This window comes from Geotrypetes seraphini, chromosome 6, assembly GCF_902459505.1.
Source record: "Geotrypetes seraphini chromosome 6, aGeoSer1.1, whole genome shotgun sequence".
In the NCBI taxonomy this organism is placed as follows: domain Eukaryota; kingdom Metazoa; phylum Chordata; class Amphibia; order Gymnophiona; family Dermophiidae; genus Geotrypetes; species Geotrypetes seraphini.
This window is the reverse complement of record NC_047089.1, coordinates 83,789,252-83,933,430: the sequence shown is the minus strand read 5'-3', so window position 1 is coordinate 83,933,430 and position 144,179 is coordinate 83,789,252.

Sequence of the window (144,179 nt, the reverse complement as noted above, 5' to 3'; positions counted from 1 at the left end):
CAATGTCACTGCACTGGGAAATTGTTTGGGTTATTGACCTCTGTGTATATTATAAGCTTATTTTACTGTTACTATTGTAAGGATCCCTTTGGGACCTTCATGGGTTCAGTATGCTCACATTTTCAGGATCATATTGCTTTAGTTTAGTGCGTGAGGAAGTATGTAACAGTACTGAAAAGGAGCAGAGATGAGACTGAGATATTCAAGCTGGCAACAATTTTATTTAGTGTGTAATAAATGAGAATGAACCCACACACTGAATAAAATCATTGCCAATCTCCGCTCCTTGTTTTGTTTTCTTCAGTGTGGAGTATTGTTGTTTTTTTGTTGTCTTGTTAACCATCCCTTTTCTAATAATTCCTAGCATTCCATTTGCCTTCTCGGCTGCGGCCACACATTGGGCGAAAGGCTTCAACATATTGCCTATGATGACAACCAAGGTGGTCTCTAGCATCCAATAACTGATTCAGGTTATTCTTCCCAATGTGCATTTGTCCATATTGAATTTCATCTGCCATTTGGATACCCAGTCTTCCAATTTCCTAAGGTCTTAGGAAATTGGAAAACTGGGTCTTCCTGCAGTTTTTCACAGTCCACATGCATTTTATCAACTATGAACATTTTACCCCCTCTTCTACGAAATTGCGCTAGCAGTTTCTAGTGCAGAGAGCCGCGCTGAATATTCCGCACGGCTCCCGACGCTCACAGGAACTCAATGAGCGTTGGGAGCAGCACGGGCCATTCAAGGTGGCTCTCTGCACTAGACACTGCTAGCGTAGTTTCGTAGAAGAGGGGGTTAGTGTCATCTAGTCTCACAATGCCTCTTATGCACTTTTTCCAATCACTGTTAGCTATTTTTTCTTTAATTTGCATCGTAGCATTCCTGACTACTTGGCAGCCTCTCTTAACTTTTCCAGATATTTTTGCCTCTTACTCTTTCTGCAATCTTTTGTAGCTTATGAAAGTTAACCTCTTATTTCTTACCTTCTCAGCTACTACTTTTGAGAACCAAAGTGGCCTTCTTTTCCTCTTACTTGCCTCACAAAAGGTTTGTTGCTCTTAAAATTACTCCTTTCAGTTTTGCCCACTGCATTTCCACTCTTTCTAGACATTCCCATCCAGACAATTCCTTGATGCAATCCCCCAACCAAATAAAGTTAATTTAAGTCTAGAACCTTTGCTTTTGAATGAGCCCTCTCTATATCCATCTTAATATTAAACCGTACCATGAAATGATCACTGGATGCCAGATGATCACCCACTGTAACTTCAGAAACACTTTCCCCATTGTAATCACTAAGTCCAGTATGACCCCATCCCACGTGGGTTCCATTACCAACTGCTGGAACAGTTCTCCTTGTAGAGAATCCAGGATCTCCCTACTTCTAGAAGACCCTACAATAGGGATAACCCAATCAACATCCAACATGTTAAAACCACTTATATATAAAACTTCCACTTTCTTAGATATATTCTGAATGCCTACTATTAAATCTCTGCCTACTTCTTCCATCTGTGAAGGAGGACTATATATCGCACCAATGTAAATATATTCACCATTCCCTCATTCCAAATTGATCCATAGTGCTTCTTCTTTGCCCTGCAGATCCTGCAATTGTGTAGCTTTAACATAATCTTTAATATATAACGCTATTCTCCTTCTTTTTCTTCCTACCCTGTCTTTCCTGAACAGATTATAGTGCAGTGTAATTATATCCCAGGTATGGTTCTCCATGAACCACGTCTCTGTGATCGCCACTATATCCAACTCATCTTCTTCCATCACAGCTTCTAGATCCAGAATCTTATTTCCCATAATTCGAGCATTAGTATATACTGCTTTCCAGACATTGCCTACTTTTCCCATCTGTGTAGAGGTATTATGTGATTTACTTAACTGAAGGCTTATATTCACCCAGGGGCTATGATCACCCTGCACTATCACTTCTAGTTTAAAACCATCTTCAGTAGATTAGCCAGCCTGCTGCCGAAGATACTTCTTTCCTTTGAAAGATGCAAACCATCCCTGCTCAGCAGCCTTTAGAAAATCATCCCATGGTCCAGGTAGCCAAAACGTACTTGACGTCACCATCCACATAGCCATGCATTCATCTCCAGGATGCGAACTTCTCTGCCCTGGCATTTACCCTTGACAGGGAGGATAGAGGAGAATACCACCTGCACACCTGACTGTTTCACTACAGAACAACAAAAGATGATCGTTACAAGATGCCTGAAAATGAAACAAAAAGCTCAAAACTAATATTCTAACTATATAGTAAGAGCCATCATAAATAAACCATTAATGCTTTCATTTCACTCAAGACCTAGTACAATGATCAATCCACCCAAATAAATTGGCACCTTTTATTTGTCTCTGATAAGCCTCAGCTTAAAATATTGTTTTACTTCTTGAAGTCAATAGTAATTCTGATAAATATATTGGTGCAGTCACATAGTTCCCACTTTGTCTTTTGGCTGTTCTTTTAACAACTATAAATCTTCACAAGCAGAAAGCAATAGAACTACTTTACAATACATTCTTGCTGTATGTATGCAAAACAAATGCATTTAAACATTTTGTTTCCTCCTAGAACATGTTTTAAAAGTCCAACATCTTTCTTTAATGTCTGTACTACTGCCTTTCTCTTTGACCTTTTTGTCCTGTTGGAATAATCAATTTTGTTCTCCATTATATTGAACCTACACCTTAAGTAAGTGATAACTTTCTACTAATGCATGGTTTATAAACCTGCAAAAATGCAGCAGAAGCTATGCAAAATTATCTTTTTATTGTCTCTATACATCCTTAGATCTTTGGATCAGTGGTGTAGTAAGAGAGGGCAGGGGGTGATCCACCTCAGGCACCGTCTTGGAGGGGTTCACATCCTCCTTTCTATCCCCCACTCCCCACTAACTCACATGCGTGCCCCCTTCCCTTTCCTCATACCTGCTTGCACCAACATTGGCTCTTCCTCTGATGTCACTTCCTGGACCTGAACCTAGGAAGTGATATCATAGGAATATACGACACTGGCACGGGCAGCTGATAGGTCGGGGTTGCTGCTTGTGTCGCTAACATTAAAGAGGTATGGGGAAAGGGAAGGGGCGGATTGGGGTAGGAGTGGAGAAGGAGCAGATTGGGATGGGGGTAGAAGAAGGCGGGAAGGAGCACCACCGGCCAGAGTGCCTCTAATCCTTGCTACACCACTGCTTTGGACTAGGAATATCTTATCCTTCCAAATACTTACTATAAAATTTGAAATGATGACTTAAGGCACCTTCTTAAAAAGAAGTTTGGGGCAGATGTTTACACACTATGATATCAACAGGAGTTGATGCTCTATTAAAAACACTTCAGCATCAAATGATGAACAAATCTTCACTATGTATACTAATAGGTCACATTTGTTGCATCGAATGTTGCTACTATTTGTTTTTTTGCCAAGTACTTGTGACCTGGATTGGCCACAGTGAAGATGAGATACTGAGCTAGATCTGACCCAGTAAGGCTATTCTTATGTTCTTAAGACTCAGAAATACTTTCAAGCAAAATAATCTCGGGAGAACACACAGGAATCTAAGAACTTAAAAAAAAATTACAAGAAGATAAATGAAGAAAAGGAGCAGTTTTTACTGATGAGACCTTGCAATCTTTCTGGTCACATTACTGTATCTTCTTGTTGAACATCCAGTTCATATTTTACAGTCATAAGGTTCTTCATTCTCCATATCACAGAACTTATATAAGTTTATTATGAAAAGACCAGATGCTATTGTGCATAAAGTTTCAGTTAAATTATAACATATCTTTCTCCCTTCCATTTTATGGTAATTTAGATTTTCTTTCAGGTCTAGAAAATATGGCTTTTGAAAGATGAGAAATTAAAGGTTTGACAACTGTATTTCATTTAATATGTGTCTATGGTGGGATGGTAGATGTATTTCAGGGTCTGGTAAGGAAGTTCAATTTTCCTGTTAAGGCATTTGTATGCCTATTTGCAAATGAGACATTTTTCTGCATACTACAGTTTTAGATCAAAAGTTTTTCTTGATATATCAAATCAAAATATAAATGGAAACTTCAAGATTATATTTATGTAAATGTTTATTTGATAAATGGAAACAAGACAGTGTACTCTGTCTAACTTCAGTATGGAAACTGATCGTTTCAAGTGTACTGTTGAAAATATTCTTTTAAGAAAAATACATTTCAAAATCCTAAGACATATTTACATACTTCAAAGTAGAACCTATAAGACAAAAATCACACATAAATTTGCAGGCAGGAATATCAATTTTCTGTAGGTTTATCTTTATTAGGGGAAGGGGCAGTGAGAGAGGGTATAAGCACATAGTTTTACTCTAACTTCTACAATATCAACTAGCTAATAGACTAGAAACTTAGGGGATAGGAATGTATATGTTGTGCACTGTCCTCAAAATTCTGTACTGTATATGGCACCTACTGTATAGCTGAGCTCATATATTGGTAATCATAGCCAATGTGTGCACACAATTTAATTTATTAATTGGCCTAATCAATGCAATAATTGGCAATACCTCATAAATGACACTGATTGGCTCTAATTAAAAGTTATACACACAAATTGCAAAATGCAATTCTATAAAAAATATGCACCTGTTGCAGTACAGGAATCTGACAAAGGGCCAGGCATGGATCATGGGCATTCCTAAAAAGTATATGCATTGTTATAGAATATGCCTGATGCCCACACAACTTAGATATAAGTATTTAGGCCTGGTTTTAGCTGGCTTCGAAAGAGTATTCCTAACCTATGCAACTTACACCAGTACTAAGCATGGTTCTATAAAAGGTATGCACGCCATGTAGAATCTAAGTGCTGTTCTAGTTGGCACCAATTTTTTAGCTGCCAGACCATGTCCTCCAAATTCTGTATGCAGTATGGTGCCTAAGGTTGTGCTTGCACATCGTTGCACGTAGCTAATATGCTCATTGTTAGCAGAATGTACCCAATGCATGCACAACTTAGGCACAGGCATTTAGGACTGGTTTTAGCTGGTCTAAATGGGTGCACCTAACTTATGTGACATGTACAGGCATTAAGTGTGATTCTACAAAAAGGTAATCACACCTTGTAGAATTGTGATAAGCGCTATTCTAGTTGGTACCAATTTTATAGGCACCATATATGGAATCAAGCCATGTGTATGGATGGCACCCCAGAAGTTCCTATCTATTGTATACTGTACATTCAAGATTACCTATGTATTATGGTAAGTTATTACTATGTTTACTTGACAGCACTAGTATGACTTCTACCTGGTCTGTATGGTTCCCTTATGAAGGCACACCAACTGGTAGAACCTTATGGTACACTACCACTTTAGTTACTCCTTTTTTCACCCAAGACTTTATACTTCATGGTATTGGTAGCCCCATCATCCCAAAGGAAAGTGAATGGGGATTTGTATATTGCCCTATTGTGGCTTTGGCATTTCAAAGCTTACATTCAAAGCAGTGAGCACTGGAGGATTAACCCCCTCCTTTACTAACGCATAGAGTGAGTTTTAGCTCCTAGTATTGGAACAGTTATGCCACTGCCGGTGCTAAAACCCGCGCTACACGTTAGTAAAAGAGAACATAAGTATTGCCGCTGCTGGGACAGAACAGCGGTCCATCATGCCCAGCAGTCCGCTCATGCGGCGGCCCTCTTGTCAAAGAGCAGCGCTCTAACTGAGACCATCCCTACCAGCGCACATTCTTGTTCAGCAGGAACTTGTCTAACTTTGTCTTGAATCTCTGGAGAGTGTTTTCCCCTATGACAGACTCCAGAAGAGCGTTCCAGTTTTCTACCACTCTCTGTGTGAAGAAGAACTTCCTTATGTTTGTACAGAATCTATCCCCTTTCAACTTTAGAGAGTGCCCTCTCATTCTCCCTACCTTGGAGAGGGTGAACAACCTGTCCTAATCTACTAAGTCTATCCCATTCAGTACCTTGAATGTTTCAATCATGTCCCTTCTCAATCTCCTCTGTTCAAGGGAGAAGAGGCCCAGTTTCTCTAATCTTTCGCTGTATGGCAGCTCCTCCAACCCCTTAACCATCTTAGAGGGGGGTAAGTGACTTTTCCAGAGTCACAAGGAGCAGCACTGGGATTTGATCTCACAACCTCTAGGTGTAAAGGCAACAGCTCAACCAGTGAGCCACAGCTCTTCTTCCAGGTGTGGGGCAGGGCCAAGTGTAGGGCAGATGTACTGAGCATTTTAGAGTCAAGGGGCTAAATCCTGAATGCCTCAGATACTCAAAATAATGTTTGAGTCCCTAACAGAGATGGAAGCATATTTGGTCACCACCAAACAATAAAAAGTTCAGGATGGGTGAATATTTATTTATAAACATGGTATGCAGAAAAAAAAGCAAGGCCCTAAACATTTTCCCAAATAACCCAAAGCATCATTCTGTAGCGGAAACATCTGCCTGAAATTTGCCACATTTCTGAGTATTTTATTTTTCAACAAGATGGAGCTCTAGTGCATCGAGCTTGAAAAACAGTTGAACTCTTAACAGTTGCTCACAAGGAAAAAGTAACCAGGAAAGTAGCCCTAGTAGCAATAACATCTTGAAATATCTTCAAAATAAAAAGCAGTTAAATCCCAAAGACTCTGATATATTGGCTACAATATCTTGTACTACCTCTACTGACCCAGATTAATTTGCAGGTACTTGTAACAATTACAGACACATACAGTACTTCCAACATTCTTAAATATTTACCAACAAAATCTCAGAAGAAAGACAGCATTTAGAAACATTCAAAAAAGTGAAGTCTTAGCACAAACTATATTCTCATGATATTCTGCCTATGTATTACCATACTGTCATTAATAAAATACACTATAGTAGCTCACAAATTACAGACCACTACAGCCATTGGAGACAGTCTAGAAACAGCCTGGATATCCTATATAATAAAACCTTACCCGTGCATGCGCTTTTAAAATGGCGTGATCCTTGCCGCTGTGAGTTGTGATCCGTGGCCGTATTCTATTTTAGAACGCGGCGGCAGGGATCACTCTGGCCACTCCCCTCCTCCCTCCCTCACTCACCAACCACCGCTGATCCTCCTATTCAAAGCAGCCTGTGATTGTGGCCAGCTTTAGCGAACCGCGCAGGCCGCTCTCCAACCTCAGTAGTACGTTCCTTCTGACTCATGGGATCGCGTCAGAGGGAACGTGCTACCAAGTTGGAAAGCGGTCTGCGAGGTTCGCTAAAGCCGGCCACGATCGCAGGCTGCTTTGAAGAGGAGCAGGACAAAAGACGCCAGGATGGAGGGAGGGTAAGAACGGGAACAATATAGGGGGAGAGGGAAAGGGGGCTGCTTTGGGGGAGAGGTGTGCTGGGGACAGACAGCTTTGCTCTGGGGGAAGACAGAAGGGGCCATGGAGAGACATTTAGGGAGAGGGAAAAGGGGCTACTTTGGGTGGAGGGGGGGTGGGAAGACAGAAGGACACAGACAGTGGCCAAGGAGAGAGAGAGAAAGAAACACAGACAGACAGACACATCTATTCTAGCACCCGTTAATGTAAGGGGCTTTAAGATTAGTGAGCATATAATCTCCTGTATGTATGCAAATGGTATCTACAATTTAAAAAGCCAAGTTTACATGTATAAGAAACAGTTTTTGAACTGATGCTACTTAAATGATTGATGTACACAGATTTAATAAGGTTTATTCTGGGTATAGTTTGGGCAGATCTTGAAAGTATCCAATTGCAAAAGTAGAGTCGCTCAACAATACACATTTATATATTTGTTCTTCACAACCGGGAACACACCCCTATATGTGCCTCTCTTGGTCAATCACAGCGCACATATGAAATATTTAGAACCCACAAATCTTCTAGAACTTCTTCAGTTAAGTGTACAAATGATTGAAAAAATAAAATATTAGAGATTTGAAAATATAAGCATATAGAAAAATGCATAAGAAAAATACCATGGAGTGCATTTAGAGGTGTGTCCTTGGTTGTGTTTTCCATAATGGATCTGAGTGCTTAAGGTCATATTGTGAAGAACAAATATAAAAGTGTATTGTTGGGCGACTAATTTTGCAATTGGAAAGTTTGATGTTTTTATTCACCCTTGTATGTGAAATTAGTCCCAGTTTGTACATTTGGGGATCCCAGATCTTGAAAGTTTACATGTAGAATGGGTTTTCCAACAGCAATGCTTTTATTCTTCAAAAAATTCCCATGTTGCCATTTAGGCCTGCTTCTTCATGCATAACCCTAGATTGACTGCTCATTTGTGCCTGGTATTCAGGTCCATATTGTGACCTGGCAGATGCTGTGCCTGCCGATGTCCTGGTGAGAGTAGGCAAGAAGGGGGGTAGAAATCCCAGGGAAGGTACATTGAAAGCCCGCCCTGGACACTATATTGATGACCCAGAGCCTACTAGTTTGCCAGAATTAGAGACTGAGAAGTCCTGTGATCCACTAGTGGGAGCTGGTAGGCCCAAGAACTTGCCAAGTGGCAAATATTCTGGTCGCTACCGGGGGACCTCAAGAGTTGTGTATGTGCCTGCTGACTCAGCTAGATCAGAGCATGTCCCTGGTCTAGAAAAGGCAGCAGTTTGGGAGAAGCAATTAGGCAAGCTAGGGAGAAGGTTCAGGTTATTTTCCCAGGATGATCCCCCTGGTCCAGGCAGAGGTGAGAGCAGTACACCCATGGAGGTAACTGAGGCTGGTGACTCACTGAATTTGCAAGCATTGGATAAGAAACCCCCATGGAATTGCAAGGGAGCTTGCCTGAACAGTTTGCTGAAAATCCTGAACCAATGGAGGTTGGGTTAACTACCAGGTGCCAGGAATGACATGTTTGCACTGTGAGTTTTTGTTTGGACTTTCTTTTGAACTCTGCATTTTTTTATGGTGAAACTTTGAAGCTGAGAGTGTTTATTAATTGGGTGATGTTTGCAAACACCCAGGGAGGGAATTTTGATAGCTGTGTGAAAAGCTGTTTTGTAAAGCAAATCGAAGACACTCTTGATTTTCCCAGCAGTGCTACTAAGGCTGTTGGAGGCTTCCGTTTAGGAACTGTGAACATTGCACCTACCTTATGCAGAGAACTTTCTTGTGTGTATCATATCCTACTTGAGAGCAAGCCAAGAGCTCATTGAGTAAATAAGCTCTGAGGAGAGCAGGAGCTCAGGAACATTATTTTTCTTTATTGGAAAGAAAGAAACTTGAACTGTGATTTTGCTCTTGATATTTTGTTTTCACTTGATGATTCTTCTGGCAAGGATCATTATCCATTGTGCTTGTGCCAGCATTGACTTTATTTTTTGAGAGTAAAAGTTATGCTATTATACAACTAAGATTGTGGGGTTTTTTTGTTTTTGTTAAAGTTCCTCCTGTCAATCCAATCCTGCAGGGTGACTCCAGGCCAGGTCACATGTCAGTGTACTTCCTATGTGTAGCCACTAGCAGTGCTATTGAGTCCCAGTCCCGGGCTGCCGGGTGGTCACAATATTCTATTTCAGTCTTCAGTAATTATTAGTTAAAGGTGATAACTGTCCGATTGTTTTACGCACCATGCTGCAATTTCCCCAGCCAGAATGTGTCTTGCAATCTGTTGACAGGAAGTTGTTGTCAATACCATCCTTGAATATCGTGAAGTTATCAGTCAGTCGCAAAACAATATTTTCAGTGCAGGGACAGTGTGCTGGAATACCTCTTTAACATGCACCAATTTGATCAACATTAGCATTGCAAAATAATGGGTTCCCATATTTATATTTTTGAACAGCCACTCTGAATTTAACTCATTTTTATTTAGCATCCTGTCTCATAACTAGCCCCCCTTTTACTAAGCCATGATAGAAGTTTCTACTGCAGCCCAGAGCGCTAAATGTTCCAACGTTCATAGAATTTCTATGAGCATTTGAGCAACATTGGAGCATTTAGCGCCCCAACAAGAGTAGAGTTCCTGGGAGCAGAGTCTTGATAAATTAGTATGTTGGACTCCTTTGATATTTTTCTTTTTCTTTTTACTACTGTCTTTTTTCAGTGCTTTGTTAGAGATCAAATCAAGTCAAACAATCTGCGGAGCAATACCATTCCCTTCATTCAATTAACTAATTTACGAAGTAAATTATTATTATACAACCTTAAGCTAGAACAGAGACTATTATGTCTGATATCTTTGATGTCTGTCTACTGGAAATAAATGCTGCACTAATTTAAGAAAAGCAAGCTGCAATATCATAAGCATAAAAACAAAGAGGTACTCAAAGCTATGTATTACTTTGAATTTGGTAATAACTTGTCCAAGTTTTTCAACATTTTAATTTTTATTATGTGCATAGTAACATAGTAGATGGTGGTAGTTAAAGAACTGCATGGTCCTTCCAATTTGCACAAGATACACTCATAGCATATGATGTAATATAAAATATGTGTATTGATCTAACATAAAAAACATAACATAAAAATCAATTTCTATACCACAATACTGTTGAGATTGATGTAGTTTACAAGAAAGAATAAACATACAATTAGATGAATTATGTTAATTACCTAAAAATCTAGTAAACAAATAAGTTTTTAATTATTTCCTAAAATGTTGATAAGAGCTGGAGGTCTATATCATACATCTAAGATCCTTATAATGCTGCTTGATATGAATAATGACACTGATGTTATTTCTTATATTGGCAACCCTTAATAGATGGAAAAACAAATAGAGCATGTGTGCTTCGAAAATACATAGAATTTGCAAAAGTGAATGAGTCTACAAGATAATTGGGTATTTGACCTGATAAAATCTTAAAACAGATGCATCCGAACTTAAATTTCACTCAAACCTCAATAGGCAATCAATGTAGTTCACAAAAAAAAGGAGTAACATGGTCGAACATTTTCACATTATAAATCTGTCTAATGGCTGCATTCTGGATGATATGTCTTTGCCATTTTGGGGGCACAGACTGTAGAAGTCTGCCCAATACTGACTTTAATTCCCAACTACTGGAGTTGCTGTTGAAGCCCTCTAGCCCATCTAGATTCAGAAGAGCTAATTGTTTTTTTAAAAAAATAAAAAACCCTCCTCCCAATCTTGAACATATCAAGTGTACTTCCATGAGTCCTGCTCTAATATCTGGTGTAATCCATGTGGAGTCTCATAGGGTTCCCCACTTTCTCCTGTCCTTTTTAATATTTATCTTGCTTCTTTAGGTCAGATACTATCTTCATTTAAGCTGAAAGTATTCAATTATGCCAACGATATTACTATCGTTGTTCCTATTAGTTCTGATCTTTCAGCATCTTTAAATTCAATTAACAACATTTTTCTTACTGCAAATAACTGGATGAAGGAGCACAAATTAAAACTTAACCGAGACAAAACTAAATTTTTCTATGCTTCTCCATCTAACAAAACTACGAAAAAAGTTTTGACATTAAATGGGATTAAACTAAACTAAACCTTAAGTTTATATACCGCATCCTCTACACGGAAGTGGAGCTCGGCACGGTTTACAAGAACTTAAAATATAAGAGAGAAAGGAAAAGGCTTACATGAGCTTATATATAGAATGGAAGAGTAAGGGGAAAATAGAATTACATGTTAGAGAAGAGCCAAGTTTACAGTTGCTTGCGGAATAGTTGGAGAGAGCCCAGGTTCCGCAACGGGATAGTAAGGTCGTTCCAGAGACCTGTGAAGAGATTTTCCCAGTTTACCTGCATAGAGAATACCACGTAGAGAGGGGAAGGATAGTTTATATCTTTGGGCGGGTCTGGTGGAGTCAGGACTCGAGAAGTTAAAGGATAGTGGGATTAGGGGAGGAAGGATGCCATGAATGATCTTAAAAGCCAAGCAGGAGCATTTGAAATGGATTCTGGAAATCACTGGGAGCCAGTGAAGATTGGACAGGAGTGGGGAGACATGGTCAGATTGCGTTTTGCAAAGATCAACTTGGCTGCAGTATTCTGGATAAGCTGGAGTCTTTGAAGACTTTTTTTGTTAGGCATAAGTAAATGGCATTGCAGTAGTCAAGTTTGGAGAGGATGATGGATTGGACGAGGACGGAGAAATGTTTTTGGCGAAAGTAGGATCTTACTTTCCTCAGCATGTAGAGGCTGAAAAAGCATGATTTTGCCAAGGAGTTGAGGTGGTCGTTGAGGGAGAGAGAAGAATCAATAGTGATGCCAAGGACCTTGCTTGAGAACTCAAGGTGCAGAGCAGCACCTGTGGGTAGTGCGAAGATGGTGGGCAGGTGTTCTAACTTTGGGCCGAGCCAGAGTAATTTTGTTTTTGATTCATTTAATTTCATCTGTACCGAGAGGGACCAGGAGTGAAGTCTCATTATGCAAGATGTAATGTTCTCGTGGAGGTTGGTGAGGTTCTGGTCTGTTTCAAGGAGGACAAGGATGTCATCAGCTTATGTGTAGATTGTTTCAAGGGGGGGAAGTTGGAGAAGCTTCGGGGAAAACATGTAGATATTAAAGAGAATAGGGGATAGGGGTGATCCCTGAAGGACACCGCAAGATGGTGTCCAAGGTACGGACATGGTGCCATTTGTGTTGACAGTGTAGGAGTGAGAGCGAAGGAAGTTTGAGAACCACTTTAGGATGGTGGAGTCAATTCCTATCTCGGAAAGTAGTTGATAAAGTAGTATGTCGTGGTGGACGACATTGAAAGCTGCAGAGAGATCGAATTGTAAAAGAACAGCAAATTTGTTACGAGAATGTAGTTGTTGAACCTTTGAAATTAGGGAAACTAGGAGGGACTCAGTGCTGAAGCTTGGTCTGAAGCCGTGTTGGTAGGGGTGTAGAATGGAGAATCTTTCTAGGTAAGAAGAGAGCTGGGTAGCGACTATGGCCTCTAGCAGTTTAGTTAGGAGAGGGATATTTGCTATGGGGCGGTAGTTCAATTGTAAGGAAGGGATTACTTATTGGATCGACTCAGAAATTAAAATTCTGGATGTATATCTGGATAAGAATTTATCTATGAAAACATATACTACTGCCTTGGTTAAGAAATGCTTCTTTATTTTATGGAAGCTGTGTATGATGATGTCTTACTTCAGTCCCTCTGCATTTAGAATGTTGGTTCAATCTTTGGTTCTCAGTACATTGGATTATTGTAACTCTGTTCATCTTGCAGGTCTATGTTCAAATCTAGATAGATTACACAAGATTCAAAATGTAGCTGTACATCTGATCTTTAATTTCAGAAAGTCGGATCATGTTACTCCCTATTATAGAGAGCTGCATTGGTTGACTTTTGAGGCCAGAGTATTATTTAAATTTGGGACTTTATATAATAAAGCATTATATGGTCAAGCTCCCAGTTATTTGCTTGATCAATTTGCACTCTTTAAAGTAGAATGTTGGCTGTGGATTAGTTCGATGTTTGTATTTCCTTCAATGCGTGGCTACCTACACAAGAAATTTTTACATCGAACAATTGCATTCAGGGGGTAGGCTTGGTGATCTACATGATGGGTGGGTTCCGGCAAGTGAGATTGGGCATCTCTCCTGCCGGTAGTCTTCATGGGGGTAGAGATGGGTTGCCACTAATCATATTGTGGCAGGGAGATCCCTTGCTGCGATAAGCTCAGTGGCAACCCGATTCTCTAACCGGCGTCTGTAACATGGATGTCGGTTAGAGAATCGGGTTCTTTTAAGGTGGGCTAAGGTGTGATTTTGTATAAGATGCCCATTGGCTTCTGAGACTGGGCATCCTATACAGAATCCGGGCCATAGAGCCAATCCATAGCCTATATCTCTAAAGGGCCGTAGTGGTAATCCATAGCCATAGATCTCTGAATCTTTACAAAATACCAACACAAATCCTGCACAAGTAATGTCTAGATTAAAACCACAGATATTTGCATCTGCTTTGGAACAGGTGTAAACTCTATATATGAATGCACAATTTATTAAATATGCACATAAATTGCAATCCCACATAAGCTCTACTAAACCACTTTCCCTGAACACACCTATTCTAAAATTGCATACAAGATATATGGCTACTACTGTATTACACCGGTATTAATCCGGTGCGTGCGCTAAAAGCTCTAACGCACCTTCGTAAAACGAGCCCTAAATACTATAAGGGGATGAGGGGTGGAGGGGGAAGGTATTTTTAAATTTTCTTTCTCCAGGCATAAATCCATTTTTATTGTAGAACTACCTGCATGGCCCTTTTTTCAAGAGTTAGAAAATTCTGTAGCAATTCAATAGCACATTTGCATACATTTTTTACATATTTTATGAGGGGTGGGAGGGAGTCCAGTAAGGTGCCTCTCCCATCTGAGGGATAGTAATAAGTTTTTCCAATGGGGGAGCGCCTATTTAGTACATTTTCTTGTTTGGAAAGTAGGGAGCACATGGGATCAGATGGTTTGCGGGGACGGGACAGGGACCGAGCTCACGGGTAATGGGGTGGGGACGGGGACTGAGCTCGCAGGGACGGGGATAAGCTCACGGGAACGAGGCGAAGATGGGGACAATTTTTTCCCCCATGTCATTCTCTAGTAGCAGTGTCATTTAGAGCTATTTCGGTGGTATGATTTGTGCATGAATAATATCTTAATGCTGTTATGTTTTCATGATTCCATAATTCTCAGTTCTTATTTATGGGTCAGAAGGTATGCATTTATCTGGATATGACTATGGGGGGGAGTTATTAAGGTGTGGTAAGTTGCAAGCTTTTGCCATACCTTGATTTACCACAGGGATTACCAACTTGCCCTTACACAGAATGATGACCCCTAGCAGTAGAAAGTACAGACATGCAGTAGAAAGTAGACAGTAGAAAGTACAGACAGCAGTGTAAAAACATGATGGCCGATAAAGACCAAAGGGCCAATCCTGTCTGCTCATCCACAGCACTTATGGATTATGGCACTGGTGAAGGTAGGAGAGTCTGGGCATCACTCCTGTCCTTACCACTGACCATCAGTTTACAAATAGTAGACTTGGAGGCCCTTTGAGAGGGTGGGAGATGGGGTTGAAGCGATTCAAAATGGAGACTGTTAATAGGTGGATAGTTTGGAGGTAGTTTTCGGACTCACTTTAGGGAAGGAGGGCTTGATGAAGGGAAGTACTGTAGAGCAGTGGTTCCCAACCCTGTCCTGGAGGAACACCAGGCCAATTGGGTTTTCAGGCTAGACCTAATGAATATGCATGAAGCAAATTTGCATGCCTATCACTTCCATCATATGCAAATCTCTCTCATGCATATTCATTAGGGCTAGCCTGAAAACCCGATTGGCCTGGTGTTCCTCCAGGACAGGGTTGGGAATCACTGCTGTAGAGGGTGATTCAACTTTAGAGGATGGGGCTCTTTCACATACTGTGTATTTACACAGCTTGGCAGACCAATGCTTCTGGGTATTTAAATAAAGCTTTTAGCTTGGGTTATTTTACAGGTATATCATGGCTTGTGGTATGTTCCTGGTGCTGACTGCAAACCTCATTATAGAATGTACATAGTAATTATCTACTTTAAATGCATTCACATGTTTTACTTTTCATTGCCTTGTTGCCCATGATGACTTAGATAATACTGTGTTAGGGCAAGACAGCCTACGTTAATATTTTTTGAGGGGGTGCTGAAAAGTTATCGGCCCAACTAAGAGGAGAATGACATGGATAAGATTCAATCAATGATCGGAAACAATATCAAAACATAGAATTTGTTTCTGCTGATTGGCACTTAATGAAATAAGAGAACATTTTTTCAGCTACAGTAGCAAAATAACACTCAGAATTTAGGAAGTTGGTTGGTTGGGCTGAGAACTTTTCAGCACCTCCTCATATACATGAAAGTGAGGATTTTACAACTTCCACATGTACGTAGTGACATTTTTATGTGTTCTTGCCCTATTTATTTAGTTTCATGTCTAAAATGCATTCTTCCTTTCTTCTATAGATTTAGATGGGCATTATCAAACTGTATTAGGGCAATAACCCTCATTATTTGCCATTTAACATAACTTACGAGGGGGTGCTGTAAAGTTCTCAGCTCAACCATCCAACTTCCTAAATTCTGAGCATTATTTTGTCACTGTAGCTGAAAAGACTGTTATCTTATTTTGTTAAGTGACAATTTGTAGAAATAAATATGATGTGTTGACATAGTTTCAGATCATTGAATGAACCTTATTCTTGCCAGTCTCTTCTTGACAGATCTGAGAACTTTCAGCACTCCCTCATAAATGCTGACACCTCCATGCAGATGCTACTGGGTTCATATTTTTTAGTACACATGTACTCCTGCATGTATTTTAGAGAAACCTTGTTTATATCAAAGGGAAATCTTTAACCCTGTACTATAAACCACTGGAACTGAGCATATTCTGAACTGAATGTATCAATTCCAGTGAGGTAGTTTAGAAAGAATATTAACTATAAAGAATAAAAATTGATCTTTGAATAACAAACAGTAACCCCGTAAGGTTTAAATGAAGAATTTGATTGATTAACAGTTTTTTATAATTCTTAAAAAGCTGATTTAGTAGCAGTGATCACAGGATCCTTACCTAGGTCCCCCTTAATTGCTGTAAATGGTATCATCCATAACGGTTTCTTAAGCATTGTTTCCTCAGGTTCACGGAAGTTTCGCCCCCCACATTTCGCCCCCAGCAATTCGCCCCTCACATTTCGCCCCCCGGATGTTTCGCCCCCACACATTTCGCCCCCGCACATTTCGCCCCCCGGATGTTTCGCCCCCACACATTTCGCCCCCGCACATTTCGCCCCTGAGTGTCAGACTATTCCTCTCGCAGGCGATTTCTTTGCCGACACGACGGCAGGCTACAAATTCAAAGTGCACAGCTGGCTGTTCTCACTGCCTCTAATGTCGGCCCTGCAGCTCCGGACTTCCCCACACCTGCTCTCTCCCCCCCCCCCCCCCGATCACTATTATTTTAAATGTTATGGCAGCCACGGCGCTGTATCCATCGGAGGAGACTTCTAACCTCGGCCATGAAGTTGCTGTTGCAGGAAGAGTTCCGGGGCAGGCCGAGGTTAGAAGTCTCCTCCGATGGATACAGCGCCGTGGCTGCCATAACATTTAAAATAATAGTGATCGGGGGGGGGGGGGAGAGAGCAGGTGTGGGGAAGTCCGGAGCTGCAGGGCCGGCGTTAGAGGGAGTAAGAGCTGATGGTGCCACAGGGTCCCGCGTTGGGGGGGGGAGGGAGGAAGAAAGAAGATGGGGGTCATAATCCAACGCTACCTCGGCCTGAGGTGTGGGGAAGTCCGGAGCTGCAGGGCCGGCGTTAGAGGGAGTAAGAGCTGATGGTGCCACAGGGTCCCGCGTTGGGGGGGGGAGGGAGGAAGAAAGAAGATGGGGGTCATAATCCAACGCTACCTCGGCCTGAGGTGTGGGGAAGTCCGGAGCTGCAGGGCCGGCGTTAGAGGGAGTAAGAGCTGATGGTGCCACAGGGTCCCGCGTTGGGGGGGGGAGGGAGGAAGAAAGAAGATGGGGGTCATAATCCAACGCTACCTCGGCCTGAGGTGTGGGGAAGTCCGGAGCTGCAGGGCCGGCGTTAGAGGGAGTAAGAGCTGATGGTGCCACAGGGTCCCGCGTTGGGGGGGGAGGGAGGAAGAAAGAAGATGGGGGTCATAATCCAACGCTACCTCGGCCTGAGGTGTGGGGAAGTCCGGAGCTGCAGGGCCGGCGTTAGAGGGAGTAAGAGCTGATGGTGCCACAGGGTCCCGCGTTGGGGGGGGGAGGGAGGAAGAAAGAAGATGGGGGTCATAATCCAACGCTACCTCGGCCTGAGGTGTGGGGAAGTCCGGAGCTGCAGGGCCGGCGTTAGAGGGAGTAAGAGCTGATGGTGCCACAGGGTCCCGCGTTGGGGGGGGGGGGGAGGAAGAAAGAAGATGGGGGTCATAATCCAACGCTACCTCGGCCTGAGGGGTGGGGAAGTCCGGAGCTGCAGGGCCGGCGTTAGAGGGAGTAAGAGCTGATGGTGCCACAGGGTCCCGCGTTGGGGGGGGAGGGAGGAAGAAAGAAGATGGGGGTCATAATCCAACGCTACCTCGGCCTGAGGTGTGGGGAAGTCCGGAGCTGCAGGGCCGGCGTTAGAGGGAGTAAGAGCTGATGGTGCCACAGGGTCCCGCGTTGGGGGGGGGGAGGGAGGAAGAAAGAAGATGGGGGTCATAATCCAACGCTACCTCGGCCTGAGGTGTGGGGAAGTCCGGAGCTGCAGGGCCGGCGTTAGAGGGAGTAAGAGCTGATGGTGCCACAGGGTCCCGCATTGGGGGGGGGAGGGAGGAAGAAAGAAGATGGGGGTCATAATCCAACGCTACCTCGGCCTGAGGTGTGGGGAAGTCCGGAGCTGCAGGGCGTTGGGGGGGGGGAGGGAGGAAGAAAGAAGATGGGGGTCATAATCCAACGCTACCTCGGCCTGCCCCGGAACTCTTCCTGCAGCCACCACCCGCCTAGGCAGGAACATGAAGTTGCTGTTGCAGGAAGAGTTCCGGGGCAGGCCGAGGTTAGAAGTCTCCTCCGATGGATACAGCGCCGCGGCTGCCATAACATTTAAAATAATAGTGATCGGGGGGGGAAGAGTCGGGGGGGGGGGGGAAGAGCAGGTGTGGGGAAGTCCGGAGCTGCAGGGCCAGCGTTAGAGGGAGTAAGAGCTGATGGTGCCACAGGGTCCCGCGTTGGGGGGGGGGGAGGGAGGAAGAAAGAAGATGGGGGTCATAATCCAACGCTCAGGGGCGAAATGTGCGGGGGCGAAATGTGTGGGGGCAAAACATCCGGGGGGCGAAATGTGTGGGGGCGAAATGTGTGGGGGCGAAATGTGTCTGGGGGCGAAATGTGGGGGGCGAAATGTGAGGGGCGAATTGCTGGGGGCGAAATGTGGGGGGCGAACCTTCCGGATCCCGTTTCCTCATACTTAATCCAAGCAGGCAATAATGTTTGTGATTCTGCAAACTTCCACTTTGAACTTTGCCGAAGTATAAAGGTCAAATGATACTCGTAAAAACTTGGGATGTTGACACCCCCCAATCCTTATCACACTTTAGGTTTTTTTTTACTTATCAAATCAAAATACAAGATGAGCAACCGGACTGTATCATTTTGTTTTTCTCTATCAAACTATAAAGGTGCAACTGCTCAATGATACATTTGAACTTAAATGTATATAAGACACCTAAGAGAATACAGGGAACTTGGGAGTTTGATCTGAATAAAAGATTGGATGAATCACAATGGAAACTAGTTTGGAAATCAATTATGACTTCATTACACTTAGCAAGTTTAATACAATATTCCTTCTTCTTAATGTATAAGCTGATATGAACCCCAGTTAAATTATAAAAAATAGATGCCTATAAAGGAAAACTCTGTTGGTCATGTAAGGATACAATTGGAACAATGGAGCATATGTTTTTTAAATGTCCTTATGTGGCTTCTTATTGGAGTAAAGTTTGGTCAACAGTATCAACTATGCTTTCTATATCAGAACCTTTAACTTACTTGATAATTATATTGGGGCATTTGGGTTAAAATCTACATTAATGGGGTCTTTTACTAAGGTGTGCTAACCCTCTTCTACAAAGCTGTGCAGTATCAGCCATGAAGCCCATAGAGATTTAAAGGGCTTCGGGGCCGTTGCTGCACAGCAGCCGCTAGTGTGATTTGTAGAAGAGGGTGTAAATATTAGCATGCTCTAGATCAGGGGTGTCCAACCTTTTGGCTTCTCTGGGCCACATTGGCTGAAAAAAATGTTTCTGGGGCCGCGCAAATGCTGTAGCAAGACAGAGGAGGGAGCCGGCAAGATGGTAAACACCCGGGGGCAGCAGAGGAGCACACTGCATCGCCGTCAATCGGGGCCGCACAAAATACTTCATGGGGCCACGTGCGGCCCTCGGGCCGCAGGTTGGACACCCCTGCTCTAGATGCTAACATGTCCATAGAATATATCACAATTATTGAAGAACTTAATAATAACAATCTTAACTAAATAGAAGGATTTTTCTAAATTGGAATATAATATGTGATGGAATATGTTATGTTTGTACAGTAAATATGAAAAAAAATTATGCAGTCAAATGTAGTAATCAGAGAATTTAAGAAACTATGGAATTGCTTACTTAAAATCAAGGATTAAATTTTATTAGTATAATTTTTTTAGTCTCTGTGATATTTTCTTTAAAATTTCAATAAAATATTTATGGAAATAAAATTTGATTTATGTCTCTGGTGTGAAGTGATTGGCTGTTTGCTGCCATGTGTTATCTTATATGTAAGATAGACACCACAGCCATTTTGTAATAATGTGAGAGGGCCTGAATGAAAGCTCCTGTGCCAGAAGATATGCCCCCCCCCCTTTACAAAGCCATGGTAGCAGCTGCTGTGTGGCAAATGCTCTGATGCCTTTGGACTTCAGAGCAATTACTGCAGCAGCAGCCACTGCTGTGGCTTTGTAGGAAGAGCCCATTGTGAGAGTGTTTTTGGACTATTTTGATGGTTTGATGTTGGAGATGAAGTATGTTTATGAATTTATTTCATCCACCAAATTATAAAAACCTGACACAGCTATTCAGTGACATAGCTGGATCATGTGCTGTAATAGTGGAATGGTTTAACATCAACTTATTACAGAAAATAATGAATTATGAAGAATACTAAAGATATCTAAAGCAAGTGGTCTGATTAAAACTTTTGGATTACATAAATGGAAACATTTTGGATTATATATAGGAAAAAATGGACTTGTAAGGAGCTGCGTGAGTGCATTTGAAAAAGCATTTTCTGAGTTACTCACATTGTGATGGTCCATAAAAATATTTAAATAAACATGAGAGGAGTACTTTTTGTAGTCAGTTCCAATCTTGACATTTTATGGAGCTCCATGTGTCATGAAATAAATATTTTGCATAACAGCTGTCAAATGCAATTTAAAATCCCTAAATAATTTTATTTACCATAGATTTACTTGCTTTCTACCTCAGGTCATATTTTACCCAACCAATATAATGTTCTACTTTTCTTTTATGTGGTGATTCAAATAAACTGCCCTCTTTATCAATAGGAACTTAGAACAATTCAGTATATGTTACCATAATCACTAATAATAAACCCTAAGCGCGCATGCACACTTCTACCTGCGTGATCTGTGCTCTGTAGCTCCGTGGCTTCACATGCGCAGTAGAAGGAGTCAGCGGTGGTTTCTCCTGCGCATGCGGAGGCACCTGATGCAGGGATGCATGGAGGTGACTCCCCCCTCCCGCCCTCACTCTGTCTAACACAGCGTGGCTCGTAGTCTGGCCAGCTCCCTTACAGTTCCTTGACGAAGTTATTTTTAAGTTCAAAGCTGCTGCCGCGGCTCCTCTCACGAGCCGCACCTGCGTCAGAAGCCTCTCTGATGTCACATCAGAGAGAAAGCTTCTGACGCAAGCGTAGATCGTGAGAAGAGCCCCCACGGCAGCTTTAAACTCAAAAATAACTTCGGCAAGGGACTGTAAAGGAGCCGGCCAGAAACAAACAGAAATGTTGCTGCACAGGGAAGTGGATGGGGAGGGAATGCTGCTGCATTGGGAAGTGGAGTGGGGGGAGGTAAATGCTGCTGCTGCACAGAGAAGGGGGGGAGGGAAATGCTGCTGGTGAGGAAAGGGGGGTTGGGGCTGGAAGCTGAAAGGGAGAAGGGGGCTGGGGGGGTAAAAATGGGTTTGGAGCTGGGGCTGAAAATAGGGGACATGTAAGGGAAGGAGGCTTTACTAGCACCCGTTAATATAACGGGCTTAAACACTAGTGTTATACATAATTTGCTTAAATGGTAGAACATATAATTTAACTTAGTTTCTTTAACATCAGCTTAGACTTCTGCACACACGTTAAAGAAAAGATTTGAAACTGAATGCTTTCCAAATGATTGGTTCAGATCTTCTGGTAGTGCAATTCAATTTCATGGCAATTTCCTAAGGTGGTTGCATTTTCATCCTCTGTGCTATTGAGCCAAAAGCAATCCTTCCTCCCTGTTTATTTGGAATAATACAATTTGAACATTTAATGCCACGTTGGTTGACTTTATAAAAGAGAGTGTTGCACTGTATTTTCTAACTGTATTGTAAGATGTCAGTAAAAAGCATCCCCCATTCTCCATTTACACACAATAGCTGGTATTATATAGAATATTCTGATTTTATTTCTGAAATTATAATCTTTACTTCAGTTTAAATATACATTAATTTAGCCAAAAACAAATCTTTTCAGATAGTCTAAGTAGAAATAATGGAGCATGATTGCTGAACTATAGAGTGACACAGGGACAAATATTTATTTCCACTCCTCCCCACAACCAAAGATTTTTCCTGTTTCCACCCTGTCCCGGCAATGACGTACATTTTTCATCCCTGTCCCTTCACCATCTCCACAGTCTTAGGGCTCCTTTTACGAAGCCGCGTTAGTGGCTTTATCGCAAGCAACTTTTTAGCGCACGCTAACCCCCACACTAGTAGATAAACTACCGCCTGCTCAAGAGGAGGCGGTAGCAGCTAGCGTGGCCGGCAAATTAGCACACACTATTATGCGCGTTAAACCGCTAACGCGGCTTCGTAAAAGGAGCCCTTAATTTTCTTCCCTGCATATCCCCACTCATAGTATAAAGAAGATTTCATGCAATTGTATGGGCCCAAAGCATTGCAAATAAACATTTTAAGCCTATAGTGTGTGTGTGTGTGTGTGTGTGTGTGTGTGTGTGTGTGGAGGGCAGTGGGATCTAACTTTTATTTTGATTGGGAAGAACGTCAATAAAATTACAACTTGTGATGCATGCTGGGTTCTGCATTATATACAGAAATCCAAACATCAGCTCAATACTAGTGATATTTTAATCTAGACAATGATTTTAGTTATAAATATCCTAAACTTACTTGCTCCACTTCATCACTGACGCTGAAACCGTGGATTGAAGACAAAGTTTTATTTTATTTTTCTTTCCAGCTTATGATTTATCTTTAATCTTATCTATTGTTTTGCCTTTTGTCTTTGTTTTGTTCTATTTCTTTCATTTAAATTTCTCCAGAATTCTACTGTTCAACGGCTCCCCTTCTGCTTCTATTCCTTTCTCTCCTCTCTTCTACCTTCCAAAGTATTTAGATCAATGCTGTCTTGTTAAAATGTTTATTTTATTTTTATTTTTCCTCTAACTCTACTTTTCACTTCTCTATTACCCTCCAGGTACTTTAGTTAGATTGTGAGCCTTCGGGACAGTAAGGGAATTTTTCAAGTACCTTTCTTATTTCTAATCTTAATGTATATTTTCTGTAAACCGCTTAGAACCTAACGGATGTAGCGGTATATAAGAAATAAATTACATTACAAATAAATTACATTACATTACATTACATTTATGTATAGAACATATCAAGAACAACCCTGAAAATATGCACACACATAAAATAATGCACAGCAAAATGATACAACATTTCAAACAGACGTATTTACAGTACTGTGGAAATATATGCAGGCACTTTAACATTTTGATCTCAGTCAGCCCTAGCTCCCCAGTCAGCAGCAGGCTGAGAATCAGGGAAGTCTGGGTTCACTTAACCCTCCATTGCTTCAGATGCAAAACTTAAATTGTAAGCCCTCCAGGGACAGAAAAATATCTATTGTTTCTGAATATAACTTGTCTTGAGCTATTACTGAAAAAGGTTTGGTGTAAATCCAATCTAACATGAGGCATAATATGAAGTAATACAAAACATATGTCGCTCAGGACCTACAGAGCAATTGCAACATGCCTTTATAGCAGTAACTTTCACAAGTCACACAAGGACCTACTTAGGAAAAGACAGCACTACGGTGGGCACTAGAACATCAGTACATTAATTGGAAAACTAAACAAGCCAGGTTAGTACAGATTAATCATGAATTCAGTGCTAACAGAAATCCATGTCTCTTTCACACATACAGTACATAACAGATCCTCATTCAGTTTATGAGTACAATAAATAACCAAAAACTAAAAAGAGAAATAAAAATTAAACTGAACCCCCAAGAAGGCAATCTCTGCATACAGTGCAACACTAGAGAAAGAGAAACTGTGATGCATATAACAAAAACTGACATATTTCATTCAAATTAAAACATTTTTTTTAATCTATTCCATAAGAATTTTCCTACGGAGTTAGATCAGAGGTCCATGTAGCCCAGTTTCCTGTTTCCAACAATGGCCAGTCCAATGATTAATCTGTACTAACCTGGCTTGTTTAGTTTTCCAATTAATGTACTGATGTTCTAGTGCCCACCGTAGTGCTGTCTTTTCCTAAGTAGGTCCTTTTCCTAAGTAGGTCCTCAGATTATATGAGTAAGTAGCTTCTAGGGTCCCCAAAATTGGCAAGATTTCATGCAGTGAGTCTCCCTGAGTCTTTTTAACTGTCTATGGACTTCCTCCATGAATTTGTCCAAACCTTTCTTAAACCCAGCAATATTAACTATATTTATTACTTCTTCAGACAAAGAGGTCTGGAATCTAACTATACACTGAGTAAAAACAAATGCACAAAAAAATACCCAACAAATATGGATTTTCCCCCTCAATACTTTGGAGTCTTCTAGCTTCTACACTAATATGGAAGGGAAGGAATTTTTCACTTTGTTTTAAGTGCTATATCTTTTGGGTTTTGCCTCTTTAAATTTTTTCTGCTCTTTCTTTGCTCATTTCACTTTCAGTGTCTCTGATGTAATCTACTGTCATTTTTAATTTTCCTAGAGAATGCTTGTCTGATGAAGTTTTCTGAATATTGTTGGAATGCATGTTCCTCTGATGAAGCCAGTTGGCAAAAGGGGTACCTGCATAGAAACATGATGGCAGATAAAGATCAAATGGCCCAACCAGTCTGCCCATCCATAGCATCCACTATCTCCATCTCTCCTTAAGAGATTCTATGTGCCTGTACCACGCCTTCTTGAACCTAGACACAGTCTTTATCTCTACCATCTCTACAAGGAGACTATTCTATGCATCTACCGCCCTTTCAGTAAAAAAGTATTTACTTAAATTACTTCTGATACTAGTACTTTTTAACTTCATTCTATCCTCTCTCATTCTGGAGCTTTCTTTCAAATGAAAAATATTCAAATGAAAAAAATGAAAATCATGCACATTTATGATATGTAGGTGTTTAAATATCATATCTTCCCTCTCCTACATTTCTTCCAAAGATATTGGGATTTTCCATATACCTAATGACGAAGGCCTCCAACCATTTAGTAGCCTTCCTCTGTACCAACTTAATTCTGTTGATATCTTTTTGAAGGTGTGGTCTCCAGAATTATACACAATATTCTAAATGAGGCCTCATCAGAGTCTTATACAAGGGCATCAATACCTCCTTTTTCCTATTAGCCATACCTCTCCCTATGCACCCTTCTAGCTTTTGCTGTCACCTTTTCAACCTGTTTGGTCACCTTAAGATCATCACTTTCTATTACACCCAATTCCCAAGTACCATTCCTGTTTCATGCAGAAAAGTTCTTCAGCCCCTAAAATGTATTGTTCCCTAGGATTAAATCTTAGCTGTCAAATTTCAGACCATTCTTCAAGCTTTAATAGGTCCTTCCTCATGTTATTCACACCATCAGGGGTGTCTATTCTATTGAAGATTTTGGAATCATCTGCAGAGAGGCAAATTTTACCTGACAGCCCTTCAGCAATATCACTTATAAAAATGTTAAAAAGAACAAGCCCAAGAACAGAACCTTGAGACATACCACTGGTAACATACATTTTCTCAGAGAGATCTCCATTAATCACTACCCCCTTTTGCTTTCCTGACCATCACTTTAGGACCCATCCCAATGCCTGTATGGAACACTGTCAAAAACTTTGCTAAAATCTAAATATACCATATCTAGTACATTTCCTCTATCTAATTCTCTGGTCACCCAGTCAAATAAATTGATCAGATTTGTCTAACAAGACCTGCCTCTAGTGAATCCATGTTGCCTCGGGGCCTATAATCTACAGGATTTCAAAAATGTCACTCTGTTTTAAAAGCATTTCTATGAATTTACATACAACAGATTAACCAGCCTGTAGTTCCCTACTTCTTCCCTACTTCCAATTTTGTGGAGAAGGACCACTTCTGTCCTTCTTTATCTTCCAGTACCACTCCTGATTCCAGAGAAGCATTGAAAAGGTCAGCCAGCGGAGCTGCCAGAACTTCCATAAGTTCCTTCAGCACCCTCGTATGTACACCATCCGGCCCCATTTCTTTGCCTACCTTTAATTTAGCTAGCTCCTCATGAACACAACCCTCTGTACATCAATCAGGATCTACCACTCCTCCATCCCTATTCACATTTGTCTTCTACTGTCCCGTTCCTGACACTTCAGCTGTGAACACAGAACAGAAATATTTTTTAAGCAATTCAGCCTTTTCATTATCAACTTCTACATATTTCTCCCTTCATCTTCGAGTCTCACAATGCCACTTTCATACTTCTTCCTATCACTGATGTACCTAGAAAATGTCTTGTCCTCTCATTTTACTGTGTTAGCTATTTTTTTCTTCCATTTGCATCTTTGCTTTCCTGACTACTTAATCAGCCTATTTTAACTTTTCTAGATATTTTAGCCTGTCTTCCTCTTTCTGTGATCTTTTGTAGTATATGAAAGCTAACCTCTTTTTCCTTACATTTTCAGCTACTACTTTTGAGAACCAAAGTGGCCTTCTTTTCCTCTTCCTTTTACTTACTTTTCTTACAAAATGGTTTGTTGCTCCTTTCAGTTTTGCCGACTGCTTTCCTACTTCTTCCAGATGTTCCAATCCAGACAACAGTTCCTTGAAGTAATCTCCCATCTGAACAAAGTTTGGTTGTTTTTTTGTGTGTGTGTCTAGAACCTTTATTTTTTGAATGAACTCTCTCTGCACCTGTCTTAATATTAAACCACACCATCCAGTGTAACATCAGAAATACTTTCCCCATTTGTAAGCACTAAGTCCAGTATGGCCACATCTTGTGTGGGTTCTATTAACAACTGCTGGAATAGATCACCTTGCAAAAAATCCAGGTTCTCCCTTATTCTAGAAGACCTCACAATAGGGATACCCCAATCAATATTTGGCTTGTTAAATTCACCTATTAGTAATACTTCCCCTTTTACATCTATATTCTGAATTTCTAAAATTAAATATCTGTCCACTTCTTCTGTCTGTGAAAAAGGCCTATATATCACACTAATGTAAATTCATTTTCTATTCCCTCTTTCCAGATTGACCCACAGTGCAATTCTGTGGCATTAATATGATCTTTAACATATAACACCATTCCTCATCCTTTTCTTCCTACCCTGTCTTTCCTGAATATATTATAGCCTGTATAACTATATCCCAGTCATGGTTCTCTATGAACCATGTCTCTGTGATTGCTACTAAATCCATCACAGCTTAAAGATCCAGTAGTTTGTTTCCCATACTTCAAGCATTAGTAAATATTGCTTTCCAGACATTGCTCCCTTTTCCCATTTGTGTAAAGGTAGTTAGTGATCCACTTACCTGAGGGCTTATACACATCTGGAGGCTTTGATCACTCTGCCTCAATGATTCTAGTTTAAAGCTCTCTTCAGTAGGTTAGCCAGTCTGTTGCTGAAAAAACTTTTTCACTTCTTCAATAGATATACACCATCCCTGCTCAGCAGCCTTTGGAAAATCATCCCATGGTCCATGAAGCTGAAACGCTCTAAGTGTCACCATCCATGCAGCCAATCATTTATCTCCAGGATATGAGCTTCTCTGTCCTGATCTTTACCTTCAACAGAAAGGATCAACGAGAATACCACCTGTGTACCTGACTGCTTCACTTTCTCTCCCAAAGCCACAAAGTCACTTTTGATACTTTCAGAGAGGTACCTAGCAGTATCATTAGTGCCAACATGGATGAGCAGCATTGGATAATAATTATTAGGTTTGATGAGTCTCGGCAAGCTGACCATAACATCTTGGATTTAGGCAGCAGGCAAACAGCATACCTCCAAGGACATCATGTTTGGTCTACAGATGGACACCTCTGTACCCCTCAGAAGGGAATCAATAACCACCATTACCTTATGCCTCCTATTTGTCATGGATCTAGCAACTTTGGGGATTTTGAGCTTTGGTCCTTCTTTTCCCTGGGATGCTCATATCTCCTTCACTTCTAGAGATGCATATTGGTTCTTCAGTTCAAGAACAGGCAGAGTTCTAGTATCAGTCCTGCAGGGTTCCATAATCTGAATCCAGCTGTCCTCCATCAACACGTTCTGTTATTCCGCTCTGCTGGAAATCTTTGATGCCTCATTTGATATTTAACAGAGTTGGAGGGGGCCAACCATCACTGTTGCAAAAAAATGTGATTTTTTTTAATTTTTTTTTTAAATCTGCCTATGGATGTCATATCTTCCTTAAGGTAAATATTGTAAAAGGTTATAGACCAACATACTGAAAGATTATGCAATTCTTTTTTAATATTAATTTTTTTTGAAATATTGTACTGTACATGTGGCATAATTTGTGAACTCCTGGAGAGCTTTTGTCTCTTATCAGAGAGGAGGGAATCCTTCTCCACAGTTAAAAATGTTAGTATTAAAAGATTTTTACATTTTTGCATCTTTACTGAATATTTGCTTATGCTATTGATCCTATGATGGTATGAGCTCCCCTAGCACCATTATGCATAAGCATTATGAGTTATGGGATTTTGAGGATCTTGCTGTCTATATGAAGTAGATGCTTAGCTGTAAGCCATATTGATGATAACATCCATACTTATCAAGTTCTTTTCACAACAGAAATATTTTGCTATTTTTATGATATATTGTTTCCCACATTGTGAATAGGTTATTGAAATGACCGTTATTATTATGGCGGCAGCAAAAAGGGTGAACAGAATGCTAGGAATGATAAAGAAGAGGATCACAAACAGATCGGAGAAGGTTATCATGCTGCTGTACTGGGCCATGGTGTGTCCTCACCTGGAGTACTGCGTACAGCACTGGTCGCCGTAGATGAAGAAGGACATGGTACTACTTGAAAGGATCCAGAGAAGAGCGACTAAGATGGTTAAGGGGTTGGAGAAACTGGGCCTCTTCTCCCTCGAACAGAGGAGATTGAGAGGGGACATGATTGAAACATTCAAGGTACTGAAGGGGATAGACTTAGTAGATAGGACAGGTTGTTCACCCTCTCTAAGGTAGGGAGAACGAGAGGGCACTCTAAAGTTGAAAGGGGATAGATTCCATACAAACGTAAGGAAGTTCTTCTTCATCCAGAGAGTGGTAGAAAACTGGAACACTCTTCCAGACTCTGTCATAGGGTAAAACACCCTCCAGGGATTCAAGACAAAGTTAGACAAGTTCCTGCTGAACAAGGACATACGCTGGTAGGGCTAGTCTCAGTTAGGGCGCTGGTCTTTGACTAGAAGGCCTCCGCGTGAGCAGACTGCTGGGCATGATGGATGACTGGTCTGACCCAGCAGCGGCAATTCTTATGTTCTACTAACATTTAAATATCTGCCTGATCATTCTGGCCAGGTAGATGGTGGGTAGTATATCCATATCACTATTCTATTTCCCTTTCCATATGGAATTTATATCTATAAGGATTCTAAGAACTTCCTGATTTGTTATGTAAACCATTTTCTTATATTCAAAGGAAAGGAGATTATACAAAGTTGAAAATACCATAAACCTTTTATGTAAAGCCTTTAATATTAAGAGATATATATTTTAATTTGTGCTTTCATCTTGTCTTTGTTGAATTTTTAAAGTCCTATTTAATTATGATTGGATTTGATATTTATTAATTTCCATGCCATGGCGGTAACACTAGCGCAGCTTTGTAAAGTAGGGGTTTGTATTTTATGTTAGTGTATGCTATTTATTTTTAAATAGGACCCCTGATGAAGGTACATGCTAAAACATGATCTTGCCAGGTCTATTAATGAATAATAAACCATTATCAAATTATTCCTGTAGCAGTCTTCTTGGCCACTTCCATTCCAGTTCTTTTTCTTAGTATTTCAGAATAGAGGTAGATAAGTGTTGAAAAATGTCTACAGATTAGGTACAGGTCCACAATCATTCTATACAATAAATGTGGGAAGGGGAAAATGGGGAATTAAGGTGGTGATTTCTCCTAATCCCTCCTAAAGAGGGTTGCCTAAATATATACTATAGATGTGGTCAGGGCATACATGTGGATTTTTTGGGCCCATTCTTAATTCTGCTCAAATCACAATCCTTTGCTATATGTACTGTACTTATTACAGAATTGCATATGTATATCCCAGCTTTCTAAAATCTGAATTTCTATATGTATCTGCAATTAAGGCTCTCATCTCATGCAGCAGTTTAAATAGACTGCCAACTCTTCTTCTAGGTGGAAATTTAATACTAGCTAGCTAGCAGAACAATTTTAGGAAATGATCAGAAGGTTTAGTCATCAATATTTTAATGGGAACAATGCGAGGATTACAGTTTTTGAAATATAGTGGTATGCTTACAAAGCCACTCTGACTAGAGCTGCTATTAGCAACGTAGCAGGGAAACATAAGCAGACAAAAGCAGCGTTGAGGGCACTCTAACAGGAGATTAAGGAAATGGGTTTGATACTTACAAAGAGGAGAGATAGTACACTCTTATTAAAATTGTATAAGTTGAAATGCAAGTATTGTTCAATTTTGAGTCAATATGCTGGTGCTCAAATATTTGAACATATATACTGTAACTGTGAATAGAACACCCCCGAGTGGAATTCAAAAAATATATTGGAGATAAAAGACTCAGTAACTGTCACTAATTTAATTGAGTTAGTTTACCTCATTTTTTTCCTTGTAGGTTTTTTTTATGACCATGCATATATACAAGTGGCGGGAAATATTTACATTTTACATCTTCATTCTGGACACAACACATTAAATTTCATAAGAATCAGCCAAGTTCTGTGAAAGATACGACAAAAAAATCCAAAACATTTCGGTGTGTGTTTTTTGGTTCACAGTGTAGAAATAGCCAATTGACTGGAGAGCATGGCAGCGTAAAGGCATATATCCTTGGAAAATCAACTGCTGATTCATGTCTCTAAGGGAGAAGTTATCAATATGGGCTATTGTTAGCACAGCTTGTGATTAAAATAGCCTGTCTTATTTTAGCACAGGGTCCCATTTTATGCAGTGATAATCTATGCTAAAATATCACAACTTAAAAAATAACCTGATTAATGGTAGCCCACATTAATACCCTTCCCCTCCCCCAAGTCTTTTCATTATTAAAAGAGTACAACTTGCTACTGTTGTTTTCAGTGCTGTCTGCTGTCTCTCTGTATCAAAGGGAACAATGTAGATACTGGCTTGCGCTAGTATTTTTCATTTAGCGTGTGCTAAAAACGCTAGCACACCTTAGTAAAAGGAGCCCCTAATGCTTTCTCTTCCTTGGTGTGATTCCAAAGAAGGAGCCCTGGAAGTTCTGTTTAATTCATAATTTGTCTTTTCCTGTGGGTCACCGTCTCAATTATTTTATTGACCCTCATTTTTGTTCTGTGCAGTATGCCTCCTTCGATCGGGTACTGGAGATGTAACAGAGTTTGGGTCAAGGAGCTTTAATGGCGAAAGTGGATATTTAATCTACTTTTTGTTTACTGCCAGTTCATCCTTCGTCATTTTATTTATTAGGTTTTCAGTTTGACCATAATTATTATTTTGATAAATGTATGCCCATGGGTTGTTTGATGTCCTGTACCTATTTTGAGTTTTTTTCTCATTTCTGCATTGGGTGACGGAGCAGTGTTCTGGGTCTTCCTGTATTGTCCACTACCTGGATGATATCTTCTTTGGAGGAGTAGTGGGGTCTTATCAGTGTGGTGTATTGCTGGATAATTTTCGCCATGTCATGCGAGTTTTGAGAGTTCCATTGGCTAAAGGGAAGTCTGAGGGGCCTTGCTCTAGCTTGGTCTTTCTAGGGATTGAGTTGGATTCCTTGTGCATGGAATCTCGATTGCTGGTAGATAAGGTGAAAGCTTTGCACAAGGAAATTGACAGGGTTCTGCAGGAGGTGTAAGTTGACCCTTGCAGAGGTGCAGTCACTAGTGGGTCATTTGAATTTTGCCTCCCGTGTAATTCCTATGGAGCATTGTTATTTGAATATTCAAATTAAAAAAACTGCAGCCAAGTTTATGCCAACATATATTTTTGTAAGTTACTTATTTAAAAGAGTTGGAAGTGTATGAGTTGGTTGGTATGCAGTGGTGCAAGTGTCAAAAGTTATGTCACTGTCTCTGTCCCATTCCTGCAAGCTCTGCCTTAACCAAACACGCCTCAAACACTTATGATTTAAAAGTGTTTGAGGCTTGTGTAGAAGAGGACAGAGCTTGCAGGAATGGGGCAAGGACAGGGATAGAGCTTATGGGGATGGGACGGGGATAGAGAGATGCTGTGGGGATGGGCTAAATTTGTTCCTGTGTCATTCTCTAGCAAATTGCATATTAATCCACAGTATATAATAGTGTTACAAACATCCACTTAAACACATTCAGTTAATCTGCATGCATAACTTTTTTATTTGATGGGTTTAACTTTGGACAAAGATTTGAAAATGAAACCATCTGTTTTTCAAGTGAATTATATAGCTTTTTACATGTCAGAAAAGTAGAGAAGTTCCAAATGACAACAATGACAACCTAATTTAACATTATCATGAGACTTTGATTAAGTTTTGCTTTAAAAACTCCAATCCCAATTCATTCTACTGGATAGCAAACACTAGAGAGAAAAAAAACCCCCACAAAAAAACCTGTGATTTGTATTACATGCAATTTACCACCTTGCTCTGAATTATAAAGGACATATAAGGAAGATCTGATTTTATATCGGTGCTCTTAAAGCACTAAATACATTTTTCAGTATGTGTGTCTATGCAATAAGAATTGGAAATCTAAGTCTGGCTCATCTGTTCTTTGTGATCAGAAGCCAAGTATTTAATGTTGAACTATTACTGTCCAAGACAAAAAAGACAGAGAAATTGAGAGAGTTAATCATGTGTAATATTCATTTTCAGTATGGAGTAAATCAATCCAGAAAATATTCCAGTTGATGTCACATCTGATGAGGAGAAATGAGCACCTCAGTCAGATGCTAAATCTAATGAAATGCCACATTCTTTAATGGAAGGGCAGCTACCTTGATTTCAGAAACAGCAGGTAACTATAATGGATAATTGATTTGCATTCAGTAATAGTAATTTGGAAGCTCTGTGTGGCTCTTACTAATATGTGCAAAATATTAACAATGAGCCTAATATTCAGTCAGCCTGATCAGCATATAAAGCTAAGTGACATGTACACATGTATTCAGCCTTGCAATTTTACAAGCGCCGTTTGCTCTCAAAACATGCCTTTGAAAACGTTTTATAAAATTGCTATATCTTCTTTCTGTAAAAGTGCACAAAAGCCTGCCTGGCATATTCTAATATTTGGTGAAGTTGACAGGAGTAGGAGAGTTACTGTAACCTCTTACAAGAGGTTAACTAGGAGTTATATTAAAGAAAGAAAAAAGAGAAACACTGATCTTTCTGATCAGTCCTACTTGTATGTTTGAACTGACACGTACATCCCCCTAAAAAGAATAGTATTTATAGTCATTGATTCTAACCCATTGAAATCAGTGCTACCTGATCCTTAATATATTAAGGCCGGAATGTCAGTACTCCAGGACTAGATTCAACTCAGAGAAAATGACAACAGATGAAAACCATATGGCTTATCTAATCTAACCATACATACCATCCACTATTCCATTCCTCTCCCTTACAGGTCTTATGTGCTTTTTCCATGCTGTCTTTAATTTAAATATAGCCTTTGTCTCATCACTTTTACAAGGATGCCGTTCCATGCATTCACCATTCTTTCTGTAAAAAACTACTTCCTTAGATTAGTCCCGGGTCTATCCCCCTGTTTTACGAAGCCACGCTAGCTGCTGCCGCGCAGCAATGGCCCTGAAGCCCTTTAAATCTCTATGAGCTTCAGGGCCATTATCACAGCGCAGCCGCTAGCGCGGCTTCGTAAAACAGGCCCTGTTTTTTTCACCTTCCATTCATCCGACAGAAACTTGCTTCCTGTGCACTATCAATCATCTTCATCTGCCTTCTTTATTCCACACACATTAAGATCTTTATCTTTGCCCCCACTTTTTATGATAAAGACTACTTACTATTTTAGTAGCCAACCTCTGGACCGACCCCACCCTCTTTATTTGTTTTTTAAAAGGTGTGATCTCCAGAATTGTACATAGCACTCTAGAAGGGGTCTCACCAAGACTTTGTGGAAGTAAACTTGATCCAAATAAGAAAAACACTTCATTAATAGTTAGATTAAAAATGTGCCTAACACAGCTATGTTTCACATTGCATAGGCTGCTTCAGGGGCAAAACAGTACTGTAAGAACAAATAAAATAACATACATAAATATATAATAGAAATAAAAATATATGAAATGATATTGAAATATAACATATATAAACTATAAGAATATTAATAATCTGACCTTGAAATGAATAGGTAAAGGTGGAATAGAAAACCTGATTAATAAAATATAACATAACATATAAATAAATAACTTTAAAAAATACAAATTGTGTAAAATAGGGAAGAGAGAGAAATAATGTGCCTGGGGGTAAAGGGTAAAAACGGAGAATTGGACCTGGGAATAGGAGAAAAGGGCGATCAGAATGCTAGGAATGATAAAGAAGGGGATCACGAAAAGATCGGAGAAGGTTATCATGCCACTGTACCGGGCCATGATGCGCCCTCACCTGGAGTACTGTGTCCAGCACTGGTACATGAAGGACACAGTACTACTCAAAAGGGTCCAGAGAAGAGTGACTAAGATGGTTAAGGGGCTGGAGGAGTTGCCGTACAGTGAAAGATTAGAGAAACTGGGCCTTTTCTCCCTTGAACAGAGGAAATTGAGAGGGGACATGATCGAGACATTCAAAGTATTGAAGGGAATAGACTTAGTAGAAAAGGACAGGTTGTTCATTCTCTCCAAGGTAGGGAGAACAAGAGGGCACTCTCTAAAGTTGAAAGGGGATAGATTCCGTATAAACGTAAGGAAGTTCTTCTTCATCCAGAGAGTGGTAGAAAACTGAAACGCTCTTCCGGAGTATGTCATAGGGGAAAACACCCTCCAGAGATTCAAGACAAAGTTAGACAAGTTCCTGCTGAACTGGAATGTGCTCAGGTAGGGCTAGTCTCAGGGCACTGATCTTTGATCAGAGGACCGCCGCGTAAGCAGACTGCTGGGCATGAAGGACTACTGGTCTGACCCAGTGGCGGCAATTTTTATGTTCTTAAATGAAGATATTTGACCTTCAATCAATGATATAGCCATTGAGAGGCCTTGGAGACCTCGCGCCCCCCCCCCCCCCCCCTATTTGGGCTTAGGCCTCCTCCAAAGCTACACTACCAAAGATGCCTAAGTCATCCATTTTCTCCTTGTACTGCCTCTGGAATGAAGTCAGTGGCTCAGCTTGGAGAGTGCAGGCAAAGATGAATGGAGGCATGCCACTGATTTCATCACTCCCGAAGAAGTACGAGGAGGAAAGGGGCGACTTTAGCAGTGGATTTCTTCAACTGGCAGGGCTTTAGCATTCCCACCAGCAAACGTATGATATCTAATGTTGGGGAATGGAAGGGAAATGTGTGGCCTCCCAGTCCATCCCTGTACCAGTATCATGCCGCTGTACCAGGCCATGGTGCACCCTCACCTGGAGTACTACACCAGCAGCGTCAATTCTTATGTTCTTATGTACCCCCCAATGAACTGCTGGTTACATCCTTGCATTTAATCAAATGATTAATCACAGGATTAAAACTTTTAATTGTGATTACATTTTTTAATAGAAATGCAACTCTAGTCTGAAAGAAGTTTGAAACATGTAAACATAGTACATCAACAAGTTCCAAGTTTTATTAAAATTTGATTTGATCACTTGTCAAATTCCTAAGCGATGCACAAAAAATTAAAATAGGTACAATTAAAAACATACAATCATATAGATTATTTACAAAGGACAAAATAAACAAACAAAAGAGAAGGAGGGGAGAACTACAACCATAATAGGATAGAGGAACATTACAGTCAAAAACAATAGGGGCCCCCTCTTTTGCCTTGCTGGCCCGTTTGACTCCCTGACTCTTTGGCGTTTTGCCTTTCTTGTTTTAGTTCTTGATGAAGGGGCTCTTTGCCTTGAAACCAGCTAAGTTGGGCCGTGGTTGGACACAGGAATTGGAGGCGTCAGTCATTTACGAACTTTGCAATGGACTTGGCATACATTCATTAACTGCATAGTCAGCTAAGTGATTTAATTGAATTTCAGCTGGTTCGCCGTTGGGTCTGCGGGTCTGGCTAAAGTGGGGCCTTGTATTCCTTGTGGGAGTGATTATTAAGTGTTTCACTACAATTATTGAGAGATAATTTTTTTTTCACTGAATTAATTTATGGCACTAAATTACACATGTTGAGCTGCCTTATGATGGTGTGTGGTTGGCCCCTATTGTGGTGCTGGCTCTGTGGTATCTAGAGTATTAGAACGGCTCCTCGGAGCTTGTCTTCAGAGCTCACACCCTCACACTGAGGGTGCTCTTCCACTATTTAAAATTGATATATTATATTTAGGGGTCCTTTTACTAAGGCGTGCTTGCCATTTTAGCGCGTGATAATATTTAGCAGGTGCTAAAATGGCTAGCACGCCTTAGTAAAATGGCCTCCTTAGTGTGAGTTTGTTATCTCACAATGTGTACAATCCCCCAGGCAAGCCTTACCCTTTTCGTATTGTATCTTTTAAGGACTTGTTTCCTTTGGGGGCTTTATTTACTGATCTCATGAATATTGCCAATTTGCGAGACAATACACTTTCACGTATGGTAAGTTCAAAGCTGATTCCAATATTTAAAATGCATTACTATATTATTGTCGTGCAGTAAATGGTCCCCCAGGAGTAAAAAACTGCAAAAAGCAAGGAAAAATTGTGTTTAGAAATGAGACATTCATTATACTAACACATCATTGGTTAAAGTGAATTCACCGATTATCTATACATTACTATGCATAGCTCCAAATTTTATATTCCTATAGTGTTCCAAGTGAAATGAAGCTGAATAGAACAAATCCTAATTTTTCACATTTGCTATTACTAAGGAAAGGAACAAAGTAGCGCCAAGGGGAATAAAAGAATATAGCTATGGCTATTCAGTTGTGAAGAAAGTAAATTAATAAAACTAACCTCATTTCTTTTCCACATGCTCTCAATAAATGCCTCAGGTGGACATTTCCATTTGTACAAAACAGTAAGGGTAAGATACAACCTAAGCTCAGGACAATGTTATATTGGGTCAGTTCATAAACCATTATGGACATATTTTTTCTGTAAAGTACATGAAAATTCACCAACATATTTTCACACTGAGGACCTTTGCGTGTAAGGATGTCATACACACACACACACACACACACACACACACACACACACACACGCACACACGCACACACACACACACACACTCACACACACGTTGATTCATAAGTCATAGTAGCTATTTTTTTTTTCTCAAAAATGTGCCAGTACTGGAAATCTAATATATATGTTTGAAAGTGTGCGACATGTACTTCTTAATGTTGCCACAAGAAATGAGCGCAGCGGTCTCTGGAAGGGAAGAAGCAAAAAACATGACACTTGAAAATATTTTTCTATTATTACATACAGAGAGAAATGTGACATGAAGTACCTAACTCATCTCCCCTTTTACTAAGCCATGGTAGAGGTTTCTACCTTGGCCCGGAGCACTAAATGCTCTGACACTGCTTCGAGACTCAAAGAATTCCTGTGAGCATCGGAACATTTAGCATTCGAGGCTGCAGTAAAAACCTTTATCTAGCTTGGAATGACTCTGAAAATGTCCAGATTGCCCCTGAAGTAATCCGCTCTACTTTGTAACTCTCCTGGATAACTGCTTGTATAATCCACCTTGAACCGCAAGGTAATAGCGGAGTAAAAGTCACTAATGTAATGTAATGTAATGTAATAATTAGTAAATTGGCTTCAATAATGGGCTTTAACAAGCTCATAATTGAAAAACAAATAAAATTTAATTGGGAGATAGGTGCCTGGCTTCTTAGGCATGATCCATAAACCTAGATACCCATCTCATGGTGCCTAGCAGAACCTAACACCAAAGTAGGCGTGCTTAGGGTGGTCCTCACAAATGGAGAGAGTATCTCTAATGTTCGAGTGGGTGCTCACCTGGGAAGTAGTGATCATCAAACAGTTTGGTTTGATATAACGGCTAAAGTGGAGAGCGGCCGCACGATACTTAAAGTCCTAGATTTCAAACGTATGGACTTTAATGCAATGGGAGAGTACCTGAAGAAAGAGCTGTTAGGGTGGGAGAACATAAGAGAAGTGAAAAGACAGTGGTCTAAGCTGAAAGGAGCGATAAAAATGGTTACGGACCTTTATGTGAAGAAAATCAATAAAAACAAGAGAAAAAAGAAGCCGATATGGTTCTCCAACCTAGTGGCTGAGAAAATAAAGGCGAAAGAGTTGGCATTCGTGAAATATAAAAAAACCCAAGAAGAGGAGAGCAGAAAGGAATACAAAGTGAAACTGAAAGAAGCCAAGAGAGAGATACGTCTGGCGAAAGCACAGGCGGAAGAACATATGGCTAAAAATGTAAAAAGGGGAGACATAAATTTTTTCAGATATATTAGTGAAAGGAGGAAGATGAAAAATGGAATTGCTAGGCTAAAAGATGCTGGGAACCAATATGTGGAGAGTGATGAGGAGAAAGCAGATGTGCTAAACAAATACTTCTGTTCTGTGTTCACAGAAGAAAATCCTGGAGAAGGACTGAGATTGTCTGGCAAAGTTACACGAGAAAATTGAGTAGATTCTGCGCCATTCACGGAGGAGGGTGTTTATGATCAACTTGATAAACTGAAGGTGGACAAAGCGATGGGACCAGATGGGATCCTTCCCAGGATACTAAGGGAGCTCAGAGAGGTTCTGGCGAGTCCTATTAAAGACTTGTTCAACAAATCTCTGGAGACGGGAGTGATTCCTGGGGATTGGAGGAGAGTGCATGTGGTCCCTATTCATAAAAGTGGTCACAGAGATGAAGCGGGAAACTACAGGCTGGTGAGCCTCACTTCAGTTGTTGGAAAAATAATGGAAGTGTTGCTGAAAGAAAGGATAGTATACTTCCTTGAATCTAATGGGTTACATGATCCAAGGCAACATGGCTTTACAAAAGGTAAATCATGCCAAACGAACCTGATTGAATTTTTTAATTGGCTGACCAGAGAGCTGGATCGAGGACATATGCTAGATGTAATTTACTTGGATTTCAGCAAAGCCTTTGATACAGCTCCTCATAGGAGGCTGTTGAACAAACTTGAAGGGCTGAAGTTAGGACCAAAGTGATGAACTGGGTCAGAAACTGGCTGTCGGACAGACGCCAGAGGGTGGTGGTTAATGGAAGTCACTTGAAGGAAGGAAAGGTGAGTAGTGGAGTCCCTCAGGGTTCGGTGCAGGGGCCAATCCTGTTCAATATGTTTGTGAGTGACATTGCTGAAGGGTTAGAAGGAAAAGTGTGCCGTTTTGCAGATGATACCAAGATTTGTAACAGAGTAGACACCGAAGTGGGAGTGGAAAATATGAAAAATGGTCTGCAAAAGTTAGAGGAATGGTCTAATGCCTGGCAACTAAAATTCAATGCAAAGAAATGCAGAGTAATGCATTTGGGAATTAATAATAGGAAGGAACCGTATATGCTGGGAGGAGAGAAGCTGATATGCAAGGACGGGGAGAGGGACCTTTGGGTGATAGTGTTCGAAGATCTAAAGGCGAAAAAACAGTGTGACAAGGCAGTGGCTGCTGCCAGAAGGATGCTGGGCTGTATAAAGAGAGGCGTAGTCAGTAGAAGGAAGAAGGTGTTGATGCCCCTGTACAGGTCATTGGTAAGGCCCCACTTGGAGTATTGTGTTCAGTTTTGGAGACCGTATCTGGCAAAGGACTTAAGAAGACTTGAGGCGGTCCAGAGGAGGGCGACAAAAATGATAGGAGGCTTGCGCCAGAAGACGTATGACTGGAAGCCCTGAATATGTATACCCTAGAGGAAAGGAGAGACAGGGGAGATATGATTCAGACGTTCAAATACTCGAAGGGTATTAACGTAGAACAAAATCTTTTCCAGAGAAAGGAAAATGGTAAAACCAGAGGACATAATTTGAGGTTGAGGGGTGGTAGATTCAGGGGCAATGTTAGGAAATTCTACTTTACAGAGAAGGTGGTGGATGCCTGGAATGCGCTCCCGAGAGAGGTGGTGAAGAGTAAAACTGTGACTGAGTTCAAAGAAGCGTGGGATGAACACAGAGGATTTAGAATCAGAAAATAATATTAAATATTGAACTAAGGCCAGTACTGGGCAGACTTGCACAGTCTGTGTCTGTATATGGCCATTTGGTGGAGGATGGGCTGGGGAGGGCTTCATTGGCTGGGAGGGTGTAGATGGGCTGGAGTAGGTTTTAACAGAGATTTTGGCAGTTGGAATCCAAGCACAGTACAGGGTAAAGCTTTGGATTCTTGCCCAGAAATAGCTAAGAAGAAAAAATTAAAAAATTTAAATTGAATCAGGTTGGGCAGACTGGATGGACCATTCGGGTCTTTATCTGCCGTCATCTACTATGTTACTATGTTACTATGTTTTATCAAGCCGCACCAGCAGTTTAACGCGTGTAATACCGTGCGCTAAACCGCTGGCCACACTAGCTGATAATGCCTCCCTTGAGCAGGCGGTAGTTTTTAGGCCAGCGCGGGGGTTAACGCGTGATGAAAAGTCACATGCATTAACCCCCGCTAGCGCGGCTTGATAAAAGGAGCCGTTAGGTGCCACTAGGCAGAGTACATTTCTTTAAGAGACTTAAGTGCCTATAATATAGGCCTTTAAAAATATACGAAAAAATCGAAGTGGTCTACATTTCGCATTAACAGAAATAAAAGAATGAAATTATATTACAAATGGAAAAAAAAAGCATATAGAAATAAACAAGAAATAACAAGATGCAGAGGATGACTTACTAACTAAGATTCCCCTTCATGAAGACAAAGTTTTATTTTATTTTTCTTTCCAGCTTATGATTTATCTTTAATCTTATCTATTGTTTTGCCTTTTGTCTTTGTTTTGTTCTATTTCTATCATTTAAATTTCTCCAGAATTCTACTGTTCAACGGCTCCCCCTTCTGCTTCTATTCCTTTCTCTCCTCTCTTCTACCTTCCAAAGTATTTAGATCAATGCTGTCTTGTTAAAATGTTTATTTTATTTTTATTTTTCCTCTAACTCTACTTTTCACTTCTCTATTACCCTCCAGGTACTTTAGTTAGATTGTGAGCCTTCGGGACAGTAAGGGAATTTTTCAAGTACCTTTCTTATTTCTAATCTTAATGTATATTTTCTGTAAACCGCTTAGAACCTAACGGATGTAGCGGTATATAAGAAATAAATTACATTACATTACATTACATTACATAATACCCATCTAAACCATTTATCCTCCTAAACGTGACCAAGCTTTAACTCTTCTACAAAACATGAACAGATCTAAAAATGTATGTAGTTCACAAGATAACAGATACCATAGTTATTCATTTTACTAACCTGACTTCTGAGATAAAGAATCAACTGTCTTTTATTTTAAAACAAATTGAATTGTGGTGACTGCATTTAAACTGAAACTCAATTCTGACAAAACCAAATTCTTTCTGGCAAGCCCGAATGACAAAATCTTTCCAATTGACTATTCCATAAAAAATTTGGGAGTGACATTGGATGGATCCCAGGGGTCTCAAAGTCCCTCCTTGAGGGCTGCAATCCAGTCGGGTTTTCAGGATTTCCCCAATGAATATGCATGAGATCTATGTGCATGCATTGCTTTCAATGCATATTCATTGGGGAAATCCTGAAAACCCAACTGAATTGCGGCCTTCAAGGAGGGACTTTGAGATCCCTGCTTTAGAGAAACATACGGATGCATTGGTTAGAAAATGCTTCTCGGTATTATGGAAACTTAGGGCCTGTTTTACAAAGCCACATGGCAACAGCCCCGAAGCCTTTTAAATCTCTTTGGGCTTTGGGGCCATTACAGCGCAGCAGCCACTAGCGCGGCTTTGTAAAACAGGCCCTTAGATCCATCAGAAAATATTTTGATACCATTTCATTCCGTTTATTGGTTCAATCTTCTATTCTAAGCATGCTTGATTACTGTAGCATCATTTACTTGGGAACTTTCAAGAAACCCTTCAAGTTATTCAAAACTCGGCTGTTAGATTGATCTTTGGTTTGAAAAAATGGGAACATATAAGTCCCTATTATCAAAAATTATACTGGTTGTCCCTGGAAGCAAGAGTTCTGTTCAAATTCTCTTGTCTTTGTTTTAAATCAATATTTGGGTTGGCCCCTACATATCTGATCTCTCATTTTAAACTGAACTGTTCTAACAGGCCTACTCGTAGAATTCATATGTTCACTAATCCTACAATAAAGGCCTGTCGATATAAAAGATTGTTGAATAGAACTCCTGCTTTCCAGGCAGGTAAATTTAAATGAATGGTTGGGTAATATCATTATGCATTCTTCATCTTACTTTAGTTTTAGAAAATTAGTAAAAACAAAATTATTTCGATTTGTAAGTTAAGGATTTACTGTTTTACTTTTACACTGTATGTATATATTAATGATTTTATGTTGTGTTTTATTCCCTGATTGTCCAGCACTTCTGGTAAACCGCCTCAAACTATTATGGCTTTGGCAGTATATAAAAATAAATTATTATTATTAATTATTATCTATGAATCCTATATAGAATGGAAGGGAACCTCAAACAGGCCTGATCCCTAACAAACACAGTGTCCTAGACTCCATAGCAATTAAGGTCATACCATGAAATTAATGTACAGAGATTAGTGTATAGCCAGGGTCTCTTACATATGCTCTTAAATTTCTGCCACAGTCCTCTGGGATGCTATGACACTGGCACAACTGCAAATGCCTTTAAGGTTGACAGGCCGCGAGAACTCATGGTAATCAATCAGCTACCGCCTTTAAATGGGCAGGAGTGAAGGAAAGTTGATCCTGCTAAGGTTCACCGCTGGACCACCAGGGATTCAAAAAGTATGTGGGGAATGGTGGAAGAGGGTAAAACTTCTGAGAGTTGGCTGGGACAGGAGGCAGGAGGGAACCCTCCTGTCCTGGCCCACTAGGAGTTATGGCCTGTAAGGCATCAGGAGGGAGGACAGGGAACATAATCTTTTAGGGCAGGGAAGGTGGGGCTGGTAGACCAGCAGGGGAGAGAGTGAGAGAGGGGTCTGGATGCAGATTCTGGCAGGGCATAGACGGAGGGGGGGCTGGGTGCAGAGACTGAAAGGGCAGGCGAGGAAGTAAGGGAAGGCGAACAGGGTGCAAAGCCTGCAGGGCAGGGCACTGCACTTGAATATTAACCTTTCTGGTTTATATTTGAGTCAACTTTTTTTCCCTCATTTTTTGGGGTTGGTTTATATTCGAGTATATATGATATTTCATAAGCAGTGAGGGCTCCTATGCTAATCCTGTGATAATGGGTCAGCCCGCGCCAATGACCATGCAGCAGTAGCAATATTTGTAGCAGTAATTTCCTTGTCCTTGAAAAAGGTAGGTATGTGGGTATATTCAGAAACACCCTTGGAGATATCCTCATAGAAAAAGGGGAAACACTTCCTTAAAGTTTTGTCTCCCGATGCTAAAACCGCTAGCACAGTTTAGTCTATCTTTATACCATATTCTTATCCAAATATTCATCCAAATCTCAAATGCCCATAACAAGACCTTCTGGATAAGGGAGGGGCCGGTATTTTGATAAACTTGCCACCCAGACATGGCAACAGAGCAGTGGGGCACCTTAAATGGCACTGCTGTGAGCTTCACAAAAAGGGTGCCACCTAAATATCTTACCAGAACTCCCATATAAATAATATTGAGCCCCCAAAACACCCCTAAACTCACTATACCCACCTGTCTATAACCCCAATAGCCCTTATGGCTGCAGTTGTCATCTATATGGCAGTACAGTATGTTGTTTTTATTTTTTTTTGGGGGGGTGGGCTCACATATTCCACAATTAATGTAGTGATTAGAGTGATTTATGGGCTTGGGTCCTCCTCTCTATGGTTCAGTAGCCCACCCCTAGACTACTTAAGCCACCTCTATGCAGATCTACTAGTCTTTCCTATGCCAGGTGCAGATGTTCTGAAGGCAAGTATGTACGTTTTTATTCTGAGTTTTATGGTGGTGTGAGAGGGTCAGTAAACACACAGGGAGTATGGGGGGGGGTCTTTACTTTGTCCCTGCAGTGGTTATCTGGTTACTTTGTTTACTTTTCGGGCACTTCTACCTGTTTTAAGATTGCCTAAGTCACAACATATAAGTTCCGTCCAGGCAGCCTTGTTAAAATTTCGATTATCGCTGCAGAACGACTAAGTCTAGGTTGGCTCACATCCCACCCTAACCACTCCTACAAAAATGTCCCTTTCTGAGACCTAAAAAGTCAGTTGATATGACTAAAAAGCCATTTTGATTATCAGCACTTGGACGACCTGTCCTTTGATTGACCAAGTGCCAACTTGGGCGGGTTTCTAGCCAAACTTTGGTTTTGATTATGAGCCCCGTAATTTATAGCAGTCTGTAAGTTATGCATGTGAATCCTGATAACATTTTGCCCAAACTCTACCAATGTGTATACCTACCTATAGATACTGTATAGGTGTCTGATTAAAGAATTACTCCTTTGCTCCATGCCCTATGACTGATATATTTTCTGAGTTGAATTATTGACATTTGGCATGCTTAATACAAAATCACTGAAAAGTAAGGCCTATTTAATGCACAATTGTATAACTGTCCATCTTTTTGATATGCTTTGTGTTTCTGGAACATGGATCAATGTTGGAGAATTTGCTTTTCTAAAGCCCTGCTCACCTTTTAAATTCTCTTGCTTCTATAAAAGTAAACATCCCCAGTTGGGTGTGGGAGTACCAATAATTAGCTCAAATAAGTTCTCGGTAGTAAGATTGAATTGTTCATATCCTGCTTCTATTGAAGCTGTCCTTTTGCAATTAAATTATTTTTGGTCTCAGTATCTACTGCTGCTTTACTGTTCTCCCTCACTGACTTCCACCAGTTGGGATCAGATATTTGCTTTTGTTTCTGAGCTTGCTTTTCATTATAGCAATCTATACGTATTAAGTGATTGTAATGTGTGCACAGAAAAGCTATTGAAATCTATTAATAAGAGTTTTCTTTTAATTATGGAAAACTTAGGATTCCAATACTCTTCAGCTCACTTATTTGGAATAATATATTCTAAATCTACTTTTTTCTTTGACTTCTTTACCAATTTGTTTCTCAGAGATATCTGTAATACCCATTCTCTTGACAGGCCATCTTATGATCATGTTCAAATTAAAATTTTCTTTGGCAAGTAATAACTCGTATCTTAAAAAAGACTAGAACTCTCAGGGATATGGATCCAAAATTAATTATAGCACATCATTCATCTTTCCTCCAGATTTTACAACTCAGACTCTTTCAGATCAGGTAATAATTTGGAACACCAATGTTATAGATGAAGTACGGCAGTCTTCTTTACTAAATGTAACAAACCATGGTATCTTCCTGGGCTTCCTGCTTAAACAAAAAGTGACAACAGGCAGAACAGATTTGGCTGAAAAATAAAAATCAACTCTTTACTATGTATAAAGAATTGAATAAATACAAAAAATAAATTAAAGGGAGAAGCTATCAATGTGGGCTACTATTAAAGTTGGGTTATTGGGTTATTTTAGCACAGGGTTCTGTGCTAAAATGACACATATTGCGGTAAAAATGATCCATACTTTCATATTAAGAGAACAAAGTATTCTGAAGACTGGTCTCTATCAAATGAAACTGAGAGAATGTTGACAAATTAGAGTGCCATAAGTAAAAGCCCTTGGACTTTCCATTAAGATGACTTGCACAGGAAAGAATAGCTGGCAAATAGCCCCATTCCAGTTGGCAACTTGAATAATGTACAAAAGAACAGTATATGTGTTGTCCCAGAGTACTATTTTGATATAATTTTATTTAATTTTATCAAAATCAGATTGCCACTAATTAATCTAGACTTTGTAAAGTTGTAATGTGGAATTTAATTTTCAACTGGTTTTTCATGGAACAGAAAAAAGATGGAATTTATCAATTATTTTTCATTTAACCCCCCCCCCAAAAAACAAAAAAAAACCCAGCCACTTCAAAAGGTACAGAATGAGAAACGTGAGTTTTGAATAAGATGTTATTTATTTCTTATATACCGCTAAATCCATTAAGTTCTAAGCGGTTTACAGAGAAATATACATTAAATATACAATAAAGGATACAATAAAATAAGATAAATAAATAAAGAATGGGTACTTTGAAATTCCCTTACTGTCCCGAAGGCTCACAATCTAACTAAAGTACCAAGGACAAATAAATTAGCAAGTAGTAAATAGGAAAATAAAGATAGCGGAAATGAGATATAAAGCTTCTAACAAGAATACATAAAACTCTCAATATCATACTGTTAAAACAAAGCGTACATATCAAAGTAATAAAGTAATGGAAAGAAACTAATTAAATAGAAAATAATTTTAAGAATTAATCAAATATAGAAATATAGGAAGAAAATAAGCATTTGAAGTGAGGAGAAAAGAAAAGGTAGAGGACGGCATATGAATAGAATGGAATGAAAAAAACAGTTAAACAATAGAATTCTAAGAAAATTTTAAATGAAAACTAGACAAAAAGAAATAAAAAGAAATAGATATAATATGCATAGTAGAACAAGAGTCAGGAAGGACTTGATTTATTTCCCTCAGTCATCAATGTTATCGTCTCCAAAGCTTTAGCTGTTTCAGCCAGGCAACCACCATCAACGATCTCTACACATCAGCCATGGGATCACTTTTTAAAGCAGAGAGAAGCATTTCTCGATTTTCAGGAATACTGTTCATTACATTCAACAGCTCACAGATCTTCCAGCTTCAATACTCTGCTCTTTGGTCTGGATAATACAGTTCAATCAACCCTTGATGATACCGTCACTCATAAACATTAATCCAGGTCGGCTGTGGGACATCTAACGCTGTAAGACTCCGGCAAGATAAAAAGTCATTCTCCAGTCCTCCCATCCTGCTGATGTCGCACTGTCAGTAGGAGGTCCGAAACTGCATAGCTGCAGGGAGATTACAGTCCACTCTACTATCCCAGCCACGGCGCCTCCGCCTCGGCAACTGCCTCCATTCGGCGACTCAGTCACCCTCCATCTGCATCTGCTTATCTAATCTAATTGCAAACATTTATAACCCTCTTCATCAGAAATGCTGGGTTTTATTAAGCATCATTATATCATCCACACCCGGTCATGTCCTGATTAACCGCTTCCTACAATTTATAGAATTTGCTTCTTACTGCCTATAAAAAAGGAGTTGGTAAGTTTTCTTGCGCTAATTTTTTTAATGTCTCTGTGCTAATGGCAATATTAGCACATTCATTTTACTGCTAGATAAAAATAGACTTAGGGCATGATTCTATATATTGTGACAAATCTAGCTCTCCGTCTAGCTTTGGTACAGGGTTAGCCAGGAAGAGCAGTAAGACCCTATGCAGGAGAGCTGACCAGGTTGGCCCTGCCGATTATGAAAGCGCTGACTTCCCTTGTACTAACTTTGATGAGCCAGACAGTGACTGCCGGGGAGAGTTCAGTCCAGTTGCAGGTTACTCCCCCAAGTCTGCTATTAGAGCTCAAAGAAACTCAGGAGCTAGGGAACTACATCTCCCAGAAGGCCAGAGAACTGGCAGGAAGCTGTCAGCTAAGCTTTCTCCCTTCCACTCTCTTCAGAGCAAGGAGGGGCGAATTGGAGGCTGTTAAAACCAGGCAGCTGAGACCTAGAGAGGGAGAGGAGCAGAGGAACTGGGAGCGTGATTTTTCTCCCAGGCTGAATGTTGAGGAGTTGGGAGAAGAATGTGAAATGGTGGAGCTTTCAGAAGAGTCTGAACCCACCATTAAGAACCAGATGGAAGTTTGTGAACCAATGGATATTGGTTTGACCAGTGAACCTTGGGAGAGGTTAGAGATTATGGACACAAGCTAAGAGGTGGGAAGACCACTTCCAATCAAGTGGAAAGCATACTCGCTTACCTCAAAGCACTAACCTACCAAATTCTCAACCCCCAACCCACGCACGAAAAAGGCCATCAACTAGATATTGCTGCATACATGACCCAACATCCTCACACACCTGAAATCCACATCTCAAATGGGACCTGGTACCCCTCCTTCTGGTCAAATCATTATAAATACACCTTCAACATCAACTGGGCTCAATGCAATTATAAACATAAACCCCACAAATTCCCCATCAAAATCCGACCAAAAATTGAACCGACCGCATTCTGGGACAAAGCATACCCCGCAATCGAATCCATAGATCCCAAAGAATTTATACACCAATGGTGAACATTAAGCGAAACAATCCTGAACGAGCTAGTACCAATAAAATCTAAACACAAAATCTGCAGACAATCAGACAAATGGTTCGACTCCGAATTTCTCTAACTCAAAAGGCACTGCAGACAACTGGAAAGAAACTGGAAAAAAAATAACCAAGATCAATCCAAAATAGCATGGAAGAAGCCTAATCAAACAGTACAAGATCAAACTCAAGGAAAAAAAGAAAAGCTTACTATTCCAAACTGGTAGGCCTGGAGTCCCTAGACACTAAAAAACTATTCAATCTAGTAAAAAACCTCACTGACACCAAACCTTACTTAGCAGCACAAGGAAAACATCCACCAACAGCCACCCAACTTGTAGACTACTTCAAAAACAAGATTACAACGATCAGGACAACCTTCAATAACATACGCACCCACCTCGACGAGATAATAACAAACCCCACAATAGGAGAAGCTACTGCAGCAGACAGGATCTGGACCGACTTTCCAGCAGTACACTGGACTGACATGAATCGACTCTACAAAAAATACAGCCAAGCCTCATGCGACCTGAACAACTGTCCCACTTATCTGATAACAAACGCCACCCCTAAATTTAGAGCTAGCCTCATGCAATGGATCCAAATTACACTCACAGAAGGTCAATTCCCACAGCACTTAGGAGAAATCATAATCACCCCAATTGTGAAAGATCACAACAGTCTAATAGATAACCCCGCCAACTATAGACCCATCACTTCAATACCAATTTACGTCAAACTAATAGAAGGACTAGTTGCACAATACCTTACTAACTACCTGGAAGACCACAATCTTCTTCACCCCTCTCAATCGGGGTTCAGATCCAATCACAGCACGGAGACTCTACTAGTAACCCTACTAGACACAGCTCGACAGCACCTCAGCAAAGGCAGAAGAATGCTGATAATTCAACTTGATCTCTCTGCAGCATTCGATCTGGTTGACCACACCATTCTACTACAAATATTTGAAGCCATAGGGATCTCAGGAAGGGTATACAACTGGTTCCAAGGATTCCTTAAATCTAGAACATATAGAGTAAAGATAAACGGTCTTAAATCAGAACCCTGGTACAATCCCTGTGGAGTTCCTCAAGGCTCACCTCTCTCACCTACTCTCTTCAATCTCTTTATATCCTCCCTTGGTTCTACCTTAGATAACCTAAATGTAACTTCATTTAACTACGTAGATGACATCACAGTACTCTTACCCTTTGATCCTCCTGACCCCAATTCAACAAAAAAATTGGAAAAAACTCTACAGCAGTGGAAAAATGGATGGTAGACCACAAATTGAATCTGAACACAGACAAAACAAAATTTCTATTGCTCGAAAAGGACAAAAACCTTTCCATCACAGAACTAGAAATAAACTCCACCAAATACCCTATATAGTCTGCCCTAAAACTCCTAGGAGTAACGAGAGATAGATGCTGCACAATACAGGTCCAAATCAACAAGACCACTCAGAAAGTATTTCTAACCATGCGCAATTTACGAAAAATTAGAAAATTCTTCGAGAAAGAGCTATATAGGCTTATAGTCCAATCCCTAGTCCTAGGTCTATTGGACTATTTCAACATTTTCTATCTACCATGCCCTGCAACCATGATAAAACAACTACAGACAGTCCAAAACAACACACTCAGATTGATCTACTCGCTTAGTAAATTTGACCACATCAACACAGCCTTCCTATACTCACATTGTTACCAATACAAGCACAAATTCAATTCAAATTATACTGTCTACTATTCAAAGCAATAAACGGCACAGCCCCCCTTTACTTAAACAACTGCCTGAACCTAAACCTCAATACTAGACAAAGAAGAACCCAGACCCCATTTACCTACCCCCCACTCAAAGGCACTCAGCGCAAGAAGATATTCGACAGCCTACTAACGATGCAAGCAGCGAAACTTGATCACACCATCTCTAACTTGCTGATATCAACGAGCGACCTCAAATCTTTTCGAAAAGAAATCAAAACCTTGCTATTCAAAAAATCTATCCAGATGTCCTAACTCTAACCCTGGTTGGAATTGCACTATCTTCTATTTGTACAGCTCCCCAAACTGTAAATCTACTGGAATAGCCCAGTCATCTTTTCTGCATCTCCAATCTTCTTGTAATCCTCCTGGAAATGTCCAGCTGTTTCTTTTGTAATCCGCCCAGAACTGCACGGTACGGGCGGAATAGAAGTCATTAATGTAATGTAATGTAAGAATTTTGTTACTGTTTCTTACCTGTTTGTTCTGGCTTGGTGAAATCCTGAGGCTAAGCTTTATGAGTGTACAGCAGAACTTTCTAACTTTGAAAAGCTAACCTCATAGAACATAGAAATAGACGGCAGATAAGGGCCACGGCCCATCAAGTCTGCCCACCCTACTGTCCCTCCCCTCCCTTTGCCCTGTGAATAGATCCCATGTGTCGATCCCATTTGGCTTTAAAATCAGGCACGCTACTAGCCTCAATCACCTGCAGTGGAAGACTATTCCAGCGATCAACTACCCTTTCAGTGAAAAAGAATTTCCTGGTGTCACCTCGCAGTTTTCCGTCTCTGAAGCATTTTGTTATATTGTTTTGGCTCCAAACTGCTTGAACCGTTTAACTACGGAGCCCTGCTCCTTACGCTCGCCTCCATAAAGATGGAGAATAATTACCCCTGATAAGGCTCTGCAGGGAACATCAGCTACGGAGGAGCTCTGTTTGCATAATTCCCTAGCTGCAGTCAGCCTGCACCAGAGTGTCAGTGTAGATAGTATACTTTATGATTTTTGGAAAGTCTTTTTGTCATGAACTTTGTGTTTTGTGCTTCACTGCTTCACCATTGAAAAGAACATTGCTAAAACTTACCACTGTCCTTGAAGGCTGGTGAAGAGGACTATGCTACTGGGACTGAAATCCAGCCATGATTCTGATTTTTGGGGTTTCTTTTTTTTTTCTTGTTTTTGATAACACATTCATTCTAGTGCTGGTAAAGCCAAGGTGGCCTGATTGTCCCTGTTTTGTATACTTTGAGTTTTGAAAGAATGTACTGTAGTATATTACAACCTCCTGGTAAATACCAGAACTTTCTGACTCAGGGTCAGAAATAAAAGTACATTAGTATTCATTAGGGATATCTTGAAAACCTGACTGGCTGGGGGTCCCCCAGGACAGGTTTGGGAACCACTGTTACAGAGGATATAATTTGAGGGATAGTGTGTGGGTAAAACCTGTTTGAGCACATAAAAGCCACCTTTTACCATAGTATAGTTGCAGAAAATACCCTTTAGAATAATTTTTTATTATAAAGGAAAGGTTGGAGTAGTGATCCCTAACCTTTTTTATTGTAAAGAGCCGCAGTGTGAATACGAGAAAGCTCTAAGGGCCATCAAATTATTTCAAGCTTACACATGCTACCAATTTTGTAAACCACCTTGACCTGCTTGTTCTGACTGGGTATTAAACATTAAAAATTTATATTAATATTGATTGTACAACACTTCAATGGTATATTTTAAAAATGCATTCTATTTTGGATTGTCAACTGTAGCAAATTCCATAAATGAGACACCTGCATAACACATTTAAGAGATTGTTTGCAGTTACTATATTAATTGGACAAGATTGAAATTACACATTTATAGGATTTTAAGAACATTTTAGCCAACTAAAGGCCACAATAGAGGACTTGGGGGGGGAGCACATGTTGGAAACCACTTGGTCAGTTCAAAAGTATGAGTTAAATATATGCCTTCATAACTTTTGTTTAAATGAAGATATTGTAATTAATTAAAAAAAAAATAATGCTTGACATGTTCTTTTATTACATGTATTTGCTCTTCTACATAGTCACCACCATTCACTACATATTTCTGCCAATTATAGACAAGAATCACACATATTGTCTCTTCAACCAGTTGCTCACAGTCCTTTTCACCTCTTCATTCAAGTCAAACAGATATCCTTGAAAATATTCTTTCAGTTTTGGAACAAGATAGAAATCACATGACACTAAGCCTGGTCATGAGATAAAGCTGTATGTTGTAAAGGTGGAATGGTGACATTTCTCCTGATGCAGCCCCTGTGGCGAAACAGGGCATCCTGTCGAGATATAGTGGATTGTGTAGATAATTGTATTAACAGTTTTGTGGGATATTTACAAGATCCCTGGAAGGCCAAGTCAGGATTCATTTAAGTATTTTGAATGTTGACAGCTAAGAACACTAATAAAGATGTTCTTGATCATATAACCCCAGAGTTGTCCCTGAAAAGCGAGATTACCAGAAAGAAACTGGACATGTGATGAGGGTGAATTCACCTCCTCCCCCCCCCCCGAGACATCCCCTTCCAAAGCATGCCTACATCTTGACTTCCCCCAAGCCCACCCGGACCCCACCAGTACTTATTTTCATTAGCTGGTAGGAGGGATGTTTACTCCCTCCGGCCGGCAGGCCCACTGCCAAAGAATGGTGGGTCTTCCCCTTCCTGATGAAGCATGGGATACACCAGGGAGGGGCCTAAGGCCTTGACCAAGGCACCTAAGGCCCCTCCCATAGGAAAAGCCTTAGGCACCTGGGCCAAATTGAATCTTAGACCCCTCTCCCAGTGCATTCTGGGATATACTGGGAGTGGCATAAGATTCCAATTGGCCAGATCCCTTAGGTTACTCCCTCTAGATGGCCAATGAAAATAGGTACTGGTGGGCTTGGGGGGTTCAGGGTTGGGGCATGCTATAGGGGAGTTTCGGCAGGAGAGACTTGGCATTCCTCCTGCCGATGATCTTAGGGGGGTTGGGGGGTTCCGGCAGGAGGTATTGGGTATTCCTCCTGCCAGGGTATGGCTCGGGGTGGGTTCCCAGCAGGAGGGATTGGGAATTCCTCCTGCAGGGGGATGTATCGTGGTGTTAGCGGCAGGAGAAATTTGGCACTCCTTTTGCCATGAACATTTGGAGGTGGGGGGCTTCAGGTTTTCTGGCAGGAGGGAGCATTGGGTGAGATTAAGCAGCCCTATGTGCCTCCCTATGCTCTTGAAGATGCCTATAATGTAGGCAGCCTGCCTCGGGGTGTTTTTTTTTTTTAATGTGCATCCCAGTTGGCTGGTTAGACAGTGATAGGATTCCTACCACTGCCTACAATTGGGACACTGTTTATAGAATTTGCCCCTAAATGATCCCGACATAGTTTAGTAAAAATGGGGGTAAGTGAATTTCTCTACTGTTTGGCATTATTGGTTGATTTTCTAGTTTTCTAGTTGATTTTCATGTTTCTTATTGCTTGTTTTTTATTATTATTATTAGTAAGACTGTGAGACCAATCTTTGCAATTGTCTCTGTGGTATTTCATGCTGTGTGAGGCCTACCATTGTCATATTGCAACAAAATTTCCTTCTTCTGCACCAGAACTCTTTTCATTTGCTCTTTAAAAGTGTTCAGGAGTGCAATTTAACACTTTGAGTGATCCTCCAATTATCCTTCATGAGTTTGTCAATCTTTCTAACGTGAGACTCATCCCTTGCTGTTATAGGTCATCCACTCCATGGCTCGTCACACAAACCAGACTTTCCTTATCCCCAATCTTTTCATTTTTAGGCCCATCAACACAGTCATCACCATAAACAACCTGCATGTGGCAGTGACTATTAATTGGAGGGACTCTTTCAATAATTAATTTCTATCACAATACATTATTTAAATTGCACCGATGAGTTCTCACTGCATATTTTCATTTTACAAGCAATAGGAAAACAGCTTCTTCATACAGACAACTCTTGCAAAACTCAGGTGAAGGAAGATATTTCAAAGAACAAGTGAACACAAGTAATGTGTCACTGCTGCCTTGTGTTGATGAATTATGGATGTGAAGGCATTACTTTTCATCTCACTATCATATATAATTAGAATGAACAAAAGTATGCTCACATATCTTAGAAACAGATGGCAATGTTATAACAGGGTACCTTTACTATAAAAGTACATAGGGACATATGTTGCATTTTTAATAAAGATTACATTAAAAAAAAAAAATCAGTCTTAATCTGACAGCTATTATAATGCTAAGTATATACATAAGGATCTTCAAATATGAGAGAAGACCTCAAGAGGAGGCAGTAATTGCAGTAATCATTAATCTGGTAGTAGTAATCTGGTTGCATGCCCTATTGTGAAGTGTGATTGCTCTCCTTCTTCACAACTGATCCCCCCTCTCCCTGACATCAGTCCTCCTTCCTACTCACTATGATATCAATTCTCCATCCTTCCCTCCTGACATCTCCCTTTTTCTGGTTCCTCCTGCAATCATAGCTCCTTTTAATCCCCCATTCAAAATTGAATTTGTATACCACAATATACCGTGAAGGTTGATGCTGTTAACAGGAGTTAACTGAAAAATTGTACATAAGAGTTGAGGATAAAGGTACAAGTAACATAGGAATACAAATAAAGAATCAAAGTAAAGTCAGAGTCAAATACAATAGAAGTAAGGTAATGCAAGGTGAACTCAAGAAATGAACAGAGTTAGAGTCTCTGAACAGGTATTGATCTGTAGACTTGAAAAGGTGGGAGGAGGGCATGTGATAAGAGGAGGAAGACTCCATACCTAGAGCTTTTCCTTTGTCTAGAGGTATGTGAGAGACTCATGGAGAGAGCGCAGGGTTTAGTGATCTACTAGGAATTTGTTGAACAAGTTTTTAAATGTCATCTGAAATGCCTAAGAGAGCCCCATCTCTCAAAGCCCAATCCTCCTTACCTCCTGATTCCCATTTGGTCTTTACCTGGGGGTCTCAATGGTAGCCTAGTGGTACTTTGAAGGCAACACAGTCCTTCTGCTACTGCCCAGGACTGTATTGAGATCCAAAATAAACCGATATGACTCCTAGCAGTCATCTCAAAGTATTTCTGCACTATCTGCTACTGCAGGTAACATAGGGCCTTGCTATACAGAATATTTCTGCCCTATGCAGTAACTGCAGGGCAGATGCTAGTTTTAAGAAAGGTTTTGACAAATTCCTGGAGGAAAAGTCCATAGTCTGTTATTGAGATAGACATTGGGGAAGCTACTGCTTGCTCTGAATTGGTAGCATGAAATATTGCTACTCCTTGGGTTTTGGCCAGGTATTAGTGACCTGGATTGGCCACCGTGAGAATGGGCTACTGGCCTTGATGGACCATTGGTCTGACCCATTAAGGCTATTCTTATGTTCTTATTCACCACAAGGACTTTGTACTTAAAGAACACTACCCATGATAAAATTTGTACGACCTGAAATTGAGTGCCATTTTTTAAATAAGAAATTGAGGCCTTTTTTTCCACGTTTGTGTGTAATGGTTTTCTCTTGAGGTTAGCCCTACCGCTGACTAGCCAACAGTATTTAAAGATTACTTAATGAACACTACCTTTTGCTGTTAACGTACCATAAATGGGCTCTTCAGTCTGTAAGTTGGTCTGGCATGAATTCCTGTTTCACATACTTCTACTCTCATTCAAGGAAAACACTTAGGCCGTGATTCTATAAGTGCTGCATAACTTCTAGCCGCTGAGGAGCAGAATTGTCAATCATCACTAGGTGCCATCTCTATCCCATTCCCACAGGTTCTCTCCTTGTCCCCACCCAATCCCCATGGACTCTTTCCCCATATAAAAAGCCACAAACACTTATTTTATTAAAGTATTAAAATGAATAATATTTTATATAACAGGTATTTATAAATCAGAAATAATAACAATCAGCCACTGAAATATTGCCTTCACTCCACCCTTACCATTCCAACTACAATAATATCTGACTTCTAGTGCCCCAAGGAACCCTAACCTACCCTGTTAAAATATCTAAGGGAACAAATTGCAACCCACTCTGTATGCCCCCAATTTTTTTTTTTTTTTTTTTGGGGGGGAGGGGAGGGATATGCCCTATGAAGCACTGTTATGATTTTTTCAATCTGTGGATATCATCAACAATATCAGGATTCAGTCTAGCTCTCCTGTCCACAGTCCTTCCCACAATTAAAAAAACAAAAAAAAAACCCTGTCTTCTTAGAACTGCTGCTAGCAGGAATGCACAGGATTCCCTCTGCAATTTATTTTTGCCAATTTTAGCCGTCTCTTTTGCTTGTTTTGCTAAAAAAAAAAAAAAAATTCTAAACATTTTAATCTGCATCGCTCAACATAACTAACTGCCTAATTCATTAACAATAGTCCTCAAAGGAGCCATTGCTCCATAAAAGTTGTTTGATAACTACTAACATCAGTTTTCATTCTTTTAAAGAGGGCTCTTCTTATAGAATGACACAGTGACCTATTTTCATGGTAGACAGTGATAAACTGCAGTAAAACTACGGGAACAGATAAATATTTCATCTGTTTACCACTGGTACAGGAAAAAAGCTTTGATCTCTGCAGAAATCAATAAAAAGCTTTGATCTCATGAGGAACCCCACCCATGATCACAGCTCCCTGATATCCCACCATCCGTAATCTCCTTGTGACTCCAGGCATCCCTCCCCTCATTGCAGATCCAGAAGCTCCAGGCCCCTTCAATCTTGGGTCTGGGAGCTCCAGCTCCCCCTTCGCTCATGGGTCTGGTTGGTCCGGCCAGCTTTCCCTCCCTTCCTGCCGCTGATACATACCTTGTAAGAGATCAAGCCAATCTCTATACAGACCTGCTCAATGCTGCTTAAGGCCTTCCCTCTGTCAGGCTCCTCCTTATTATGCAACTTCTTCTCATTGCAAAAAGAGGAGATTGCATCATAAGGAGGAGCCTGGCAGAGGGAAGGCCACAAGCAGTGTCGAGCAAGCCTATGTAGAGATTGGCTTGATCTTCTACATGGTATGTGCCAGCAGCAGGGAAGGAGGGAATTCACCTTGACCCACCGGACACATTTGGGAGAGGGGGCTGGACCTTCCGGAACCACAAGGGGGTGAGCTGGAGCCATCAGCCCCGAGGAAGAGAGGGAGTAAATACAAGGCAAAGCAGATGCTGGGACAAGAGGAAAGGGCACATGAAAGGGGGATGGGAGGCAGGCAGGCAGACTGGCATGGGGGGGGTTCGCTGGAAGGGGGATGGGAGGCAGGCAGGCTGGCATTGGAGGGGGGTCAGGGGTTCAATGGAAGGCAGGCACGCAGGATGGCATCGTGGGGGGGGTTCCATGGAAATATGCTGCTCAGGGGGATGGGAGGCAGGCAGGCTGGCATGGGGGGTTTCAATGGAAGGGGGATGGGAGGCAACGGAGGGGGTGTGGGGTTTTCAATGGAAGGCAGGCTGGCATCAGAAGGGGGGGAGGAAGGAGGCACTGGGGGCACTAAGGACATAGAAAGGGGCACTATGGACACAGGAAGGGGCACTAAGGACATAGGAAGGAGGCACAGGGACATTCACAGACAGAAAAAATGACAGACAGGCAGCATGCAAGGAGAGAGAGACAAATAAAAAAAATACCCAGACAGACAGACATGAAGGGAAGGGGGGGCCGACAAAGAAGAGGACTCGAGCCGCAAGGAAGAAGCTGGGCCTGCCTGCCTGTGGGGAACGCTATAAGGAAAGGGGGGGCCATGGAGCAGGCTAGACCACGGGAAGGGAAAGGAGAGGAGCCGAACGGAGCAGCCAGATCGCAGCAGGCCACAACGCGGGGGAGGGGCCGAATGGAGCAGGCCAGATTGCGGTAAGAGAAGGGAAGGGGTGGGGAAAATGCTGCAACTGCTGCACAGGGACCTGGAGGGGAAGCCAAATACCGCTGCTGCTGCTGCACAGGGAAGTCGGGGGGGGGGGGGGAATGCTGTTGCTGTTGCTGCTCCACAGGGAAGTGGGATGGAAATGCTGCTGCACAGGGAAATGGAGGCAAAGAATGTCTGACAGACAGCAGGAGGGAGGGAGACAGACAGAAAGGAAGAAAGACACAGGGGCAGGGAGAGGGACAGAAAGACAGATAGAAAAAGGGAGCCAAGGAGAGAGAGAGAGAGAGACAGCAGGAGAGAGAGAGACAGAAAGAAAGAAAGACAGATAAACATATATTCTAGCACCCGTTAATGTAACGGGCTTAAAGACTAGTATTGAATAAAATCATAAAAACAGTTAAAAAAATGATTCACTAAAACTGTTTTTAAAAGCTTTCTAAAAACTACCCCCCTCCTTTTACAAAACCACAATAGCGTTTTTTTTAGTGCAGGCCAGCAAGCTGAATATTCTGCGCTGCTCCCGACGTTCATAAGAACTCTATGAGTGTCGGGAGCAATGTGCTAAAAACTGCTATCACAGTTTTGTAAAAGGGAGGATGGGGGGTAAATAATTAGTTTCTGATCTAACAGTGAGAGGAAGTTTATTCCAAATGGTCGGAGCTTGATAACTAAAAGAAGCACTAAGTTGACAGAATAGCTTAATTGATTTAGGCGATGGGAATTGTAAACAGAATTGATTTTGTTGTATATGATCCTGTCTACCAATCATTAAGGAAACTAAATCCAGCAAATAAGAAGGAGCTAGGTCATTTAAAATATTAAAAACCAATACACAGAGCGTTGTTAAAAGGTGAAGTGAAAGAAGCTATTAGAGCCAAAAAAACATCCTTTAAAGAATGGAAAAAAGATCTGAATGAAGAAAATAAGAAGAAACACAAGCACTGGCAAGTTAGATGCAAAACAATGATAAAGACAGCTAAGAAAGAATATGAAGAGAAACTTGTAAAAGAGACAAAAACATAATTTTTTTAGGTACATCAGAAGCAGAGAATCTGTGAAGGAATCTGTGGGACTGTTTGATGATCAAGGGGCAAAAGGGGCACTCAGGAAGGATAAGGCTATAGCGGAAAGACTGAATGAATTCTTTGCTTCAGTCTTTACGGAAGAAAATGTAAGAGATGTACCTGAACTGAAAATGGTTTTCAAGGGTGATGATGCAGAGGAACTGAAAGAAATCTCAGTGAATCTGGAAGATGTACTAAGCCAAATCGACAAGTTAAAAAGTGATAAATCATCTGGACCAGATGGTATACATCTCAGAGTACTAAAAGAACTCAAACATGAAATTGCTGACCTGCTGTTAGTGATCTGTAACCTGTCACTAAAATCGTCTGTAGTACCTGAAGATTGGAGGGTGGCCAATGTTATGCCAATTTTTAAAAAGGGTTCCAGGGGAGAGCCTGTAAATTATAGACTGGTAAGCCTTACTTCAGTGCGGGGCAAATTGGTAGAAAAAATAATTAAAAAAATAAAATTGTGGAACATGTAGACAAACATGATTTATTGAGATGGAGTCAGCATGGGCTCAGCTGAGGCAGATTTTGCCTCACCAATTTGCTTGACTTCTCTGAAGGTGTGAATAAACATGTGGATAATGGTGAGAAAATTAAATTGTTATGGGATAAGTGGCAAAGTTCAGTTCTGGATTAGGAATTGGTTATCAGATAGAAAACAAAGGGTAGGGTTAAATGGTCATTTTTCTCAATGGAGGAGAGTAAACAGTGGAGTGCCACAGGGGTCTGTACTGGGACCGGTGCTATTTAACTTATTTATAAATGATCTGGAAATTGGAACGGCGAGTGAGGTGATTAAATTTGCAGATGACACTAAACTGTTCAAAGTTGTTAAAATGCATGCGGATTGTGAAAAATTGCAGGAGGACCTTGGGAAATTGGAAGTCTGGGTGTCCAAATGGCAGATAAATTTAATTTGGACAAATGCAAAGTGATGCACATTAGGAAGAATAACCTGGAATCACAGTGACCAGATGCTAGGGTCCACCTTGGGGGTTAGCAGCCAAGAAAAGGATCTGGGTATCATCGTGCCCAATGTGCTGTGCTTAATTACTACAAGTGATCCAAAGTGACAACAAAGCAGTTTAAAATACAGGCAGTCCCTGGATAATGGCCAAGTTACATTTTTAAAGCTGTTCTTAAATCTTACCCGAGCGTCTGCATGAGGTGTCAACACCTCCTATAGACAATGTTCCTGCACCAACATGCCCAGTAACACCCTCTCAAGGGCAGTGAGATGTAGGTCTCCAGATTTTTTTTAAAAGCCTTTATCTCGTAGTGCTGGTGGTGTATGGCATTGATCTGATTGCAGATCCAGCACCTGATAACAAGCTGCCCCTGTACTCCAATCCTGTCAGCTTGCCTCCCATAGAGAGCATCTTAATTAGCCCCCACTTGGGCTACAAGGACCCCTACTTTCCCAGGCAAAAAAATATGCTGTCTTTTAGGGCCCATGTTGCCCAAGTGAGAGCAGTTGTCAGTGCTGTATATATAAGCCATTATGTCTCTGCATTGATGATGTCATGCGCGCTGACATCACTAGTCACACTTTAGAGTGCCTATCTAGGTGATTCTCTAAAGCAGGGGTGCCCAACGCGTCGATCGCGATCGACAGGTCGCTCGCTCAGGCGACCCCAGTCGATCGCGGAACGGGTTCCCTTCTTCCCTTCTCTTTTTTCCCCTCCTGACTGGCCCGCTCCTGAATTCTGCTGCTGCCTCCGCTGCTCAACATTTAAAAAAAACAACAAAAAAAGGCTTGGAGAACTTATGCTCCGGGGGCTAACATGTGCTTGTACCGGCTTCCCTCTGAAACCGGAAGTTATGTCCGGGGAGGGGGAGGGGGTAAGAAGGGAAGCCAGCACGCACATGTTAGAGCCCTGTTCGCGGGCTAAAGCGGGAGACAGGTCAGTGAAGCTTGCGATTTGCTCTTCTTGCTGCAGGTCCTGCCTACTTTCTGTTTCCTCAAAGGCAGGACCCGGCAGCATTTTTCCCAAAATGTCGATCTTGGGCCGATCAGCCTTCCTCTTCCCGACCTCAATTGTGCCGTCGGAGAGGAAGTTCTGGCCAGCGGAACTTCCTCTCCGACGGCAAAATTGATGTCGGGGAGAGGAATGCTGGTGGGCCCGAAGCAAGGAGAGCTTGGCCAGCGGCGGGCGGCTTTGGGGGCCTGTTATCCGATGGCAGCGGCAGAAGCAGTGGCTTGTGGGTGGGCAGGGAGGGAGAAAGAGGGCAGGCAGGGAGACAGAAGGAAAGAAGAGAAACAGAAAAAAAGAATGGGGGCATGAAGAGAGAAAGAAAGAGAGGGCAAGGAGAGAAGAAGAAAACATTGGGAGGGGGGAATGAGGTCAGGAAGAGAGGAAGCATACAGGCTAAAAGAAGGGAAGAAAGATTGGATGCACAGTCAGAAGAAGAAAGTGCAACCAGAGACTCATGAAATCACCAGACAAGGTAGAAAAAATGATTTTATTTTAAATTTAGTGATCAAAATGTGTCTGAATTTATATCTGCTCTCTATATTTTACAATATGGTCCCCTTTTACTAAACCGCAATAGAGGTTTTTAGCGCAGGGAGCCTATGAGCGTCGAGAGCAGCGCTGGGCATTCAGCACAGCTCCCTGCGCTAAAAACTGCTATCGTGGTTTAGTAAAAAGGGAGGGGGTGGGTATTTGTCTATTTTTGTATGGTTGTTACTGAGGTGACAGTGCATAGAGTCATCTCCTTTGACCTCTTTGAAAAAACCCCAGAATAGGAATGATAATTAACAATTGTATGCGTACAGTGTGCGTTATGTTTTTTTTTTTTAATTTTATTGTTGGTAGATCATTTTGACTTGGTCATTTTAAAAGTAGCTCGCAAGCCCAAAAAGTGTGGGCACCCCTGCTCTAAAGCATAATCAGAGCACCTTGAAAATAGCAGCTTAAGCACGCTTATTTAAGATAGGTGCTTTCTGATTAGCGCAACGCCACTCTGCGCAATTCATTAAACAGCACTCACTTTTTCCAGAATTGGGCTGAAGTACCTGTATCAGTGCCTATCTGGGCACTTATAGAATTTGCTCCTTAGTGTAGGCCTCCTCTGTCATCCTCCAATGCTTCTCCACATTGTCCTTTTACAGCACTCATTGAAAATTCAGTGGGGAAAGGAGGTTGTCTTCTTTTCTTGGGGCTTAGCATAATATTCTGGGCCAAAGGAGATTCCAGGAATCCCGCCAAGGAAACCTGTCTCAGCGGCTGACTGTCCAACGTCTAGAATAGAACCAGGCCCAGAATGATAAATCTATCAACTGGGCCAGCAAAATAGTCCAGGGAAGATAAAACTGTAGTTCTACAAACCAACCCTTTTCTCTTTTTTCTTCATATCCTCTATAACAGGGGTAGGGGATTCCGGTCCTTGAGAGCCGTATTCCAGTTGGGTTTTCAGGATTTCCCCAATGAATATGCATGAGATCTATTTGCATGCACTGCTTTCAATGCATATTCATTAGAGAAATCCTGAAAACCCGATTGCAATAAGGCTCTCGAGGACCGGAGTTCCCTACCCCTGCTTTATAATAAAACCCTAAACGTGCATGCACACTTAGGGTTTTGTTATCCCTGCCACCGTGCTGTGTGCCTCCATGCCGAATTTGATTTCCAGAACGTGGGATGGCTTGCAGTGCATGGAGTGGCTTGCAACGGTGATTTCAGCAGCAGTTTGAATCTTGCACTGCCAGGACGCCTCTTCTCACCCCAACTCCCACCCCCCGGCCAGCAAACGCAGCAGCTGCAGGGCATTTTCTAGGCTGGCCCACTTCGATAATGCAAGATGGGCCGGCCTAGCAAAAGCCCCGAGGTGCCCGGGCTAGCGGATGTTGGTTAGGGGAAGCAGGGAAAGGAGAAGGCCTACTGCTGGACAGGAGGATCAGATAAGAGGTGCTGCTGGACAGGAGGGAGGTAAAAGGAAGGGAGAAGGCCTACTTTTGGACAGGGGGAACAGGGACGAGGTACTGGATAGGGGGAGGTAAAGGGAAGGGAGAAAGCCTACTGCTGGACAGGGGGAGCAGGGAAGAGGTGCTGGATAGGAGGGAGGTAAAACGAAGGGAGAAGGGCTGTTGCTGGACAGCGGGAGCAGGGAAGAGATGGACAAGGGAGAGGTAAAAGGAAGGAAGAAGGCCTACTGCTGGACAAAGGGAGCAGGGAAGACGTGCTGTTGGACAGGGGGGAGGTAAAACGAAGGACGAAGGGCTGCTGCTGGACAGGGAAAGTAGAGAAGGGGTGCTGCTGGATATGGGGGGGGGTAAAAGGAAGGGAGAAAGCCTACTGCAGGACAGGGGGAGCAGGGAAGAGGTGCTGCTGGACAGGGGGAGGTAAAACGAAGGGAGAAGGGCTGCTGCTGGACAGGGGGAGCAGGGAAGAGGTGCTGCTGGACAGAGGGAGCAGGGAAGAGGTGCTGCTGGACAGGGGGGAGGTAAAATGAAGGGAGAAGGGCTGCTGTTGGACAGGGGGAGCAGGGAAGGGGTACTGCTGGACACGGGGAGGTAAAAGGAAGGGAGAAGGGCTGTTGCTGAACAGGGTGAGCAAACAAGGTGTGGTGGTGGACAGCTGAGGAAAGAGAGAGACAGAAAGACAGACCGATACACACATCTATTCTAGCACCCGTTAATGTAACAGGCTTAAAGACTAGTTAAGGGAATAAAGAAATACAGACAAGTTAAACATGGAGCAAAGAATGTCAGTATCCATGAAGATGCCATCTTGCTCTGTCCCCAGGCAGCCCAAATGCTCATCTCTGCCTCCACCCGCCCCTCTCCCCTCTAGCTTTTCTGTCCTGCACTATCTTACCAGATGTGTTCTTTTCATGTCTCTCACTTTGCATGATTCTTTCACATACACTCAGTCACTGTCTTATTTCACACATAAGTGTCACCCTTTCCTAAGCATTCAAATACAAAACAAACAAACAAATAAAAACCTGGGACATAAAAAGATTTATTGTTTTCTTCTATTTAAAGTTTCAAGCACAGAGAAAAAAAAACAGATAAAAAGAAAGAACATGTAAATTTAGGGGTTATAGTTATGGCAAAAAAAAAAAAAAAAAGCTGAGCAGTTAGAATTCACAGCAATTATTTTTTCTCCTCACTGAACTACTACTTCTAGAGTGAAGAGATCACCTCCCACTTGACAACACTGACAAGGAGCACCATTGTGTACTTTATTTATATAGAGGGCATTAAGTAACCTATTTATATAAGTGCAGTGTTATTGAATGTGCATTATAATGGGGAATGCATTATTTACTGTGACCCATAACACAGTTCAAGCTGTCATATCACCTATGTGTTAAATTTTGGTTTATTTTTTTACATCTGAACCTTAGTAAACACATGTCCACATGCCACAGTAATAACATTATTCAGCGCCTTCAGTAAACAGTATTATTAGCACATTTTATGACTAGTTAGTTAGGGTTCCTTCTGCAAAACCTTGTTAGGTTTTTTTATCACTGGCCTTGGCAGGATTAGCTTTGACACCCATAGAGTTCCTATAAGCATCAGAGCTAATACCACCACAGCCAGCGATAAAAAAACCTAACAAGGCTTCATAATAAAAAGGGGGGGGGGTGAGATAGTAAGGTGGCATCAACTCATGCTCGAGTCCTAGCGAATTAATGAATTACAGATCTAAAAAGAGATCAGTTTTGTGCTAGTCTGGTAAGGTCCTCCAGTGTCATCCCCATGGTTTTTTTCAACAAGTCCAGCCATCTGATTGCAGGTTGCCCTCTTTACCTGGTTCCTTCGATCTTTCCAAACATAATGTCCTTCTCCAATGATCTCTTCAGATTGGACTATTGCAACTCTATCTACTTAAGCCTAAGAAAAACCTCCACAGACTCCAACGGATTCAGAATGCCATGGCCAAGCTCATCTTCACTAAAAGTAAATTTGACCATGTCTCCCCGCTCCTGGCCAAGCTCCACTGGCTTCCGATAATCGCCAGGGTCCACTATAAATGCGCCTGTTTAACTTTCAAAATCCTATATGGCATCCTCCCTCCCTTTATCCCTCTTTCTTGGAATTCCTCAAACCCTAATACCACCAGATCCTCCCACAAATTAAAACTATCCTTCCCCTTGCTAAAAGGCATTTCCCACACAGGAAAGCTAGGGACCTCCCTCCACTTCAAAATCACTGAGCTTTGGAACAACCTTACCTCCCCTCTTCGGAACTTGAGCTCTCTCCAAGTTTTCCGCAAACATCTGAAAACCTGGCTTTTCTCAAAAAATGTAAGTCTCCCTTCAACTTAGGAATCAAGGAAACTCTTATATCTTGGCATCCCAAGTCCTCTAAATTTTCTTCACACTTCTACCTCTAACCCTCTGTTGTAGTTCTTTCCTATTTCTCCTACTGTAAACCGCATCGAGCTCTATGAACGTGGAGATGATGCGGTATACAAAGCTAAGGATTAGATTAGATTAGATCTTTATCTTCTGACAATGTAACTAAGACAATCATAACATTCATCATTTGGACTTTGAGTGACATAGTTGGTTTGATCTCTTCCAGAATTAATTTGTTAGTTCTGGCGGTCCACATCACACATAAAATCCTTCTTAAGCACCAAAGCCCAAATGAGTCTATCTTTTTTTCTGTCTTGTTTTTTCTGTCTATGAAAATGAGTGTGTGGAGAAGTCTGATCTTCATTTGGAGTGTTATTTCCAAGACATTAAATACTTTGCAAGAGCCTTCACTGAAGAGTGACCCAGTGCTAGTCTGTGGAGTTGCTTCTTTGTTTATGAAAGAGCCCAGGAGATTGAAATCCCTTACAACTTCTATCACTTTAAAGCTCAAAATCGTCATCATTTTCCATGTTCATGATCTTTGACTTGTTTATGTTCAGTTCTAATTAGATAATGACATGGGGATAAATTTTCCACATCCCGCGGGAACTCATTTTCCTGTCCTAACCCTGCATGTTCTTAACCTGTCCCTCCCCCATTGCTGCAAGCTCTGTCGTCATCTGCACAAGTCTCAAACACTTTAAAATCATAAATGTTCAAGGCTTGTACTGTTAAGGCAGAGCTTACAGGAATGGGGTAGGGACAGGGACAGTGACAAAACTCATGGGGATGGGATGAGGAAATTGAGTTTCTGCAGGGACAGGAACAAGTTTGTCCCTGTGTCATTCTCTAGTTCTAATCCCATGTAGTAACTTTCAACTTTGACTTTTCTGGGTAGATAGAGCATGTCTTCTTTGCTGCTGGTGATGAGCGTTGTATCATCTGCATAGCACAGTTTGTTTATATTTCAGCCACCAACTATCTTCTTCCAAATTTACTTTTCTGAAGAGGGCTTTGCCATAAACGTTGAACAGGAACCATCCTTGCCTGATGCCATGTTTTATTGGAAACCAAACTGTTGCTATATTCTGTTCTAACTGCAGAGTCTTGATTTTCGTAGAGGCTTTTTATCTGCTGAGTTATGTGTTTGGATATTCCCATTTGTGCTAGAGTTCTCCATAGTTTATCATGATCCACATAGTCAAATGCTTTGTTGTAGTCGATGAAGCAAACATATAGGGACTTTGGGTATTCTTTGCTCTTCTCCAATATCCATCTAACAGTGGCAATAATGTTTTCTGACTAGGCTTGTAATATAACTATTCTCTAAAGTATGGCAATTCACCATAATAACATTAACACAGGTCATGCTAATTTAGCATAGGCTATCATATGCAGTTTATTGTATTGGCCCCAATAATTACAATAGAGTGGTGACAAATAGTGTAACCCAGCTAATCATTACTATAGGTTACAGAATTTTAGGCCCAATTAGGCTTTTTATAAAAAGCACCTGCTGTTAGGTGTTTAGATCAGTGCACCTAGACAATCTAGGTACCTAATTTATCCCCCCCCACCCCTTTTATGAAGCCACGTTAGACATTTTTATCACCAGCCGCTGCGGTAATAGCTGTGACACCCATAGAATTCCTATGAGCGTCAGCACTAATACAGCTGCAGCCAGCGATAAAAATGCCTAATGCAGCTTCATTAAAGGGGGGGTCTTAATTTTTTTTAATTGGTTCAATCAGTGCTGTTAATTGAACAATGTCATTAGGTTCAAACAATTTTTATTGAAACATAGAAACATAGAAATAGACGGCAGATAAGGGCCACGGCCCATCTAGTCTGCCCACCCTAATGTCCCTCCCCTACCTTTGCCCTGTGAATAGATCCCATGTGCCGATCCCATTTGGCCTTAAAATCAGGCACGCTGCTGGCCTCAATCACCTGTAGTGGAAGACTATTCCAGCGATCAACCACTCTTTCAGTGAAAAATAATTTTCTGGTGTCACCTCGTAGTTTCCCGCCCCTGATTTTCCACGGATGCCCTCTTGTTGTCGTGGGACCCTTGAAAAAGAAGATATCCCCAAGGTGCATAGTACAATAATAATGCATCGAATAAAATAATATAAGAAGCATGTATAACTAAAACGTAACAGCAAATTAACTCAGACTCTAATTAATTTTTTTTAAAAGTCATTCAACCCTCCCTCCCCACCAAATCCCACTTATTCTATACATGATAATGTGTTCGAACCTTTCAATACCCCCACCTCCCCTCCCCAAGCCACCCCCCTCCCAATGGTACTCTCTACTCCACCTCACTAGGACACACCAATACAATCTAGGACACCCATCTTAAGACCACACTACGACCTTTGGGATGTAAGGCTTGCAGATAAGGCTCCCATATATGCATAAACAACATATTTCGCTTCTTAGGCCTTCCAGCATCTCTCGCCTCCCAGATGGCGAACTGATGTAACTGGTTCCGCCAATGCCAAAACTTCGGAGGGTCAGGGACCGTCTAATATTGAAGAATACATTTCTTGGCCAATAAACTTCATCTTCCTACACAGCACTCAATGCCCCCTAGGAAAATGACTAAAAGCCTCTGGCAAATCCAAAACAAAATGGGTCGGAAAACTACGCAATGATCTCCCAATTATCTTTGACATATAAGATATTATTCATTTCCAAAAATTTTGAATAATGGTTCAAAACCAAAATGCATGTCCCAAATTATGACCCCCCCATCCCACATTTATGACACAGTGGTGTAGGGAGACCTCCACTACAATATAACTGTGTACGAGTGTAATAAGCACATAAGGTCACCCTATAATACGTTTCTCTTAACCATGAACACAGAGTCACCCCAGGTGTCGCACTCAAGGTACGAGCTATATCACAATGTCCCAAATTAAGCTGTAATGTCATTAAAAATCAATTGAAAATTATTTTTTAAAAATTATTTTGGGGGTTGGCATCATATAGGCATTCACACTGATGTGCCTACCTAAAAAGTAGGAGTAGTTATGGGCAGAGTTTGGGTGTGTATAGAGTTAGATGCTGGTAGGTGTCTACTATAGACATCGGTATTTTAGGTCAAGAAAATCCTAGACTAATATACTGATGCTTAACAGTTAGGCAACATTTATATAATCAGATCCTTAGCTTTAAATCATAGATAAAATGTATTTAAATATCTCCTAACTTTTCATAGTTTATATACCCGACCTACAGAAAAAAAAATTAAGTAACCTCATATCATTTTATCATGTGCTATATTTGCTTCATTTAGGAGTTGTTGTGTTAAACTGATCACCTAAATGACTCTAATTTCCTAAACCTTCTCCCCATGTAAATCAGGCACATATTGGAAGATTGAAGATTAAGCACTGACTCCTCCATTATCATTATTGTATAGCCACATGTGTCTCAGCCTAGATTGCTCAGTGATCTATATTTCTGAAGCTCTTTTTCAACAGCTACAGATGAGTCTCCTAGCTAACAAGAAGCTTTTGTTACTATAAATTCTTCTTTCTTTGAGCAAAATTTCCTGGCACTGATGATGAATAGAAATAGCCCAGAAAAGTTTCCTTAATGAAAGAGCAGTACAACTTTTTTGACACCCCAATCATTTACCTCACAATAAATGAAGATGTTCTAGAAAAGAAATAACTAGGATAAAACATACTATTTTCTGTGTCATTTTAATACCGACTTGTCAAAAACTTCACCCTGTTGAAAAGTTCAGCCATTCATCTCTAACGCTGGCTTTTACAAAACTGAGGTAGAGGTTTCTACCCTGGGCTGGCGAGGTAAATGCTCTGATGCTCATAGGAATTGTATGAGCATCAGAATATTTACCTAGCCAGCCCACAGTAGAAACCTCTACTGTGACTTTGTAAAAGGAGCCCTAAATATGCTCAGAAGTCTTCCTGGAATAATACCTTCTGAGACCGGGTCACAATGATATAAACTTTTATTTTTGTGTTTATTTTTGCTAATGGGTGTGCAGCCCTCATTATCATTTGTTAACTTTTTTGTGTGTGGAATTTTTACCTAATATATAAATGTTGGTTTTTTTAAATAATTTTACTGCTCAATGAACCTTGCAATATCAACATTTTAGCTACCATTCACCACAGCAGATGGCAAACTAATGAGGCCTGCTGTAGATGCATATTGATCTGTTATTTATGAATTACTTCCATGCTCCAGAGGGAGGTCACACTGTAACTTTATTTATCTTTTTTTTTTCTAGTAAATGGATATACTTTCCTTATGTATTATAAGACAGATTAGTAGAACACAAACTGAAAAGAGTTATTTATTTTTGCTCTCCTAAAGTTATCCAAATAGTTATCTAGATAGCAGATTGAATATTATGAACCTCTCTGCAATCAGATTTAAAACAAACATTAAATATAGAGGTTGGTATTCAGCAAGCAGAAGTGAGCATTTTTTTAGCCACCACTGACATTATTCTCTATATTCAATATTGGGCCATGTCTGGGCACTGTCATTGAATATCTGAGTTTATGCAGCTGGCTATAGCTTATGTGCTTCAGTAACTTTTATGCAGTTTGATTTGACCATTAAAGTTAGGCAGTTAGAAGGGCATAATCGAAAGGAATGTCTAAGTCCGTTTTCGTCTAAATTGCAAGTCGTCCAAAGTAAAAAAACAGCTTAGGACCAATGTTCTCTCTAAGCTGTGCGCTTGTGCGCGCGCACACAACTTGCCAAACCCGTGCACACAAATTAAAATAGCGCGCACAAAAAAATAAATTTTTGCCTAAAATGATTTTCACTGCTAAAATGAAATGTTGCAGAAGACCAGCTTTTCCGATTTCCCATTTATCACATTTATTGAAGTGCTATAATATAAATTTTAAGTCATTCACGTGATTCCGTTATCTTTGGTAGTTGAACTTGACACGTCATGTGCCCCATAGGGCCATAGCCTATGGCCCATAGGATATGAAACACTTCCGATTCTTTGACTTCCTGAAGTTCCTCCATGTTGTTTATTTCGTGGAATCGTAGTGTGCAGCGTGGTTCTGCGGTTGTATAACTGTATTCGTTTATTAAATTGCAACCAGATATAACTCTTAAAATGTCTAAACCGTGAATGGTGAAAAGTGTAAATCGCAAGAGAACTGCAACAACTTTTAGGTCTGAATGGCTTGAAGAAATTGTTGAAACGGAGACACCGGAATCTCGAAATACAATGCGTGTTCGACTGTGTGAAATATTTACCTATGAGAAAGACGATGGAGTTGTGTGTTGTTATTGTCAAGATGCCAAAGGAACTGGAAAATTCTCTACTGGAAAAATATGGGATGATGTTTGGAAACCGACAGTATTAGGAAACCGACAGTATTTGGAAACTCAGAAGTAAAAATCCGAATTTAAGAGGGGGACTGGTTAACAGGTTGCTTGAAAGCCCAACCAAAAAAGAAAACAGGCAAATTAGTAATGAACGGAAGCGTTCCAGTCCTGATGAAATTAAGGTTCTTGTCGACAGTGTTGTGCTGGCCATTAAGATGAATATCTCAATGCTCCCTGTTCAAGATATCAATGAGCACATGGTGAAGTATGTTAGTATACCTGATAGCTGGAGAAGCAAAAACTATGTGTTTGAATTTCTTGGAATTATCAATGGCATCGTGCAAGATGATCGTATGGCAGACATTAAATTAAAAACATATCATACGTTAACTGTTGATGAAAGCACAGACATTTCTGTCAACAAGTACTTAATACTCTACTTTAAGTATCGGCCAGTCAATTCAAATGAGTATAGGACATCATTTGGTGGGATGCTACAGTTGGAAGCATGTGGTGCTACATCAATAGTAACAGCAATTAGGGAATGCTATAGGAAACATGAACTTGACCTGAATAAAATGGTTATGTTCACCTCTGATGGTGCCTCTGTTATGTTGGGCAAAATAGATGGGGTTGCAGCACAGCTGAGAAAAGACATTCCACATTTGGTGCAGCAACATTGTGTTGCACATCGGGAAGATTTGGGACTTTCTGATTCATGGAAAGAAGTAAAATTGATGAAAGAAGTAGAAACTGTAATGAGAACTGTGTACACAGTGTTCTGTCAGTCTACTTCTAAATGATGCAAATTTCAAGAAATAGCAGATGCATCTGAATGTGAATCAATTGCTTTCAGACCTCTGAATGAAGTGCGCTGGTTATCTAGACACTTTGCACTTAAAGCAATTATTCGAAATTATGATCCCCTGTTAAAATATTTTGAAGAAGACAAAGATAATGATCCTATTGCAAAGTACTGCTATAAGAAGCTGAACAGTGAACAATTTCATATTACACTTGAAGTTTTGAATGTCTTATCAGAACTGGCTTCCTTAACCATGGCATTTCAAAAACATGGTTTGACACCATTGAAAGCTTATCATCTTGCACAGGGTAAATTGAACAAACTTCGAATGCAATACTTAGGCGACAAGGTTAAGTGGAGTGATAAAGTCAACAGTCTTCTTGACAACAGGATGAGGTTTGGAGAAAAAGTTTCAGTGGATACTAATTCCATATTAACCTTCATCAACATCCTATGTTTGCATCTGGGTAAAAGATTTCCTGAAAATGAAGTTAAGGAATGGTCTGCTTTTGACTGTACAGCAATATCACAATGTGACTTTGACTTCGGAAATGGACATATCAGATCTCTTTGTTTAAAGTATAAACAATTTCTTCCAGAGGAAAGTGTTATTATTCATCAATACAATGACTTTAAATTCCTTGTTGCAGAAAAAATCAAAAGCAATCTGTTAAACAGCTTTCCAGATATGATGAAATTTGCATTTCAGAATGATCAATTTGCAGATTTAGCAAAATTGATGGACATTGGTGCCACATTCTTAGCATCTAGTTCAGATTGTGAGCTTGATTTTAGTCTAATGAACAATTTGAAGACTAAACAAAGGAATCATTTACATTTAGAGCATTTGGAAATGCTGATGCGTGTTAAGAGTCACCTTCAAGATGGAGGCTCAACAGATCTTGACAGAATTTATTCGGACTGGATAAATATGAAAGATCGCAGGGAAAATCTTTGAAAACTAAATTGCTGTTATTTTCTAAATTTTAAGTATAAAGTACAATGATACCTTATTTATAGGTAGCGCTCAATGAAACATTTCAATGAAATATAATTTATGTTTATTGAAATGAGACTTTATGTTACATAAAGCGTAACTAACATAAAGGCCCTGATTCTCCAAAAGTGCGTCCCGATTTTAGACAGCTGTAGACGTCCTACAGCTGTCTAATCAGCCAATCGGGATGCACGTTTTTAAAAAAAAATGCTCCCCAGGCAGGCCGCCCAGGAGAGGCGTCCTATTCAGAATCGGCCTATACTAAACGCCGGTTCTGTAACCGGCGTCTTTAGAGAATCGGATTAAATTAGACGCGGCCGCTATACTTATGGCAGCAAGGGATCTCCCTGCTGCAATATGTATAGCGGCCGCGGTTGTTGCGGCCGCCTGTCCCATCACCGACAGGAGAATGCCTAACTCCTCCTGTCGGAACCCCGAGCCCCCTCCCCCCCAAACTCATAATCGCCGACAGGAGGATGCCCAATTCCTCCTGTCGGAACCCCGGAACCCCCTCCCCCCCCAAACTCGTAATCGCCGACAGGAGGATGCCCAACTCCTCCTGTCAGAACCCCGGAACCCCCTCTCCCCCAAACTCGTAATTGCCGACAGGAGGATGCCCAACTCCTCCTGTCGGAACCCCGGAACCCCCTCCCCCCCAAACTCATAATCGCCGACAGGAGGATGCCCAACTCCTCCTGTCGGAACCCCGGAACCCCCCCCCCCCCAAACTCGTAATCGCCGACAGGAGGATGCCCAACTCCTCCTGCCGGAAAGCCCAACGACCCCCCGCCCCAACTAATCTCCCTCCCCCAACTAACCTTTTAATGTTGGTCAGCTGGACGGGTCTTGCTGCCGTCCAGCCGATGGGTCTGCCTCGTGAAAATGAGACGGCACGCCCCTTCCCGGCCCATCCCCGCTAAATCTAAGGCCTGATTGGCCCAGGCTAGGCACCTTGGCCAATCAAGCCTTAGGATTAGTGGGGATGGGCGGACCCGCTATGCCTAAGGCCTGATTGGTCCAGGCTTCTACAGCCTGGGCCAATCAGGCCTTAGATTTAGTGGGGATGGGCCGGGAAAGGGCCTCATTTCCACGAGGCAGACCCGTCGGCTGGACGGCAGCAAGACCCGTCCAGCTGACCAACATTGAAAGGTTAGTTGGGGGAGGGAGATTAGTTGGGGCAGGGGGTCGTTGGGCTTTCCGGCAGGAGGAGTTGGGCATCTTCCTGTTGGCGATTACGAGTTTGGGGGGGGAGGGGGTTCCGGGGTTCCGACAGGAGGAGTTGGGCATCCTCCTGTCGGCGATTACGAGTTTGGGGGGGAGGGGGTTCCGGGGTTCCGACAGGAGGAGTTGGGCATCCTCCTGTCGGCGATTACGAGTTTGGGGGGGAGGGGGTTCCGGGGTTCCGACAGGAGGATTTGGGCATCCTCCTGTCGGCGATTATGAGTTTGGGGGGGAGGGGGTTCCGGGGTTCGGGGTTCCGACAGGAGGAGTTAGGCATCCTCCTGTCGGTGATGGGACAGGCGGCCGCGGCCGCTATAATTTATTGCAGCAGGGAGATCCCTTGCCACGATCAGTATAGCGGCCGCGTCTACTTACAATGTAGACCAGCATTTTGCTGGCCTACATTTTAAGCGTCTCTTCCTCTACTAGGGAGACGCGTAGGGCCGCCTAAGTTCGCCTAAGGCCTGTAGGCGAGCTTAGGCATCTTGCGGGTCTCCCTAGGCTCCCGGAGGCGCCTTCAGGCCTGCCTGGGGAGCATTTTTTTTAAAAAAACGTACATCCCGATTGGCTGATTAGACAGCTGTAGGACGTCTACAGCTGCCTAAAATCGGGACTCACTTTTGGAGAATCAGGGCCAAAGTGTAACTAAAATTACATTGTGTTTTCGTTAATTCAGACTAAACTCAAAGACCTGCCAATAAATGCCCATAACTGAACTCCGGGCCCTCTGGCAATCATTTTTATAGCATACACAAATTTAGATTTTCTTTAAAATGCGCACAGATGAAATTTTTTGCGCACACAGCCTATGAAAAATTAGAGGGAACATTGCTTAGGACATATTTTTGAAAAATATGCCCACATTTTTTTTTCATTTCGAAAATCGTATACATCCTCTCGATCTGATCATACAAGTCGCTAAATCGTCCATCTTTATACCACATTTTCGTCCAACTTTTCATCCAAGTCACAAAAACGCCTAGAACAAGCCCTGTTTGACGTGGGAGGGGTTTGCAAAGTGATGGACTAAACACACAGACATGGCACCTAAATAGTGGGGTACCTTACAGGGAACTGCTGTGAACTTCATAAAAAGGGTGCTATTTCTTCTCCTCACTACAGCTCCCTTATAGGTCATGGTGAGCCTCCCAAACCACCTCCAGAATCCCCTATACCCACTTATCTACCACCCCAAAATGGCTGCAGGAGCCACTTATAAGCCAGTAAAAAAGGGTTTTGGGGGTATATAGGAGAGTTCAATATCAATAATGTTCAGCGGCACTATGAAGGCCTAGGTCATTTAGAAATACGTCCAAAACCCATTTTAATTATCGGCACTTGGACGTATTTTGACATTGTTTGTCATAGGCCGGTTTTGGGTGATTTTCTCTTTTGACTATGAGCCTCTTTGTGTCAATTCTGCCACTAGACCACCCACAAAATAGAAAGTTTTGAGTGTGGCTAATTGGCTACGTGTCGCTGAATATCAGTGGAGAGTCCTATACAAGTGATAGTGAGGGGCATTTTCGATATGACATCCAAGTCTGAGCTTAGACATTTTGCAGAACACACACAAAAAATCCAGTAGCGAATATGACCATTTTCAAAACAGAGAAATATCTATCATTTTTGTTTTGGAAAATGGGCATTTCTCAGATGTACTTGTCTTCGGTGCGTCTATCTTTTTGAACCATTAAAAAAATGCACCCAAAAGAAAACATATAAAACAAGCAATTGGGATGTAGGAGGGGCCAGCATTTATATTAGACTGGCCACACAAATATCCCAGCAAAGTAGTGGGTCACCTTAGGAGGCACTGTTGTGAACTTCACATAAAAAGGCCCAGGTATACATCTCACCATAGCCCCCTTATAGTGCATAGTGAACATTCCAAAACCCATCCAAAACCTACTGAATCCAACTGTACACCATAGCAATAGCCCTTATGCCTGCAAGTGTCACCTACATGTACAGTATATGTAGGTACAGTTGGATTTGGGTGGCTTTTGGAAGGGTCACCTAATCCACAATAAGTGTAGTAGATTGGGATATGGATCCGAGTCCGTATCTCTGTGGTTGACTAAACTGCCCACTACTCCATGAACATGTTTACTGATCTAACAGGACTGGTCATAACAAATAAAGCTATCATAAAGGCAGTTATGAACTGTTTCATTCACATCTTGTGGGGATGGGAGTGGATCATTGACCACTGGGTGAGTGTGGGGTCATTGCTTTATCCCTGCAATAGTCATCTGATCAGTTTGGGTACCTTTTTGATACTTAGATACTTTTAAAACAGGTCTAGCTCTGGATATCTAAGTTACATCCTGGACATCTTGGGAAAGATTCCGGAGGATTGGAGAAGGGCGAATGTGGTCCCTCTACACAAAAGTGGAAGGAAGAAGTAGAAAATTATAGGCCAGTAAGTCTGACTTCTGTCGTAAGCAAATTAATGGAAATGGTTTTAAAACAGAAAATGGTGAAGTTTCTGAAATTCGGTGGATTATAGGACCAGAGGCAACGTGGGTTCACTAGATATAGGTCTTAGACAAATCTGATCGATTTATTTGACTGGGTGACCAGAGAATTGGGTAGAGAGAGTGCACTAGATGTGGTGTATTTAGATTTTAACAAAGCCTTTGACAGTGTTCCACACAGATATCTAATAAATAAACTGAGTGCTCTTGGGATGGGCCCCAAAGTGAGGGCTGGGTCAGGAGCTGGTTAAGTGGAAGACATCTTTCTAGCACATTCTTGATAACACATGCTGACTGGATAACAACTGAGAATACTAGATCACTTAGCACCTCCAACATATGTACCTCCAGGTGCCATAATTGAGACCACCTAGTGACACTTAACTAACATTCATGCTTCACCTAAATTAAAATCAATTAGCTTAAATGGTGTGACAATTGACCACAAAAGAAACAACAGCGGAGATGTTCAATGATAATGTTATGTGTATTTTATTTTAAAACTCTGCCTAATTAGAGCGATGACTCGACACGCACGTGTTTTGGCCCAAGTGGCCTTCCTCAGGAGCCTACAGAACATCAATGCAAACGTAATAAAACATAAAAACTTACATACAAAATCGTATGAAATAAGCAATGTTATTAAAGACACTCAAAAAGCAGAATATGCAGATATCATGGCATATATATGTATATGTATATATATGGCCAGAGAGGGCCTAACCCCTGATTGTCCCAGGCACTAAGGCCCTTCCTATAGGCCGGCTGGAGGGATGCTTCCTCCCTCTGGCTGGCAGGCCCACCTTCACAGAATGGTGGGCCATCCACTTCCTGGTGTATTGTGAGATGCACCGGGGAGGGGACTAAGGCCCTGACTGGCTAAGGCACCTAAGACCCTTCCCATAGGAGGGGCCTTAGGTGTCTGGGCCAACCGGATGGGATGCGTCTGAGATGGGATGGGATGGGATGCACTGGAAGTGACCTAAGATTCCAATTGGCCAGATTCCTTAAGACTCTCACCAGGAAAGGGAAGCCCCCCCCCCCCCTATTCTGTGAAGGCAGGCCTGCCAGCTGGAAGGAGAGAGCATCCTTCCGGCCAGCCAACTAAAAAAAGGTATTGGTTGGGCCCAGGTGGGCTTGGGGAGCATGCCTTTTAGAGGGGGTCTGGCAGGAGGGAGTGGGCATCCTTCCTGCCAGGGGATGTCTCAGAGAGGGGGGGTTCTGGCAGGAGGGAATGGGCATCCCTCATGTCGATGATTTTTGCAGGGGATGGGGAGGATTCCGGGAGGAGGGACTGGGCATCCCTCCTGCCAGGTGGATGTATCGGCAAGGTGGCAGCAGGAGGAATTCAGCATACCTCATACTGCGGACATTCAGGGATTGGGGGGGCAGCTTTGGGGGTTCCATCAGGTGGGAGTGGGCATCCGACATCTAAAAGGTCTTGGTCTGGGCCTTTGGGACTTGGACAAATTTTTGGTCAAGAATGTGGTATAAAGATAGACTTAATGTCTGTCTGGGCAAATAAATGCCTGGATTTACAGGTAGATGATTTTTGAAAAAAAAATATTTTGTATGTACTTTTCGGGAATGGACATTTTGCTTCTGCCAATTTTGAGTGACTAGCGCCCTACGTCCAAATCGGACTTAGATGTTGCTTTTGATTATGCCCCTCCATATGTTTTAGTAAGAAGAGCTCACCATTTTATGGTCATACAGTACAAATGTTTCCTGATGTGTCCAAACAAACACAGTTGAGACATAAAGTCTTTCTAAAGCTGAAATTTTGGGTTTTAGCAGTAGAGGGAACACTATTTCTAAAATTTCCTTGCAAATGCTTGATCACATCTGAAAATCATTTCTATATTGTTTTTTGGGGGGCTTGGTTTTATCCAATACATTTGGAAACTGCTTATTTGTGAGAGCCTTTTTTGGATCGTTCTGAAGTCAGTTGAGAATGTAGCACTCCTATATGATTGATGATGGTTTTTTAATGAGTGTCTTTGACATATAATGTAAATTCTGTTATTTTTATGTATGTACAGTATTAACTGTTACCCGCTTAGTTGAGAAGCGGGATAGAAATTTTTTAAATAAATAAATACATTTTTGTTACCGAAGGAATTTAATGCTGGGTTTTTACCAAACCACAGAAGAGATTCTTACCACGAGCCGCTGAGGTAAATGCTCTGACACTAATGAGGGTTGGAGCATTTACCTCACTAATCTGCATTCTTGGTCTGATTTACCATTCCTTTCCTAATAATTCCAAACATTGTTTGCTTTTTTTGTCTGCCGCTACACATTAAACAGAAGATTTCAGCTTAGTATCTACAATAGCACCTTGATCTATTTCTTGGGTACTAACCCCTAAGGTGGATTCTAGCACCCAGTAACCATGATTTGGATTATTCTTTCCAATGTGCATCACTTCCCAATGTGATTCTTTATTAGTACTCTCTATACAGAGGCAGCAATAACATAATGACATACTCATGCAGTGATTGAAAAAAAAATGTGCTTCTGTCCAATTTGAAATGTGCAGATTTCCTACAGGCTGTTGTTTCTACAGACAATTTTAATCTTGTAATTGAAAATGCAGTTTAGAAGTTGCAATATTACTGTTGGGTGGTTTTTTTTTCTCTCCTTATGTAATGCTTGGGAGTACTTTATGCTTTAGTCTCTAGATGGTGCTATATTCACCCTTTTACATTTAGCAGTTAAGAGAAGATTATCATAGAAAATCTGTCTTGTGATAGGAAACAACTGGACAAAATGAAAGCCTGAAAAAAAGATGCTTTTTTGCCAATGGCAAAAAAATGCATATGTTTTCTGGTGATTATACACCTGATAATATTTGGTGAATGTTGTCTTTATTAATGATAGTTAAGAGCCTCAGGGCAAGAAAGCAATGACCTTTCTATAAGCCAGACTATATCTCCAAGCAATTTTCTGTTCAACATATTAAATATACTGCACATTTTCTACTGTGATATTTTGAATTTGGCATATCAGAGAAAACATGAATTTGAAGCCAGTGTGATGACTTAGGGGTCCTTTTACAAAGGCGCGGTAGCAGTTTAATGCACGGAATACTGCGCATTAAACCGCCTGCCTCAATTGACGAGGCGTTAGGATTTTATGCTGCCGCAGGGGTTAGCGCATGGTGAAATGTCCGACATGCTAACCCCGTAGCGCGCCTTGATAAAAGGAGCCCTTAGTGGTATTAAACTCTGCATTAAATTAAATTAAATTAAATTTATACACATTTGAAATTAAGGATGTGTTACCTAGTTGAAATAGAAATTAATGCTTATGGTTGTAATGGTTTTTTTCTTTCTAATTTGTGCATTCTAAGTGAGCATCTCTTGATTTTGTGATTCAAATACATTTTTTAGGGAGAAGAGAGTTCTAATGATTCTGTGTGTTTTAAACTTATCCATATAAAAATCTCAAATTTTGACCCACTTTTACTAAGCCGTGATAGAGGTTTCTATCATAACCTGGAGCGCTACGCTCTGACGCTCATTGGAATTTTATGAGCATGAAGCAGCGTTGGAGGGCCATGATAGAAATCTCTACTGTGGCTTAGTAAAAGGGTGGTTTGTTTACTGCTACTCCTATATTAAGCATTTATAGAGAACTTCAAGGTGTTTCGAGCACTTGCAAGTCATTTTTTAGCAGGGCATCTAGGGAAAAATGAATGATCTTTGCTAGATGTTTCAGGTTATTCCTACATTCTGTAGTATAATGCATATACCTAGCTCCATTAAATATACTAGTGCAAATTATGGGACTTATTTAAGGAGTGCTGTTGGTGCATATTGTGCATATTGCATATAAGTCAAAATTCTGGAATTTACAGTCTACAACTGAAAAATGTTTCATCTGGCAAGGGTGCTTGGTTTCAGTGTGTTTTGAGCAAGACTAGGGAGGAAAATTAACTCAGTGAAACTAAACTCAATCTTTGATGAAAAACCGACAGAAAAATTTAAGATGGAAAAAGAAAATTTCCCTTCCCACGTGTCCTAAACAAGAACAAATGAAAAGAGGGGAAAAAAAAAAGTGAAGCGGGAAGGCAATGCTGACTGAAGGGAGTTCAGTCTAAAAGATACTTCACTCCATGGAAAACGAAGTACTGAGGTACCATGAGCCTCTTCGGGTGGGAAGGAAGTTGCGCATGAGCAGTGTGGATAGTCGTGAACACATCAAAAGTTTTTAAAGTGACAGTTCACTTTTCAGACTTTCCGTACTGGGCTCCGTGGATAAAATCACCCATATGTGAGAATATGCTGCCTGCTTGTCCTAGGATAACCACTAATATTTAAACACTTAAGCAAAGAGTGCTGCTGAATGAACACTAACCACTAACCATCTGTCTAGTCTGCTGAATGTCTTTAGCTCAAATCCTATACTTAGCTGGCAAAATAAAGACTGACTCACTCAGTATAGCCAGCATATGAGAAGGACAAGCACTACTGTCTCAAAGCTCAGAGACTTGTAACTCTGAAGAGGGGAAGATAATCCTCTCTTAGGAAAAGAGTTTTACATCCAATCATGGCTAGAAATGCAGTAAGGGCAAGTCCAACTCAAGAAGGCAACTGTTGATAATGCTTGCAATACTAATATATAAGTTGATTCGTTTTTTTGAAAAAAATAGGAGATTGCATTCAGGTTGTACAGAGAGTGTACTTATCTTGTAAGCATAGAGCTATATTCAGGGTCCCGACGCGGCCCCGTTTCGGCGTCTGCTTCAGGAGACCCCGCCACACACACAAAATGCTTGCAAAAGAATCACACTAATAAAGGTGTTCAAACTGCGGTCGGTCAAACAATAGAAAACTTCTGTGCTATACTTATCCTATACTTATGCTGACTTCAAATTCCTGCTGACCTCCTTCCGGTCTTCTCTTTAATTTGCCAAACAAGATTACTACACCCATTTGACTAACTCTCTTGGCTCCAATTCCCACCATCTCTTTGCCACACTAAACTCTTTACTCAAAGTACCCTCACTATCTCTCCTACTGTTATCCCTTCTGTCATATCCTCAATCTTTCAATTTCAACTTCAATTGTTCCTGATGTCTTCAAACATGTCGTAGTTGCACCACTCCTCAAAATACCTTCATGGGACCCTACCTTCCCTTCCAACTATCACCCCATTTCCCTTCTCCATTTCTTGCCCAAGTTACTTGAACATGCTATTTACTACCATTGTCTTGACTTTCTTTCATCTCAAGCTATTCTTGACCCAATTCAATCAGGCTTTCACTCTTTATATTCTATGGAAACTGCTCTTGCTAAAGTTTCTAATGACCTGTTCCTTGCCAGATCAAAAGGCCTCTATTCTATCCTCATCCTTCTTGATCTATCTGCTGCTTTTGACATTGTTGATTAACTACTCCAGGGCAAAACTTGGTCTCATTTCAATAATGAATAAGTACCAAAAGGTTGCCCAAACTGACCAGGTAGCCACTGAAGGCATAAAGACATAGCCATCTCTTATTCCCCCCCTGGTCACTGACTCCCCTCTCAACCCCCAAAGATGTGAATGAAACATGGGAGGAGCACAATTTTGGGCTAGAAGTCAGGGGGGCACAAACTCAAAATATAGAAGGAAGGGAGGGGGCATGAATATGTCCTCCTGTGTCCCAAGTTACTGCACCTCCATAGCTACAATTAGGGCACTGGTTCAGGAGGCACTGGGAGGTGGCTACATTTTTATGTTTTTGGGGCTTTTTAAGGTAGGTTTGGTCACTTAAGCTAGACGGTGGTGGAGTTTTGTAAAAGGGCCCCTTAGTTAGGGTTACCATATGGCTCCAGAAAAAAAGGAAAAATTGAGATATCCAGGTTTTACTTCCATTTAAAGCAATGAAAGTAAGGAGGATGGATAGAGACATCTGAGGTTTACTTCCACTGAAAGCAATGGAAGTAAAACCCGGATGTCTCAATCCGTCCTCCTTTTTCTGGAGCCATATGGTAACCCTACCCTTAGTGAATGCAGAGTAAAATTTTATCATTAGTGCTAAGTGATACATTAATTTTACACAAAAATCTTGAACAAGTGCAGCAAGGCATAACAACACCAGAACCACACACTATAACACTGCTGGGGGTGGCGGTGGGGGATATACACTGGCCACACTGACTTTCAAATAAAGCCTAAACGCAAAACAAGAAAAACCAAGAAAGCCTGCAGTGAAAATGCTTTGGTTTTCAAATAAAGCCTTACATTTTGTATCCAAAATCATTTTTTAATAATATATATATATATTTTATGTAAAGACAGTTTAGTTAGAACTCATTCATGTTAAAGCAAAATTCAGTCTGTGCCATTCAGTTTTGTGCCAGGTAAAGCACAGTGGGGGCAGAAGCCAATTCATCTTTCTTTCTTCAAGTAAACTTAAAGCAATTTTAGCCTTCCCATGTGGTCACTTGAGGTGCTTGTCATGTTCAAGTTAATGATATCAGGCACCCTCAGGTTATTTAAGTATTCATGAAGTAATTAAATTCTCATTAACATATAAATAAAAGAAAACTGAAAACAAGTTTAGCAGTCACCTAACATCTGTTCTAATGCTTTCAAGAATTAAAATATGGTATGCACAGAAGGGAAAGTGTATACTGTTCAGAGAAGTATTTTACATGGATTATTTATAGAAACTATAATTAAACTGATATGGCACATTGGGAAAGTTGTATATTATTTGGTTAGTCGTGTGCTTTAAAAAAATCTTTAAATATTTAATTAAAAAGTAAGAATGAAAATAGTAAGACTATTTTGGGTGTTTGGAATAGGCTACTGAAATTTATACAAACCTTTGTTTTGGGTTCTTCTCAGCAGAAAATCTATGTATGGGAACAATTTCTGATTTGAAAAATTGATTAAAGGACAATGAGAACATTGAAGAGATGTAATCACAAGTCTCCAACAAGCCTATATAGAAATGAATGTATAATATCCAAGAAAGCAACAGACACATACAGTATGTGCTTTTAAGTGCATATACGAGGGCCGATTGAAAAGTAATGAGACTGCCTCTGTTCTTTCCAGTAAGTTGACATGGCAATACTGTGCTGGTTCTTGTGAAGCTCAGACATTGATGTTTCTGAACCTGCAGTTGGACTGCCATAGTTTCAAGTTTATTAAAAGTTTGTTATACACGCAATATCAAATACTTCAATGCGTATGACAATTTAAAATTAGGAGACAAAAATAAAGCAATTTATACAAATAAACATACAATGTATGTACACAAGTAATTAGCGATACAAAAGGGAAGAGGGATGAACTACAATCTTTGAAGAAAGTAAGAGTACATTTTGGGAAAAAACAACATCAGGAGGTTGATGAAGAATGTTTTAAAAAATATGGCTAAGCCTAAAAAAAGAGGATAGGGGAGATTGTGACCTCATAGTTGGATCACAGCAAGAGAAAGAACTTTGTATGTTTCATCATGCAGATGAGGAAGACATGTCTGTGAGAGTTTGCCAGAGGTGTGCGATTGAATTTTGTGTTAAACTTGGAAAAAGCAGTAATCAAACTTTTGAAATGTTATGGCAAGCATACAGTGGTGAAACAATTAGCTGAGCTATGTATTCTCACAGACACTTCTTCCTCATCTGCCATGATGAAACATGCAAAGTTTTCCCTCTTGCTGTGGATTTTCCCAAGTCCATCTTAATAATGGCTTATAACCCCCCCCTTTTTTTTTTTCAAAACCGAAGCATGGATTATAATGCCGACTGTGATGGTAATAGCTGCAACACTCATAGAAATCCAGTGCTAAAAACTGTACTATAGTGTTGTAAAAACAATAAAAAAAAAGGGGGGGGGGGGTTATGGTTAAGAAATTATCCAACTATTTTTTAATCAACATATTATAGGATAATTTTATATATTCATGCTATATTAATGTGTATTTCATGTACTTATGCTTAGTATATAGTATAGAGTCAAATATGCACCTACTTGATTTTATATAAGTACAAAAGAATGTGTGTATATTGTGGGCACCTAAGGCCACCACCTAGGGCACATGGAAAGGGAAGGCAAAGTACAAGGTGCGGCTTCGAGGACAAGTGGAATTCCTCTCTGCCTTCTCTACAGCAATCCTACCAGAGCTTCCCAGAAGACTCACCAAACAGGAAGCAATCAGACAGCTTTGACTTTAAACTCAAGGAAACTCTTTATTCCAGTCCATTACTTTAGGCAAGACAAAAAAGAATCACAGAACACAAGGCCTATCTAGAATTTGCATTCATACAAATGAGGCAGTTTGTAAACCAAGTAGTACTGTTTCAAAAGTTCATTGCCTCCAGATTTACTTTTTCACCAGTTATTTTGGTATCCCGGACACTATAGTCAAGTTAACCTAGGCTCCCACCTAGATTGCAGCATCCTACCCTTCAACAATGGATAAGATGTTGCAATAGGGCTTCTTTTTAGGATAAGCAGCATAAGATCTGTTTTGTTCTTTTGGGATCTTGTCAGGTTCTTCAGACCTGGATTGGCTACTGTTGGAAACAGGATACTGGGCTTGATAAACCTTTGGTCTGACCTAGTATGGCACCTCTTATTTTCTTATGGATGTCTCTTATTACAAACTCTACATTGCCTATTTTTTAAAGGCTTTTTAATATATACATATAAATTCATTTGCTTACTGTGCAATCATTACACTGGAGCTCTAAAATTAGAACATAGTATCCAAAAGGTTATTGGGACCATTTTCAAAGCACTTAGATATACAGGGACAGATTCTGTAAAGGATGTCTAACTTTATGTGTCCATAAAGTGAACATCCATCGACTTAGGCATCCAAATAAAATGGATAAATCCAATTAATTACTTTAACAAGCACAAATTGGAACTTAGATGTCCAAATGCTGGTCGCGATTCTCAAAATACGAGGGTCATTTCATAAATAATGCACACTATTTTTTTTAATTTACATGTTGTTTTGTGTTTTTTTTCAAGTATTACTTTACAATCCTTCAATATAATCTCCCTGCTTTGCAATGACCTAGTCCCAATGTCCAGGAAGCTTCATTATTCCATTCAAGACACTGTTTTTGTTCAGTTGCCAAATGGCACGGGTATCGGCGGAAGAAAGCTCTTCCAGAGATGCAAAACAATGTCCACATATAGGTTGTTTCAATTTTGGAAAAAGGTCAAAGTCTGGTGGACTCCTGTCTGGACTGTGGGAAGCATGAGGTAACACCTCCCAGCCATATTTGCATAGTTTTAAAATGACGACATTCCATATGTGAGGGCGAGCATTGTCTTGAAGAATAAGTGGCCCAGCCAAGAGCAACTGAGGTTGGGTTTTGTGCATTTTTCTGCACTTTTTTTTTTCAAAAAAATCACGATAATACACTGCTGTGACACTTCTTCCACATGGAACTTTGTCTGTCATGATGATGCCTTCATGATCAAAAGCAAAAATCATTTGTTTGTCTTTTGATTGAGCTCATCAAAACTTTTTGGTCGTGGGGAAGATGGAGCTCTCCACTCGTCATTGAAAAACTACGTGAATACGGCTGGGAGGTGTTACCTCATGCTCCCTACAGTCCAGAAATGAGTCCACCAGACTTTGACCTTTTTCCAAAGTTGAAACAACCTATATGTGGACATCGTTTTGCATCTCTAGAAGAGCTTTCTTCCGTTGGTACCCGAGTCATTCAGCAACCAAACAAAAATGGTGTCTTGGATGGAATAATGAAGCTTCTCGGACATTGGGACTCGGTCATTGCAAGGACTGTAAAGAAATACTTGAAAATAAACATAAACATGTAAATAAAAAATATAGTGTGCATTATTTATGAAATGACCATCGTAGATGTCCACAATTTCATGGATGCCTATTGGAAAAAGTTGTGCCTATAAAATAGGCGTGGACATGGAATAGGTGTGGTATGGGAGTGGCTTTATAGAATCGCATGCTGCTCAGCACCCAAACATGTCTATCTAATGCCTAAAATGTAAGCGTTGCAAAACCAGGTCTACTTTTGAGCATGAGCTGGGCGCTAGGCAGACATGAGTTAGGTGGACATGACTTAGGCATCAGTTGGGCATCCACATATAGGTGAATGGGGCTTTATTTGGGGGGCTAAGGAGAACTCCAGGTTGATATTAAGGTCAAAATATACATATATATATATATATATATATATATATATATATATATATATATATATATTTTGCATACTAAACCTCATTGCCAAATGGTTAAGAAAAGAAAGAAATACACTACTCACAATGGCTGTGCTTCAGACCAAGTGGATGTGTCTGTTGCAAAATCTTAGAGCTATCCACAAGATCAATGTCAATAACTTAATATTTATGACTAAAAACTTATCTTAAATAATGGTTCGGATAAGTTTATAAAGGGGGACTTTTTCTTGAAGCAACCTAACGGCGAAGCATGTCGATGTGACAGGTCCCTTTCCCGACTTGATAAGAGAGAGTGAAACGAGCAGAGCAAAATATTTAAGATAAGTTTTTAGTCATAAAGATTAAATTATTGATATTTATATTAGCACTAAGCACTTTAAAATACAAGAAAATACAAAGAAAATATTAATATATAAAAAATAGAGTAAATCAATACAGTGAGGGGGCAAATGAAGAAGCCATAGCCATTAAGAAACACTTGGTTACCAGGAAAACATGTGGTGACCAAATGGCATGTCTGAAGCCCTGAAAATTATGGTAAAATATCTAAGAAAGTGTGGGACGTTGATCTTGTGGATAGTTCTATGAATGATGTGTCAATGCCATACGAATGACTGAGACATTTACTTTTTGCAAAATCTTGACATCATTGTGACATCATCAATATGAACCTAGATGACAGAATGCTACTAAAAAATAATACGAACCTTTGCATAAAAAAAAAACTCCTGTGGTTCAGTGGTCAAAGATACTTATTTTATCTTCCACAGGCCATGTGTTCAAATCCAGGTTCTTTTTGGGTCTCATAACAGAGTATGGATTGTGGACTTTGCCATTTACATTAGCACTCTGCCCTTTCTAGGGTTCAGAGGGAAACTTATTTTTACCCTGAGATGGTTTATGATGTCCTGCGTTATCATCTCACATGGCAGGAATCCATTCCTAAAAGAAAGCACCTTGGCTCAGTGGTTAAAGGCACTGTTTCCAACTTCCAAGGATCATGTGTTCAAATCCCACGTATGGTCAGATACCACAACACATTTTCCTATCCTTTAGGTGCATATTGATGATGTCACAATGATGTCACGATTATGCATCAGACACAGCCACTTGCTCTGAAGTAACCTGGTGTCCTCTTTAGTCCCAAAATAGAAGCTTTAGTATGCAATATATTTTTTTCATGTGCTTTGCTTAAGTAATGCGTTATCTATATACAGTGGTGCCTCACACAACGAACTTAATTCGTTCCAGGAGCAAGTTTGTTATGCGAAAAGTTCGTTATGTGAAACGCATTTTCCCATAACAATACATGTAAAAAAAAATAATTCGTTCTGTAGCATAAAATATGCTAAGATGACATAAAAAAAGATAAATTTACCTTGTTAGAGCTGTTAGCATGATATAGAGGGGATATATGTGAAGGGGAGGGGAGACAGGGGTTTTGTTGATCCTTGCTGTGTATTATAATCACCCCCCACATACTCCCCAGTACCTTTTTTAATTCCTCCCATCTTTCCCAGCCAGTGGCGTACAGGCCAGAAGCGCAGAGATCAGGAGCAATTCCTCTGCACGCCTGTGTGGGCCCATGCCGATCTCCGAATGGCTGCAGTTAGTTCTTGTGAGTCCCGCGAGAGCTGGCTGCAGTTAGTTCTTGTGAGTCCCGCGAGAGCTGACTGCAGCCATTCAGAGATCAGCGCAGGCCCAGGCGGCGGGGGGGAGGTTTAAACATATGCGGTGGCGGCGGGGGGAGGTTTAAACATATGCGGTGGTGGCGGGGGGAGGTTTAAACATATGCGGTGGCGGCGGAGGGAGGTTTAAAATATGTAGCGCCAGTTAAGCGATGCAGCTCAGGCGACTTCGTTGTGTGAAACGAAGTCCGTTGTATGGATCAAGACAAGAAGTTCGTTGTGCGCAGCGTTCGCTGTGCGAGGCGGCCGTTATGCGAGGCACCACTGTATATAAAATCGGATGTATGTATGTATGTGCCGCGATCACACAAAAACGGCTTGACCGATTTGAACGAAACTTGGTATGCAGATCCCTCACTACCCGGGATGATATGTTCTGGGGGTCTCATGGCCCACCTGCACACGTGGGCGGAGCTACAAACAGATAATCGGATTTCACCCATTCATGTCAATGGAAAAAATGTAAAACAGCTGCCAACGCAAAAACGGCTTGCCCGATTTGAACGAAACTTGGTATGCAGATCCCTCACTACCTGGGGTGATATGTTATGGGGGTATCGCGGCCAACCTGCACACCTGGGCGGAGCTACAAACAGAAAATCAGATTTCACCCGTTCATGTCAAAGGAAAAAATGTAAAAACTGCCTCCGCAAAACCGGCTTGCCCGATTTGAACGAAACTTGGTATGCAGATCCCTCACAACCTGGGGTGATATGTTCTGGGGGTCTCGCGGCCCACCTGCACACGTGGGCCGAGCTACAAACAGAAAATCAGATTTCACCCATTTAAGTCAATGGAAAAAATGTAAAAAGCTGTGGGACCGATTTGAACGAAAATTGGTATGCAGATCCCTCACTACCGGGGGTGATATGTTCTTGGGGTCTCGCGGCCCACCTGCACACGTGGGCGGAGCTACAAACATAAAATCAGATTTCACCCATTCATGTCAATGGAAAAAATGTAAAACAGCTGCCAACGCAAAAACGGCTTACCCAATTTGAACGAAACTTGGTATGCAGATCCCTCACTACCTGGGGTGATATGTTCTGGGGGTATCGCGGCCAACCTTCACATCTGGGCGGAGCTACAAACAGAAAATCAGATTTCACCCGTTCATGTCAATGGAAAAAATGTAAAAACTGCCTCCGCAAAACCGGCTTGCCCGATTTGAACGAAACTTGGTATGCAGATCCCTCACTACCTGGGGTGATATGTTCTGGGGGTATCGCGGCCAACCTGCACACCTGGGCGGAGCTACAAACAGAAAATCAGATTTCACCCGTTCATGTCAATGGAAAAAAATGTAAAAACTGCCTCCGCAAAACCGGCTTGCCCGATTTGAACGAAACTTGGTATGCAGATCCCTCACTACCTGGGGTGATATGTTCTGGGGGTCTCGCGGCCCACCTGCACACGTGGGCCGAGCTACAAACAGAAAATCAGATTTCACCCATTTAAGTCAATGGAAAAAATGTAAAAAGCTGTGGGACCGATTTGAACGAAAATTGGTATGCAGATCCCTCACTACCGGGGTTGATATGTTCTTGGGGTCTCGCGGCCCACCTGCACACGTGGGCGGAGCTACAAACAGAAAATCAGATTTCACTCATTCAAGTCAATGGGAAAAATGTAAAAAGCTGCCATTCTCACAGTAATTCAAAAACGGCTTGACCGATTTGAACGAAACTTGCTATGCAGATCCCTCACTACCTGGGGTGATAGGTTCTGGGGGTTTCGCGGCCCACCTGCATACGTGGGAAGGGTGGGTTCACCCAATAATGTATATGTTCTTGCTCCTGGAGGTGAAACTAAAAATGTTGTTTATAATCAAGTTTTGTGTTAGTTGTATTGTATTCATTTTGTCAAATATTTCACATTATAATTTGAATATTGTACTTTTTATAAAGTAAAAAAATATTTTCATTCACCACTATAAAGTATCTTTATTTGAATCCATTTACAGTGTTATTGCTATAATTAAATACCCGTGCAACACCGGGCCATCAGCTAGTTAAACATAAAAAATAGAAGCCCTGTTCACCTTTATGCGGACACCTCTAGCACACCTCTAGCATGCCTAAGTCGAATCCATGTAACTGAAACCTATCTAGAGCCCAACTCATGCTCAAAAGTAGACTTGCTTTTGCAAGCAGTCCTCTTCGCTACACTTATCGCTGCAAGGGATCTCTCCCTGCTGCAATAAGTATAGTGGCCGCGGCCGCCTGTCCCATCACTGGCAGGAGGATGCCCAACTCCTCCTATCGGAACCCCGAACCCCGAACTCCCCCTCCCCCCAAACTGGTAATCGCCAACAGGAGGATGCCCAACTCCTCCTGACGGAACCCCAAACCCCCCTCCCCCCCAAACTCCTAATGGCCGACAGGAGGATGCCCAACTCCTCCTGCCGGAAAGCCCGACGACCCCCCGCTCCAACTAATCTCCCTCCCCCAACTAACCTTTAAATGTTGGTCGGCTGGATGGGTCTTGCTGCCGTCCAGCCAACAAGCCCACCTCGTGGAAATGAGACGGGTTTGCCCCTTCCCGGCCCATCCCCGCTAAATCTAAGGCATGATTGGTCCAGGCTTCTAGAGTTTGGGGGGGAGGGGGGTTCGGGGTTCTGACAGGAGGAGTTGGGCATCCTCCTGTTGGCGATTACCAGTTTGGGGGGAGGGGGAGTTCAGGGTTCGGGGTTCTGACAGGAGGAGTTGGGCATCCTCCTGCCGGTGATGGGACAGGCGGCCGCGGCTGTTATACTTATTGTAGCAGGGAGATCCCTTGCTGCGATCAGTATAGCGGCCGCGCCTACTTACAATGTAGACCAGCATTTAGGCGGCCTGCCTGGGGAGCATTTTTTTAAAAAACGTGCATCCCGATTGGCTGATTAGACAGCTGTAGAACGCCTACAGCTGCCTAAAATTGGGACGCACTTTGGAGAATCAGGGCCATAGTGTATATATGTGGAGGGGCATAATAAAAAAAAACGTCTAAGTCCCTTTTTGGCCTAAGTCCTTAAACGTTCAAAGCAGAAGCAGGAAAAGTGTCCATAACCAAAACAAAGGTCCTTGTTTTGATTATGGCCTGCCTCTACTAAACGCTCAGATCACAGGAAGCACACCCCCACAACGTCTACACTTTTTGGCCATAATGAACCAAAAAAACCACCTAAGCCCCAAACGTCCAACAGAAGGGCTTTTAGGCAAAGGAGGAGCCAGTCCTTTGCCTAAAAGCTGGATTCTGTAACCGATGTCTGTCAAAAACAACACTGGTTACAGAATCCCCCCACAACGATCCAGGCAGGAGGGTGCTCAAGCCATCCTGCCATGTCGAACTGCGACCCCCCCCAACAACATCGGGGCAAGAGGGAGCCCAAGCCCTCTTGCCCCGTCGAATCGCGTCCCACCCAACAACATCGGGGCAAGAGGGAGCCCAAGCCCTCTTGCCCCGTCGAATCGCGACCCACCCGACAACATCGGGGCAAGAGGGAGCCCAAGCCCTCTTGCCCCATCGAATCGTGACCCCCCCCGACAACATTGGGGCAAGAAGGAGCTCAAGCCCTCCTGCCCCACGGCATCCCCGACGATATTGGGGTAAGAGGGAGCTCAAGCCCTCTTGCCCCAGTGATCGAGCCCCCCCCCCACTGAGTAAGAGCAGGCCAGGAGGGAGCTCAAGCCCTCCTAGCCCCGGCGACCCCCTCCCGACACGACGGGGCCAGGAGGGAGCCCAAGCCCTCCTGGCCCAGGCGACCTCCTTCCTCCCACCCCCACTAAAATACGGGCAGGAGAGATCCCAGGCCCTCCTCTCGACACAAACCCCCTCCCCTCAATGACCGCCCCCCCCAGAACCCGCAATCGCCCCCCGCCGACCCGCGACCCCCCCCAGCCGACCCCCATGACCCCCCCACCCCCCTTCTCCGTACCTGTTAAGTTGTCCCATGTGCCTAAGGCCACGCCCACAGGATGGGCCTAAGGATCCCGGGCCTATTTTGATTGGCCCAGGTGCCTCAGGCCCCACCTGAACTGATCACGCCAGCGGCCATCAGCTCAGCGGCCCCTTTTTCGGCACTTAGACCTGGTTTGACTTTGTCTAAGTCAAAAAGGTCTAAGTGCCGACTAGGCAACCTGCCTACGGTTTTGGTTATACCTGTTGTACGCTTAGGTGTAGGTCGGCCCACCTCCCGCCCACTGCCCACCCTTTCCCCTCCTCTAAACACGCCTCTTTTCTCTCTGTGCGTCTAGAGGCAAGGGAAAGGCCAAAGCTGTTTTTAGATTCGTCTAAAAAACAGCTTTGGTTATGGGTACATGGACGATCAGGCTTTTTGATCGTCCAAGTAGCCATTTAGGACACTTTTTAGACGTGTTTTTTTTTATTTTATTATGAACCCCATAGTGTATAATATATTATATATATATATATATATATATATATATATAGCTGGAGGAGCGTGTTCCAGAGACTCTTCCCTCCCGCTGCCGCTGCTCTTCAAAGCGGCCTGCTGAGTTTCGCCAGCCTCTGTAGCGAACCTTGCAGGCCGCTCTCCACCTTCCCGATGCAGAAAAAAAAGCAAATCCAGGTAGGATGGAGGCTGCGCTCGGCAGCGACTGCTGCTACTCCTCCAGCCGCCTAGCTCCTCTCCGCTGGCCCCGGCCGGCAGCCCCCTCCACCCCGTCCTGATCATGAGGGAGACCGTGGAAAGGGAAATGCAAGGGGAAGGGGAAAGGGAGGAAGCGTCTCTAGCACCCATTAATGTAACAGGCTTAAAGAGCTAGTATATATATATTCATGTACTTTGAGAAAGCTAGAGGCCAAAAGAGGAATTGGACAAGTGTTGAATGTACATGTTTGATATTTATCCTAGATAAATGACTGCTCGTAAATTAAGAGGATATAAGCTTAGTTTTGTTATTGACAGGTAGTTTACTATTTGAGTGTGTGAGGTGCTACATCCTTAGCCCCCTGACATTGTTGGCTTAAATACCCTACTGCTTCTTGTGACCCTGGTTAACTGGAACAGAAGAAAAATATGATAAAGGAGCCAAATGTAAATATCACATAAGATGTAAGTGGTATATAAATAATTAAAAAATGAATTAAATATAATAGTGTTGCCAACTTTTTACTGCATACAATTATAATGTAAAAACCTCCCATAAAATTGTCATTCTAATGACAACATAATGCTAACACACAATAAAGTTATAAACATTATAAGGACGTCTATGTAATGCCTAAAAGGTGATTCTGTAAAGGACCTCAAATAATATAGATGCACTTAGATTTGTTCAGCACCACTGAGCATGATTCTTTATAGTGTATCTATGCATTATAGAATCGCGATCAGCATTCTACTTCTGGGCTTTGAATGATATAGTTGCATTACATTACATTACATTACATTAGGGATTTCTATTCCGCCTGTGCCTTGCGGTTCTAGGCGGATTACATTTTAGAAGATATCTGGGTAGTTCCAGTAGAGTTACATTTCGGATAGGAGTATATTACAGTAATAGTAAGGAGTTATGATACCTCAAGTTCACAGAAGATAATACTTATCACAGAAGTTATTACATATAACAGAAGATAATGCATTTTGTAGAGGTAATACATGTCAACTTGATCGTTTAAATCGGGTGTAATGTAGAAGAGTTACAGTACATTCTTGGTCACAGACAAAGAGATAGTTTAGATGGGTGTTTCCGAAGTCGTTGGTTGGGAACTCATTGGGTGGTGGTTAGAATGATGGGAGGTATTTTTTGAACAGTAGTGTTTTTATTTCTTTGCGGAACTCTTTTATGTCTGTTGTTTTGGTCAGTAATTTTGAGATGTTAGAGTCTATTTTAGCTGCCTGTGTCCCCAGGAGGTTGTCGTAGAGTTTCTTACGACAAGTACCGTTGAGTGGTGGATAGGTGAAAAGGTTCTGTGTTCTCCTTCTTCTTGGTGGGTGGTTCTCCTTCTTCTTGGTGGGTGGTAGTGATGAAAACGGTTAATTAGGTAACTGGGTGCCGTGCCATGGGTTACTTTGAAAATGAGACAGTAGAGTTTGAATTGTGTTCTTGCTTTTATTGGTAGCCAGTGAGATTCTAGGTATGCATAGTTGGTTTGATCTCTTCTAGAATCGATTTGTTAGTTCTTGTGCTGGTCCACAACACACATAAAATCCTTCTCCAACACCATAGCTCAAATGAGTCAATCTTCTTTCTGTCTTGTCTCTGTAGTGTCCAGCTTTTGCATCCTTAATTAACCACTGAGAAAATGAACGCATGGACAAGTCTGATATTCATTTGAAGTGCTATTTCCTTGCCTTTGAAAAATTTATTGAGAGCCTTCATTGAAGAGTGACCAAGTGCTATTCTGTGGAGTCTTTCTTCCATGCTAGTTGCTTCTTTGTTTATGAAAGAGCCCAGGTGATTTAAATCCTTTACAACTTCTATTCTATTGCCTTCAAGCTCAAAATCTTCATCTGTTTCTGTGTTTATGATCTGCATCTGGTTTATATTCAGTTCAGTGGCTTTAACTTTTCTCAGTAGATACAGCATGTCTTCTTTGCTACTGGTGAGGAGCATTGCTTCATCTGCATAGCACAGATTGTTTATATTTTAGCCACCAACATTGAAACTGATGTTCTCGTCTTCCAAATTTGCTTTTCTGAAGATGGTTTCGTCATAAAGGTTGAACAGTTAAGGTGACAAGATTGTCTAATGCCATGTTTTACTGGAATCCAATCAGTGTTGTCATATTCAGTTCTCACTGCAGCTTCTTGGTTTTCATAGAGGCTGTTTATGAGTTCTTGGGTATTCCCATTTGCGCTAGAGTTCTCCATAGCTAATCATGATCCACATAGTCCAAAGCTTTGTTGTAGTCGATGAAACAAAAGAATAGGGACTTTTGGTACTCTTTACTCTTCTCCAATATCCATCTAACATTAGCAATAATGTATCATGTTCCTCGACCTTTTCTGAAATCAGCCTGAACTTTGAGGAGTTCTTGTTCAACATATGATTGTAGTCTTCATTGCATATGCATTAGAAAAAAATAAAGTGTCACAAAGTATCAAATCATAATTCTGCCATTAGCTTAGCTACTTTTCTTGTATAAAACAAGACTATTAGGGGGATATTCTATAAAAAGATGCCTAAAGTTAGGCACCTAACTTAATTAGTAAATTGGCTTCAATAATGAGCTTTAACAAGCTTATATTTGAAAGAAATCAAATTAAATTGGAAGATAGGTGTTTATCTTCTTAGATGCAGTTCTATAAAAGATTGACACCTATTGCATGGCACCTACAAGTGCCTAACACCAAACTAGGCCTGTTTAGGGGTGGAGAAAGACTTACCCTCTCTTTTACTAAGGCTAGCTAACCGATTTAGCATGCGCTAAATGCTAGTGCACCCATTGTATTCTATGGACGCGATAGCATTTAGCGTGCGCTAAATCGGTTTGCGCACAATAAATCAATTAGTGCGCCTTAGTAAAAGGACCCCTTAGGTGCCACTAGGTGTGATTTTCTAAAGGGCTTAGGTACCTTTAATTTAGGCCTTTAAAACCCTGATCTGCATTAAAGGCACCTAGCTTTTAAGTTAGGTGCCGATAAATGCAACTCTGTAATGGGACATGCAATAGGGACCTAACTGTAGGCAACTATCTTTTTTTAAAGCTGCCCTTAATGCAGCGGTCTCAAACACGTGGCCAGCGGGCCGCATGTGGCTCTTCAGGTTTTATTTGTGGCCCGCGGTCTGGACACGATCAACAGCATTTCTCTTCCCCTTTCCCTTCCTTTTGAAGCTGCAGCGTGTCTGATCGGCTTGTTCCATTCAAAGCCGAAGGTTGGCGGCTCCTCTCATTATTCACTCCTGCATTGAAAGCCTCTCTGAAGTCACAACCTCAGAGAGGCTTCAGACACAGGCGCTGATCTCGCAAGGAGCCGCCACCCGCAGCTTTGAATGGAACGAGCCGGCCAGACACGCTGCTGCTCCACAAGGAAGAGAACGGAAGGGGAAGGGAAAGAGAAATGCTTCTGCTACATAGGAAAGGGGGACCCTAGGGAAATGCTGCTGCTGCTGCTGCTGCTGCTGTACAGGGAAAGGGAGAGGGAGGGAAAGGGGAAGATAAATGACTCTCCTGCAGAGGAAAGGGGGAAGGGAAATGCTGCTTCTGTTGCTGCTGTACCCAATTGGGGAAAGAGAGGGAAGGAAGGAGAAGGGAGAGGAGAGGAACAAGAGAAGAAGCCAAGTTCATGGGAGGAAGGGAAGGAAAGGAGATATCAGACCATGGAGGGGGAGGGAGAGATGCCAGGGCATGGGGGAAGGGAAGGAGACAGATGCCAGACCAGGGGAAAGGAAGGAAGGAGTGAGGAAGAGAAAGGAAGGAAAGAGATGCCAGACCATGGAAATAGGACGGAAGAAGAGAGAGATAGGAAGGGAAGGTAAGACATGGAAACATAGATTTTGAAAAGAAAGCAGAAAAATTGAACATTAAGTTAATGTCAAAGATGGATGCAAGGCAGAAAGTGAAGATGGAGAGATAAACAGTCAAAGGACAAGAAGGCCCTGGAAACATAGTTGAAAGCACAGAAAAATAAAGTCACCAGACAACAAAGGTAGGGAAAATGATTTTATTTTCAATATAGTGATTGAAATGTGCCAGTTTTGAGAAAGAAAAGATATTAAACTTTAAATGTGAGGGCTGCAGAAAAAATAGAGTACTTGGAGGGCCGCAGAAAAAAGAGTTAATGTCTTATTAAAGAAATGACAATTTTGCATGAGGTAAAACTCTTTATAGTTTATATATCTTTCCTTTTAACTGTTAAAGGAAAGTTTTATAAACTATAAAAAGTTTTACCTCAAGTAAAATTGTCATTTCTTTAATAAGACATTAATTATTTTTTCTGCGGCCCTCCAAGTACCTACAAATCCAAAATGTGGCCCCGCAAAGGTTTTGAGTTTGAGACCACTGCCTTAATGATTGAGTTTGAGACCACTGCCTTAATACACAAATGATTTTTTTATATGGGAATTTGCAATCTAAATAATTTGCCAATTTGGTATTTAAAAAAAATGCAAACTAAGGAGGACCAAATATTAGGCTCAACATATTTTCTAAAGGGATAATGTCCCCAAGGGATCAATGAAATCTAAGATTTTTTTTTTCTGTTTCATTCATTTCTTTACACTTGGGGCTTTACTATGTAATTTTGCTATGCTGCATTCACTTTAAATTTAGTAGCATAAATACCTATAATCCATTACTGAAATGTGTTTTGTGCTAATAGATTGCTTTCATTTTGTGGGTGATATAAGTTGTTTTGTCCATATTAATATTATAACTAGCACTACTTAGGATTGCTATAATGCTAGTAGGCATACATAATATTGATGTAATGGCTAATTAAATTGATTCAGGAAAAACACTAGTGTTATATTGAGTAATTCATTTAAATTTCGGCATTCAGAACTACTTATAATGTGCCATATTAAATATAGGATATATTTAATTGGTATCTGTGCTACATAAACACATAGATTTAAGATTTTCTAGGTGTTGTCATATGTTTTAATAACCAAAGGGTCTATTGACTAAGCTTAGTTATAGCAATAAAACACAAGCAAAGACAAGACTATCCTTTAATCATCTACTTGCACAGCTAGCTAGGCAGACACTGGGGCCAAATATTGACAGTGCCTGCAAAACTAGGGCTCTTTAACTTGGAAAAAGATGGCTCAGGGGAGACATGATAGAGGTCTATCAAATATTGAGTGGAGTAGAACAGGTAGATATGAATCACTTATGTACTGTTTCTAAAAATACTAGGACTACTAGGGGGCATATGATGAAGCTACTAAGAAGTAGATTTAAAACAAACTGGAGAAAATATTTCTTTACTCAACATGTAATTAAACTGGAGGTTTTTTTTGCCAGAGAATGTGGTGAAATCAGTTAGAAAAGCAGAGTTTAAATAGGTTTGGATACTTTGCTAAAAAAGAAGTCCATAGGCCATTATTGAGATGCCTTGGGGAAATCCACTGCTTATTCCTAGGATAAGCAACAACTGGTCCAGGAACTGACAAGCGAGGGAGCTATACAGTCCGAAGAAATTGGTGGAGAAATGATGGACAAGATTAAACGCAACTACAAGGGAGGCAACACAGTTATCATGAGTGACTTCAATTATCCTGTGATAGACTGGAACGTAGGCACCTTTGGCTGCGGTAGGGAGACCAAGTTCCTGGATGCTGTAGGCGATTGCTTCCTGGAGCAACTTGTCAAGAAAAATATGAGAAGAAACACAATTCTGGACTTAAATCTAAATAGAATATGAAGACAGGCGCAAGGTGTAGAAGTAGAGGGGACACTGGGAACTAGTGATCACAATATGATCCGTTTCGACCTGGACACGTGGGCGAAACATTGATCCAGAACGATGGACATGGTGCTAAACTTCCAAAAAGGGAATTACGAAGAGATGAGACTCATGGTGGGGAAGAAGATTAAGAAGAGGATAAGCACTGTAAAGACGCTAGAACAAGCATGATCCCTTTTTAAGGACAAAGTTACTGAGGCACAAAATCTATATATACCATGTATTGACAAGAGATCCAAGAGGAAAAAGAACAAGGAATTGGCGTGGCTCACTGTAGCAGTGAACGAAGTGATCAGAGACAAGGAGACTTTGTTTAAGGAATGGAAAAGTTCGTAAACGGATGAAAACTGGAAAAAGCACAAACAGCATCAAAGCAGGTGGTAATAGGGGCCAAAAGAGACTACGAGAAAAAAATATCCAAGGAGGCAAAAAACTTCATGGACTTTTATTCCATGGATGACCATGGAATAAAAGGAGTGCTAAAGGAGGACAAAGCCATCGCTGACAAATTGAACACAGTCTGTGTTTACCAAAGAGAAAATACACAACATACCAGAAGCTGACAGGCTATACGTGGGAAACGAAGAGAGAAATTGACAGGGTTGACTGTCAGTCTAGAAGAGATATGCAGGCAGATTGATAGGCTTAAAAATGATAAATCCCTGGAACTGGATGGCATCCATCCAAGGGTAATTAAGGAATTGAAAGGGGCTATAGCTGAACTGCTTCAACTAATAGTCAAACTGTCTATCAAATCAGGAAGGATTCTGGAAGACTGGAAGGTGGCGAATGTTACGCCGATCTTCAAGAAAGGTTTGAGGGATGATCCGGGAAACTACAGACAGGTGAATCTGACCTCAGTACCAGGAAAGATGGTAGAGGCGCTGATAAAGAACCACATCATTGAGCACCTTGATGGACACAATCTGATGAGGACCAGTCAGCACGGTTTTAGCAAAGGTAGATCGTGTTTGACGAACTTGCTGCACTTCTTTGAGGGAGTAAACGGACAGATAGACAAGGGCAACCCGGTCGACATTGTATATCTATATTTTCAGATGGCATTTGACAAGGTTCCACATGAACGACGACTTCATAAGAACATAAGAAATGCCTCTGCTGGGTCAGACCCAAGGTCCATCGTGCTCAGCAGTCCGCTCACGTGGCGGCCCAACAGGTCCAGGACCTGTGCAGTAATCTTTTATCTGTACCCCTCTATTCCCATTTCCAGTAGGAATTTGTCCAATCCTTTCTTGAACCCCAGTACTGTACTCTGCCTTATAACGTCCTCTGGAAGCGCATTCCAGGTGTCCACCACACGTTGGGTAAAGAAGAACTTCCTAGCATTTGTTTTGAATCTGTCCCCTTTCAACTTTTCCGAATGCCCTCTTGTTCTCTTATTTTTCGAAAGTTTGAAGAATCTGTCCCTCTCTACTCTCTCTATGCCCTTCATGATCTTGTAAGTCTCTATCATATCCCCTCTAAGTCTCCTCTTCTCCAGGGAAAAGAGACCCAGCTTCTCCAATCTCTCAGAATATGACAGGTTTTCCATACCTATTATCAGACGTGTTGCTCTCCTTTGAACTCTCTCGACTAATGCCATATCCTTCTTAAGATACGGCGACCAATATTGGATGCATTACTCCAAATGCGGGCGCACCATCGCCCGATACAACGGCAGGATAACTTCTTTCGTTCTGGCTGTAATACCCTTTTTGATTATACCAAGCATTCTATTCGCTCTCTTAGCGGCCGCTGCACACTGTGCCGACGGCTTCATTGTCATGTCCACCATTACCCCCAAGTCCCTTTCCTGGGTACTCTTATTCAATAACATCCCTCCCATTTTATAGTTGTACCCCGAGTTTCTGCTCCCCACATGTAATACTTTACATTTCTCAATGTTGAACTTCATCTGCCATTTCGCCGCCCATTCTTCTAATTTGTTTAAGTCCCTTTGCAACTTTTCGCAGTCCTCTGTAGTCCGAGCTCCATTAAATAATTTGGTGTCGTCCGCAAATTTTATTATCTCGCACTTCTTCCCTGTTTCTAGATCATTTATGAAGATATTAAATAGCAGCGGCCCGAGCACCGAGCCCTGCGGGACACCACTCGTGACCCTCCTCCAGTCGGAGTAGTGACCCTTCACTCCTACCCTTTGTTTTCTACCCTCCAACCAGTTTCTGATCCATCTATGTACGTCTCCTTCCACCCCATGGTTCTTCAGTTTCCGGAGTAGACATTCATGGGGCACCTTGTCAAAGGCTTTTTGGAAATCTAGATATATGATGTCTATGGGGTCTCCTTTGTCCATCCGTTTGTTGATCCCTTCGAAGAAGTGCAATAAGTTCGTTAGGCACGATCTTCCTTTGCAGAAACCATGCTGGCTGGTTATCAGAAGTTCATGTTTTTCAAAATGTTGATCGATGTTTTCTTTTATCAGTGCTTCTGCCATTTTCCCCGGAACCGAAGTCAGGCTCACCGGCCTGTAGTTTCCCGGGTCACCTCTTGATCCCTTTTTAAAGATGGGCGTAACGTTGGCTATCTTCCAATCTTCCGGGATCTCGCCTGTTTTCAGGGATAAGTTACAAATTTGCTGCAGTAGTTCCGCTATCTCATCCTTTAATTCCTTCAGAACCCTTGGATGTATGCCATCCGGACCAGGGGATTTGTCAGTTTTTAGTTTTTCTATCTGCCTACGAACGTCCTCAAGGCTCACTTCTATGGATGTTAATTTTTCTGCCTGACTTCCGTTGAAGAATTGTTCAGGTTCCGGCATGTTGGACGTGTTTTCGTTTGTAAATACAGATGAGAAGAACATGTTAAGCCTTTCTGCCACTACCTTCTCCTCCTTCACCACTCCCTTCCTGTCTCCGTCGTCCAGCGGTCCCACTTCCTCTCTAGCCGGCTGCTTCCCTTTAACATATCTGAAGAATGGTTTGAAATTTCTTGCTTCCCTGGCTAGCTTCTCTTCATACTCTCTTTTGGCTTTCCGAACCTCACGGTGACATTCTTTTTGATGCTTCTTGTGCTCTTTCCAGTTCCCCTCAGTTTTGTCCTTTTTCCATTTCTTGAATGATTTTTTCTTATTGCCTATCGCTTCCTTCACTGTTTTGGTTATCCATGCTGGGTCTTTTGTTCGATTCTTTTTACACCCCTTCCTGAATCTGGGGATATACAGATTTTGCGCCTCGCTCACCATGTCCCTGAAGAAGGACCAGGCATGATTTACCGTTAGCCAAGTTTTGGAAGTGTTCCTAAGTTTCTTCCTTACCAATTCCCTCATTGCTTCGTAGTTTCCTTTCCTGAAGTTAAAGGTTGTCGCAATGGATCTCTTGCCTTTTGACACTCCTACCTCAACCTTGAACTTGATCATATTATGATCGCTGTTTCCCAACGGTCCCACTACTTCTACTTCCTTTGCAAGTCCCCTTAACCCATTTAGGATTAGATCCAGAGTGGCATTTCCTCTCGTCGGTTCTCTAACAAGCTGTTACATGAAACAATCCTGTGTAGCTTCCAGGAATTTTGTCTCCCTAGCGCATTTCGAGCTTCCAAGCCTCCAGTCTATCCCAGGGTAGTTGAAGTCTCCCATAATAACCGTGTTGCCGCTTTTGCATTCACGCTTCATTTCGGCTTCCATTTCCTCATCGATATCTCTGGTTTGCCCAGGTGGGCGATAAAATAGGCCCATCTTTATTTCAGGCCCTTTCCTTCCCGGTATTTTAACCCATAGAGATTCCGGCTTGCTGGCCGTTTCTGCTGTGTCCATTTGTGTGGATTGTATGCCTTCTTTTATTTATAGGGCTATTCCACCTCCTTTTTGTCCTGTTCTGTCCTGGCGATAGAGCTTGTATCCCGGTAGTGCTGTATCCCATTTGCTTTCCTCATTCCACCATGTTTCAGAGATTCCAGTGATGTCGATGTCTTTTGCGTTGGCCAAGGCTTCTAGTTCCCCCATTTTGTTTCTTAGGCTCCTTGCATTAGCATATATGCACTTTAGATCCTGGTATTTTGCTGTCCTCCTTTCTTTTCCCTGTGCTTCGGTCCATATTTTCTTCCCTTTTGCTGCAGACCTTGTAACCACTTCTTCTGGGTTAGTCGACTCCTGCAGTTTGTCCCTTGTTCCTTCTCAGCCATTTTTCCCCTCGGTATCTTCACAGGATACCGTCTTCCGAATCGTCGACCCTTTGTCGACTGTCGGCTTTCCCCTTCTTCTTAGTTTAACGCCTGTTCTATTCCTTTCTTGACGTTGTTTGCTAGGAGTCTAGTTCCTGCTGCGCTCAGGTGCAGTCCACCTTTCCTGTAGAGCTTGCTCTTGCCCCAGAACGCTGTCCAGTTCCTCACGAAGTGGAATCCTTCTTCCTCACACCATCTCCTCATCCACGTATTTATTGATTGTAGTTCCTCCTGCCTTTTCACATCTGCCCTCGGTACTGGTAGGATCTCTGAGAACACTATCTTCTGGGCCCTCATCTTCAGCTTCCTTCCCAGAATCTTGAATTGTTCTAACAGCGTGCTTCTTTTGTAGTCTCTCCTGCTGACATCGTTCGTCCCGATGTGGATCACTACAGCAGTCTCTTCTGTCTCCGCCCCTTCTAGGATCATTCCTATTTTGTCCACGATGTCCTTGATTCTTGCTCCCGGAAGGCAGGTCACCAGTCGGTCCTCTCTCCCTCCTGCTATGTGGCTGTCCACATGTCTAAGGATCGAGTCTCCCACTAGGATCGCTGACTTTCCTTTCTTCAATTTTCGCTTAGGTCTCAGGTCAATGTCCTCAATGTACTTCACTCTTTCTTCTTTTGGGCCTCGACTAGCCAAAATCTCCCCCTCTTGCGGTAGTCCTCTGTGGGTGTTATCCTTGAGGTAATCTTCTTCTTGCTCTCCCTTGCATGTTGGTATCCGTGTAGCTTCTTCTTTCATCTGAAGTTCGTTCTCTTCCACCTTCGTCTTGTATGCCTCTTCAATGAATCTCTCGAGTTCCCTGACTTCCTCCTCAATGTGTCTCTCCATGGTGTGAAATCCTTCTATCTCCTGAATCTTGTCCTTCAGAAAATTGCAATCCATGGAATCGAGGGTGAAATACTCCATGGATTAAAAACTGGCTGGATCATAGGAAACAGAGAGTGGGGGGTAAATGGACAATACTTGGACTAGAAGAGCGTCACCAGTGGGGTGCTGCAGGGCTTGGTGCTTGAACCCGTGCTCTTTAACATCTTTAAAAATGATCTAGACATTGGTACAACGAGTGAGGTGATTAAATTTACGGACGATACGAAGTTATTCAGAGTAGTGAAGACACAGGAGGATTGCGAAGATCTGCAAAGTGACATAATCAGGCACGAGGAATGGGCATCAACATGGCAGATGAAGTTCAACGTGGATAAGTGTAAAGTGATGCATGTAGGTAACAAAAATTTCCTGCACAAATACAGGATGTCCGGGGCGGTACTTGGAGAGACCTCCCAGGAAAGAGACTTGGGAGTTATGATCGACAAGTCGATGAAGCCATCCACGCAATGTGCGGCGGTGGCGAAAAGGGCAAACAGAATGCTAGGAATGACAAAAAAAGGGGATTACAAACAAATCGGAGAAGGTTATTGTAAGGTTTGTTAGTGTGGCCCCCACAATATATGGTTGGTGGGGGTCACTTGAGAGGCGCCCTTACACACGCCAGGTCCCAGGTTCAGTTCCCTCACTGAAGATTCACCAGGAAGTAGAATCAAAAAGGCACAGCCAGAGGTGATTGCATAAAGAATATATTATAGATATAGGCTTACAGAAAAGCAATATTTATAAGCATTACAATTAAGCATTACAATTAATGAGAGAGCAACGCAGTTTCCCTGCCTTACAGAGTTCAGAGGAAAAGAGAGACATAGAAGGTTGAAGTTCCAGGGAAAGGCAGAGAGAGAGAAAAGGGGGATGGGGTCATGGTCTAAGCTTTGTGTTCCATAGATAAAGAGAAGGATAGACAGAGAAAGAGAGAGCTCCCTGTGTGTTGCAGAGAGGAGGCTTTTATAGCTTGGAATCTTATTCTGAATATAGAAACTATTGAGCTTCAATAGAAGTTAAATCTCTCCCTCCTTAGTAAACTTGTGCTAGACAGCCGAAGAATAGGCTATGGTCAAATGTAATTTCCAGTATGCCAATGACAATAGTTTCTGATTAACTTTAGTTATCTGTGCACCTGGACCCATTGTCCTAAGCACCCTCTTAATCAGACATTAACACATTAACACCTTTTAGCTAATCATGATTCAATCAGGGCTATTTAACACCGTCTTTTCGGGCCATATGAAACAGTCTACCTACACTCAGGGTCCATCTGCATTCACATGCCAAAGTCAGATTGATAGAATTTCCCATAGGCCTTTGCTGACAATAATTATGCCAACTGAAAATGCTGAATGCTAGCAATAGCTATGCTGACAGTTATCATGCCACTGTACTGGGCCATGGTGCGCCCAACCTGGAGTACTGCATACAGCACTGGTCACCGTACATGAAGAAGGACATGGTACTACTCAAAAGGGTCCAGAGAAGAGCGACTAAGATGATTAAGGGGCTAGATGAGTTGCCGTACAGTGAAAGATTAGAGAAACTGGGCCTTTTCTCCCTCAAACAGAGGAGATTGAGAGAGGACATGATCGAAACATTCAAGGTACTGAAGGGAATAATAGACTTAGTAGATAAGGACAGGTTGTTCACCCTCTGCAAGGTAGGGAGAACGAGAGGACACTCTCTAAAATAGAAAGGGGATAGATTCTGTACGAACGTAAGGAAGTTCTTCTTCACCCAGAGAGTGGTAGAAAACTGGAACGCTCTTCCAGAGTCTGTCATAGGGGAAAACACCCTCCAGGGATTCAAGACAAAATTAGAAAAGTTCCTGCTGAACCAGAACTTATGCAGGTAGGGCTAGTCTCAGTTAGGGCGCTGGGCTTTGACCAAGGGCCGCCGCGTGAGCGGACTGCTGGGCACGATGGACCACTGGTCTGACCCAACAGTGGCAATTCTTATGTTCTTATGATACTTGATGAAGTTGACATAAAATATATAGGTTAATTGTGGCAGGAGTCACAGAAGGCTTTTATCAAAGCAAAGAAGCAAAAAAAAAAAAAAAGGCCTATTGATTCCAAATGAAGGCTTGTACATCTTTGATGTTATGTGAAATACATTGAGGCTCGGATTCTCTAAACCAGGGGTGTCCAACCTTTTGGCTTCCCTGGGCCGCACTGTCTGAAAAAATTGTTTCCGGGGCCGCGCAAATGCTGCAGCAAGACAGAGGAGGGAGCCGGCAAGACGGTAAACACCCAGGGGCAGCAGAGGAAAACACTGCATCGCCCTCGACCAGGGCCGCACAAAATACTTCATTGGGCCGCAGGTTGGACACCCCTGCTCTAAACAGTGCTGTCATGATTGGTAGCTGCTTTTAAGGTAGCTGTCGAACACGTGTTAATCACATGACGGCACTGTTTAGAGAATTGTGCCTCCAGCAAAGATAGGCGCCAGAAATGTAGAGCCCAAGGCCTACATTTCTGGCAAATACCTTGGACATGAATCACACCAACGTAGGCGCTTTATGGTGCCTAACACCATTTCTGGTATTAGCTATGTCTACACTGGTGTTAGATGCCATAAAGTACCTACGTAGATGTGATTCTGGCACCATTTTTTAGGCACTAGTAAGTGCCTGGAAAATTATTTAAAAAATCTTTTAAACAACATTTTTCACTTAGGCACCGGTAGGGTGCCTACTAGTGCCTAAGTTAAGGTACCACTTATAGAATATGGGCCTGAAGGTTTAGCGCATATAACTTTGGACTTTGTAAGCCTATTCCTGTTTTTCTAGTGCTTCAAAATTCCTGATGCAGGCTTGATAGCTGAAACACAGCCCATGCCAAGTCATGCTGAAGTATAATAAAGACAGGTATTTCGTTAGGTCTTGTGTCTTCTCCTTTTCACTGTGTTTGGTTTTGCTAAGGAGGTTGGTTCATTTGGTGTTTTGCCCTTTTGTAACTACCAACCCATATGAGAGGACTGCTTCTCCAGATGGAAACATTTGCACTGACAAAGAAAGTGAGTACAGTTTACTGTGATGATGTGCAATTGAAGTCATCTTAATAATTATGAGTAAAGAAATAGAAAAAGATATAAAATTCTATTTGATTAAATCCTTTTCTTCATTTTGTCAATTTTTGTCTTTAAAAGGTAGAAATGTTCTTCATTTAAACTTCTCCAATTACATGCAGCTAGGAAAATCCAACAGCTGTAGAATAGAAACCCCCACTGTGCCTGTTTCTTGATAATGGCATCCCGCTTTCACTAGTAAATTGAATCATACTGGGGCAACTTTACAGAACAGTACTTCGGTCTATTAGATGCATTAAATCTTTAAAAAGAAATTTCAGTTTGAAATCTATCAACTGTACCTTAAGCTAGAACCAGAAATATACTTAATTATTCAGGAAGCGTTGATCCGGAGACATTTTCCACCACATCTGTAAAGATTAATTTGGTTTAACTGACACACATTTGACAGCATGAGGAAAACAGTGCACTTCTGAATGTTTACATGTAGTGACATATTTTTAGAATGTTTTTCAGACATTTATAATGTGGGATGAGTATTGACAACAGTTGTTAAACAGATGTCACTATCCACATGAGATAGCGTCATGGTCTGCAATATGCATCACTTATTAAAATCCAGGTTGTGAACGTAGAGGGGTATCTTATTTTCAGAGGGGAAAAAAAACCTTATTTTTGCTATTGCTTAAGTCTTCATTATTCATGGCAAACCAATTTTTTCTATATATTTTAATTTTTTTTTTGCAGTAACAGACTTGACAGTATGATAATCCTCCTCCTACTGGATTTATGAGAGCTTTGAGGGTTCAGGTTCATATAATTAAATCAGTATCTCACAAACTTTTCCAAGCCCTGATATATTAAACATCTACAGGGCTACTGGCCATGTGAAGACGTTGATGTAACGATGTCATGTGCGTATGTGATGTCATCACATCGACGTCTACGCATGTGCATGTGTGGAAGCCCCCCAAGATGGGGCCCTGAGCTTGCTAACCTTGAAATTACTATGCCAGTGAGGGGGTGCGGCGAAGAGAAGAGGCACCAGTGAGGAGGAGAGCTGCCAGCGCCAGCTAATTGCCTACAGGATGTGCTTCTTGCAGCACACCTGGAATCTTGCTGTTGCACACAATTTGTGATACATTGAATTAAATATTATGTTTCCCCTATTAACTACAGCTGTAAAATGGGATTTGGCTACAAACAAAGAGGTAAGTTTTCATTGCATTTAGATGCCTGAGAGCTAACCTCCAAATTCTGTATATGGCACTTTAAGTTGTGCACACAACTTAATTCATTAATTGGTTTAATCAGTGCCAATAATTGACTATTAACACCTTATAATTGGCACTAATTAAAAATTCTGGAGCTGATTCTATAAATGGTGCCTAAAAAGCGGTGCCGGCCGTGCGTCAATCATGTTTAGGCACCATGTACAGAATCACAGCTAGCGGTGGGTATGTAAAAACTTAGATGCCTAAAATGTAGCTGAAGGTTTTACATTTCAGGCACCTAAGGGCAAATTCTATAAGAAGCGCCCATAATTTGGACACCTAATTAGCACTGTTCAGAGCAATTCAAGTAAAATTGAGTGCTGTTGAATGAATCACGCTGAGCGGAAGCTGTTTTGGAGACGCCCAAGAAATAGGCCAGCTCTAGGTACAACTAAAAGTTAGGCGCCTAGCTGAGCGCTTAAGCACGCTTACGAGCAGTGATTCGGCAACAAGGCACCTAACATGTAGCCACACCCATGCCTAACATGCATAGTGCCTATTTTTTTGAAGGCCGCCTAAATTTTTAGAGGCACTTGTTAAAGAATTGCGCTTTCTTGATAGGTGCCTGTGTTTCAATAAGTGCTGATTAAAAAGCTTAATTGAGCTTGTTGTTCAATTTAGATAGGCGCCTATCTAGTTGGGTGCCTCCGAAATAGGTGCCTAACTTTAGGCGCTGGTTACAGAATTTGGGCCTAAATGCATTGCATTGGGTGCCTATCTTTTATAGAACCAGATAGGCACCTTGCCCCAATTGAATTTTTTGAAAGTAATTGAGGCTGTTAAGGGCAATTTGCCAATAAAGTCGGGTGCCCTTTATAGAATCAGCCCCTAAGTGCACAACTTGGAAAGTATGATTCTATTTTTTTTAAAAATATGCATCAGTTTCAGTGCATTAATTTAAAAAGGGGTATGGTCAGGTGGCAGATCATAGGCATTCTTAATGGTTATGTGCATTGCTATAGAACATGTCAGATTCTTAGGCACAGGGATTTAGGCCTGGTTTTAGAAGATCTAAATGGGAGCACCTCAAAGTTATGTGATGCACTGGTGCTTGTTATGTTTCTATAAAAGGTACATACATCTTGTAAAATCACACTAAGGGCCATTCTAGTTGGCATTGATTTTTTTTTAGGTGCTATATACTGTATATAATCAGGCCTTAAGAAGGTAATATTCAGCCAATACCAGTAAATTGCAAGAGGACCTTGTGAAGCTAAAGGACTGGGCATCAAAATGGCAGATGACATTTAATATGAGCAATTGCAAAGTGATACATGTGGGAAAGAGGAACCCAAACTATAGCTATGTGATGCTGGTTTATGTGTTAGGAGTCACTGCCTAGGAAAATGATTTAGGTATTATTGTTGAGGATAAGTTGAAAACCTCAGCTCAATGTGTGGAGGCTGCTAAGAAAGCAAAAAGAATGTTAGGAATTATCAGGAAAAGAATGGAAAATAAAATTTAAAATGTTATAATGTCCTTGTATTGCTCTATGGCAGTGTTCTTCAACCACAGGTCCATGGACCGGTGCCGGTCCACAGAAATTTCCTGCCGGTCCACAGGGCCAGCACATGCATCAGGCCCAAAAACAGTGTTCTTCAACCACCAATCCACGGTGCGATTGATGCGGCGTTATCTTCCTAACTGACTCAGTACACAAAGCCAAGGGCAGTGGCTCCTACGGGCATCCTGCGCCTGAACCAGAAGCCTTGCAAAGTCAGAGGGGAAGGCTTCCAGATGAGGTACGGGACGTGCAAGGTGAAATTAGTACTATTATGGGGGCGGGGTCTGGGGTGGAGATTGGGTAGAGATGGGCGGGGTCTGGCCCACGACTTAGCCCTGTGTTCTTCAACCACCAGTCCACGGACCAATGCCGGTCCACAGAATAATTATTTTATTTCTGCCGGTCCATAGGTGTAAAAAGGTTGAAAAACACTGCTCTATGGTACAGCCACACTTGAAATATTGTGTGCAGTTCTGGTTATCATATCTCTAAAAAAGATATAGTGGAATTAGAAAAGGGATTAGAGAAGGGATGGGACGGAATTAGAGAAGGGATGAAATGACTTCCCTATGAGGAAAGGCTAAAGCAGCTAGGGCTCTTCAGTTTGGAGAAGAGACAGTTCAGGGATAATATGATAGAGGTATATAAAATAATGAGTGGAGTGGAAAGGGTAGATGTGAATTGTCTGTTCACTCTTTCAAAATACTAGGACTAGGGGACATACAATGAAGCAACTAAATAGTAGATTTAAAACAAACCAGAGAAAATATTTCTTCACACAACATATAATTAAACTCTGGAATTTGTTGCCAGAGAATGTGGTAAAATCAGTTAGCTTAGCAGAGTTTAAAAATGGTTTAGATAATTTCCTAAAAGAGAAGTCTGCAAAATGGTCTGCCCTGTACTGACACTTAGGGCTCATTTTACAAAGGTGTGTTAGGGCCTTAACGTGTAGAATAGCGCACGCGCTAGCCGCTACCACCTCCTCTTGAGCAGGCAGCAGTTTTTCGGCTAGTGCGCACTATAGCGCGCGCTAATCCAGTGCTAAAAACGCTAGCGCACTTTTGTAAAAGGAGCCCTAATTTCCCAGCTACTGTGATGCCACAAAGCTAGTTCCTGCCCATCCTGATCTGTCTTGCCATATTTGAGACACAGACATAGAAATCCATTTATAATTGCCTTCACTTCCCCACTGCTGGAGCTGCAATTTAAGCATAATTCCAGCACATCATAAATGAAGTTATAGTCGTTGATCTGTCAAGTTATGCTTTAATACTATCCTCTTTCTATTTAGGGATCTTTTGTGTCTATCCTATGTAGCATCACTGCTATGCATGCAGTGACATAGTGAGGGTGAGAGGCGCCCGGGGTGGTGGTGCCCTTCCCCTGCTCTCTTCCCCACCCTCCTTCCACACCCACTCCTGCCTTACACGTGCACCCCTTCCCCATACCTTATTGTTTGTGGCGCGAGCAGCAACCCCAACCTACTGCTCGTGCCAGCACTAATTCTTCCTCTGGCATCATTTCCTAGGCGTGAGTCCAGGAAGTGACATCAGAAGAAGATCCGACGCTAGCGCGAGCAGCATGTTGGTGTTGCTCGTACCACAAATGTAAAAAAATATGGGGTAAGGGAAGCGGCGTGCGCATGTGGTAGTGGGGGGCAGGGAAGCAGGGGCAGAGAAGAAGGCAGGTGCTGGCACCTCCACCAAGAGGGTGCCCGAGGCGGACCCTCCAACCTTACTATGCCACTGCATGCAAGAAAGTAGTCCTTCTGCTGCTCACTACTCTCCATTCCCTCTCATTATACCTTTAGCCATGTTCATATTGAAACAACCAGTGCAGCATGTTCCATTGATGATCTTGCAAAATCATGCAAGGGATATGCCACATGTTTAGATGCATAATACAAAAAAACAGAGTGGTATGCTGAGTAAAGGGGTTATATTTTATTGGTAACTGATAACTGGATTATGGTAGAAGCCAGTGTAAAAGGAAACGTATACAGGGGAGGAAGAAACAAGGCAGGGAGCAGATTCCGGTAGAACAAGGGGAAGAGAAAGGCAGCTGAAGCTGTGTAGGGAGAAAAGAAAGAAATTACTGAAATAAAGGAACAAGGGAAAGAAGATGGGAGCAGTAAAGGGTGAGGTGAATGAATGGATGCTGAGGAAATAGATGGGGGTAATAGATGGATATGTGGTTTATAATTGATTAATGCTCATCCTGCATGACAGCTCTTGCAGACTACCTAGAAATCCATTGTCAGGTGCATTCTACCATGTTTCCACAAAAATAAAGCACTGTCTTATATTAATTTAGGGCCCAAAAATGGCACTAGGTCTTATTTTGGGGTAGGTCATATTTTTCGTATGTAAAATGATCATATTCTTCTCCTCCACCCCAATTCTTCCTATTTCTTTTCTCTCCCCCACATGTGCAGCATCTTTCCTCCCTTCTCACCCATCCTCTTGTGCAGTATCTTTCTATCCCTCCTTCTCATCCCTTGTACAACAAAACCCTTGCAGCTTCTATCCCTCCCTCCCATCCCCCTCCGCTGCTCAACCCCACCCCACCCCCGCTGACCCTTCCATCTCACAAGACCAAAATACCTTGTGAGAAACGGCAACGTCGGCAACAATCTAGACAGGCTTCTTCGCGTCCTTCTGCTCGGGCATTCCTCTGCCACATCACTGATGACATCATCAGCAATGCGGCACACAGAACCCCAGCAAGAGAAGGCCCAAAGCAGCCTGTCTAGATTGCTGACGACGTTGCCGTTTGTTACAAGGTATTTTGGTCTCACGGTTGGCAGGGAAGATGGAAGGGTCAGCGAAAAGCGGAAAGGGGGGAGCGCTGCTGCTAGTAACTAGGACTTATTTTGGGGGTAGAGCTTATATTAAGACCTACCCCAAAAATAATGCTAGGGCTTATTTTCGGGGTAGGTCTTATTTTCAGGGAAACACGGTATATCTTTATTTGTCAATAACAGTTAACAAGCACAGTTCAGACCTGTATGCTATGGTATGCAGCCTATGCCTGCTAGGCGTGTCCCCAGAGCAGTGCCTAGGTTAAAAGCAAACCTTTCCTATACTGATTCATTTAAACCTCTTTCTGATCCATCAGATGACTTTTCTTCCTTGAACTCTAGAGGGAGTCAGAGAGCAGAGGTACAGGGTGCCCATCCCCCACTCATTCCTAAGGTTGCTCACTGGAAATCCTTTTCACCTGAGGGTTGGGGGTGGGGCTGCAAACTGCTTGCTCACAGAATTAAGCTCCTTGAGAGTCAGAAGGGAGAGAGAGAGGGAGAGGACAGGCAGCAGCTCTCAGGGCTGAGGGTTCTGGATAACGGCCAACCACCATAATGTATGGACCTGACTAGGCTGGGGAGGAGACACCTTCCTGTGTGACTGAAAAGCCTCAGGCCATGGAACTAGACCTGGAGCCAATTGCTGAGCCTGTGAATGAAGTCCTTCCCATGGAAGTTTGCTGCATGAGAGGCAAGCCACTTGTTGTACCTGAGTGAGTAGCTGTTGCCTTTGCTGTGTGGATTACTTCCAAGTTTGTGTTGTCCCTGTGGGAGCTGTAAAGCGCTGAAGCTCCAGACAACTGAAAGAACTTATTTAAGTTTGTGGGGGGTTTTTCTTCTTGCTGTTCCTCTTTGTGGGGAGAAAAGGATTGTTGCCATCCCAGGCAGTGGGGTTTGCCCCGTGTATTCAGTGGTGGGATAGTGGGCCTTGTTGGGCGTTTGTCACCACGTGGAACACACTGCCTGACCAGCATGCTTATTGCTGGAATAGTCACAGCTGCAGCTCTGACTAAAGCTGCAGTGTTCAGCCCCAAAGACTATTTGTGTTTTGAGAGTTGTTTGTTTTTGTTTTTTTTGTATGAACTGAGTATTGGCTGGGATAACAGCCTAGTTCTGAGAAAGACTTGTGCTTGGTGAATTGGAGAACTATATTTTGGGACATTTCTACTTTGGGACAGTTTGCTGTTATATTTTTTTTTTCCATTGTTTTCTTGGGACTATTCGCTAACGCAGAAATATCCTGACAGACTTTATGTTTATTTCAAATGAAAGAATAAACCCCAAGTTTTGCATAAGAAGCCTGACTTACCTGGTGTGGCAGTGTTTTTCTTCTGTTCATTTCCTTGTGCAGCCCTCCGCGGCTCACAAGAGTAAAATTTTCTTGTCCCAGTCACCCAGGGCCCATTGTCCTGAGACGGCTGGTGACAGTCTAGGGCCTACCAATACTAATTTTACCCCACCTTAAAAATATAGTTCTGGCTATGCTACTGACATCAGCTCTGGGTATGAAACTCACTATTCCCCAATTTCAATAAAGTACACTTTCACAAGAAAATTAGCCAGGCAACTCAACGGCAATCCTTCCATATATGGAAACCTCAGGTGCCACAAATCTAACAAATGAACTCAAACCTTAGAAGCTAGCACTTAATTAAATTAAACTCCACCAACATCATTGAATGGTGGGGTTGTGCAAGTGAAATGTTAGAAGACCCAGACACAGCATTATCACTTTTGATCAAATGCACATAATGCAAACATATGAAGCATCATTGGATTCAGTAATGTTTTAAACTACATTAATTTTCCAATCTCTAATTAATAATCTAATGCTACAAAGCAAATGAACCTGAAAAGTATGCTGTTATGAATGCAATAAAAGATAAATGAAGAGTTTTTATCCCACTTTAACAGTTCATTATTTATCGTACTACACTTCATTTTCCCATAAAAAATACTAGACTGAAACTAATGTTGGTTGACCACAGCTCAAAAATAATACTTTTCCTCAAACAGTGATGATACTGTAAATATTTTTGATGTAAACTCCTATTCTTCCTTAGGCAAGGACAAAGGGGCAGATTTGGGTGCTATAGGTTAATGGCTAGCTTGCTGCAGCCCCAGGAGTTCCTCAGTGCAGAGAAGTAATTGCTTCAGGGCCTACATGGTTACCATTCTGTAAAAAATATCACTGCCCATTCCAGGAAAATAAGACCGTTTATTGTAGTGCAAAGTGTAGATAAACAGTTTAGAAGAAAGTATAGTTTCATCTTGTTCAATCCATACGGAAAATCAAAAGTTCAAAAAAACAAATAAAGTTGGATATAGTCGCTTAGAAAATCACATAAATCCTCTAAGGGGCTGATTCTACTAATGTGTGTCCTGTTGTAGGCAGTGATAGGCATCCTACTGCCATCTCACAACCAATAGGGATGCATGATTTTTTTTTAATTTTTTTTTTAATGCAGGTGGGGAAGGATGCCTACATTATAGGCATATGTTTTATGCCTATGGAGATGCGTAGAAATGTTTATGGACACCCATGGCATGGTGTGTGGTCTTGGTCTCCACCAGAAGTGGCCTTAGGAATCTGTAAGCAGCCCTAAGAATTTTTGTAGGTGTGAGATATAGATGCCTGGAGGTCAGTTTGCATACTGAATATGTGCAAACTCATGCACTTACTCAGTCGCATATTGACACTAGGCCACATCACTGGTCTTTCTTAAACTCCCTGCCCAGCCAATCTTCATTTGGTAGTGGACCCCTAGGTTCTCACAGCTGCCCAGGAGCTCTGAAGAACCCAATGACAGACAGCAACCTCACCCAGAAGTCCCTCCTCCCCAAAGGAGGTAAGATTTAATTTTAACACCTGGTTACAGAAATATTGTATCCTAGGCAGCTCCACCACATGTGTATAAAAGTTTCACTACCCCGACAACCTCTCCAACAGCTTGTATCCCTGTTTAGTAATCTTCCCCAACAGAACTGGAGTTATATGCCAGCAAATTAGCAATTTAAGAGCATTTTCCACTAGCGAAGGAGCATAGGCAATGTGATCAATTTGCATAGATAACCTTTCCCACTCATTCTCACAGAGAGCTCTCCCCTGATCGGCCTCCCAATAAGGCATATAATTGGTTTTCTGAGATTCATCAGCTATTAATGCCCAATACAATCCAAACATATATCCCCTCTGACCTGGAGTGCCCAACAACTGCCCAAAAATAGACAGAGAGAGTTGATCCCTTGTCTTAATACTGCTACACTGAATAAAGTCCATAACTTTTAAATATAGGAATAAGTGCCTAGACTGCAAATGAAAAAGTTCTTGCAATTCCAGAAAATCTCTAAATCTATCTCCCTCCAAAAATTGATCAAAATAACACAGATGCAACTTCTCTCAACACAAAAAACACCTCCCTCTCTCCCTGGTTGAAAGTCAATGGGCAAAAAATAAAGCCACTCAAGATTATCAATTTATGTCCTATTGGAAACACAACAGGGGAACCCACTGAGACACTACAAGGAATACTCACTGCACTCATACACAGAAACACTCACTCAAGAAAAAAAGAAGAAAAAGTGGAGAAAAAGCCTCAGTTCAGCTTCATATGGCAAGAAACTCCACTTACAGACCACAAAAAGTGAGATCACAATGTGTATCGATTAAATCAGCAATAGTAGCCTACACAGTAACCACCTAAAAAACATCAGCACGCCAAATTTCAAAACATCCAAAAGTGTGCATACAGCACATATTAAAGTCTCAAACACTGTCAATGGTAAGCAGGAAGAACAAAACCACTTAGCTGCAGATGGTATCCAAGCTGTCTTCCATGCACCCTACCAGTGCTAGCCTGCTCGGCCCTCGACGGGGAAATCTCTGTTTCTCTGAGCTACGTCAGGGGAAAGATTTTGGCCTAATTCAACAGCAAATGTTGAGGCTCACCAAGTACTGGAACCGCACACATCCAAACACATAGAGGCTCAGGCATGAGCCCAAACCAAATTTCTGAAACACATGAGTCATAAAGGTTTCTCTATTACTAGATTCAAAAAACTTTTGTTTCAGGCATTCTAATTTAAATTTTATATCCTCAGCCCACATGGTACCCAAAGAGGTTCTAATTTCCTTAATTCAGAGCTGCACACCATTGCCTCCTGACCCCTCTTATTTTGATCTAACTTGAAGACTAACTCCTTCCTTAATCGGATCTCTGTGTCCATAAGAAACCACTTCCTATGATATGCAATAGAAATAATTCCCCTCTGAGAACTGATTTAAGATACTCTCAAATTGTAGAAGGCAAGTAGAATTCAACTTTATTATTGTCAAGAAACGCCTGGATGACCCCTTCAACTTTTCTAACTATTTATGGAGCCTGAAGTAACTGATCATTTAATCTCCAATATTTAGAGCCTGGGCTCCACTGGCCAATCGAAGTCTTAGACCACTCCTAGTGCATCCCATAATGCACTTGGAAGGAGGCCTAAGACTCTGGTTGGCCTAGGTGTCTAAAGCCCCTTCAATGGGAGGGGCCTTAGGTGCCTAGGCCAATCAGAGCCTTATCCCCTCCCCAGTGTATCCCAGGATGCTCTGGGAAGGGCAAGGCCTGCCATTCGGAAGAGGCAGGCCTGTTAGCCAGAGGGAGTGGGCATTCTCCAGCTGGCCTTCAAGAAAAGGTACAGGTGGGTTTGGGGGGGATTTTTATTTTTGGGGGGTGCCGGCAGGAGGGATTGGGAATCTCTCCTGCCAGGGATGTTGTGCAGGATGCCGGCAGGAGGGAGTATGCATCCCTCCTGCTGTGAACAGTGTGTGTATGTGTGTTGGGGGGGGTTCAGAGGTTTCCTGCTGCGGCTGCTCAGCCGATTATGGCAGGGGAATCCCCCTCTCCCATCAGCTGAGCGGCAGGGACTCCCCAAAGCCTTGATTCTGTAACCAGCACCCTAGAATGATTGACAGGCAATCTGACTTGGGCAATGGTTACAGAATCACAGCTTTGGGGAGTCCCTGCCCCTCAGTGATGGGGAGGGGGGAATTCAACTGCTTCAATCGGCTGCTGCAGTCTAGTGGCAAAGATAAGCAGCTGAAATGTAGGCCAGGGTTTTATGGGCCTACATCTCAGCCACCTATCTTGGCATGATTCGTGGCTGGGACTTAAGGACATAAGCAGTGCCTCTGCTGGGTCAGACCAGAGGTCCATCCCGCCCAGCAGTCCGCTCGTGTGGCGGCCCATCAGGTCAAGGACCTGCATAGTAATTCTCTATTAATACCCCTCAATCCCCTTTTCCTTCAGGAAATCATCCAATCCTCTATCTATACCCTTCAATCCCCTTATCCTTCAGGAATTCATCCAAACCCTTCTTGAAACCCTGTAGCGTACTCTGTCGTATCACACCCTCTGGAAGCGCATTCCATGAACTGCATGCTTCTATGATAACGTGTTTATAATAAAACTCTAAAAAGGCTACACAGAAGAAGGGTACTTGCCATAAGTTGAAACAAAAAGTCTCTTCTGATTTTTGTTTCAATTTATGGTAAGTACCCTTCTTCTGTGTAGCCTTTTTAGAGTTTTATTATAAACACGTTATCATAGAAGCATGCAGTTCATGTTTTAAGGATGGTTATTTATATTTCTATTATTAGAACACAAGTGTTTCGTCCGAATCACTCAGCAACTATTTCTCTGGCATTTGAAGTTTTGCACATCTCCTTTGGGTTCCTTGAAACAGACCCTCGAAACATGGCCCATGTCGGGACCTGCTAACACACTTTAAAGCTAAGTGGAGTGGTTTTTCCCTCTTATTGCAATTGAGAACAAATCTAGTATTCAAAGAGCACGTTGCCTTACTTATTATTATTTTGCACTAAAGTCATACACAGTGATGGGACGGTGGGTTCGGCTATAGGAGCCACGGCTCTGGGTTGGATTACACAAATCTGAGTGTATGTGAAAATTGTATTACCTTATTTCAGCACCTATATTTAAAACTCATATTTGACTTTCATATATTGAGAAGTCTTGGTTCTAGTTACACTTTTGTTATTGCTTTTGACCTCTCTATTTTGTATACTTTGAGAGCATTTACCTCACTACTTATTATCTCTGACTTAGGGGATATCAGGACAGGTTTGGAAAGCCATGCTATAAAGCAATAACTACTTATACAAGTAATAGCCAAAACTTATTATGTTTTCTCTATGCCTAACAAAGAAATATCTTCTTAGAATTGATGCATATTTTGTAGTTATATAAAGGCTAAGATTTGTTCCAATAGGATAAACAGTTTTCAGGCAATGTTATAAGTATGAGAAAATTAACTCTGATATGTTGGGGCATAACAAATTATTCAGATTAGTTTGGGGTCCATTAATGACTTTTGTTACTTTGGTATAATTGTCACTTACCTTTAATTTCCTGTTGACTTACACACATATCCAGGGAAGGGTGGGAGGATGGGGTTATCTCTTTTGTTTTATTCCTTGATTGGATGTACTGGAAGGGAGGGGGGTGTAATTCATTTTGTATTGGTACTGACTGATTGTAAGTGCTGATTCTGATTATTAATGTATGTATAATTTTATGCAATTTGTATTAGCCTTGAAAATGTAATAAAGATTAAAAAAAAAAAAAAAGATTTGTACCAATAGGATAAACAGTTTACAGGCAATGCCTTAATAGAGAGGTGATATAAAAGCTACGTTAGTCAACCATTAAGCCTATTTTGATAGTCAGCCTTTTTGTTTATATGAAGATGTGGGTATAATCGAGTGGCTTAGGTGACAAGGGTTTTTTGTTGTTTTGTGTTTTTTTAGGGGGGGTTAGGGTTAACTCATTAACATTTGGTTATAGGATGTACAATATGGAGTGTATCTAGTTTTATTTCCAAATAAAGATTAAAAAGTAAATGGTATTTCTTCCTTTGTTGAACAAGAACTATGCCATTTTTCAAGCCACTGTAAAGAACAAGCAACATATGGATGGTTGACAATGATTAACAAATAGTTTTAACAGCTCATGACATAAGAAATGCATGTTTACTGCCAAAAGGAGTTTCTATCTATTTATATTGTTTGAAAGAGGATTTCTTCTTCACATACGTTTTGCTTCTTAAAGTATATTCCTTATTCATTTATTGTTGATAGCTTCATTTATTGTATGTATGTTTCTCCAGGTAAAATGTCATCTTCCTGTAAGAAGTACTATGTTTTCTTTTCTTCCATCTAGCAAGATACTAACAGCAGTGATCCATGACTCAGAGATCATAAGGTGATTGATGGCTGCCCATGGGTCTGATAATGACATTGTTTGAAATGAAAATACAATTCATCCGGCGTGAAAAACACACTGATTCCTGGAGCTTCCAAAGCATCAGGTGGATGCCACATCCATGGAAAACAGTAAGACTGCAGTGATAAGTTCAGGATTGCTACTGTTAAATTTATTTTTTGAGACACTATTTATTACAGTCTTGTGTGCTCCTGCTATATCATGCCCATAAGCAGAATTCATTGCCGGCCAATAGAGACCAAATATATAAGTTAATATTTCAACCTCTAAAAGTTAACAATCCACCTAGGGACTTTTGATTTACTGACAGTCCATCCTGAAATATCAATGCCCTTGAACATCAGGATACAAATGCCACGTGACTAGATTTGTGAACTTTTCACATTGCAATCCAGGAGGCAATGAGTAAAAAATGAGTCCATGAATTAATAGGTTTTTTTTTTCTGCAGAAAACCAGTTATGAAAACATTAAAAGCAACTTTGGGCTCACACTAGTTCTGAATAACACATTTTAAGTGATTTTACAGAATAGCATATGGAGACTAGAAGGAATGAACAGGAAAGTTAAGGCAGGAAATTATGGCTCTGAGACTCCCCAAAGTGACTAGAAGTGGAAAGAAATTTTGAGTGCTGCTGTTCACTGCAGGTAATTACAGGAACCCAAAGCACTATAATTCTTCATTATAATTCTGAAATGTCGAAATGGTATGCCATTCACATTCACCATTCATAAATATAAATCTTATGCATTAAATTCACCCCTGTTTGAGACTTTAAAAAATATAAATAAGAAAGTTATTTGCCTCCTTTGCCAAATAAAGGGGTCCTTTTATTAAGGTGCGCTAAATGATTTAGTGCTCGCTAAAGATTAGCATGCGCTGAATGCTAAGGCATCCATTATATTCTGTGAGTACCTTAGCATTTAGCACGCACTAATCTTCAGCGTGCGTTAAATCGGTTAGCACACCTTAATAAAAGGACCCCAAATCTAATTAGAAAAGATTGACGAGAATCCTACTTTTAATATACATGTAAATTGTGAACAAACACCTTTTATTTTGGGGATTTAGGTGAGGCCCCTTTTCCAGGTGTATAATACAATGTGCACATGCATTGTTATCCTATTTCAGAGAAGGATTTTAGGCATGCCGTGGACCATCAGAAGAACTAACAAATCAATTCTGGAAGAGATCAAACCGGTTAAGTCACTCAAGGAATGCGCTACCAGAGGAAGTGATCAGGCAGAGTACGGTACAGGGATTCAAACAGGGATTGGACGGATTCCTGAGGGATAAAGGGATCGTGGGATACTGAGGGAGGAGCTGGGATGTAACACAAGTATAGAAAGCTAACCAGGTAATAAGTATAGAAACCCAACCAGGTCGTGCATGTGCAAGACCGGAGGGTTAGGACTTCGACGGGAAGATAGGACTTTAATGAGAAACCAGGGTGGCAAGGGAGCCCCTTCTGGTGATTCAGACAGGTCGTGACCTGTTTGGGCCGCCGCGGGAGCGGACTGCCAGGCAGGATGGACCTATGGTCTGACCCGGCGGAGGCACTGCTTATGTTCTTATGTTCTTAAGGCCCAAATGATGAAGTTACAACTGTCTTATTTTGGTCACATCAGAAGAGAGAGATCACTGGAGAAGGACATCATGTTTGGGAAGATTGAAGGAACCAGGTGAAGAGGGCGACATGCAATCAGATGGCTGGACACCATGGGGATGACACTGGAGGATCTTTCCGGACTAGAACAAAACCAATTTCTTTTTAGATCTGCAATTCATCAAGTCACTAGGACTCAAACATGAGTCGATGGCACCTAACAACAAGTCATTCTATTCAGAGATCAACCATATCTGGAACTAGGTGGAGGGCATATACAATGCAAAATTGGACAGGGTGCTAAAAATGCTTGCAAGTAGGGGACAGGATGCTAAAAATGCTTACAAGTAGGGGTAATTTTATAAGGAGCCACCTAGTTGTAGGGGACAAAAAGGTATACAAATTGAATATTCTATCATTTATGCATGTAAGTAACCACTTATGAATACAAATTACCTCTTATAGAATGTCCATTAGCAGAAAAATATGTGCTATGGTTTGATAGCATAAACTTTGACAGTGGAAGTGCACACTAGCAAGTTGGATGAAGCATGGGTGTGGTGCACAAATATGAATATAAAGTATAGCATATTAAAGTATAATTCATATATGTTCTGGCTAATAGATGTAGGTGACTACTTATCTTTATAGAAGAAGCTTAACCTCATTTCCTAGATGCCATGTTGTAGCCTAAATTTAAATATCCTTTGAAACACTTTGGGCTTCTTCTATTAAATTTCACTAGCAGTTTTTAGCGCAGAGAGCTGCGCTGAATGGCCCACGCTGCTCCCGACGCTCATAGGAACTCTATGAGCGTCGGGAGCAGCACGGGCCATTCAGCGTGGCTCCCTGCACTAGAAACTGCTAGCGCAGTTTAATAGAAGAGGGGGTTTATTTATTTATTTATTCAATTTTCTATATTGTTCTCCTAAGGGAGCTCAGAATGGTTTACATGAATTTATTCAGGTACTCAAGCATTTTCCCTGTCTGTCCCAGTGGGCTTACAATCTGTCTAATGTACCTGGGGTAATGGGGGATTAAGTGACTTGCCCGGGTTCACAAGGAACAGTGTGGGTTTGAACCCCCAACCTCAGGGTGCTGAGGCAGTAGCTTGAACCACTGTGGCACATTCTCCCCTTAGGGGCCCTTTTACTAATGTCTTTAAAGCTGTTAAAAGTGATTTAGTACATGCTAACTGCTGATGTACAATTGTTCATGCAGTGTCACACATTAACCACATTTTTATATGGGGTGGGAACTAGGTGAAGAATAGGCATAGACTGCATGTTATATTTGTCCTTATATAGACACATATGATAGTGAATCTCTTATTTATGTGTTAGTTACCTCCAAGAATTATTACATTATATACGCTAGATTGCCATCAATACCTATTAAAAAAATTACAGTCTATACAAAATACTGCTAATAGACTTTTTGCTAATGTTCGTAGATACAATCGTATCTCTACATTTTTTAGAGAGTGTCTTTGGCTTTCTGCAAAATATCATCTGATGCAAAAAGCCCTGATTTTAGCTTTTAAAGTGTTATAGTCGGGTCAACCAGATTAGGCCAACATGTAATCTGCACTCAGCATTTACTCATTAATTGCCTGTACCTTCAGTTCATTTACCCCCTTTTACAAAACCGTGGAGGGGCATAATCAAAAAAACTGTCTAAGTCCCTTTTTGGCCTAAGTCCTTAAATGTTCAAAGCAGAAGCAAGGAAAGTGTCCATAACCAAAACAAACGTCCTTGTTTTGATTATGGCCTGCCTCTACTAAACGCCCAGATCACCACTATGTCTACAAGTACACCCCCACGACGTCTATACTTTTTGGCCATAATGAACCAAAAAAACGCCTAAGCCCCAAACGTCCAGCAGAAGAACTTTTAGGCGAAGGAGGAACCAGTCCTTCGCCTAAAAGCTGGATTCTATAACCGATGTCTATCAAAAACAACACCGGTTACAGAATCCCCCCCAACGATCCAGGCAGGAGGGTGCCCAAGCCCTCCAGTCCCCGGCAACCCCCCCCTCCGACACAACTGGCCAGGAGAGAGCCCAAGCTCTCCTGGCCCAGGCGACCCCCCTCTGACACAACGGGCCAGGAGAGAGCCCAAGCTCTCCTGGCCCTGGTGACCCCCCCGACTGGATTGGGCCAGGAGGGAAAACAAAACCCTCCTGGCCCCGGCGACCACCTACCCCCCACCCCCCACTACAATATGGGCAGGAGGGATCCCAGGCCCTCCTGCCCTCAACACAACCCCCCTCCCCCCAATGACCACCCCCTAGAACCCCCAATCAGCCCCCCTGCTGACCGGGCCCCCCCATCTGACCCCATGGCCCAACCCAGCCCATGTGTCTAAGGCCCCACCCACAGGAGGGGCCTAAGGCTCCCAGGCCTATTCTGATTGGCCCAGGCACCTCAGGCCCCACCTGTGGGCGGGGTTTCTGCCACCTGGGCCAATCCGGCCCTATTGTGGACCCGGCTGCCCTGCCGGACAGGCGGGCTTGGCACCCGTCTGTCTGGCCAACTAAAAGGTACGAGGAAGGGGAGTGGGGGAGTCATGGGCTCGGACAGGGGGGTCAAGGGTCGGCGGGGGGGGCCGATTGGGGTTTCTGGGGGGGCGGTCATTGTGGAGAGGGGGGTTGTGTCAAGGGCAGGAGGGCCTGGGATCCCTCCTGCCCGTATTGTAGTGGGGGGTAGGGGGTCGCCGGGGCCAGGAGAGCTTGGGCTCTCTCTTGGCCCGTTGTGTCGGAGGGGGGTTGCCGGGGCCAGGAGAGCTTGGGCTCTCTCCTGGCCCGTTGTGTCGGAGGGGGGGTCGCCGGGGCCAGGAGGGCTTGGGCTCCCTCCTGGCCATATCGAGTCGGGGTGGAGGCACGATCGCCGGGGCAAGAGGGCTTGGGCTCCCTCTTGCCCCAATATCGTCGGGGGTGCCACAGCTGCCGTGCGGCAAGAGGGCTTGAGCTCCTTCTTGCCCAGATATCGTCGGAGGTGCCACAGCTGCTGCACGGCAAGAGGGCTCGAGCTCCCTCTTGCCCTGATGTCATCAGGGGGGTCGCGATTCAACGGGGCAAGAGGGCTTGGGCTCCCTCTTGCTCCGATATCGTAGAGGGTGCCTCATCTCCCCTACCGCAATGCCATCACTCCTCTATCTGAACTGCCGCGACCCGCAGCAGGAGAGATAGGGCATCTCTCCTGCCGCGGTTCATGGCAGTTCGGGTAGAGGAGTGATGGCATCGCGGTAGGGGAGATGAGACATCTCTCCTGCCGCAATGCTTGCGGTGGAGGGGTAGGCAGGTTGCTGGGGCCGCTGAGCTGATCGCAACAGCCACAATCAGTTCAGCGGCCCCTTTTTCGGCACTTAGACCTGGTTTGACTTCGTCTAAGTCAAAAAGGTCTTTGTGCCGACTTGTAAAATGTTTTGGTTATACCTGTTGTACGCCTAGGTGTAGGTCGGCCCACCTCCCGCCCACTGCCCACCCTTCCCCTCCTCTAAACACGCCTCTTTTCTCTCTGTGCTTCTAGAGGCAGGGGAAAGGCCTAAGCTGTTTTTAGATACGTCTAAAAACCAGCTTTGGTTATGGGTGCTTGGACGATCAGGCTTTTTGATCGTCCAAGTAGCCATTTAGTAGCTTTTTAGATGTTTTTTTTTTTTTTTTTTTTTTGATTATGAACCCCATAGTTTTAGCACCTACCACAGCGGTAATGGCTCCAAAGCTCTTAGGAATTCTATGAGTGTCAGAGCTGCTACCACCACGATTGGCGTCAAAAACCATGCTACAGTTTTGTAAAGGAGGGGTGGGGATTAGTTAGGTTATCCTCAACCCATAAGTCTGCTTTCTTTATTTCTGTTCCTAGTCTTTGAAATTCTCTTCCAAATGAGTTATGTTGTGAACTTAAATAAATCTAAAAAAACAAGAAGTGGAATCAGCCAAGAAAGGTAATGTGGAATCAAGCCCTTTGAAAATAAGAAAGACCTAACTACATGTTTCAGGAAATTGTACTTGTATCAGAAGTCACACACATTACATGACCTTTAGGAGATATTTGAAAACATATCTATTTAAATACATCTGATTAATTAATGTGGTCTTTCGGATCATAGCTTTTTGAACTGTATGAATAATTATTTTCATTATGATAGTTTATTTGGGTCTATATACAGTGGTACCTTAGTTTATGAGCATAATGTGTTCCAGAAGCATGCTCATAATCCAAAGCGCTTGTATATCAAAGCAAAGTTCCCCATAGGATATAATGGAGACTTGGACAATTCATTGTTACTGCTGCCAGCGACCGACATAAACATGACAGAGCTGCAGAGGAGTGAGAAAGGTGATGGAACAGTGCCAGATCTACAGGGAAGAGGAGGAGGAAAAAAATTGTTCTGAGAGGAGAGATGCTGAGCCCACAGTAGAGAGTGTTTATTCCACCTCCACAGTGTTTATTCCACCACCCTCTGGATTACCATGTGAATAGAATGGTTAAGTAACTAGAAGGCAGCTGAATTCGAGAACTTTGCTTTTTCCATAGCCGAACCAACCACGTAACTTGCTACTCACTGGGGCCTTGCAGCTTTAACTTATTTTTTGTTCTTTCTGTGCCACGGGTGTCTACCATCCTGCTGGCTCCCTCTTCCTTCTTGCTGCAGCGTTCACCCAAAGCCATGGGCAGCGGCTCCCCCGCGCCCCTGTGGCCGACCTGGAAGCCCTCTCTCCAACATCGCGATGTCAGAGGGAACGCTTCCGGACTAGCTGCAGGAGGCATGCAGGAGCCGTCACCCGCAGCTCCGAGTGAACACCACATCAAGGAGGAGGGAGCCAGCAAGAAGGCAAACACCCGGGGGCGGCAGAGGAAAACACTGCATTTCCCTCGAGCGGTCCGCACAGGGCCACGGGTTGGACACCCTAAAAGGAAAAACTTCAGTGTGGAAGAGTAGTAGAAAGAAAATCTGCAGTTGCACGCAGAGGACAGCTCTGCACATTGCAAGATATGGAGAGGGAGACATGCTCATATAGCGAGTCAATGCTTGCTTTGCAAGTTTCAGTTTGCTAGAGTATTTTGCTCATCTTGCAAAACACTCACAAACCGCGTTACTTGCAAACCAAGGTTTGATTGTACTTTGTAAAAGATTAGTAATGTTAAAGTTTATTTTTTAATCTTTATTGATTTTTATGTGTAAATATGTTTATTGAACAATAATGGAAAAAACAGTATACAGTGAATCAAAACTTTTTCCACCATACCATCACAATTCCCAATCCCCCCCCATCCCACCCCCACCCCACCCAGGCAGCAGCAACCAGAACCAATAGAAAAAACAAACAAGAAACATCTCAAGTATCCCAGAGTTGTCTACGAACAAAGGAAGTAAAGGTCAAACTAAAAGAATACCAACATTGACGGAAGAGTCTACCTGTCTTGGTTGACATGTCCACAATGTCTCTGCGCTCCAGCAACATTTGCTGCAGCATTAATGCTCTCCACTGTTGAATAGTCGGGGGATGAGAAGAGAGCCACTGCAACAGAACACACTTCCTCCCCAGCAGAATAGTCCTCTTGATAAAGGCCGAACAGCCCGGCTTGGGCGGGTGGAAACGAATCTGCAGAGTAATGAGGAAGCTCGGATGAAGTCTCCAGGAGCACCCCCATATCCGGGCCACAGCAGATACCAATTGCAACCAAAAGGCAGACACCATTGGGCAGGTCCAAAACATATGTCCAAAAGATGCCATAGGTTGTTCGCATTTACCACAGCCATGCTCCGCACTAATCCCCATCACATGCGCTCTCTTGGGGGGATAGAAAGCTCGCAAGAGAAATTTGTAATTGCGTTCCCACTCCATGGAAGATAGGCGGAGGGCATTCCCCAGGCAAAGTCCCCTTCGAATCATGTCGGCTGTGATAGGCACCTGCAAATCCATCGACCATTTCCTGGCCAAGGTTGGAAAATCAAGATCTCCCAAGCAGTCCAAAAGCAACCCATGATACAATTTCAAGGGTATCAAATCCTGTGCTGTCAGTCCAAGAACTTCTTGTAATTTAGTGTAGCTCTCCTCACACAGCACCGCCGGTGTCAGGTTCCGTAAATAATGTTGTAATTGTCTGTATGCAAACCAATCAGTTGCGGTGAGGTGGAACTGAGTGGTCAGGTCTGTGAAAGAGAGAGGAAGTCCTGTGGATTGTACGACCTGTGAAATGTACTGTAGTCCCACTGAAGTCCAGCGGCGAAACGGTCCAGAATCCAAGCCAGGTGTAAAATCCCCATTGCAAGCAATAGGCAAGTAAGACGTCACCCTGGAATTGATCTTCAACAGTCTGCAAAGGGATTTCCAAGCCTTGCGCATAGCCGGCAGAAGTGGATGAGAGCTAAGCTGTGGCAAATCCGGCAAGTGGAGAGCATGTAGTAAATAACTGAAATGGTAAGGGTGAAAGCAATAACATTCTATCTCCGGTAAAGAAAAATATTTAGTATCACAAAACCAATCATGGATATGTCTGAGCTGGCAAGCAAGGTTAAATCTGGAAACACTTAAGAGACCCAACCCCCCTTTCCTACGAGGCAACATCAACTTAACTAAAGAAATCCTAGCCCGCTTCCCCTGCCAAAGATATGCAGTAAGGTGAGAATTGTGTTGTGATACATGAGCGGGAGAAAGCATGACGGGGAGCATCTGTAATACATAAAGCCATTGGGGCAGGATCATCATGTTGTAGAGGGCAATACGACCCGAAAGGGACAAAGGCAGTCGCCTCCAGTTAGCTAAAGTAGACTCCGTGCGACGGAGCAGAGGCAAGATGTTCGCAGTGTACAGCCGATCCAGGTCCCGAGGTATAACCACCCCCAAGTAACGCAAGGAAGAAGAAGCCCATTGTACTGGAAATTCTCCTAGCCAATCCTGACGTACTGCCTCTGTGGTTGGTAATGCTAGGGATTTCTGCTTGTTAAGGGTCAAGCCAGAGTAAAGGTGAAATTCATCAAGAATGTCCAACGCACGAGATAAAGAGCGATGAGGGTCCCCCAGAGTTAGTAAAAGGTCATCCGCAAATGCCAACACCCGTAACTGGGCGGATCCCTCAGACAACCCAACAATCACATCATCTCTCTGAAGAGTACGCAACAGGGGGTCCAAATACAACAAGAAAAGCAGCGGAGAGAGCGGACATCCCTGTCTCGTCCCCCTACCCACAAGAAAACCAGTGGAACGCACCCCATTAACTATTATCGAGGCCGTGGGATCTGTGTAGAGCGGTCGAAGCAATGCCAAGTAACTATCCGGAAGTCCAATATGCTGCAACACCTGAAACAGATATTGCCACTGAACCTTGTCAAAGGCCTTTGCCGCGTCCAATCCAACCAACAAACCCGGGCATTGGGAATGTTGCGCCCGCGAGAACGCCATCAACACTCTCCGAACATTCAAAACCGAGTGCAGCTCCTTGACAAAACCCACCTGCTCAGGCACTATGATGGAAGGTAACAAAGGTGCCAACCTATCTGCCATCACTCGAGCTAAAATTTTTACATCAACATTCAGAAGCGAAATCGGCCGGTATGATTCAATCTCAGTGGGTGGTTTAGATGGTTTCAGAATTAGGGTGATAAGAGCGTCATTCGCATAGCAGGGAAAGGCACCGCAGTCACGAACTGCCGAATAATAATTCAGCAGAGGCTCCCCCAAGACCGATGATAAGATCTTATAGAACTCCGGAGAATAGCCATCCGGTCCCGGAGCCGTGCAAGTTTTCAATGTTTGGATTGCTCGCAATACTTCTTGTGCGTGTAAAGGCCTATCTAATCGAGATATCTGAGCTGGCGATAATTTAGGCATCCCCGCGTCCTCTAAATAATCACACACATCAGGGCCCATATAGGGACCCGGGGAAGCATAAAAGGCCTCAAAATAATTTTTAAAGCAATCTGCAATTGCCTCTGCCGAGGTCAATATAGTCCCCGAGGCATCTCGGATCATAGGAATATATCTAGAACCCGACCAGCTCTTAGTTACAGATGCGAGTAATTTCCCCGTCTTGTTACCGTGCTTATAGAATCGAAACTTTCTATAAAACAACAGTTTTTTTGTGCGCTCATGGATAAGGGTATTCAACTCAGCCAAGACCGTTTTATACAGTTCATGAGCGGCCACCGACGGGGAAGTCAACAAGTCACGTTTCAACTGCTGCGAATGACGCTCAAGTTGTACTATGCGATGTGCAATTCGTCTAGTCCTAGAGACCACGTATGCTATAATGTCACCACGCAACACCATTTTAGCAGCCTCCCAAAATAAAATAGGTTGTTCTATGTGTTGCGCGTTAAGAGAACAATAATCCTCCCATTTGTTCATCAGAAATTCCCGAAAATGGAGGTCTTCATGCAAGTACGCAGGAAATCTCCAACCCATTCCCGAACCCACAGGGCCCCCCACAGCAATATCAAGCCAGATCATATGGTGATCTGACACCTCAAGGGGGCCAATGGTAGCCTCCGAGACTCGAGCAAACAGCGTCTCAGATAAAAGCGTATAATCAATCCTTGAGAAAGAGCCATGGGCCCTGGACTGGTGAGTGTAATCTCTTTCCGTGGGGTGAAGCAACCGCCAAGGATCCACCAGTCCCAGGGCCCGACAGAAATAAGGGATTCCCCTGGTCTGCCTCCCAGACGGCGTCCCCGAGCCTCCAGATCGATCCACGCCCGGATCCATCACCTGGTTGAAATCACCCACTACTATCAGGGGACAGTCCGAGTCTTTCAAACAAATATTAACCAGATTTTGAAAAAAGGAATGTTGATATTTGTTAGGGCCATATCCCACCAAAAGCCGAAAAGGCCCCCCAGGTCCAACCACCCTCACCAAAAGGTAACGACCCTGTGAATCACGCCTCAGAACCTGGATCGCACACTGCAGACCCTTCCTAAATAGAATCGCCACCCCTGCCCTTTTTCCAGAAGAAGAGGCGTAGTGCAGGTCTCCAACCCAACCCCGTCGCAATTTCTGGTGTTCTACATCTATAAGTCTAGTCTCTTGCAGACAGGCTATGTCCGCTGAGTGATGTTTCAATTGAGACAGAATTTTAGTGCGCTTGGCAGGGGAAGTGATGCCCGATACATTCCAGGAAAGTATACGCAACTTCCTGTCACCCATCAGGGGCCAACACCAGACTCATCACAGCCAGCAAAGAAATCAGCAAACGGAGTCCTAGGGCGCCCAGCCCCACCCCAAGACTCACACACACATGCCATGCATACTTTCTCACCCATCTGAAAGAAAATTGACCCACGACTACCCTGAACAAGAAAAACAAAACAAACTGATAACCTGGTTGCTGCCACCCAGGACCCCCCCTCACCCCAAATCCCCCCAACAACTCCAAACTTCCCCCACATGTGGGAGCTAAGAGGTCACCAGAGATGCCCCATCCCGGGCCACCCCGCCCCGCCCCATCAGAATGTGTGCCCCCAAGGGCCCCAAAAAACACACACGATCCCCCTTGTAATCAACCAATACTAGGAAATGTACAAACAGACCACAGTGCAAGGTTAGCAACAGTGCAATCAGACAGTTCCCTGATCCGGGTCTCCAAGCAGCTTGATGAATGCAGCCGCCTCATCTGGTGAATGAAAGGATTTCCAGATCCCATTACGCTGGATCCTCAGGATAGCCGGGTAGTTGAATTGAAATCTGTGCTTGAGCTCCGATAACTGCGCACACAGTGGATAAAAAGGTTTTCTCTTCTCCTGCAGAGCCGTGGAGTAATCCTGGCTTATGCGAATCGGTGAGCCATCATATTTCAAAGTGTCTTTCTTGCTTCGGTACTGTTGTAGTATTTCCACTTTGTGTCTGAAGTTCAGGAGTTTCAATATGACCACACGTGGTCTGGCCTCCAGGCCAGGGCGAGGACCCAAGCGGTGCGCTCTTTCAATGCGCACAGGCCCCGCAGCAGAAGAAATCGGGAGCTCCGTTCGCAGCCACCCTTCCAACAATTCTGGCAGTGAGCGCTCCGAGAGCGTCTCCGGGACACCCATCAGGCGCAGGTTCGAGCGACGGGACCGATTCTCCAGGTCATCTAGCTTATCCGCTTGGGCTCGAACCTGCGCCTGCAATACAAGGAGGTCATTACTCTGGGTGGTACCTGCATCCTCCAGGGAAGAGACCCGCTGCTCCAGCTCCGTGGTGCGAGCCGACGCCGTTTCCAGCAGGGTTTCAATGTTGGCTATCTGCGCCGTCAACACTTCCAGTTTTGGTCCCAAGACCTGGGCCAGGGCCTCCTTTATGTCGCCCAGCGCGGCTTCTGTAAGGCTTGATACCGCCGCCGCGGGGCTCGCCGCCATTTTAGTGACACCAGGCCGCGCCCGATCACGATCTTTACGTGCCGATTTCGTTTGCATTAGCTCCCGGGATCGAGTCAGGTATTTGTCCATGCACCAGCGCTTGATCAATCTGCGGGGTACCCGCAAAGAGGGGGGTTCAATAGTCCGTTTTTAAAGATAAGTCGGCAGGGCAGCCCCGGAGCGAGCGAGGAGACGTCCTCACGCGCTCATGACACCACGTGACCTCTAGTAATGTTAAAGTTAATCTATATCCACATTTGGAGAATTGTGTTCAGTTTTGAAGACCGTATCTGTCGAAGGACACAAAAAGGCTTGAAGCAGTCCAGAGGAGGGCGATGAAAATGATATGAGGTTTGCGCCAAAAGACATATGAGGAGAGACTGGAAGCCCTGAATATGTATACCTTAGAAGAAAGGAGGGACAGGGGAGATATGATTCAGACGTTCAAACACTTGAAGGGTATTAGCGTAGAACAAAATCTTTTCCAGAGAAAGGAAAATGGTAAAACCAGAGGGCATATTTGAGGATGATGAGTGGTAGACTCAAGAGCAATGTAAGGAAATTCTTCTTTATGGAGAGGGTGGTGGATGCCTGGAATGCACTCCTGAGAGAGGTGGTGGAGATGAAAAGGAGACGGTGTTCAAAAAGTGTGGGATGAACACAGAGGATCTAGAATCAGAAAATAATATTAAATATTGAAGAACTAAGGCCAGTACTGGGCAGACTTGCACGGTCTGTGTCTGTATATGGCCCTTTGGTGGAGGATGGGCTGGGGAGGGCATAGATGGACTGGAGTGAACTTTGATGGAGACTTCAGTAGTTGGAACTTAAGAACAGTACTGGGCAGAGCTTTGGATTCTTGCCCAGAAATAGCTAAGAAGTAGAAGAAAAAAAACCATCAAATTTTTAGATTGAATCATGTCGGAGAGGGTGGGGGTTGTTTGTGCAGGAGGGCTTGGGCTCCCTCCTGCCCCGGTCATGTCAGGGGGGGAGCGAACCCAGCAGGAAAGATTGGCTATCTCTCCTGCCGCAATAACAATCGTCGCCCCCCCCCCCCCCGAATCGCGGCACTTCGGAGTGAGGATTGTGGCAGGGCATCTCCCCTGCCACGATCCTCACCCCGAAGTGCCGCAGTTGGGGGGGGGGGCAGTTGCTATCACGGCAGGAGATATGAGCCATCTCTCCTGCCGCAATCATTGCTGGGAGAGGGGTTAGGCAGATTGCCGGGGCCACTGAGCTGATCGCGGCAGCTGCGATCAGCTTCGTGGCCCCTTTTTCGGCACTTATACCTGTTTTGACTTGGTCTAAGTCAAAACGTATAAGTGCCGACTAGGCAAGCTGTCAATAGGTTTGGTTACACCTGCTGTACGATTAAGTGTAGGTCGGCCTACCTCCCGCCCACCTCCCCTCCTCTAAAAACACCTCTTTTCGCTCTATGCATTTAGAGGCAGGAGAAAGACCTAAGCAGGTGCCTTTGTAAAAGAGGGGCTGAGTATTCTGAATGTAAATATGCAACTTGATTTTAATATGCACAATGTATAAAATAATTATTCTGACAGAGAGTTTTATTGAAGTTAGACTTCACTCTTTTGTAAATACATATTTTTATCTGGTTTATGGAATAGTATGTGACTAGCAGCTATGTTCTGTATCATTAATCTACATCCAATTATTTTTTCTTATCTGTGCTACTCTTTAAGGTATCATTTTATAGAGTTGTATAAATGATTATTTTTTTTAATCTTTTTTATTTTTTACAATTTATAAATCATCATTCTGTCTAACTAGGTACCAGAAATAATTTTTAGAAGATACATCACATTTTAATAGACAGAAGAGAAAAGAAGATAGATAAGGTAAATATTTCATTTTGAAACACTTCCATAACTTTGCCACTTGAAACATTTTATAGAATAATTTTCCTTATACTTCACAAAACAGATTCATAATGACATAAATTTAAATGTAAAACTATTACAGAGCACAATTTTATTTTATTTTTCTCCAGTTGATAGACCATAAGAAAAAATGCTGTCTACAGTGTGAACAGTATACAGTACAAGTGTATGAGTAATATACTACGGTACTTGCTATGGCCCTGGTAATTGATAATATCTTCCTAAAAATAGACTAATGCTAGACCAAGAGAAAATCCTAAGAATTTACATTATAGACATAAGGACATAAATGATCAAAGCACAAGCATTTGAGATATTTTTTTACCCATTGAGATCCTGGAAGAATAAAACTAAAAATATATGGATAATATTGCTTTGATTTTTGAACCACCAAAGGGTATTCACTCAAGTATTCATCTTGTTTTGTAAAGCTGTTATTTTAATGGAAAGAATTTGCACAGATCTGAATATCTTCTGACATACTGTATTCTCACCCCAGGAATATTTCTTAATCCCCAAAAGTATCACCTGGATTCTTTTCCATCGCTCGGTTTTACTAAACCACGGAAGAGTTTCTTACTATGGGCCGGTGAAGTAAATGCTCTGATGCTCATAGAAATTGAATGAGCATTGGAACATTTACCTCTCCAGCTCGTGGTAAGAAGTTCTTCCGCAGTTTAGCAAAAGGAGCCCTATATATGATGCACAAAACTATGCAACAATTTGGGTGCGTGCCCAAATTCCATGCACAATTTAATTGAAAAAACAAACAAATTAGAGCCAATAATCGAGCATTAATAATCAATTATTGGTACTAATTGGCAACATTTGAAATTTAATTTAAATTTAGGGGTTCTTTTATCAAGCTGCGATAAAGGTTTAACGTGTATAATATCGCGCGTTAAACTACCTGCCGCGCTAGCCGCTAATGCCTGCATTGAGCAAGCGTTAGTTTTTTAGCCAGCGTCAGGGGTTAGTGCATGATGAAATGTCCGACGCGCTAACCCCGCTAGCGCGGCTTGATAAAAGGACCACTTAATTTAATGTGATGTTTTATATATCACTAAATCTCCCAAAGGATTTAAAACAGTTTACAAAACAATGAAGTTGACTTAAACAAAGGTAAAAAATCTACCTCCTCTTTTACTAAGGCGTGCTAGCTGATTTAGGGCATGCTAATGTTTAGCGCGTTAAATGCTAACACACACAGTATATTCTATGGACATGTTAGCATTTAGCATGTGTTAATCGTTAGAGTGCACTAAATCAATTAGTGCACACTAAATCAGTTACGTGCCTTAGTAAAAGGACCCCCTAATTAGGTATTTGAACATCCCTCACTGTCCTAAATGAGCTCATAATCTAACTATAGTACCTATGAAAAGATATTTACTTACATGCCAGAATTATATAAAAAGAAGGATAAGGGAGAAGAAAGTACAGTGGAACCTTGGTTTACGAGCATAATTCGTTCCAGAAGCATGCTCGTAAACCAAATTGCTCGCATATCAAAGCAAGTTTCCCCATAGGAAGTAAGGGAAACTGCTTTGATTGGTTCCACCTCCTCCCCCCCCCCCCCCCGAGGCTACTGGCGCTGCTTCATTCTCCCCCCCCCCCCTTGAGGAATCCGACGCTGTTCCAAACCCCTCCCTGCGATCCGGCTTCCCCCCCCTGCGAACCGGCATCCTCCCCCCACTCGCATTGCTCCCCCTCCACCGCGATCCTACTCCCCCCCCGAGCATGTCAATGACACTTCCTTTACCCGACTTGGCACCAGTGCCGGTGCCCGAAGATTCTTCCTCTTCTGGCGCGGCCTGGGCTGGGCGGTGCGTCAGAGATCCTCCCTCTTCTGGTCTGGGCTGGGCTGGACTGGCTTTGAGCATTTGCGCATGGTCAAAGCCTTCTGTTCTCGCTCTCAATCTCGGAGAGAGCGAGACCAGAAGGCTTTGAGCATGCGCAAATGCTCAATGCCAGTCCAGCCCAGAACAGGGAGGATCTCCGACGCACCGCCCAGCCCAGGCCGAGCCTGAAGAGGGAGGATCTTCGGGCACCGACACTGGTGCCAAGACGGGGTAAAGTTAGTGTCATTGACATGCTCGGGGGGGGAAGTAGGATCGCGGTGGAGGGGGGACAACGCGAGCGGGGGGATGCCGTATCGCTGGGGGGGATGCCAGATCGCGGAGTGGGGATGCCGGATCGTGGAGGGGGCGCTCTTACAGCAAAGCAAGCTCGGTTTACGAGGCACCAAGTTTGCAAATGTTTTGCTCGTCTTGCAAAACACTCGCAAACCGGTGCACTCATAAACTGAGGTACCACTGTACAATAAATTCAATACTATAGATGAAAACATGAACACTTCATTATTAAAACCCCCCCCCCAAAAAAAAATCCTAAAAATAAAAGCAAAAAAAATAAAATAGCAAAATCAAACAAACCCAATATAAAGAAAACAAATTAAAATAAAATAAACCCTAGTCACTCTCACTACCCATTATCTCAGTCAGTTCAATTTTCATGTCTTCAGTCAAGCTAGGTTTGCCTGGACTGGCACCACAAAAGCAAATCTTCTGCTTCAAATTTCTCTGCTCTTGAAAGGCTGGGATCAAATGTTGCAGCGCCACTGAACTGCCATCCCCCTGTAACTTCCCAGCTCCCCCAACCTGTGAAACTCCCCTCCAGACCTCCTCACACCTGTAGACTCTCAGGTACCCTTCCAAACCTGTAGACTCCCCTGGCACCACTAAGCCCCTTCCTCATCCTTGTACCTTTCCTGAAGACAGTCTGGCTGGAGGGATGTATACACCCTCCAGTCAGCAGGCCTGCCACTCCAAAATGGCGGGCCTTCCCCTTACCAGTGCATTCTGGGATACAGTGGGAATAGCTTAAGACTCTGATTAGCTAGATACCTAAGGCCCCTTGGATGGACTGGGAAGGAGGCCTAAGACTCCATTTGGCCTATAGGTGGGGCCTTAGGCATCATGGCCAATCAGGGTATTAGGCCCCTGCCTGATGCATCCTAGAATGTACCGGGAAGGGAAAGGCCTGTCATTTTGGAGTAGTAGGCCTGCCGGCTGGACTGTCTTTGGAAAAGATAGGGGGTGTATGGGCAGTGGGGGGCTTGGGGGTGCTGGGAGATATACAGGTTTGAGGGGGTGCTGGGGGATCTACATGTATGGGGGATATCACAGGTTGGGGGGTTGAGAAGTTCTGGGGGGGTGGCAACAGGAGAGAATGGGCACCCCTCTTGCTGGGATACTTATGAGGGGGGTTTGGGGCAGGAAGGATAGGGCATCCCTCCTGCTCTGCTGCTGTGGGAAGGAGTGGGCATCCCTCCTGCCAGGGAATTTCTTGGGTGGGGGGCAACAACAGTTCTGGCAGGAGGGATTGGGCATCCCTCCTGCTGGGGGACTTCACGGGGTGTCCTCTACTGCAGCCGCTCAGCTCATCATGGCAGGGGGATTCTCTTGCCATGATCAGCTGATGGCAAGGGATTAGACGCGATTCTCTAACTAGCGCCTGTGACATGAGTGCTGTTTATAGAATTGAAGCAGTTAGGCAGGGTTAGGCTTCTGTCCGTTAGGGCAGATGCAATTCTGTATAGGATCCCGGTGTGTGATTCTCAGCCACTTCTTAAGCTGGCTGATGACCGGCATCCTATATAGAATTTCCCCCTTAGTCCCGTGATTTTCCACTTTTTTGTTCTGTCGGAAAAATATGGAACAAAAATGTGGAAATTCACTGGATTAAGTGTGTAGCCCCAAATTTGTTGGTTGGGCTGAGAACTTTTCAGTGGCCCCTCGTAAATTTTTTTTTTTTCTTTATTTATAAGTTTAATACATTTATAATATCAAATGATATCAAAGAAAAAAAGGGTTACAATACAAAATTTGAACAAACATTACAAAAGAAACAATCCTTTACAAGCCCACTAAATAGGGAGACATATTTGTATTTTAACTAACTTAGTTTTAAGGAAAACAAAGAAATGGGTTGAATTCTAAAAAACCCAAATCATTACCTACTAAATTAGGACTCTGACATCCAACCAAATTTCTCATCAAATGAATAAAGAAAGCAAGGTAAAAAAATAAAGTAAGATCTCATTTCTGTTCACGAGCTAATAAAAACTGCTGCAATTGAATGGGGTCCCAGAAAACAAATTTGGTGTCTTGTAACTTTACCAAACATTTACAAGGAAACTTTAAATAAAAAGATGCTTCAAGTGCTAATACTCTAGCTCTCAATTTCAGAAATTCTTTCCTCCTAAACTGCGTAGCTCTTGAGACATCGGGAAAAATACTGACCAAGTCTCAACAAAACTTGGTCAGTCTATTTTTAAAATAAAGTTTCATTAACAACATTTTGTCTGTCTCACTCATACATATTTTTTTTTTCAAATTCTTTTTATTGAAAATGGCAAATGGTCCAGACAAGCAGCCACAGTCTGCACAGTAACTTACACATTATCAAAAAGAAACACAAAGAGTGAGATGAACATCAACAACAGGCAAGAGCAAGCCCTCCCGAGTGAAAAGAGCCAACGAGAGACAGGGCAAGGCGAAACAAGAGGCCAAACCTTGGAGCAAGCAAATCCCACCCCAGAACCCATAAAAATAAGAAGCCAGACTGGAACCTCCGCCATATTTTATAATGGAAAAACCCCCACAAGCAACAACACCCAGACCGCTCACCAGACACACCAATCCGTACAACAAACACCCAAGAATCACCCAGCCACCACACAGCCAAAGCTACCAGACACACCTACCCCGCCAAACCCAAGCCCAACCCCTCCCCCTCCCCAGAGAATGCAAGCACAAAATGGACCATGGAAAGGACTGCAACAGAAGTAGAAAGCCCCGAACAGGTAGATGGGCTAAAGAGAGCCCACAATTAAGAAAAATCAGGATGATAGAAGCTCCAACAAATTCTCCCACAGAGCGACATAGTGCCTCAGATCCAGCTTACTAGATTTACTGTAAGAGCGGATCTCAAATTGCGTCATCTCTCTCAGCTTGGCCCGCCATTGGGCCTGGGGGGGTGCATCCTTGGAAACCCAATAAGTCAAAATCAATTTCTTCCCCACCAAAATGGTGTTGTAAAGGAATCGTCGTTGCGGGGGGGAGAGACCCTGATCCTGTAGGGACCCCTGGAGGCCCAGGAGGAGAGTACCATAATCCCACTCAATAGAGCTGTGGAGAACCTCATCAAGAAGGGCCAGAAGCCCCGTCCAGATAGTAAGCTTTGTACATTCAAGGAAAGAGTGAAGGTACGTGCCAGGCTGGCTTTTACATTTACTACATAAGTCACTAGCCCAGAGCCCTATCTGAGCCCCCCGCTGTCTAGTAATATAGACTCTATGCAAGATTTTATACTGCATTTCTTGATAGTCTGCCGATTTGGAGAAGAGATAAAGAGACCGGAAGCAATCCAGGAATTGGGGCCCCGGAATACTCAAACCCAAATCCCCCTCCCATCTCTCCTGTAGGACACTCATCCCAGAAACCTGAGCAGAGAGACGGAGAACACCATACCAGTGGGAGAGCCGATTGAGCGCCGGCGGGGTCACCTCAAAAATCTGATCCAGAGGCCCCGAGTCCCAACCCCACGCATGAGCCTGCCGAGTGACCTCCCAGTAATGACGGAGTTGAAGGAAAGAAAACAGATACTGGGGGGAAAGTCCCATTTCCTCTGGAGCTGTTGAAACGAGGGGAAAGAACCCCCCGTAACGGTCAGGACATCGGATATGGTTCGACATCCACTGTGTGCCCAGGCTCGGAATATCGTCCGGCCCTAACCAGGGAGAAAGCCCATATTACCCTCGAAGGTCATAAAGGGGGAAACCGCATCCGGCAGACCCTGCCTGCGCCGCCACCACTGCCAGGCCCTCCTAAAGGGAGCCAAGAAAGCTGAGCGACCCCCCGAGCGAGCCACATGGTCCGGTTGAAAGTGAAGCAGGTTTAAGAACCGAAAAGGTAGGCTCCAAGACTCAACCCAGCCCTGAGGGAAGTAGCGCGCTAACCCGGTGTGACCCTCGTGGATCCACCGCAGGAGGGCCGCTACATTGTACAGGCGTAAATCAGGGACATTCAACCCTCCCATTCCCCTAGCCAACATCATCTTTGTCAAAGCGATACGAGGGGCCTTAGATCGCCAGAGAAACCGAGAGATCAGAGAATGAAAGCGGAGGACATCGACACGGCGAAGCCAGATCGGCACCGTTTGGAGCGGATAGAGCAATTTGGGAAGCATGACCATTTTCACCAAGGCCACTCGACCCAGCAAACCCAGGGGAAGGTCCTGCCACTGGAGGCACAATTTCCCGATGGCATCAAGGTGGCGAAGAACATTCATGGAGTAAAACGTGGCCGAATTGGTGCTGAGGTAAATACCCAGATAACGGACCGGGTGAAGCGACAGTGGAATGGGAAGTAAGGCATGCCATGGTTCCACAGGGCCGCCAGCCAATAGCAAAAGTTTGGACTTACTACAATTAACCAGCAAGCCCGACAAGGCCCCAAAGTCCCGAACAATAGCCAAGGCAGCCTCCAGATGAATGGGAGCCTGGTCCAAATAAAGTAAAATATCATCCGCAAACATACTAATTTTACACTCCTGTCCCCCACTTGGATACCCCGAACCTCAGGGGCCTGACGTATTTTGATAGCTATGGGCTCTATAGCTAACAAAAACAAGGGAGATAACGGGCAACCTTGCCATGTTCCCCGCTGCAATGCGAACGCCTCCGTCAAACTCCCATTGATAAGTATATGGGCCCGAGGATTAGTATACATTGCTTTGATCCACTCCAAAAAACTCCCCGTAAAACCAAAGTCCTCTAGTACCCGAAATAGGTACTCCCAGGACACACTGTCAAACGCTTTCTCCATATCTAAACCCGCCATTGCCGATTGTCCTCCCCTTCCCCTATGCTCGTGAATAGCCCCTAACACTTTCAACAGATTCATAGATGCATACCTACCCGGTACAAAGCCCACCTGATCTGGATGAATCAGGTGCGGTAGAAAACAATTAAGACGCCGCGCCAGCGTCATAGCCAACACCTTAATATCCTGGTCTAAGAGAGAGATCGGGCGGAAAGAACTCACCAGATCAGGGTCCTTCCCAGGTTTGGGCAACAACACTATGTGGGCCAAATTATCAGAAAAGGAGTCAGCCCCTCCCGCCACCGCATTACACATCCTGCTGATCGGAAGAGCCACCAAGTCTCTCAAAATCCGGTAGAATTCCGGACCCAAGCCGTCCGGTCCCGGCGCTTTGGCCAAGGTGAGCGAGCCGATCATGGTGGAAATCTCCTCTGCCGTAATAGGCTCATTGAGAGACGCGGCCTGGCTCGCCGTCAGCTGAGGCAACCCCAGATCAGCAAAGAACTGGGACATAGCATCAACATCCAGAGGTCGGCGGCCATAGAGGGCCTGATAGTATTGAACGAATTGAGAGGCAATGTGACGTTCCCCCTCATGTCAGACACCCCTAGAGTCCTTGATAGAAGTAATAACCTGTCTCTTTTTGTGCGGTCGGATCAAATTGGACAAGAGCTTCCCCGTTTTACTTCCCCACCTATAAAGCTGATATCTTTGATAGTACAAGGAGTTCTCCATTCGCCTATTGAGGATCTCCTCAAGCTGACCCCGCACCACCCGCATCTCCTCCCGATCCGAATCCGATAAGGTAGAAATATGGGATTGCCGGAGGTCATGTAACCGGTTAGATAGCCGCAAGAGTTCCCCCTCCGTTTGCTTACGTTTACCAGCAATATAAGCGATAATGTGCCCACGGAGCACTGCCTTGGAAGCATACCAGAAGGTAACGGGACCTACATCCGACGTATCATTCATAAGTTGATAATCCAACCAACGCGCCCTTAAAAAAACGCGGAACTCCAGATCCTGAAATAAGGAAGAGGGAAACCGCCAAGAGAAGGACCTACCCGCCGGCGCTACACATAGTCGGAGTCCCACCGGTGCATGATCAGATAATGAGCTCTCATATATTTCAGAATGAGTGGCCCTGGAGAAAAGGCGTTTATCAAGGAGGAGGTAGTCCAGCCTGGCATACACCTTGTGAGCATGAGAGTAAAAAGTGAAATCTGTGTCATAAGGGTGCAAAGTGCGCCAAACATCTACCAGGTCTAAGTGCTGAGTAAAAAAGCCCACCCCTCGCATATCATGGTCCCGAGTCCGTGCCCGAGGCGGCTTACAATCCACTCCAGGATTTGCAGTGATATTGAAGTCCCCACCCACAACCAAATTGTAATCAGAGTGCTGCGAAATATGGGCCAAAACAGTGGAGAAGAACTTATGACAGTAGACATTAGGAGCATACAAGTTGCAGAACAGTAACTTAAGACCCCACAGCTCTCCCAGCACCATAACAAAACGACCCTCCGAATCTTGAATTTGTTTATGAAGATGAAAAGGGAGATGCTTGTGAAGGAGAATGGCCACCCCCCCGCTGACGGCCCGTAAAGGCCGAGGAGAACACTTCCCCCACCCAGCCCCTGCGAAGTTTGGCGTGTTCTAGCCGAGAGAGATGCGTTTCCTGTAGGAAAGCTATATCCGCGCCCAACTTGCGGAGACAGGACAGCACTCGTGAACGCTTAATAGGAGATTTGATACCATCCACATTGAATGTGAGCACCCTGAGGTCAGCCAGGATCAATTCTAGGTGGAGTGGAACCGAGCAGAAAAGAGATAAGAAAAACCGCTCCTGAGTCTCCCAGCTGGACTCAGCAGCATGACAACAGGTACCAAACTAGCCTGCACCCCCCAGAGACCTCCCCCCCTGCAGTCCAAACCACAATCCTAACACAAGCACACCAACACACAAACCCCCATTCACACACCCCCAGCAACCTCCCCCAACCCCCCACACCCCCCTCCCTCCCTCCCCCTCACCCCCCCCAATCGTGTAACCAGTACACAGACCCTAACATACCCACTGCCTACCCCTAGGAGAACCCCCCCTCCCACAAACTATCCACCCCCAGAGGACCATCACAGTAAGCAAAAATAAACATGTGAGAGAAAATAAGTCCAAATCAAACTGAAAAAGGCTCGAGAGTAGTGCAAAGCCCTGACAGCAGAGGACTGGGGTCCAAGGACAGTCCAAAGTAGCATGTGAGAGAGCAGCCAGTGTCTGACCCTAGGACCAAATGGGGGTCCGGCCGATACACCATCAGGAACCAGCAGAACAAGAACAGCAACAGCTCCCGTGCCATCCCGAGGCCAACAGTCAGAGCGTCAAGCGCCCGCAGCAGGTCATCATCCGAGACACACACAAGCCCGGACACCAAGGACACAGTGGAGACCCGTCAGTCGAGGATCAGGGAAGAGGGCAAGCTGCCAGATTGCCCACATAGGTGTGAGCCTCCTCCACAGTGGTCAGGGTCTCAGACGCACCATTCCTCCAGACCCACAGCTTAGCAGGGAAAACCAAAGAAAACTGGATCCCCCTCTTGTGAAGCTCAGTGCAGAAAGGCGACATCAGCTTGCGTTGGGCAGCGACGTGCACCGAGTAGTCATTGAAGACAAGCACCTTCGCCCCCTCATACTCCAGGGCTCCAGCCTTACGATAGGCACGTAACAGAGCTTCCTTGCCTCTCCAATTGCAGAAACGTGCAATAGCCGTGCGCGCCCGCCTGCCAGCCCCCGATTTGGGGCCAATGTGATGGGCTCTCTCACAATCAAACTGCAGGCCGGAACTCGACAGGCCCAGTGTCTCCGTCAACCAGGTACTGAATATCCGATACAGGTCAGCATCTCCAACAGACTCTGGCAGACCTACCAGCCGCAAGTTGTTACGACGGCTGCAATTCTCCAGCTCCTCAAGTTGTGCCTGCATGTCAGTATTAGATTTGCGGAGCGCCGACATCTGGGCCTCCAAAGCCGCACACGTGTCTTCCTGGCCAGAGACCCTCTGTTCCACTTCAGTGAGGCGCCGCTGCTGGGAATCAAATTTTTCATGTACCTCATCAACTGCCGATTGCAGTTTATTGAGGCGATCCGCCAGGGCAGCCGACACCGATCGGGTGATTTCTTGTATCTAGTCTCCCGCAGGGATAGTGAAAAACGCGGGCTCCGCCGCCATTTTAACGGCGGGAGACTGAGGCCGATCCCGAGTGCACTTTGTGGATCGAATGGGCATGCCCGATAGCACCGCACCTCCGAACTGCAGCAAGAACGGCGCAAGGCTCCCGGCACTACTCCCGAAGAGATCGCAGGACTGAAGCGGGGGAAATCGCCGATAATTAGCCGGTTTCAGCGGGGTTAGGACGGAGCTCTCCACTCCCACAACTGTTTAGGTAGGCTGATTCACGTGACCTTCACTCATACATATTAATATCAATGTGGACCGAGTCTGGATAACATCTTGAGAATCTTCCAGAAACTCTGTCAAATTAACCTCATCTGTTACCAGATGGTCCACTTCCTGAACAGTTTTCTTTTTTTTCTGGGGAATATAATAACAATTATTTATTGGAAAGCAATCCACATTGGGTAATCCCAGTATTTCTTTAAAGTATTTTCTCAACAATATTTCCGGTGACAACAAATGAGTCACTGGGAAATTAACCAAGCGGAGATTCTTTCCCCGATGCATATTTTCTAACATTTC